Here is a 112,885-nt window from a genome sequence, read left to right as displayed (position 1 = left end):
CACACCTTTAATCCCAGCACTCGGGAGGCAGAGGCAGGTGGATCTCTGTGAGTTCGAGGCCAGCCTGGTCTCCAAAGCGAGTTCCAGGAAAGGCGCAAAGCTACACAGAGAATCCCTGTCTCGAAAAACAAAAACAAAAACAAAACAAACAAACAAACAAAAAAAAAAAACGTGAAAAGGCGTGTGTCACCACACTCGTGTAGAGAGAGGATGGAAATTTTAAAGAGAAATCAATGTTGGAACTAGATTCATATGGTTTTCAGCTACATGACTTTAGAACATCTGTTCTGGAATGGTGGTGGCTCAAGCCTTTAGTCCCAGCAGAGGCAGATGGATCTCTGTGAGCTTGAGACCAGCCTCTACATAGCAAGTTCCAGGCCAGCCAGAATAACATGATGACTCTGTCTTAGAAGAAGAAGAAAGAAGGAGGAGGAGGAGGAGGAGGAGGAGGAGGAGGAGGAGGAAGGTGGTGGCGGCGCGCATGCCTTTAATCCCAGCACTCGGGAGGCAGAGCCAGATCCAGGAAAGGAGCAAAGCTACACAGAGAAACCCTGTCTCAAAAAACAAAAAACAAAAAAACAAAAAAACAAAAAAAAAAAAAGAAAAAAGAAAAGAAAAAGAAAAAAGTAAATTCTTCTGTGGAATGCGATTGAGGTGTTAGTCCTCTTGGGAAGTTCTTTTATTTATTTATTTATTTATTTATTTATTTATTTATTTATTTTAATTTATTTATTTTAATTTATTTATTAACCTTCATGCATGGCTGCAAGCCAGAAGAGAGCACCAGATCTCATTACAGATAGCTGTGAGCCACCATGTGGTTGCTGGGAATTGAACTCAGGACCTTTGGAAGAGCAGCCGGTGCTCTTAACCTCTGAGCCACATCTCCAGCCCTTGTCTGATGTTAAGACAGAGTCTTGATATGAAGCTCTGGCTTCACTTCAACTTGTACCATTCTTGCCTCTGCCTCCACATTGCCATTTCCAGAATACATGAGACCCCACCTCAAAAACTAATAAATAAATAAAATAAAATAATTCCAGATTCGGTGTAGATCAAAATGTGCCATTAAAAAGGATATTTAAGCATTGCCTAGCAAGCACAAGGCCCGGGGTTCGATCCTCAGCTAAAAAAAAAAAAAAAAAAAAATCAGAAGCGAACTTCTGCCCTCCAGGGTTCTCCCATTGTGCTGTAAGCCTGTATTTAATAAACAGTATTTGACATTAAAAAAAAAAAAAAAAAAAAAAAAAAGGATATTTAGAGCCAGGCAGTGGTGGTGAACGCCTGAGTTCAAGGCCAGCCTGGTCTACAGAGCAAGTTCCAAGACAACCAGGGCTGTTACACAAAGAAATCATGTCTCAGAAAAAAGAAAGAAAGACAGAAAGAAAGAAAAAAAGAAAGGAAAGAAGGAAGGAAGAAGATACTACTTTATCCAGGCAGTAGCTTACAGGGCCACAGCCATGTTGCTTTGGAATTCAACCTGATTTTCTGTATTACTCAGAAAAGTGTAACCATGCTTTGTCTTCTATCTCTGTTCTTTCAAAGTAGGAGTTCCCTAACACTTGGCTTACTCTCTCTAAAGCTCCTCTCCTCAATGTGACAGCTTGTCCATTCAGGCTTAAACAGAGTGCCTTTTTTTTTTCTCCTCCAGGAAGCTGCTGAGACTTATGGCATGCTTGCCCCAGGAAATATTTTTCTTCTTTTTTAACTCTAATAAAATTGCCCTTCAGACTTAAAGGGAAAGCAGACAGGCTAGATGTGTGCTGTCCTTTTTGTCCGCCACTCTACCCCGCTGCAGCAAACTGTAGAGCACTTGGCTATCATATTACAACACCCTATTGTTGGTCCCCCAACCCCAAGGGGAAGATTTGTGAGTTTTTGAGAAAGCTTTTTTTTTTTTTTTTTTTTTTAAGAATTTGTGTAATTCTAAACGTATTTTTAGAGCCTCCAGCATTCAGGAGGCAGAAGTAGGCAGATGAATACATACATACATACACACACACACACACACACACACACACATATATATATATATATGTGTGTGTGTGTGTGTGTGTGTGTGTATATATATATACACACATAAATATACATATATTTTTGTTGTGTGCATTCATGAAAGTGTGTGAGGGCTTTTGTGCCATGGTGTGCTTGTGGAGGTCCAAGGACAATTTTCTAGAAGGTTCTTTTCACATTTTTTTGCTTTTGAGACAGGTATAGCCTTGGCTGTCCTGGAACTTACTCTGTAGACCAGGCTGGCCTCCAACTCACAGAGATCCTCTTGCCTCTGCCTCCCGAGTGCTCGGATTATAAGCGTGGGCCACCACCGCCTGGCTGAATTTTTTGGTTGTACTTTTGTGTGTCAATAGTTAGTAGCTCCTTTATTTTTCAGGAGTTAAATGTTGTTTATTTCACAGCATTGGGAGGTTCGAGGACCACTCAAGTTCAAGGCCAGTCTGCCTGGTCTACATGGTGAGACTCAGTGTGGTGGTCTAAATGAGAATGGCCCCATAGGCTTATATATTTGGATGATGGTCCCTAGCTGTTTGATAAGGATTGGGAGGTGTGGTTTTGTTGGAGGAGGTGTGTCACTGGGATTGGCTTTGATGTTCCAAAGGCCCACACCATTTCCAGTTAACTCTCTCTCTGCCTTGTGCTTGTGCGTCAACAGATAAGCTCTCAGCTACTGCTCCAGAGCCAAGCCTGCCTGCCTGCTGCCATGCTCCCAATCATGATAGTCATGGGCTCTAACCTCTGGAACAATAAGCAAGTCCCCACTAAACTCCTCTTTAAATGCTTTGGCCATAGTGGCCCTTCACAGCAACCAGAAAGTAGCAAAGACACCAAGTTACAGGAAATCAAAAAGGTGACAGGTCAGACCGCTCATCAGGGAAGTCCTGGCCATGCAAGGGGGAATGACCTGAGTCCAGGTCTCGGGGACCTCTGGTGAGACTTGTCTTCCACATTATGCATACAGCGACACACGTAACACTATAATAAAAATAAAACTTTATTTATTTGTAGACAGGTCTCACTCTTGTAGACCAGGCTGGCCTGGAACTCACAGAGATCTGCCTGGCTCTGCCTCCCTAGTGCTGGGATTAAAGGCGTGCACCACCACCACCACCGCCCGGCACTCGGGAGGCAGAGGCAGGTGGATCTCAGTGAGTTTGAGGCCAGTCTGGGCTACAAATCAAGTTCCAGGACAGCCAGAGCTGTTATACAGAGAAACTCTGTCTCTAAAAATCAAGGATCGGGGATGGGGGAGTCTTGCTCGACACTACATTCCCGGTACGTGATGGCCTGCAGTTACAGCTGACCCCTCCCTCTTTCTCTCATTTCCTTTTTGAGGAATCTTTTCAAACTATCCAATCTCTTTTCTTTTCTTAATATGTATTTATTTATTATGTATACAGCGTTCTGTCTGCAGGTATGCCTACGGGCCAGAAGAGGGCGCCAGTCTCATTACGGATGGCTGTGAGCCACCATGTGGTTGCTGGGAATTGAACTCAGGTCCTCTGGAAGAACAGCCAGTGCTCTTAACCTCTGAGCCATCTCTCCAACCCAAAACTATGCAATCTCAAGAGTGTGAAACAGAGTGCCCACCAGTGGGGTGAGGCAGAGTAGGTCACCACTTGCAGTAGAACAAAAACTATGTGAACATCCAGTTTGGGCGTGGCACATCGTTTTTTTTTGTTTTTTTTTACAAAAAGAAATTTGCTTGCCAGATTACGTTTTTTTGTTTTGTTTTCAAGATAGTGTTTTTCTGTGTAGCCCTGGCTGTCCCCTCTCTCTCTCTCTCTCTCTCTCTCTCTCTCTCTCTCTCTCTCTCTCTCTCTCTCTCTCGACCAGGCTGGCCTTGAACTCACAGAGATCCATCTGCCTCTGCCTCCCAAGTGCTGGGATTAAAGCTGGGCCACCACTGCCAAGCTTCTCCTTGCTGCCTTTATCACCAGTTAGGGGGCGGGGTGGCCAAGGAAGGGGAACCCGGCCGGATGCAGATGAACCAGCACCCTGAGATGACAAAAATTGGATTTGAGTGGCAAACAGTCTGACAGTAATAAAAGTAATGCAAATGGGACAGTCATGCAAAACAGTGGCCTTTAATACTAACAAAGACCATGTAATGAGCAACCTTCAGAGTGGTGCTGAGCCAGCCGCTCGGGGACCCTAAACCTGACTCAATATATTTACATCAATGTCTGACCTTAAATCCAAGGACAGTCCAAGACCTGAGACCATCTGTCTTCCTGTCCTCTTCCCAAACCCTTTCACTTTCCACATCCGAGAGTCCTTCCCCTCCTTCCCTGCCCTTCCCTTCTGTCCTTCCTCCTCATCCTCCTTATCACCAGCTCACCTGCCCCTCTAGCTCCCACCAGTTTCTCTCCCGTGCAGCCCCTCAGCCCACCTCCCTCAGGTCTAGCCTCCAGGCTCAGGGTGAGGAGGAGGCAACGTGGGTCCCTCAGCCCAGGGAGCACTTGTTCTTCTTGTCAGATGATTTCAGGTCAGTGCCTGGGGGCTTGCTGTTGTTCCCCTAGAGCCAGGAAGGCAGAAGGGTCAGTGTGTGAAGGGTTGGCTGGAGCATGAGCCCAGCCAGACAACCCCCCCTTCAGGAGAAATCTTGGCTTTGTTCCTCCTCAAATGGCTTTTTAAAGGTTTTTTAAATTTTTATTTATTTATTTTGAGACAGGGTTTCTCTGTGTAGCCCTGGCCCTCCTGGAACCCACTGTGTAGACCAGGCTGGCCTCGAACTCACAGAGATCTGCCTGCCACTGTATTGTGTAACTCTCGCTGTCCTGGAACTCGATCTGTAAAAGAGGCTGACCTCGAACTCAGAGATTCGCCTGCTTTTGTCCTGTGTCATCCCCGCCCCCTGACACACACACACACACACACACACACACACACACAGTGTTTTTTTCATTTAGATAAGAGTAGCTGATCTTGAACTCCTGATCCTCCCGAAACCACCTCCCAGTGCCGGGTTCTGGGCGCATCACCATGCCACTCCAGTTCTTGCAGACACAGAGTGGTACCTAGCCAAGTAGAACCAACTTACCGATCTCCGACCTCCTGACTTGAGCAAGATGTCACGGGCCAGGGAATTGAAAGCCTACAGGGGAGACTGGTTAGAACAGATTGGAGGGGAGGATACATTGTTAGTATCTTTATCTCTTGGAGGGTGGATCTCACCTCATCCACATTCATACTGGATTTGGCACTTGTTTCAAAGAACCGGATTCCATGCTCTCGAGCCAGCTGTAGGGGGCGAGGAGGTAAGGAAAGAGCTGGATAAAGAGCAGAAGCAAAGCATTCGGCAATCCGGCAATCCCTCCTCTACCGGGTTCTCCCGGCCCTGAGGCCAATGGTCCCGCTGCCGCCCCTCACCTTATTCGCCTGCTCTTTCTGCACCTTCCGCTTAGCCTCCATGTCACACTTGTTCCCCAGCAGCAGGCGCTCCACTCCGGCAGAGGCATTCTGAAGATAGAGGAAACAAGTCAAGGTTGGGTCATTCATGTGGCTCACGTCTGTAATTTCTGCACTTGAAAAGACCACAGGGAGTTTGGGATACACAGTGAGTTTCACAACAGCTGGGGCTACAGAGTGAGAACTTGTCTCAAGAAAGAGGGGAAAAAAAGGAGAGATGGAGGCTGGAGAGAAGGCACGGATTGCTCTTCCGAAGGACCTGAGTTCAATTCCCAGCACCCGCTTGGTGGCTCATAACCATCTGTCACTAAAGTCCCAGGGATCCACCAAACTCTTCTGACTTCTGAGGCCACCTGGTTCACAGATATACATATTCGGGCAAAACACCCATACACATAAATTTAAATAAATAAATTATTAAGGTTGAATCCTGCCCAGTCTCACACCCCACCCTCCAGGAGCACCTGTTCCCTCATCTCTTTTGGAGGTGTCTCACCTCTTTGATGCTTTTCATCCAGTTTTGAATATTCTCGAAGGATTTCTCATCTGTGATGTCATATACGAGGATGATGCCCTAAGGGTTGGCAAAGTTCACTTTGGACCGTATTCCCATTAGGTTTCTATTGTCCTCTAAGTGACCCTCCAAGTCCCATTCATGGGGCTAGCTTCGACACACACCTTACCCTCCTTCTTTATCCCCTACCCCATGCTCGTAACCTGCTGTACTGATGAAACTGTGACTTTAGCCCGTGTCCAGACCCACAGCTCATACCATGGCTCCACGGTAATAGGCAGTAGTTATTGTCTTGAATCGTTCCTGGCCAGCTGTGTCCCTGAAGCAGAAGTTTTCAAAGAGTGAAACAGAAGTCTCCAAGAGGGAAAGCTCTTTCCTAAGAACTTAGCTTTTGCAGCACTGGGGATGGGGGGCTGAAAGGAAAGGAGTCAGGAAACAGTAAAGTGGAAAGGGACCAAGGACAGTTGGGCTGCTACTCAGCAGCTGCAGGGCTGGGAAACAGGATGTCTCTTGCTTACTCATAGATGCCAAGCACTGTCCCGAGTATCACTGTGTGTGTGTGTGTATACCTGTCTAACCCTCCCTGTAGCATTGTGAGGCATGTCTCAGTGTCCCATTTTACAAATGAAATAAATGGAGGGAGGTGGGGAACTAATGAAGGCCAAGCAGGACTTCAGCAGCAGGACTAGGGTCTGGACCCATGTGCTGCTGTTTATCTGCCATAGCTCAATGCTTCAGCTAAAGCCGCATGGTGCCTCCACCCTGCGGTGTCTCCACCTCCTTAAGACAGTCAGGTCATACCTCTGGATGTGACCTCCTGCGCGCTCTAAAATGGTTTAAGTTGTTGTTGTTGTTGTTATTATTATTATTATTATTATTTGAGACAGGGTCTCTTTACATAGCCCTGACTATTCTGGAACTCACTCTGTAGACCAGGCTGGCCTCAGACTCACAAACATCCACTTGCCTCTGCCTCCCAAGTGTTGGGGTAAAGGTTGCTCTCTCTAAAATTTAGAGAGAGCAATAATAGACTGGGAGTCAAATTCTTCGTAATTCTGCAACTTGCCTTTTAAGCACTTCGAACCTGTTTCTACATCACAGCTCAAAAGACATTTGTTTTCAAGTCCGGAGAAGGCTCTGGGTGAGGAAAAGACACGAACTGAAAGTGGGCCACCAGGAGAGGAGCGGAAGGTCAGCTGAGTAAGCAAGACAGCTCAATTAGGAGACGTGCCGGACAGCAGAAAAAGGGAAGGAAAGAAAGCAAAACAGAAAGACCAACATGGTGCCACATGCCTGCACACGCCTGTAATCCCAGGACATGGGAGATAGAAGCAGCAGGATCAGGAGCTAACGGTCATTCATTCTCAGCTACATAGTAAGTTTCCAGCCAGCCTGGGCTACATGAGATTTTGTTTCAATCAATCAATCAATCAATAAAACTGAAAACAGAAGCCAGGTGGTGGTGGTACACTTTAATGCCAGCACTTGGGAGGCAGAGCCAGGCGGGTGGATCTCTGTGAGTCCATGGCCAGCCTGATCTACAGAGTGAGTTCCATGACAGGCTCCAAAGCTACATAGAGAAACCCTGTCTCTAAAAATAAACAAACAAAGAGGAAAAACTGGAAAGAGAAAAGGAACGGAGGAGAAAGGAAGTGCGGGGGTGGGGTGCAGGGCAGGTTCACAGGGCAGCCTGGACTGGCGAGCGGGGGAGCTTACTTACCAGACCTGCAGTTTGATCCTCTTCCCCTCTATTTCCACAGTTCGGATCTTGAAATCAATTCCTGGGGTGAAAGGTGGGAAGCCAGGTGGGTGTGGGTATTTATGTGAAAAGTATGGTGGGAGAGAGCAGATGCTGTGCCAGTATCTCTGCTGGGCAGGCACTTGGGGTAGTGACCTTGCTGGATGTGTAACCGGGGAGGACTTTCCCGAAGCTTTATTCCTATAGTAGCATTTATGCCGTTTGGAGGGAGGTTGGTGAAGCTCATTAGGGGGCTTAAAGGCATGCCGGCTGGCTGACAACTTTCACCTCCATCTCTATCTCACTTTCCCAGTCTTCTCTCCCCCTCCCCCAACACACATGTACTACCACTGGTCCTCCAACCACCCCGTTAGCCCTTCAGGGTAAAGAGGAAATGGAAAGGCAGCTGATTCACCACGTCTAAGTGAACTAACTAGTGGGTCAGGCGTGGAACTGACGGACTGGGGCTCCATAAGATTCCTCTGGAGAATCAGTTGATTGGCAGAAGCGCTTTCTTTCCACTTTATCTACAGACTTGAAAGTCTCAGTCAAGAGGAGATGAAGAAAGATGGGGAGGGAGGGGAAGGACGCTTTTTGTTGTTGTTGTTGTTTTGTTTGTTTGTTTGTTTTTTGAGACAGGGTTTCTCTTTATAGACTCAGCTGTCCTGGTACTTGCTCTGTAGACCAGGCTGCCCTCTGCCTTCCCAATGCTGCGATTAAAGGCATGCGCCGCCACCCCTCCCACCCCCCAGCAAGAACACTCTTTTCCTGGAAATCTGCGCACATCTCCCAGGCCTCTTAGGGGCCCCAGAGAGAAGGATGAGTCAGGAAGCTTACTCAGAGACCCCAAAGTCCTTTCCTTTCCACCGTCCTCTCCCAGTACACCCAGCCACTCTGTGCAGTACCCTGTTGAAGGCAGAGAACTAAGAAGATGATTTGAAGGTGGAGGTGGATGCAGGGGAAAGTCTGAAGCCCAGTGGATCATAAAGAGGCGGGCAGAACTGGGAAGCAGAGGAAAGAGAAATTGTGAAGAATGAATCCAGAGATGTTAAGTGGATGCAGTGAGGAAGGAAGCCGGCAAAATGACAAGAGCCTGTGTGGATTTGGGGAGACTAGGGAGCTAGTACCAAGAAAGGGAGCGGGTGGGGTTACCTGGAGGCCTCAGTAAGGTTTGAAGTTTTGAGTGTTATTCAGGGACATTATGGGGGATGGGTCTGGGACAAGGGTCGAGAGGCTGAAAGTTAGTGTCTTACTCTAAAGGGATGAAAAAGTAGGGTCCCTAGTCATTCAGGAGCCCGTGTGATGAGCGGGGGCGGGGGTGGGTCTGGGGTCTGGGATACAGGCAGTGGGCTCACCGATGGTGGAGATGTAAGTGCTGTTGAAGTTGTCCTCTGCAAAGCGAATGATCAGACAGGTCTTGCCCACCCCCGAGTCCCCGATCAGCAGCAACTTGAAGAGGTGGTCGTACGCTTTGGCCATGGCGGACACTGGGGGCGCCGGGGGAGGGGTCGGGAAGAGCCAGCACTGGTAGGCGGGATCGGAGGGCTGGCGGGCAGAAACCGCCAGAGTCCCAGCCAGGAAGTTTTCCTCCCTCTCCGCCCAGGCCCGGGGAAAGAAGAGAGGCGGCCCTGCTCGCGGCTCCACCCCTCTTCGCCAGTGGAGAGGCCTGTCCAGCTCCTGCGGTCCTGGCGCTGCCCCGCCAGTCTCCCTAGACCTTCCCACGGTCTTCGGCTAGCTGTCTTTCCTCTCTTTCGACCGACGTAGAAAGAGAGACTTTAAAGAGATTAGAGGAAGCGCGAACGAATTTGCCAGTTAGGGTAGAGATGGGGGTGGCACTGGGAATTGATAAAAAGCTGAGGATCTAATTCAAAGGCTTTTTGAGTTTGCGATAAAGGTCCCAGAACATTAGTGTCAGCGTTGTGCGCCCCAAGTCTACGTATCCCAATGCCCTTTGGAAAGAAGCGGGTCGGGAGGTTAATATGCTGGGTCCACCTGCCCCCTGGTGGAGCACAGTGAAAAACTGAAATGATAAAAATAAGCCCCACCAACTGCACTCAACACACACACAACCTGTTCATATTCTGGAGATTAGCCTGGAACTCAGTAGCACAGCCCGGGCCTCCAACTCCTAGTAACTCTAAGGCCTCAGTCTCTCAAGTATGAAGACTACAGGCGTGAGCTACCATGCCCACCTTTCCATCTTTTTATTCTTTTTTTGTTTTGTTTTGTTTTGTTTTTCAAAACAGGGTTTCTCTGTATGTAGCCCTGGCTGTCCTGGGACTGACTCTGTAGACCAGTCTGGCCTAGAGTTCTCAGAGATCCGCCTGGCTCTGCCACCCGAGTGCTGGGATTAAAGGCATGCGCCATCGCTGCCCGGCCTACTATCTTTCTTATTTATTTATTTATTTATTTACTTGCTTACTTACTTACTTACTTATTTATTTATTTATTTATTTATTTATTTATTGAGACAGTGTTCCTCTGTAGCTTTGGAGCCTGTCCTGGACTAGCTCTGTAGACCAGACTGGCCTCGAACTCACAGAGATCCACCTGCCTCTGCCTCCCAAGTGCTGGGATTATAGGCATGGGCCACCACTGCCCTCTGATGAGGGTTACTTTTCTAACAGATGAGTACTGACTGTGAGAAAGAGTCTTTGCTACTTTGTTTTTGCCCATATTCTATGTTTACTGTGTTCTTTCTCAAACACAACCCATCGGTTACTTTGACAGAAACAATTTATGAGAGACAGGGCTTGTTTGGGCTCACAGAGGGTGCAGGCTCTCATGACGGCATAGCCTGGGCATCTTCATCTCAAATCAGGAAGTGGAGAGGGATAAGTGCTGGATTAAGCTCATTTTCATCTTTTGATTCAAGATGCTGAACCGTGCAGCTCACTGTTAGATAGGCTTTCCCACCTAGTTAACCCAGTCTAGACACTTCCTTCCAGTCACGTCCAGAGATTGGACTCCTAGGTGATTCTGGATCCTGCCAAACTGACAATCCATACTGACCATCACACACAACTAACTAGTCGGTTTGTTTTATTCATTTATTCCATTTATATTTGTGTAGGCACACGCATGCCATGGTGAAAATGTAGAGGTCAGAGGACACGCTGCACAACGTCCCACCAATCTACCCAGAGCCATCTCATTAGCCCACTTTATTTATTTGAGGCAAGGTCTCTCTGTGTTGCCCAGGCCAGTCTCAAATTTGTAGAATCATATGATGCAGAGGTGATGGGATCCCTGCCTCTGCCTCCCGAGTGCTGGGATTACAGGCATGCGCCACCACCGCCCAGCGTGGTAGGCAAATATTTTACTACTAAGCTGTATTATATTATGGGCTTCAATCCCTTCTACTCACTCTCTCACAGCTCATCACATTTCAGGCTGTAGCATAGACCTTGACCCTTTCCTGGTTTTCCTCACTGACCAATTCTGTCCTTTTAACTATTCTAAAGTCCAGGTATGGTGCCATAGACTTGCAATCCCAGAACACAGGAGACAGAAGCTAGATGATCACTGCAAGTCTGAGGTTAGCCTACTTTAAGTAGCGAGGCTAGCCAGGGCTACATGAGACCTTTCGATAGCTAATCTTTTTGTTTGTTTGTTTTTGTTTTTCTGAGACAGGGCTTCTCTGTGTAGCTTTGGAGTCTGTCCTGGAACTGGCTCTGTAGACTAGGCTGGCCTTGAACTCACAGAGATCCGCCTGGCTCTGCCTCCCGAGTGCTGGGATTAAAGGTGTGCATCACCACCACCCAGTCCAGTGATGGCTAATCTTAGTTGCCAACTTGACACGGCTGGAAGGAGGCAACCTTAATTGAGGAATTGTTTCCATCAGATTGGCCTGTGGTCTTATCTGTGGGGGCATTTTCTTTTCTTTTTCTATGTTTTAGATAGGGTCTTCCTATCTCTACATTTATCTTTATGTCTGTGGATATTTTGCCCTTGCATGCTTGTGTGTAGACCATATGCATGCCAGGTGCCCTAGGGAGGCCAGAAGGTGGTTTTGGATCTTCTGAAAGTGGAGTTACCAGCCTCCATGGTTGTGAGCCACCATGTGGGTGCTGGGAATCAAACCCCTGGTTCTCTGAAAGAGCAGCCAGTGCTCTCAACCTCAGAGCCATCTCTCTTCAGCCCCAAGCATTTTCCTGGTTGCTAATTGAGGTCAGAGGGCCCAGCTCTGTGGGAGGTACCGTACCGTCTCTGAACAAGTAGGGCTGCTGAGTGAGAAAGAGAGCTGAATGGAGGCCAGAAGTCAGGCAGTGGTCTTCCTTGGTTTCTGCTTCAACCTTCTGCCTCTACTCCCTCAATAATGGACTATAACCTATTAGCCAAATACACCCATTTTCTCACCAAGTTGCTTTGGCCAAAATGTTTATTACAGAACAGAAAGCAAACTAGAACAGATGGAGGTGGGTGGAGAGTGGTAGAGCATACCTTGAAACCCATCGTATAAACTGACGACATGACTGACCCATGGTATAGTTAAGGGGAAGGTTTTTTATTTTTGTTTGAGACAAAGTTTCTCTGTGTAGCCCTGGCTGTCTTGGAACTCATCTGTAGACCAGGCTGGCCTTGAACTCAGAAATCCACCTGTCTCTGCCTCCTGAGTGCCCAGCTAAGGGGAAGGTTTTTATTGTGAGAGAGAAGAGCCAGGGGTATCTGGAAGAGTCAGAGCAGGGAAAGACATGGACTGAACATGGCCAGGGCTGTCTTCGAGAAAGGGGAGACTAGCAGGAGATAGAGAATAGAGAAAATACAGTAGGAGAAGCAGGAACAGCGCGCAGGGAGAACAGAGTGAGGAAAGCCAGGTTAGGATGAGCAGCGGGTGAGGGGAGGCCAGAGCTGGAGATGTTAGGATAGAGGTGAGAAGGACGGGATGCTAGCATGGACTCTGAGATGTGCAACAAGTCCTTGTGATACTGAGGGAGCCTGGGGGCCAGCAGGAGCAGACATACTGATAAGGCAAGGCAGGTATCCCTAAGTCCCTTCTGCCACAGGGAAGGGAAATGACTCCTTTGGGTAGATGGGAACCGGTTTCACAAGGTCCTGAAGAAGGCTGGTTTCATCAAACCACCGGAAATCCTCCTGTAGTCCAGGTTGAGCTCACGTCTGGATATTTGGTCTGCCTTTTGGAGGTTGGGGAATTGGCGTGTCTTTCAGACCTGACAGGCAGCACTCCAGAGGCAAGAGGCAAAAGGATCCCTGTGGGTTCAAGGCCAGCTTGGCCTACATAACAAATTCCAGGCCAGCCAGGTATACATAGAGAGAGCCTATCTCAAATAAATAAGGATAAGTAACAGCACTGGACCTGTCAACATCCAGTCATAGATGGAAGTCAGGTAAACCCAGACAGGAGGGCCAGCCCTTGGACAGACAGATATTGGCAGCTGATGGCTCCTGGGAGAGAAGGTGCAGCCACTGATGAGTTACCTGAGCCCAGTGCACAGTCATGCCCCTGGTGGCAGCCTTGGTGAAACCTGATCACAAAACAAAACCGAGACATGACCGGAGTTGGCCGGGAGCTGGTTGCGAGGACAGCTTTCTGGAGAGAAGGTGGTGTAGTGTAACCAGAATGTATTATGGACAGATATGAACATAGGTTTTAAAAAGAGAAGCTTGTGCTGGGCATTTTGATTCCAGCACTCAGGAGGCAGAGACTGGTGGACGTCTGTGAGTTGTGGTCAGCCTGGTCTACACAGTGAGTTTCAGGATAGTCAGGGCTCTGTATAAAGATCCTGTCTCGGGGCTGGAGAGATGGCTCAGAGGTTAAGAACACCGACTGCTCTTCCAGAGGTCCTGAGTTCAATTCCCAGCAACCACATGGTGGCTCACAACCATCTGTAATGAGATCTGACGCCCTCTTCTGTATACATAATAAATAAATAAATCTTTAAAAAAAAAAAAAAAGATCCTGTCTCAATCCCTTCCCCACCCCACCCCAAAAAATGAGAGAGCTAGGGAAGGAGAGAGAGGGAGTTAGAGTGAGAAGCTGGTAACGTGACTCAGTGAGTGGGATAAGGGGGCTTGCCACCAAGCCTAATGACCTAAGTTCAATACTCAGGACTTACATGGTGGAGGGGTGAACTCACCCCCGAAAGTTATCTTCTTAGCGCGCGCTCTCTCTCTCTCACAAATTAAAATGTAATAAAAAGTGAAAAATAAATAAATCACTCTTTAGTTTTCATGAATGGTTCTGAGAACACTCATGAATTCTATTTTTCTCTTGTGTCTGGGCTTTTAATTCCAAGCAATGTGTTCTCTTTGCTCACTTCTCTGGTACTTTAGCTGGTGTATTTCACTACAACTTCATCTCAAAGCTTCAGCAAGGATGGCTTTTACCTCTTCAGTTGTGCTGGCTCTTTCTCGACTTAGTTTATTTTATTCATTTTTTATTTTCTTATTTTTGTTCAATACTGGGGCTCTAACCATGGCCTCACACAGGCTGCCCAGAGAATGAGCAGGAAGGGCAGATGATGATCAATCATCCTCCTCTTGGACGTGAGCAAAGGTTTGGAGGGTCTACTTGTTGGGGCTGGAGGGATGGCTCAGCAGTTGAGAGCTGAGATTGCTCCTGCAGAGGACCTGAGTTTGGCTCCCAACACCCTTGTTGGGGATTGACAACCAGCTGTAACTCAGCTCCAGGGAAATCAGATGCTCCTGGCCCCTTCCAACATCTATATGCATGTGTCCCACATGGGCATACACACATAATTTATTTTATTTTATTATAAATATATATATTGGTTTTTCAAGACAGGGTTTCTCTGTGTAGCTTTGTGCCTTTCCTGGAACTCAATTTGGAGACCTGGCCTCGAACTCAGAGATCCACCTGCCTCTGCCTCCCAAGTGCTGGGATTAAAGGCATGCGCCACCACTGCCCGGCTTATTTATTTATTTATTTATTTATTTATTTATTTATTTATTATGTATACAGTGCTCTGTCTGTACAGGCCAGATCTTATTACAGATGGTTGTGAACCACCATGTGGTTGCTGGGAATTGAACTCAGGACCTCTGGAAGAGCAGTCAGTGCTCTTAACCACTGAACCATCTCTCCAGCCCATGTAACTCATCATGGCTGATACTGAAGTAGTATCACTGAGTATGAGTTTGGCAAAAACCTAGTCTTGAGACTCAGTGAGAACTGGTTTCAGCATATTATTCCCAGAACAGAGTAATTTTGGAGGGAATGACATTTAGGCTGAAATCTGAAGGACAATGTGCAAACATCTAGTAGAGAAGAATTCTTGGATGAAGAAATATATTACAAATGCAAAACAGAAGACTAAGGGCTAAGGATGTGGCTCAGTGTAGAACCTCTCAACCTGTGGGTCACAGCCCCGTTGGGGGTTGAATGACCCTCTCATAGGGGTTGCCTAAGACCATTGAAAACACAGATGCTTACATTACAATTCACAACGGTAGCAAAATTACAGTTATGATGCAGCAATGAAATAGTTTCATGGCTGGGAGTCACCACAACACGAGGAACTGTATTCAAGGGTTGAAACATTAGGAATGTTGAGACCACTGACTTACAGTGGAGCCTACAAAGGACAAAGCCCTGGTTTAGATTCCTAAGACTGCACCCTCCCCCAGAGCACACACACTACATATCACAACATGCTTGCAACCTGAGCACTTTCAGGATGGAGGAAGGAAGACTGGGAGGTCAGCCTGGGATGAGAGACACTATCTTTTTTTGTTTGTTTTTCAAGACAGGTTTTCTCTGTGTAGCTCTGACTGTCCTGTAACTTTCTCTGTAGACCAGGCTGGCCCCAAACTCAGAGATTGCTTGCCTTTGCCTCCTGAGTGCTAGGATTAAATGTATGGCCACCACCACCTGGTGGAGATACTGTTTTAAAAACAAATAAAAAAAAATCAATTAGTGGTGGCGAATGCCTTTCAATCCCAGCAGACACAGGCAGAACTCCACTCTGTAAGTTCAAGGTCCACCTGTTCTATGGAGTGAGTTTCAGGACAGCCAGAGCTACACAGAGAAACCCTGTCTCAGGAAAAAAAAAAAAAAATCCTACTTCTGCTCACATGATAGCTCACAAATCGCAGATACACTACAAATATTGTAGAGAATTATTTTCAGTATTAGGTGTATAAGGAAGGAATAAATTTCATTTTAGACCTAGAACCTATTTCCCAAGATATCTTCGATATATATTGCAAATATGCCAAAACCCAAAATCATTCTGCTCAACCAGTACATACACGTATGAAGAGAGACACATTCATTTAAGCTTGGACAATTCTTTTTTTTTTTTTTTTCAAGACAAGGTTTTGTTTTTTTGTTTTTTTTTTAAAGATTTATTTATTTATTATGTATTTGGAAGAGGGTGCCAGATCTCATTACAGATGGCTGTGAGCCACCATGTGGTTTCTGGGAATTGAACTCAGGTCCTCTGGAAGAACAGTCAGTGCTCTTAACCTCTGAGCCATCTCTCCAGCCCTTTTTTTGTTTTTTGTTTTTTTTTTTTGAGACAGGGTTTTTCTGTGTGGTTTTGGTGCCTGTCCTGGATCTCGATCTGTGGACCAGGTTGGCCTCGAACTCACAGAGATCTGCCTGTCTCTGGTTCCTGAGTGCTGGATTAAAGGCATGTGCCACCACAACCTGGCCTAAGCTTGGGCAATTTATTTATTTATTTTGAGATACTAGAATTCAGTCCACCTGTCTTTGCCTCCCCAGTGGTGGGATTAAAGGTGCCACCATGCCTGGCTTGGACAATTTAACTTCTCTAAGCAACACACGAATCTGTACAATGTGGTAATAGTAACAGTAGCTTCAGAGTTAATTAGCATACTTGTTTTATTTTGATTTGGTTTTTAGAGACATAATCTCTCTATGTAGTTCTGGCTGTCCTGGAACTCACTCACAGTGCCCTCCAGATTCTGCCTCCCAGAGTGCAGAGATAAAAGGCGTGACCAATCACGTGTGGCCTTTAATTAGCATTTTAAAAACAACGCACGCATCAAGAGCTATATGAATATTTGATTTTATTCTTCTTCAAAGGGAAGGATTGGAAAAAATACAAAATGAGGTTCTATCCTTAGCACTGGAAAACAGCAACAACAAAACAATAATGGTAAACAATAGGGTTAGATGCCGTGGAGCAAATATGAACAGGACCCCCCCACACACACCCCCGACAGGGTCTCCTGTAGTCCACACTTGACCTCAGATTTGCTATGGATCCCAGGATGATTTCGAATTTCTTATCCTCTCGTCTTTGAAGTTCTGCGATTACAGCCTTGAGCCACTGACACCACCACTACGCCCTGCCCTGCCCCGCCCCTGCCCGGTTTACAAAATGCAGGGGGGTAAATCCAGGGCTTTGTGCATGCTAAGGAAGCAGTCTACTAACGTAGTACATGCCCAACTCCAAGAAAATATTTTATTCTATCTAGAATTGCTTGTTAATCAGGGTAAATTAAGCCAATTGCAAAATCGTAAGGATTATCAGTAAACGGAAAAGTCCTGGATAAAGCTCCTCACCCGTGTTCACCTCTGCTGTTCCCGTTACACTCCAGCTGTCAAAGTATAGCAGAAAAAAATTAAACTATTCATTTTTCTTTTGACAGCGGCAAAAACCCTGAACTCAAAATAGAAGCTAACTCTCTCACCATGGCTATGCTCCCGTGACACGAGGAGCCCTTACGGACCTTCTGAAAATGGCAGTCCACGGCTCATTCGAACGGCAAGCAAGACCTTCCCAAGATGGCAGAATAACACGCGCTCGTCACTTCCTGTACCATACCGGATATAAGGAACAGGATTTCCGCTTTCGCTCCTTTCCGGCGGTGACGACCTCCCTACGAGAACATGCCTGTGAGTTCCTTGGTCCAGGTTTCGGCAGAGAACTCGCTCTTGTGGCTGCGCGCTCCTCTGGCGCTAATTGCAGATCGTAGAGGGTCCACATTTGCGCCCCGCTTACCTTAGGACCGTAATTCCAGGACCGCGGCGGCCCACGGCCACCCGCGTAGCTGGGAGCGGAGAGGAGATAAGATGGCGGCCCAGCTACGCAGAAACCAGGGGCGGCGAGGGGCGAGTTCTCTTCGGTGTGTGACAGTGGGGGCTGTTTTCCATTCTCTCCTTCCACCGTTAGCTTCTAAATCTCTGCATTTCTGCCCCTCGTAGCTCGCAAAGGATCTCCTTCATCCCTCTCCAGAAGAGGAAAAGAGGAAACACAAGAAAAAGCGCCTGGTGCAGAGCCCCAATTCCTACTTTATGGATGTGAAATGCCCAGGTGAGGAAGTGGTTTTGCCGCAGCGGGGGAAAATGAGTACTTGTAGCTTGATATTTTCTTAGAATTCAAAAGTAAGATACGGAACGATGTGCTAGAAATGATTGTTTGAATTAGTGATAGGGATGGTACAGTTGTTGTAAGGAAGCGGTAAGGGGATGGTAACTTGGAGAGAAGTGAGGGAAGCCAACGTTTTGTTGATGTCTCTCTTTCAGGATGCTATAAGATCACCACGGTCTTTAGCCATGCACAAACGGTAGTCTTGTGTGTTGGCTGCTCCACTGTCCTCTGTCAGCCCACAGGCGGAAAAGCAAGGCTGACAGAAGGTGAGTGGTCTTTTTGTTTGTTTGTTTGTTTGTTTGTTTTGTGTTTTGAGACGGGGTTTCTTTGTGTAGCTTTGGAGCTTTTCCTGGATCTCACTCTGTAGCCCAGACTGGCCTTGAACTCAGAGATCTGCCTGGCTCTGCCTCCAGAGTGCTGGGATTAAAGGCGTGTGCCACCACTGCCCAGCGGTAAGTGGTCTTAATGTTGTTAGAGTAGATACTGTTGCTTAAAGCTGGGGTGGGCTGGTTTGTTAAAAGGGTTCCATTTGGCTCCAGATGACAGGACTTCGTGGAAGGGACATATAGCTAATGGGATTGAGAACAGATTTAGCATTCTGCAGATGGAGCAGGGTCAGTGGCAGGCTGTGCGGGCTGATGTAAGTAATACGTCGTTGGACCTTTATCTTCCAGGATGCTCCTTCAGGAGGAAGCAGCACTGAGAAGCACTGATTCAAGATGAGTGGGAACCATGCCAATAAACACATTTTGGATATATAGTGTTTGTCTTGTTTAACTGGTAGGAAGTCGATGCCTCAGGTATCCCAGGGCAACCAGAAGAGTGGTCCTCCTGGGTCAAGTAAGTGGCCAAATACCCCCCAAGAGTTCATTTTGGGCATTTGTATCTAGGTTCATTGGGCAAATCTTAGACTATGGTTTAAAGCTGGTGATACTGTACAATTAATTGGGCTTTGTATTCTTCTAATGTCTTTCTGGTATTCACTATTTTAGGGAAACCTTAGTTCTTAACAGGAAACATTGTGTCACACAAAGGTGAGGGACTATTATCATTCAGGGAGTGGTGGTACGTTCAGAGCAGCCAGGATCACTGTTCTTATGTGTTGGGGGGGGTGTTTAGACAGGGTCTTACACACTTAGTCCATGTAGCAGGGGACACCTCCCAAGTGATGGTGTTGTAGGTGTGTACCACCATATCAGTTTGTATGGTACTAGGAACAGGGACTTAATCTTTACAACTTAAGACTTTGAATAAACCACTTAAGATCCTTTATTTACATTTCATAGAAAACTTGTGGTGGAGGTTCAGTGTGGAGTTTGCTGCTGGCTTCTGCAGGGTGAGGCATCTCCCCCACTCTTCTGCAGTGAAGGGGGCCGTATCAGTGCTTTATACTCCATAACCAGTGTTGCAGCCGACTCTGTGCTGCTGGTGGCCGTGGGCTCAGGAAGTGAGGGGGAGAACATGTGGCTGTGTAAGAGGCTGGAAGAAAAGGTAATGAAGGCAAGTAAAGGAAACACACATATCTGAACCTCTGAAAGATAAGGGCAGTGGTTCTTTACCTGGCTGAGGCGTTCCTATAGTTGGTACGTAAACAACTGGAATAGTCTGTATCCTGTTGAGGAAGGCATTGTATGCTGGAAAAAGGAAATGCCACAAAAAAGGTTTATGTGATTTTGATTGCAGCAAGGCCTTGAAAATTAAAGTCCATTCAAAATGAGATTTAGGGGCTGGCGAGATGGTTGAGCCAGCAGAGACACTTGACAAGCTTATCTTAAGTCCCCAGAGCCTCCATGGTGGAAGGAGAGAACACACTGTTCATTGTCTCTGACTTCTACACTTGCGTCAGGGCATGTTTGTGCTCCCTTCCTAACCGAAGCAAATAATTGTAAGAAATAAGTAAAATAAGACCTGAGTGTTAGTCATGTTTCCAGTTAGTCTTCCTTCAAAAAATACTTCCCTAACCAGTACAGCTGCGTGTAGCATATGCTGTAAGTGGGAAGTAACCTAGAAATGGTTTAAGCTACATGAGCAGATGTCTAGAAGTGAGAATGCTCTCGAGTGCTTTAAGTTTTGATAATTTTGGTGTGCCCTGGAATCGCCTCTCTCCAGTTGACTATAATGGCGAGATACAGAGATATACATCCTAGGGGTATTTTTCTTTCTACTTTTGGCTAAAAGTGTGTGTGTAGGCTGTAGTGATCACTTGGTTGGTTTGTTTGTTTTTGAGACCTGGTTTCTCTATGTAACACAACCCTGGCTGTCCTGGAGTTTGCTTTATAAACCAGGCTGCTTGCCTCAGCCTCCCAAGTGCTGAGATTAAAGGTGTGGGCCACCACGCCTGGCAAGTTGACCTTTAATCTTGTAGGCTCACTCATTCATTGTCAACTATGTGTCATGAATAAGTTTTGATAAGCAGCTATGTTTCATTCTTGGTTTGTGAGAGTCAAAAGTCTACCATGCAGACACCTTACCTAGGAAGATGAAAGCAGTTGATGCCAACACAGCGAAGAGGGTAAATAGGAGGATCTGATAAGACCCAACAAGATTCTTGAAGACACCTGAATCTTCACAGTGATCTGCATTGCCATAATGGGACGAGATAGTTACATTAATAACATCCAGAGTAGATGGTGGCTTTAATCATAGTGCAGAAGCAGTATTATGTCCAGTTCTATGGGGTGCTAGGCATTGAACTCAGGGCTTCATACACACTATGCCTTTACCACCTGAATTAGACCTTTAGCCAGAGCTTGAACTCAGCTGCTTGCCTCTTCCTCCTGAGTACTGGTATTAAAACAATGTACCAAGCGTGGTGGTGGTGGTGGTGGTGCACGACTTTAACCCAGCACGAGGGAGGCAGAGGGAGGCAGAGGCAGGCGGATTTCTGTGAGTTCGAGGCCAGCCTGGGCTACGGAGTGAGATCCAGGAAAGGTGCAAAGCTACACAGAAAAACAAACAAAAAAAATCCAAACAAACAAAAAGTAACAATGTATCACCATGCTTGGCCCTTTGTTTATAAGCCTATTTGGTTCTTACATTATTTCAGAGGCCCACAGTTCCCTCTTAGCATAGTCTTACTCCTGCATGCTATTTCTATCCTGGGCTGGTGAAGGTACTGTGAGGTGGAAAGATAGCTGAGGTAAAGTGTTAGGTCTAACATGGGGAACAGTTTCTTTGCCTGCCTGTTTCAAGGCGTGTGCTACCACCCAGCTAAGACCTGAGTTTTGTATACACACAGGCCTACATGGGTCTTGCTAAACCTACTTGTGATGCTCTTGCCGGGGAGGCAGAGGCAAGCTGCCTGGCCAGCCATCCTAGCCTACTCACCTCCAGGCTTGTGAGAACAGGTGGATGGTTCCTGGGGAATGGCACCAGAGGTGACTGCTTCAGTCCACACGCATATACCCACTTAGAGTTTATACCCTCACATGCACAACAACCACTCCAGTTACTGCTGGTCACATACTGCTGTTTGTGTACATATTTTCTAGATCAGGGTCCAAATAAAATTTGGGAGCATTTGCCTATGCCCATGTGTTCCGATTCTACATATTGACCTAACACTTGATTTCTGCAGGGTGTCATATCTTGTCCCTCCCTTGTGTGTCGTCGTCCCCCCCCCCCCCCCCCCCTGTAGACAAGGCTGTCCTGGAACACAAGAAATGGCCTGCCTCTCCTTCCCAAGTGCTGGGAAGGTATGGTGGTGCATGAGATGGATGAGATGGGGAGATGAAAAGTTAAACTCCTACCTTGCTACATACGGAGTTCAAGGCCAGTCTGGTCTACCTAATACTGGAAAAAGAAGACTGGGTATAGACTAGGGAGCTAGAAGCAGTAAGTTCCAGGCCAGCCTGGTCTACATAGCAAGATCCAGGCTGGGTAAAAACTTAAGACAAAAAAAAAAAAAAATGGTTCATTGTGACTAATAGATTCCTTCCCCATGTAGATTAGAAATAGTCCCCAGTGCTCACCTGAACCAGATACATCCTTGGCTCTGACTACCACAGCCTCATGTTGACTGGTGAGTGTACAGGAAACATTAATAAAAACAGGTGATGACATCTGGAAGGCAGTGAAGTTGACTACTCTTACTAGGTAGGTGACCAACCCTGTCATGAGGGTAGAGTGCTTGTGGCCAGAGACCACTAGAAATGGGGCACTGGAGAAGACCTTGGAGAGAAGAAAAATCAGTACAAAATTAGTACAAAAATTTCCAGCTAGCCAGCTGAAATCATTTGCTTTTTCACCACTTAGGATGCATTAAAAAGGGACAGAAGAGTCCTTGCTTTGCAAGCATGAAGATGTATGTTTAATTTCCAGCACTCATTTAAAAAGCTGGTCATAGTGGTGCATGCTTTAATCCTAGCAGAGGCAGGCGGATCTCTTAAATTCAGGCTAGCCTAGTCTACATAGCTAGTGTTATGCAGAGAAGCCCTGCCTTGAAATAAAAGCTGACTGTATGCCTGTGTTCCAGCTCTTGGGGTACAGACAGGATCCTGAGGCAGGCTCCAGGGTTCAGTGAGGGTATCTCAAAGAGCAAGGTGGCAGTCGTTTAGTGCATTGCACACCTTTAATCCCAGCACTCAGGAGGCAGAAGCAGGAGGGTGTCTTGTGTTTGAGACCAGCTTGGCCTATGTAGCAAGTTCCAGAACTACTTAGATCTGTCTCAAAAGAAAAAAAAAAGTGAAGGGGAGAAGGCCCCAGTGGTTAACAGTCCCTGTTGTACAATCATGAGGACACCCAACAATCAACGGGTATCAGTAACCCTGGCTCTGAGGGATAGAGACAGGTTTTCTGGGGCTTGCTCATTTCTACCTTAGTCAAGAAAATGGCAGCTTCAAAGACGAGGTGGTGGGCCTGTGGGATGACTCAGGTCAAGTTGCCTGTTGCTAAACATGAGTAAGGGACAAAAAGAAAAATGACTCCTACAAGTTCCCTGACCTCCATATGTGCTGGGTGGCATGGACGCAGCTACAAACAGAATAAATGTCACCCAAGAGAAAAAGGTGGGGCTGGAGAGATGGCTCAGAGGTTAAGAGCACTGCTTGCTCTTCCAAAGGTCCTAAGTTCAATTCCCAGGAACCACGTGGTGGCTCACAACCATCTGTAATGAGATCTGGTGCCCTCTTCTGGCCTCTGGGGACACATGCAGACAGAACACTACATAATAAACCTTAAAAAAAAATAGAAAAAGGTGGCTGGAGAGGAATAGAGAGGGACATCCAGAGCCCTCTTCTGGTCTCCACACATGCTCATGCACTCACACACAAATACATAAGATCTTAAGAAATAAGGCGGAGGTAGGCCTGGTGGTGCAGGTGTGAGTTCTGGGCCAGCCTCCATAGTGAACTCTTGTCTTAAAGGTGGTGGTGCATGCCTGTAATCCCAGCACTCGGGAGGCAGAGGCAGGGGGATCTCGTAAGTGTGAGGACAGCCAGGGAGGGATACACAAACTGTCTGGAAAAACCAAAACCAAAACTACAAAAAAGGTGGTATGCAATTGAGGAAGACCTCTGGCCTCCACACATACGTGTGTGCATACAAAAGATTAAAATAATGTGAGCTAATGTCTTAAAGCCTGGCTTTGGATTTACTTTGAAGCTAGTGATTCTTCTACTTCTGAGTACTAGGGTTAAAATGTGGTACTAGGTAGCGTGGTGCTAGGCAGGTACTATGTAGTGGAATAGTTTCGGAGTTGCTCTCATTGTGTGACCCAGGCTGGTCTGGAACTCCTACCAGTGCAGTTGTGTTTCAGCCTCGAGTGCCGGATTACAGGCTCATGACACCATACCCTGAGACAGGAAGTCTAAAGATGGCTTTTAAAAGTAGCATTTATGGGGTTGGAGAGGTGGCTTAGCAGTTAAGAGCACTGGCTGCTCTTCTAGAGGATCATGGTTCAATTCCCAGCACCCAAATGGCAACTTACAACTGTAACTCCAGTTCCAGGGGTTCTGACATCTTCACACAGATATACATGTAGGCAAAACACCAATGAACATAAAAAAAACCCACAAAAAATGTTAAAAAATAAAAGTAACAATGACTGACAAACTTGTGCCTTGTCTTATGACGAGAAGAGTTCATAAGACTCCAGGGGGTGGTGGTGCACACCTTTAATTCCGGCACTCGGGAGGCAGAGGCAGGAAGATCTCTGAGTTCGAGGCCAGCCTGGACTACAGAGTGAGTTCCAGGAAAGGCGCAAAGCTACACAGAGAAATCTTGTCTTCAAAAACAAAAACAAGCAGGGAAAAAAAAAAAAAAAAAAAGGAAAAAAAGAAATCCAGGGAACCTAAATCCTAATTCTCTTAGCTGGGCGTTGGTGGCGCACGCCTTTAATTCCAGAACTTGGGAGACAGAGGCAGGCGGATCTCTGTGAGTTCGAGGCCAGACAGAGCAAGATCCAGGACAGGCTCCAAAGCTACAAAGAGAAACCCTGTTTTGAAAAACCAAAAAAAAGAGACTCCAGCGGTTGGCTGGAGAACTGGCTGAAGAGGTTAAGAGCATGTGCACCCCCACACAGACATGCTAGTGCCCACAGATAACAGAAGAAGGATCATGTTCCCTGGAGCTGGCGTTACAGGAGATTGTGAGTCTTTTGATGTCGGTTCTAGAAATCAAACTCAGATCTGCAACAACCTGTGCTCTTAACTGCTGAGCTATCTCTCAACCCCCATAGTAACTTTAATTAGGTTACCAGAAACATTTTTACCCTTGGAATGAGAATGAAAAATCTTTTTCAAATCCCTTGTCTTTCAGTCAATCATGGTAGTACATGTCCAGTAAATCCCGAGTTTGGAAGGTAGAGATGAAGTCTGGAATTCAAGGTGGTACAGTTTGAAGGTAACCTGAGTTACACTGTGTCTTTGGGTTTTTTTTGGTTGTTTTTCTTGAGACAGGGTTTCTCTGTGTTGTTTTGGTGCCTGTCCTGGAATTTGCTCTGTAGACCAGGCTGGCCTCAAACTCACAGAGATCCTTTTGTGCTGGGATTAAAGGCATGCCCCACCACCGATTGACCGGAGTTACACTGTGTCTTAAAAGCAAAACAAACTGAGGACTAGGGATGTTCACATGTGCTTGCTGCATGCACACATCCAGGGTTGAGTTCCCATCACTGCGTAAACCCCGTATGAGGCACACTTCTTAACTGCAGCACTTGGAAGGTAGAGGCAGGAGGATCAGAAGTTCGAGGCCAATCTTGACTACGTAGGGAGTTCACGGCCAGCTTGATGAGAATCTGTTGGGGAAGAAAAATGACAAGACCTAAACCCCCATTCCCAGTGCTGCTGGGCCTCAGACTTTATCTCTACCTCTAGACTCTCAAGAACTCTTTCCACTCCCACGACTCTTAGTTCTCCGGCGTCCTTGTGGCTAAGAACCAACTCTGACTGGTTCATGTAAAAGCCAGGGGTGAAAGGAATGAGGATTCTTTGCATTCCATTCTTGCTTCGTTCACTGACCAGAGTTGCCCACCCGTAGACTGAGGTGTCGGCCACACTGAGGACTTGGCGCAACTCCTCTGACTCCTGTCGGGCCTTGATTAGGCAGACATAGACCCCTGGGGGAAAGAAGGAAAGACAACCGGAAGGTAGGTTCACAGGCTCTATTGAGATAACCAGGTTAGGATGGGAAGAAAGATTGAGCTCAGTTTTGAGTGGCCCCCCTCCTCCCCCTGCCCAGACAAGGTTTCTCTGTGTAGCTTTGGTGTGCCACCACTGCCTGGCAGTTTTGAGCAGTTAGTAAGGGTATACTATTGACCATTATGGAAAAAATAGTAAAGGAAATGGGGGGGATCCATAGCTGGACTCAAAGGTGCTGTTCCCAGAAAGTCAACACTGAGTGAATATTAAGTAGTGTGGTCCAAGCAGGTGAGAAGTGCTGAGGAGCAGAATAAATATAAATTAAAAAACAAAGCAAAACTTTTTTAGTGTGATTCTGACACTCCTTTATGGAACACCTCTTCCCTTAGGCTCCCATTGGTTGCTGGTCTGGTGCCCTGCCTTGGAGTGAAAGTGCCATTCCATCTGCATCTTGTTCTGGAACTTTCTAAAGTGTCCAACTTTAGTGTCTGGCTGAACCTTCCTTCAGTGCTTGTTCATTACCCATGCCATTCAAGCTGAGAGGCCTCCATTCAGAGCTCAACTGGTGTAGCGTTATCCTGCTTATGCCTCCTTATCCCCCCATTTTGTTTGCAATATTTGAACTAAAGCTTACCACATGCCAGGTGATCACTCTCCCACCGAGCATCCCAGCCTTCTTTTTACTTTTTATTTTGAACACAGTCTCAACTAGATTTCCCAGATCAACTTGAACTCATGTTGTAGACCAGGCAGGCATTGACTTTATGAACCTCCGGCCTCAGCCTTCCAAGTATTAAGATTACAGGTTTGGGTTGGGGATTTAGCTCAGTGGTAGAGCGCTTGCCTAGCAAGCGCAAGGCCCTGGGTTTGATTCTCAGCTTAAAAAAAATAAAAATTATAGGTTTATGCCACAAGGCCTAGCAGAATCCTCTTATTTTATGTTAGTTCATTTATATCAAGCCAGCTGAATGTTATACTATTGCTTGTTAATGACATTTGGAATATACAAAACTGTTCTACATGGTGGAGATAAAAGAATAAGCCTGGGCATGATGTTATATGCCTACAGTCCCAGCACTCAGGTAGCAGAAACAAGTGGATCTCCGAGGTTGAGGTCAGCCTGGTCTCAGTGAGTTCCAGGCCATCCAGGGCTACAAATTGAGACTCTTTCTAAAAAAAAAAAAAAAAGAAAACAAAGCAAAACCCAATACAAACAAAACAAAACAAAAAAAAAAGAGACATAATCCAACCTTTCATAAACCAGGAGCAAACAAGACAAAGGTAAATAGTAGGAGAGCAGCGTGTTGTAGGTGGCATGTGATAAAAGTTTGTGTGGAGTTTGGACACGGTGGTTCAGCTTGCAATCCTAGCTCTCTGGAGGTGGAGACATCAGTTCAAGGTCATTCTTGTTTGAGGCCAGCCAGGGATACATGATACCCCAAAACAAAAAACACAACCCTTTGTTAAACAGGTTGAGAAGGCTCCAGAGGTAGATCTAGAAAAGGCCAGGTTCAGCAGGAGAGGGGCAGCTGTAGAAACAGGGCAAAAGGAAGCTGTTGAGCTGCGGGACCTACCTCTCTCCATGCTGAACTCTGACTGGATGTGGAAGACTTGGCTGGCTGGGATGTCTAGTAGAGTATTGCTGAACTGCACGTGGCAGAGCAGGAGCGTCTGGGGGAGAAGGACTTCCGTGACAGCAGAAGCCTGACTCGGGGTACAGGACCCTAAGAGGAGAAGAGTCACATAGGTGTTACAACATGGATGTGTAAAAGGAAAAACGACGGACCGGGGAGATAACTCAGTGCTGTAGAGCGCTTGTTCCTACAGAGGGCTGTTGTAGAATAATGTTTGTACACTGAGAAAATGTACACATGGCCAATAGCTAGGCAGGAGTTTCAGGGCAGAGAGGATTCTGGGAAGAAGGGTGGAGACTTGAAGCATGACCTGTAGGAGATGAGATGTAAAAAGCCATGAGCCTCAAGGTACATAAATGAATAGAAATGGATTAATTTTAAGTTATAGAGCTAGCTAAAAACAAGCCTAAGCTATCAGCCAAGCTTTCATAAGTAATAAAAGGTCTCTGTGTTGTGATTTGGGACCTGGCTGGCAGGACTGAGAAAGACTAGCTACAGAGGACCTGAGTTCAGTTCCCAGTACCTGTACTGGGTAGCTCACAATCAATCATTTGTAACTCAAGCTCTAGGGTATTTGACATCCTTATATGGCCTTTGGGGTAACCTGAACAGAAGGCAGTCATACACATGAATAAAAGTTTTTTTTGTTTTTTTTTTCCAAGACAGAGTTTCTCTGTGTAGTTTTGGTGTCTGTCCTGGATCTCAATCTGTAGACCAGGGTGGCCTCAAATTCACAGAGATCCGCTTGCCTCTGCCTCCTGAGTGCTGGGATTAAAGGCCTGTGCCACACTGCCCAACTATAAAAATCCAAACTTTAATCCAGTCATAATTTTTGAAATCTCATTGATTTCAGTTTCTGTGTTAAGATGGAATCAAGGGCTAGAGCAGTGGTTCCCAATCTTCCTAATGCTGTGACCCTTTAACACAGTTCCTCATGTTGTGGGGACCCCCAATCATAAAGTTATTTTGTAGCTACTTCATGACTGTAGTTTTGCTACTGTTATGAATAGTAATGTGAAATATCTGTTTGCCGATGGTCTTAGGTGACCCCTGTAAAAGGGTTCTAGCCGAAGGGGTCCTAACCCACAAATTGAGAATCGCGGGGTTAGAGAGATGCTCAACAGTTAAGCTATTGCCCATCTAGAGGACCAAGTTCATTTCCTAGAACCCATGTCAGGTGTCTGGCCACTGAGGGCCCCTACACCCATGTGCATATACCTACACATAAATAAAAATAATAAAAATCTTTATAAAAATTGGAGACAATTTTGAAGCACAATGAAATTTTTTTGTTTTAGTTTTTATCGAGATAGGATCTTGCTGTGTAGTCCAGGGTGTCCTTGAGCATGCTGTAATGCTGTGTCTCAGTTCTTCACACGCTAGCATTACACGTGTGCTACTATGCAGAGTAAAGCAAAAGGAGTAAAGCAACTGAGGGAGGCAGAGGAAGGTGGACACAATTGGGCCTGTGGGAAGGTCTTACCTTTGAGGTTGGTGTCATGTCTGCCGGTGCTGATGAAGAGTTTGAACACAGTTGCATTGGGGATATTGGTGAGGTATGTCTTGAGGTCATAGCTGAGTGTTAATCTTGATGATGCATTGACTACCACCTGTCAGCAAACCAAAGGAGTGTCTGGTCCCCTCTATCTTTACCCCTTATAATGTATTTCAACCAAAAGTATCTATTTCATACAAATGCAAACTGGCATTCTGATTATTTGAGAAACAAACAAACAAAAAACCTGTTTACTTCTGAAATGATTTTTTTTTTTTTTTTTTTTTTTGGTTTTGCGAGACAGGGTTTCTCTGTGTAGTTTTGGTGCCTGTCCTGGATCTTGCTCTGTAGACCAGGCTGGCCTCGAACTCACAGACACCCAGCTGGCTCTGCCTCCCGAGTGCTGGGATTAAAGGTGTGCACCATTGCTGCCAGGCTGAAATTATTATTATTATTATTTTTAATTTTGAGACAGGGTCTCATGTATCCCAGGCTGATTTGAATCTCCCTTTATAGCCTAAGATGACCTTGAATTTCTGATCTTCCAGCCTCCACCTCCACATCCCCAGTGTTGGGATTAAAGACACACCTGGTTTATGTGGTCAAGCACTTTACCTACTGAGCTACATCCCCAGCCCAGGAGAAGTATTCTCCTTTTGAGACAAGGTCTCTCACTGTAGCCCAGGCAGGCCTGAACCTCACTGTGTAGCAGAGGTTGCCCTTGAATTCCAGTTTCCAAAATCCTGCCTCAACCTCCTGCATGCTGGGATTACAGCATGTAGCACCATGCTCACAATGAACCATCTAAGATTTCGTTTGCATGTGTGAGTGTGGACACATGCATGCCAGGCCATGTGCAGGTGAGAGGACTTTTCCAGAGTTGGCTCACTCCTTGCTCCTTGTTTTGAGGCAGGATCTCTCTTGTTTCTGCCACTAAGAGAGCATCTGGCAGGTTCCTGTCCCTGCCTCCTGGCTTACCACAGGAGTGCTGGGATTATAGGTGAGTTTCAGGTCACTGTCACCACATCTGGTTCTGGGTTACCAACTGAACCATCTCCCAGCCCTCATAGTGGTCCCTCTCTGTCTTTTTTTTCTTTTGGTTTGAAGGAGTTAGTGAATTCTGAAGGCATTTCAGTGGTGGCACCTGGCAAAGGACAGACAGCGGCAGCCAGGCTCCCCCCATGATGCCACGGTGGGGGTAGAAACAAATTCAATGATAAAAATATGGAATGCTTCATGAACTTGTCATCCTTGTGGAGGGGCCATGCTAATCCTTCTGTATTGTTCTATTTTAGTATTCTCACTGCTGAATGGAGCACTCATAGTGATCTCTGGTTTTTTGTTTATTTTTTTGGGGGGGTGTTTAAGGCAGGGTTTCTCTGTGTAGCCCTGGCTGTCCTAGAACTCACTCCATAGTTCAGGTTAGCCTCAAACTCACAGATCTGCCTGCCTCTGCCTTTTGAATGCTGGGATTAAAAGAGTGCACCACCACCATCTGGCTCCATAGTGGTCTCTTAATACAGTAATCAGATTAGTCATTCTTCTGGTAAGAATTCTGTTTTTTATAAAAATTGCTTTTTTGAAGTCAGGTGGTGGTGGCACACACCTTTAATACAGCACTCAGGAGGCAGAGGCATATAGATCTCTGATTTTGGGGCAGCCTGGTCTAAATACAGAGTTCTAGGACACAAAGTTCCAGGCTTCACAGAAAAACAAAATAAATGAACAAACAAACAAACAAACAAATAAATACAATAAAAAATAGAATAGCTTTTTTGTTTTGTTTTGAGGTGCTTGAGGTTGAAGCTAGGTCTTAGCAGCCCACTAAGTGTTTTGGGGTCTGTTAGCAGTGCACTTCCATCCTGGATAGTCTGCAGGTGTAGTCTACAAATGCACAGTCATCCTGGATATTCTGCAGGTGTAGTCTACAAATGCACAGTCATCCTGGATATTCTGCAGGTGTAGTCTACAAATGCACAGTCATCCTGGATAGTCTGCAAGTGTAGTCTACAAATGCACAGTCATCCTGGATAGTCTGCAAGTGTAGTCTACAAATGCACAGTCATCCTGGATATTCTGCAGGTGTAGTCTACAAATGCACAGTCATCCTGGATAGTCTGCAGGTGTAGTCTACAAATGCACAGTCATCCTGGATATTCTGCAGGTGTAGTCTACAAATGCACAGTCATCCTGGATATTCTGCAGGTGTAGTCTACAAATGCACAGTCATCCTGGATAGTCTGCAGGTGTAGTCTACAAATGCACAGTCATCCTGGATAGTCTGCAGGTGTAGTCTACAAATGCACAGTCATCCTGGATATTCTGCAGGTGTAGTCTACAAATGCACAGTCATCCTGGATGTTCTGCAGGTGTAATCTACAAATGCACAGTCACGCTGGTCTCTTCAGCTTGGTATAGTTAGCTATACCTCTCGAAACGTCTTCACGACTCCAGGGATGTCATAAAAGATTGTTGCCGTTCCTGGGCTCCTCGCCACTCCTACTCCAGTGACAGTGTCTGTCTGTATGATACTGTTGGTAGACATCATCCACACCCCAGGCTCACCTGAGAAAGACGAGAGACAGTGCCTGGCTGCAATTTTCAGTATGAGATAATAAGTTACTTCATTCGAAGCCTCAATCAGCCACTCCAGACCACTCTTTTCCAAGAATGTAGGTAGCTTTTCTGAGTATCTGTTTCACCTGATGCCTACTGGGTTTCTGATCCTGACCAGCAGTTCTTCTGCTTCCTCACCCTTCTTAGTGTGCACCGGGTTGTCTCTCAAGATTCCAGAATGCAGAACTGAAGGGTAGTTCTGGCCAAACCCAGCAAAAAGCCTTGCTTCTGCGGCTGGCAAGCTGCTCAGCAGGCAAAGTCACTTGTGATAAAGCCTGAGCTAATTTCCAGGACCCACACGGTGGGAGAAAACACAAAACTGACTCCTGAAAGTTGTTCTTTGACCCTCATGTGTGTATCATGGCACATATGTCCCCCACGCCCATAAATGTTTAAAAAAAAAGTTTGCTTCATCTGAGAGATTTACACTTGTGGAACTGTAACTTTCATTGCTGACGTTGAAGCAAGCTTGGCTCACAGGCCTTGGAGCATACATCAGTTATTGCAAGTCAGCTCCAAGGCTGAGATCTGCCCTTGGCTGATTAGGACCACCTTTGTAACAAGTATAAAACATGTAGTGTGTGTTAGAATTAGGCCCAGTGTTGTCACTTAACTCAGTACAGATCCATAGTTCCCAGAAAAGAGACCAAAGCCCAAACCCTACACCACCCAGCCAGTCATACAAGGATGGTTGCAGGAACTCTTCCCTGGGAAGATATAAACTGTTCACCCTCTCCTTATAGGGCACCAGTGACAAACCAAATCCAAGTCCAACTTGGGAAACTAGTAAGTTTATTGGGCTTACTTATAGAGCATGGGTGACCCCAAAGCTGCCACACTACTGGAGAGTCACCCCAACATGGATGACAGCGCCCCCATAGCTGCACAGTTAGCCTTCCACACTGTGTGTGTGTGTGCTCTAGCACCTCCCCAGGCTAGGAGGTTGGATGCAATCAGAGCCGAATCACATCCAACAAACTGGAAAGGACAAACGTGTGAGGCTCCAAGGACCCTCTCCATCCTTCCTTCTCTGAGGCACCAGCGGCAACGAACAGGTCTGATCTCTAGGTCTACCAGAAGGAGTCCCATTGCTCTGATGTAAACAGTAGCTGTGTGCTTAGAGAACAGTGCTCCACAACACATGATGTGTGGCAACGAATACCACTTTGGGACATACTGTCTGTGAAGCCAGAGAACTCACGTTTCCTTGCCAATGGGAAATTTACTTTTTATTTTTGAGTGCTAGGGTTTGAACCCAAGGACTAATTTCCATCTTTTTTTTTTTTTTTTTTTTTTAATTTGTAGCAGGCTTGCTTTCTTTTTTCTTTTTGAAAGATTTATTTATTTATTATGTATACAGCATGTATGACTGCACACCAGAAGAGGGCACCAGATCTCATTACAGATGGTTGTGAACCATGTGGGTGCTGGGGATTGAACTCAGGACCTCTGGAAGAGCAGTCAGTACCCTTAACCTCTGAGCCATCTCTCCAGCCCAATTTCCATCATTTTTATTGAACTTTATATAACTTCCAACAGAAATGTTTTGCTGATTAAATAGTCTAGGGCTGGCAAGATGGCTTGGCTCAGATGGTGCATGTGTCTGCTGTGCAGGCCTGATGACCTGCGTTTGATCCCGAGTCCCTGGGGGAGGGAAAGAACCAACTCCATAATGCTGTTCTTTGACCTTCATATGTGCCATGACATGTGCACCACACCACACAGATCTGCCACAGTGACCTATCAGACATTAGATTAGGCCTTGACTGTCGTCTCAGAACTGCATATAAATCCTTGTTTCCTAGAACTGAAGTCTCATTGCCTTTTTTATTTTTCCTATTTCATCTATGATTATAATTTTAAATATTTTTAGATTTTTAAGTTTTGTGTATGAATGTTCTGCCTATATGCATATATGTACACCACACATATGCCTGTTGCCTGTGGAGGTCAGAGAGGGAGTATACAGATGGTTGTGAGCCATCATGTACATGCTGGGCATTGAATCCTGGTCCTCACAAGAATAAGAAGTACCCTTCACCATGGAGCCATCTCTTTAGTCCAGCTTTTATTAGTCTTTTTTTGGTTTTTTGAGACAGGGTTTCTCTGTGTAGCTTTGGAGCCTTTCCTGGGACTCACTCTGTGGACCAGGCTGGCCTTGATATCACAGAGATCCGCCTGCCCAGCTCAGCTTTTTTTATTCTTAAACTAGCAGTTACCTTCCTTCAAAAGCTGAGATGGGTCTGGAGAGATGGCTCAGTGGTTAAAGAGCACTGGCTGATCTTCTAGAGGACCCAGGTTCAATTCCGAGCATCCACATGGCAACTCACAACTGTCTATCTGTAACCCAAGTTCCAGGGTACTTGGTACTCTCTCAAAGAAATACATGCAGGCAAAACTAATGCACATAAAATAAATAAGTCATTAAAAAATAAAAAAAGCTGAGATGAAGACACAGCACCCCAGATAATCTACATCATATGACATAAAGTTGTGTTCAGTAGGCAGTTGGTAAGTGCTACTACTCGACTTGGATTGGTTATTGAGGAAATGGCCAGTTGGCTGAGAATTAGCAGTTAGTACGACAGATAATCAAACCCCTGGGCCATCAAGATGGCTCAGCAGGTGAGGGGTCCTACTACTAAGTCTGATGACCTGAGTTCAATGCTTGGGACCCACCTGAGAACTGAGAACTAACTCACCCAAGATCTTCTTGTCCCCACACACAAATAAATAAAATGTTATAAGAAATCAAAATAAATAAATACTTTTGTGGGGCTGGGGGGAAGGGTCTTACTATGTAGCCCTGGCTAACCTGGAACTGGTTGTGTAGACCAGGCTGGCTCACACTCACTGAGATCCGCCTGCCTCTGTCTCCCTAGTGCTGGGAATGAAGGCGTGCGCCACCACCTGACAGAACTGTCTTCTGTATGGTTAAAGAGAAGTATACCTACCGTGCTGATTGACGAGGTAGGTGCTGAAGCAGATGACATCTCCAACAAAGGTGAGCTTGGTGTCTGGCTCAATGGCATGTTCTACAGCAACAGGAATATAATCTGCCATGCCAGGATGCCTTTGGTCCCAAAGCCCCACAACCGTCACCCCTCTGTTCACGGCCTGGGCCATATATGTATAGTTCCTGTTTCCTGGTCCAATGAGCAGCAAGTCATCTCTGAAAGAAGACACAAAAGGCAGAGTGTCTGAAAAGGATGCCTGAGCATGGAATTCAGTGATGGGGTGTTTAGCCAGCATGCAGGAGGCCCTGGCTGCCAGTGAAAAGCAGTAACAGAAACAGTCTCTGAAGCTGGGTGTAGTGGCACATTCCTGTGTGCCTAGCATCCACAATACCAAGTTCCAAGCCAGTATAGGCTATATAGTGAGTACCAGGCTAGCCAGAACTACAAAGCAAGGCCCTGTCATAAACAAACAATTTCTGTAAAGCAATACTACATAGGAAAAGGTTGAGGGAAGAGACTCTGCCATGAGTTTGTTTTAAAGTTTTTATTCTCTCTGTGTGTGATGGGTACATGTATGGCACAATGTGTGTCTGGTAGTCAGAGGACTTTTCGGGGGGTCAGGTCTGTCCTTCCATGATTTGGGACCTGAACTCAGGTCACCAAGCTTGGCAGCCAGTGTCTGCTGACTTCACTGGCCCTGTTAGTTTGTCGAGAGAGGGTCTCATGTAATCCAGGCTTTCCTTGATCCTGCCTGTAGCTCAGGATGACTGAATTTCTGATCTTCCTGCCTCCACTTCCCAAATGCTAGGACCACAGGTAAGGACTACCATGCCTAGTTCTTTATGCTGTCTTGTTTTTCTTGAAAGTTTTATTATGCAACCCAGTCTGGCCTCAAACCCTCAATCCTTCTGTTTCAGCCTCCTAAATGCTAGGGTTACAAGCATATTAGCTCTTCCTAATAAAGGTTTTTTGTTTGTTTGTTTGTTTGTTTGTTTGTTGTTGTTTTTCTTTAAAGACAGGGTCCCACTATGTAGCCTTGGCTGTCCTGGAACTTGCTCTGTAGATCAGGCTGGCCTCGAACTCACAGAGATCTGACTGCCTCTGTCTTCTGAGTGCTGGGATTAAAGGTTTTCACCACCACACCTGGTCACAATAAGACTTTCTTGTGTTGTTTTTTGGGGACAGTTTCATGTAGTGTAGGCCAGCCTCAAACACTTTTGCAGTTGCAGATGCCGTTGAATTCCGGCTCTGCCTGCCTCCATCTCTCAGGAGCTGTGCTGGGATTATAAGAGTATGTCACAACATCTGGCTTGAGTCAAGCTATCTATTTTATTTCATTTTTAAGCAAAATGAAAGAAGATTTATTAGGGAATATAAGAAACAATTCGGGGTTGGGGATTTAGCTCAGTGGTAGAGTGCTTGCCTAGCAAGCGCAAGGCCCTCGGTTCGATCCTCAGCTCCACAAAAAAAAAAAAAAAAAAAAAAGAAAAGAAAAAAGAAACAATTCGCCAGGCAGTGGTGGCACATGCCTGTAATCCCAGCACTCGGGAGGCAGAGGCAGGGGGATCTCTGTGAGTTCGAGGCCAGCCTGGTCTACAAAGCTAGTCCAGGACAGGCTCCAAAGCTACAGAGAGACCCTGTCTTGAAAACCCCCACCCAAAAAAAGAAACAATTCCTGAGAGTGTAGGGGCTCTAAAGAAGGAATGCCCAGTAAAGCTTTCTGATAATACTCTAGTTAGGTCCTTGTGGATATTTCATAAATTAATAAGATTACTGGAAACTCTTTTTTTCTTTTTTGGCTTTTTGAGACAGGGTTTCTCTGTGTAGCTTTGGAGCCTGTCCTGGATCTAGCTTTGTATCCCAGGCTGGCTTCAAACTCACAGAGATCAGTCTGCCTTTGTCTCCCAAGTGCTGGGATTAAAGGCACGTGCCACCACTGCCCAGTGGAAACTTTCTAAATTAGCGATTTTTTTTTTTTTTTTTTTGAGACAGGATCTTACCATAGAGTCCTAGGAAGCCCAGGTCTTGCTATTTAGACAAGGCTGATCTCAAACTCATAGAGATCCACCTATCTCTGCCTCCCGAGTGCTGGTATCAAAGGCATGTACCACCTGACTGACAATATTTTCTTCTTCTTTTATTTAAAAATAATTTATTTATTCTTATTATACATACATTGGTGTTTTGCCTGCATATATGTCTGTGTGAGAGTCAGATCTTGGAGTTACAGGCAGTTGTTAGCTGCCATGTAGGTGTTAGGAAATGAACCTGGGTCCTCTGGAAGAGCAGTCAGTGCTCTTAACCACTGAGCCATCTCTCCAGCCCGACAATATTTTCTTAAAAATATTGTTATATTTTGTCAGGTGGGAGGCAGAGGCAGGTGAATTTCTGTGAATTTGAGTGCAGTCTGGTCTGTAGAGTGAGTGCTAGAACAGCCAGGGCTACAGAGAGAAACCTTGTCTCAAACAAACAAAGTAGTCGTGTGTGTGTGTGTGTGTGTGTGTGTGTGTGTGTGTGTGTGTGTGTATACCCTCAGAGGCTGAGGAGGGTGCCATAGAGGGCGCTGGATGTCCTGGGACTGGAGTTACTTGTGCTGTGACTTTCCCAGTGTGGGTGCTGGGAACTGAACTCGGTTCTCTGCAAGCACGCTAAGCACTCTGAACTGCTGAGCCATCTCTCCAGCCCATGTTGTTTGGAGAGAGTTTCAGTTTGTTGTCCAGGCTGGCCTGGAACTTCTTCATCTCATGGCAATCCTCCTGTGTCAGTTTCCTAAGTACTTTGTTATAGGCACCAAGCCCAGCTGACCACACTACTCTTTAACTGGTTCTGGCTGTGTGTGTGTGTGCGCGTGCGTGCGTGCGTGCGTGCGTGCTTTGCACATTTTAGGAGTGTCCTATCTCTTAGCTATATACCTGGTCATCCCTCAGCCCCCTCTGCCTTAAAACAGGGTCGTACTCTGTAGCCCACATTGGCCTGAACTCATTGCTATGCATGAAGCCCAGGCTGGCTTTGAATCTTTAGATATTTTTTCCCACCTACAGGGATGTACCATCACACATGGCTCATTATTTTAATTTTGAGGAAAAAAAATGGAGATCAGATTCCAAGTTCCGAGTGTAAGAGGAATCTGCTGCAAGCGCTGCAGAACACTGACTCAACTTGTCAGGTTCCTACCATGGTGCCAACAACACCCCTTTGACTTCCGTACCTGTTCAGAGCCATATAAAGTCGAGTATTGTGGGTGTGGAATTTCTCTCCAATGTTATTATAAAACTCAACAATAAAGGCGAGAGACATGCCCAGGGGAAAGGCTGACAGGGTCCTTCCTTGGGCTGTGTATAGCTTGGGGTAGCTGCTCATTCGAAGGTATGTCACTGGTGCTACCTGTGGGAGACAAAACCCACCGATACAGGGACTGCAGCGCTGGACAAGAGCTGCCACCACACTCTACGACCTGTAGTCAAGGCCACAAGCTGAGTGTGTGTGTGGAGACCAGAGGACAGCCATCTGCTGTTGATCCCTGCCTTCCGATCTTGACCAGGTCTCCTCACTGCTGTGGAAGTCAGGCTAGCTGGCCCTTGAGCTTCTGGGGTTTCTCCTGTCTCTACCTCCCGTTTCTTGTAGGCCCACTGGGATTACACATGCTTGCTCTACCGCATCTGGCTCTTCTGTGGGTTACCGGGATCCGAATTCCGGCTTGCACCTGTGCTGTTACCCATTTCCCGACTTCCCCAGCCCCACTATTCCTCGGTAGAAAAGAGCCTTTGATAGACATGCTTATAGCGAAAGCCATATGATGGCACAGGTGATGGCCATTTCATTATTTACGCTGGCAGGCAAAGAGAAGCTGTGGTGTAGCTAGTCTGGTCTCTGCAGAGTGCTTGGGATCTATCGCTTGGTGATTGATTATCAGGAATACAGTGGATTCCCCCCATGGTATGAAGGCTACACTACAGTAAGACAAATACAATCTGACCCCAGTTTGTCACTGCGAAGCTGTAGGCAGTTCTGGACCTCAGCTCCCTTCTCAGGTCCATGCAGCCCATGCAGTTTCTATGGTAGTAAAAAGCGGTAATGCACACAGCAGGACTAATATCTGGGCTGGAATACATATGTATCTAATGCCTAAATGATTCTTGTGAGATTAACATGCTTCCGAGGCCTTTTCTACATTTGATCTTAGCCAGAAGGCCAAGAAGTATTCTGAGGTCTCTTTCCACTCTAAAATGTTTAATTCTATATCAAAGTCAGACTTTTATTTTTGAGATACAGTCTCATTCTGTTGCCCACGCTGGCCTTGAACCTGCAGCCTTCTGTGGCTCAGCTTCCTGAGTCTGGGACTGAAGTCATGCACCACCATACCCAGCTCTGACAGAAGCAGTTCTGTCCTTTGCCCTCACCACTCTTGGCAAAGCTGTGAAGGCAGTCACACTAATATGAGCTAAGTACTCTCTTCAAGGGTGGCACAGTCCGTTTTCGTACGCTGCTTTGGAGCCACGTCGGGATCTGCTCTTACAAGTTCACTGGTCTTCCAGAGGAGCTCCTAGTTCTCAGGAAGACATCGCTGTTCAGGGCCAGGGCCTTCCATCTACTTTGTTATCCTTATTTATTTACTTGTTGGGTTTTTGAGGTGCTGGGATCAGATCCCAGCTTCTGCATGCTAGGCAAGTGCTCTACTACTGAGCTAGATCATGGACCCCATTATTTAATGATTTAGTCCCTGACTCACCTGGACTCCAGTTATGGTTGTTTGATTGACTCCGAAGGGTTCGATAGAGGTGACTTCCAACACCGCAGTGCCCGCAATGGATCCGGACCTCAGGAGCCCTTGGCCATCTTCTTCAATGACCGAGGAATTAGGGAAACACTTGAGAACACGGGAACTCACAAAGGCCGCACCTTCTCTAGGAGACAAGCAGAACAAGCAGTAGGCACACTCTTGGGGACCCCGTCTGACCAGAGGGAAACAGGTGAGGACTGGCAAGACCGAGATGAGGGTTTGGCTCACCTGTACTTCCAGCATTGGTGGCTGAGGCAAGAGGATTGCCATGATTTGAGTCCAGAGTGAACTCCAGGCTAGCTTGGGCTGTACATAGAAACCCTGTCTTAGAAAACTAAAAACTGGGCTGGAGATCTGGCTCAGAGGTTAAGAGCACTGGCTGCTCTTCCAGAGGTCTGAGTTCAATTCCCAGCACCCACATGGTGGCTCACAGTCATCTGTAATGAGATCTGGAGCCCTCTTCTGGCGTGCAGACACACATGCAGGCAGAACACTGTATATACAATAAATAAATCTTAAAAAGAAAACTAAAAACTTAAAAAGACAGTTTTGAGGACGACTGTTGAGAACTAAAAACTTAAAAAGACAGTTTTGAGGATGACTGTTGAGTCTGTGCTCTGGAACTGTTTGTATTCTCCATGTTGTATGTTCCTCAGGCAAAGTCAGCCCCATGGCTTTAACCTTTTCCCTTCCTCCTCCTCTTCCCCACCCTCTCTCCCCTCCTTCCTTTCCTCCTTTTCTTCCTGTTTCTATTCTTAATTTTTTTTTATTTTTTTACATTTTTAAACCTTATTATAAAAGTTGAGGGGCTGGGGTTTTAGCTCAGTGGTAGAGCGCTTGCCTAGCAAGCACAAGGCCCTGGGTTTGATTCTTAGCTCAAAAAAAAAAAAAAAAAAAAAAAGTTGAGGAACTGGGAGTGATGGCGCACACCTTTAATCCCAGCACTGGGAGGCAGAGGCAGATGGATCTCTGTGAGTTCAAGGCCAGTCTGGTCTACAGAGCAAGTTCCAGGATAGCCTGGACTACATAGTGAGACTGTCTCAAAATAACAACAAAGGGAATGGAGAGATGGCTCAGGGGTTAATAGCATTGCATGTTCTTCCAGAATACGAGGATTCAATTCCCAGCACCCACAAATCCGCTCACAACTGTCTGTAACTCCAGTTCCAGGGAATCAGATGCCCTCTTCTGTTTCACAGAATCTTACATATATGAAGGACACAAAAGCTCATACAACCATACACATGTACATAGAAAAATAAAAGATAAACAAATAAACAGTTGAAAAATGAAAACCTTGAGGAAGCATGGTGACCTTTAATCTTATCACTTGGGAGGCAGAGGCAGGTAGATCTCTATAAATTTGAGGTCAGCCTTATCTACATAGTGAGCTCCAGGACACATAGAGAGACCTTGTCTCAAAACAAAACAAACAAAAGACAAAACACTAACACCCTCCTCCCCAAAATGTTGCAAATTAAAAAAAAAAAAAAAAGAAAGAAATCACACACCACTATTAACCAGACCCAAAGACTAAACAACTGTGTTTTAAGGCAAGGTCTCATGTAGCCCAGGCTGGTTCACCACACAGCCCAAGATGAACTCTTGAACACCTGACTATCCCTCCACCCCCCTAGTGCTGAGATATCCAGGTATGAGCCACCATGCCCAGCCCTAGTTGGTTTCCCCACTGCCTCCCGGAGTCTCTTGTATTCCAGACTGACCTTAAACTTCCTATGTAGCCAAGGGTGACCTTGAATTCCTGATCTTCCTGTCTTACTTCAGTTGCTATGGCTGTGAGGGAACACCATAACCAAGAGCAGCTTGGGGAGGAAAGGGTTATGTGGCTCCCACTTCCACCAACAGTCCATCACTGAAGGAAGCCAGGACAGGAGCTCACACAGGGCAGGCACCTGGAGGCAGAGGCCATGGAGGGGAGCTGCTTACTGGCTTGCTCCTCATGGCTTGTTCAGCCTGCTTTCTTGTAGAACCCAGGACCACCAGCCTAGGGATGGCACTACCGGCCATAGGCTGAGCACTCCTACATTAATCATTAAGTAAAAAAATGTCCTACAGGCTTGCCTACAGTAGGATTTATAGAGGCAATTTCTCAACTGAGGCTCCCTCCTCTCAGATGTCTCCAGCTTGTGTCAAGTTGACATAAAATGTCCAGCACATGTCTCTACCGCCCCACATGCTGGGACTAGAGGTATATATGACTAACCCCAGGCCTATGCTTTTCTCTTGAAAAAGCAAGTCCTGTTGCATACTAGAAAAGTATTTGGACAAAATAACTGAAAATGTTCAAACAAATTCTCATACATGAGTGATGTTCACAGCATCTCTGTTCACAATAGTCAAAAAGCAAACATGAACGAGGTGGAGCGGCACAGCACTTAGGGAGCTGGGGCAGAGGATCAAGATGTTGAGAGTCTGTCTCAAACACACATGGAAACACAGGCGTGGCGGCACACCCCTGCTCCTAGCACCAAGGAGACAGAAGCAGGAACATCAGGAGTCAATGGTCACCCTCAGTTACATAGGAGTTGAGGCCAGCTTGGACTCTAGAAGTCCCTATCTGAGAGAGGGAGAGGGAGAGGGAGAGGGAGAGGGAGAGGGAGAGGGAGGGATGGAGGGAGAGAGAGAGAAGGGGAGAGGGGGATGGAGGGGGAGAGAGAGAGAGAGAGAGAGAGACAGACAGACAGACAGACAGACAGGCAGACAGACGGACAGAGGAGTTGAGGGGACAGTTTTGTAGCTGTGTTCCAGTGGCTTGCAGGGCAGTGTCCAGACCCTCCCTGCTGAGCCGCCTCTCCAGCACCCCATCCCCATGTGTGACATCTTACTGAGGTTTCCTGAAGTCAGAACCTGCTTTCCTTCCTCTCCTTTACCTGTTGGTGTGGAGCTTGAGCTGAGAATTCATAGGCATCAGAATCTGCTCAGGTTGGCAATCTGCATAGAAAAGTTGGAGTTTTTCAAACACCTATAGGGAGAAAATAATTTGTCCTTCATTTCAGGAAAAGACAAGTTATGATATTTCCTCACATACGGATGGGTTTCAGGACAATGGGAACTGTGTGTTGAACATCCCCAGTAACTACAAGTCACCAGTCTGCCTGACTTCTAATTAGTCTAACCATCCCACCATACTCCTCCCTGAAGCAAGCCATGGACTTGCTGCATCCTCGGATACAATGTAGAGTATACAATCCAAAGCTGGGCTAGTGGCACAGCCTTTATTTTCAGCTCTCAGCGGGCAGAGGCTGTGATTTTGAGGCCAGCCTGGTCTATATAGAGAATTCCAGAATAGCCAGGACTACAAGAGAGATGCTGTCTCCAAAACTAAACTATTACTAAAATTGATATTATTATACATTATATATTATTAAAAATAATACCTTATTTAAAACTATATTCTCATAGCTCTATTCCTGAAGTACTGGCCATGTGGCACACCCCACTGGCTACAGCCTCTGTGGTAGATTAAAGGTACTGTGAGACCTGCTTTTAGCTCTGCTCACTGAACTGGGATCTGGGAGCAGACTTACACTGTTAGCAGAGGCGCCATCCCGCTTTCCTATACTGAATCAAGGAACCAAGGACAAAATCAAGGGAAAGATCGTTTGTCTTTTATTTATTTACTTATTAATTGATTGAACTTTTTTTTTTTTTTTTTTTTTTTTTACACATTTTAGCTTTTTGGTTTTTTCCCCCACTTACTATTTTTGTGTGGGGGCCAAACACGGGCCCATGCATGTGTGTTTGTGTGGAGGTCAGAGGACAACTGTGTTTTGTTTTGTTTTGTAAGTTTAAGTGAGAGGACAGCCTTTTAGAGCTGGTCCTTGACTCCAACGTTGTTGAGGCAGTGTTTCTCGATTCTGCCCAGAGCCTCGGCCTCCCTTCTCTTGGAGGGTCCTAGGATAACAGATGCGCACACCCTATCTGCCTTTTCCATGTAGGTTCTAGGAGTCAAATTCAGGTTCCCAGGCTTTTGCAGTAAGCACTTTTACCCTGAGCATCTCTGCAGCACCCCGCGGTGTTTCTCCTAGATGCAGTGAGAGCAAGGTGAGAACTTAGTTACACGGACTGGATTTATGGAAATGTGACTCAGGTGGGCACTTACCAGGATCTGGATCTCGTCAGACAGCTCCAGCACACTCCCCTCAAACTGCCCAAAGGTGCTGCTCTCACTTCGGACGGTGACCTTGATGGTGGTCCTGCCGGCCGCTTTTGTGTGGACAACCATGGCAAAGCTGTTCTCTGCTGGAAGCCGCAGAGACACCTAGACAATAAAGGGGTGAGTTGAAAAGCACGCACGGGTTGGGGGCTGGGCTGGAGGCTCTGTGCTTGCTTCTCATGTAGGGGGCCTGGGTTCCATCCCAAGCACCACAGAAGGCAAGTGGTCGGCGGATCTGTAATCTTGGTGCTCAAGGGGCCGAGGTACGAGGATCAAGAGTTCAAGGTAGAGCCTTGTGATGGTGGCGGCGGCGGCGGTGGGGGGTGGGTGGGGGTGGGGGGGGGGGTGGCAGCAGTCACATAAGTAAGCACTTTAATCCCAGCATTTGGGAGACAGAGTCAGGTGGATCTCTGAGTTCGACGCCAGCCTGGTCTACAGAGTGAGTTCCAGGACAACCAGCACTACACAACAGATGAAGAAGGAGGAGGAGGAGGAGGAGGAGAAGGAGGAGGAGGAGGAGGAGGAGGGAGCATCAGCCCAAGGTCATCTCCAAATACACAGTGAGTTCTGAGCTAGAGCTGCGTGGTGTGGAGTGTCTGTTATGCAGGCCAGCTTCTCCTCTCCTCTCCTCTCCTCTCTGCCTCCCTGCTTTCTTCTTTTGTTTTCCTCTTCCCTTTCTTCCCTCCCCTTCTCCTCCCTTTCCTGTTTCTCCTTGGTCTTTCTTTTCTTCTCCCTTGCTGTCGCTTTTTGAATGAATTCATGGTGGAGTTGGCTTCTAAGATGGCTCCAAACAGTAGAGGGTGAAAGGCAGGTCAGTGTGGCACTTCTGGGTTTTGTTTGTTTGTTTTTTCATAACAAGGTTTCTCTGTGTAGTCTGGCTGTCCTGGATCTCACTCTGTAGACCAGGCTGGCCTTGAACTCACAGAGATCCACCTCTGTCTGCCTCCCGAGTGCTGGGATTAAAGGCTACACTTCTTTTCTGTCTTTTTTTTTTTTTTTTAAGACAAGGTTTCTCTGTGTAGCTTTTCACCTTTCCTGGAACTCACTCTGTAGCCCACGCTGGCCTCGAACTCACAGAGATCCGCCTGCATCTGCATCCCAAGTACTGGGATTAAAGGTGTGCACCACCACTGCCTGGCGTCTTTTCTGTCTTTTTCAGGCTTCAGTGTGAGGTCTGATGGGATGGGAATGAAAACCATTTTCAAAAACTTACAAGTCGTTTTCTTTTTATTAATTAATTTTGAGACAAGGTATCACTGTATAGCTCTGGCAGGTTTGAAATTTGCTATGTAGATCAGGCTAGATTAGAACTCAGAGACCTACCTGCCTCTGCCTCCCAAAGAGTTCTGATATCAAAGGCATGCATCATTATACCCAGCTTAGAGATAGTCTTTTTTTTTTATTTAAAAAATTTTTAATTTTATCGCTGGGAGGTAGTGGCTCACACCTTTGATCCCAGAACTCTTTGGGAAGCAGAGGCAGAGGCAGGCCGATCTCTGTTAAATCCAAGGCCAGCCTGGTCTACAGAGGGAGTTCCAGGGCAACCAGGGATATCACACAGAGAAACCTGGTCTCGAAAACAACAGAAATAAACAAAGAAAAAATTTAATTTTATATACATTAATGTTTTCCTGCATGTACTTCAGTGCACCATTTGTGCATCCACAGAGGCCAGGAGAGGGAGCTGGATCCCTTTGAGCTGGTCATGAGCAGCCATGTGAGTGTTGAGATCAAACCCAGGTCCTTTGAAAGAACAGTGAGTGCTCTGAATTGCTGAGCCAATTCTGCAGGCCAGAGACATAGTCTCAAATTGCATTGTTCATTTTCTCTCTGTCCATCCAGATCCACCAGAGACCAAAGGCAAGCACTGCAGGGCAGTTTGGTTAGCCATCCATTAAAGCAAGGCACCCAACCGAGATCCATCTGCTATAGCAGCTGGATGACATCCATGATACCTGACAACTGCACCGAGGGTTCCAGCTCACTATGACAGGCTCAAAATCTGTTTCTGTGTATGTGGTTTTTAAACTGTGATTCTATTATTTATATGTGTGAGCACACACATGTGGGGGTCACAGGATAACTTACACCGTTGTCTCTCCTTCTACCTTGTTCCTCAATGGTTTTCCATTTTTCTTTTTCTTTCTTTCTTTCTTTTTTTAAGTTTTTCAAGACAGGGTTTTTCTGTGTAGCTTTGCGCCTTTCCTGGAACTCACTTGGTAGCCCAGGCTGGCCTCAAACTCACAGAGATGCCTCTGCTTCCTGAGTGCTGGGATCAAAGGCTTGCACCAACATCACTCAGCAAGACAGGATTTCTTACTGAGACTGGAGCTCATCAGTTGGACTAGACTAGCTGGCCAGAGGCTGCAACACTGCAGCTTTTTACATGGATACTGGGACTCCAAAGTCAGGACCTCATGCTTGTACTTATGGATGTTATGAAAGCATTAAGGTTCTCAAGACAATAAATTGAAGTAACCAGACCATGAAATGTCCTCAGCAAACAGAAGAGACTCAGATTTCAGATTTGAATGCTCACAAATCTGGAAAAGATCCAGCAGAGGTGGTGCACACCTTTAATTTCAGTACTCAGGAGGCAGAGGCAGGTAGATCTCTGAGTTTGAGGCCAGCCTGGTCTACAGAGCAAGTCCAGGATGGTCAGGACTATACTGAAAATCCTGCCTCAAAAAACAAAACAAGGTTGGGGATTTAGCTCAGTGGTAGAGCGCTTGCCTAGCAAGCACAAGGCCCTGGGTTTGATCCTCAGCTCCAAAAAAAACCAAACAAACAAACAAACAAAAAAACCAAAAAAACCCAAATCTAGAAAAGAAAACACAACATTTACGTCATTTCAGATTGAAGTATAAATTCCTAGGCAAAAATAAATTCAGGAAACAGGGCACATGTATTACTTTTATTTTATTTATTTTTCTGATTTTTGTCTTTCATTTGAAGTACAAATAAACTATATTTTCATGCTTCTACATTTAAATGATAAACTCCCCCACCCTTTTTTTTGTTTTTTGTAGACATGATTTTACTGTGTAGCCCTCGCTGTCCTGGAACTTACTCTGTAAACCAGGCTGGCCTCTGCCTCTCAAGTGCTAGGATTAAACGTGTGCATCACCACCACCACCTGGCTAAATGATAAACTTTTGCATGAATAAAATGATGTCAGTTTAGGCCTAAGGAATGAAAGAATGAACAAGTCATGGGACCTTGGACAACAAAAATGCTTCCTAAGGCAGGCCAGACATGATGGTGTACCTGTAATCCCAGCACTCAGAAAGCAGAGGCAGGAGGATCACTGCAAGTTTGAGGCCAACCTGGTCTACATAGTGAGTTCCAAGACAGCCAGTACTAAATAGTTCAACTCTGTCCAAAAAAATTGTGGCGGGTGAAGGGCCAGAGAGAAGCAGTTCAGAGCACTTGCTCTTGCAGAGGACCTCAGCTCACACCTGCCTATGATGGATCTGATACTTCTTGCCTCCAAGGACATCTGCACATGTGTATACACCTCTAATTAAAAATAAACCTTACAGCCCCCACGTCCATATAATAAACAGGTAAGTTCCCACCTCTGAATGCCTGGGTACCAGGTCCAGCACATCCCTTTTGCTCATGGACCAGTGGAAAGTGAGCATGGGGTTGGCGTTGCTGAAGGAGAACGGAGTCTGGGTACTGGTCACCCCCATGACATAAACTGGCATCTGAAAAGAAAGTGTGGGATTGTGCTATAAACCCTGCTTACCTCAGAGTTGGGCATGGTGGCATATACCCAGAATCCCAGAATTTTGGAGGCTGAGGCACAAGGGTTTTCTTGGGTTTCAGGCCAGCCAGGGCTACATAGCAAGACTCTGTATCAAGAAAACCATGTACATAGGAGCTAACGAGACAGCTCAGCCATTAAGAGCACTGGGTTCTCCTCAAAAGGACCCAGGCTCCACTCCCAGCACCCACATGGTGCCTTACGACAGTCTCTAACTCCAGTTCCAGGGATGCAATGCCGCCTTCTGCCCTCCATATATGTGCTACACAGACACAGATGTAGGAACACACCCATACACACAGAATAAAAATCAATCTCTCTCTCTCTCTCTCTCTCTCTCTCTCTCTCTCTCTCTCTTTTGCTCTCGCTCTCTGGATTTTTGAGACAGGGTTTCTCTGTGTAACAGTCTTGGCTGTACTTGACTCACTCTGTAGACCAGGCTGGCCTTGAACTCACTGAGATCCGCCTGCCTCTGCCTCTCCAGTGCTAGAATTAAAGGCATGAGTTACCATGCCCGGCAGTAATAAATAAATCTTAGCAAAATAAAAATAAACCCAGATTTGGGAGGAGGGAGGGGGAAACAAAGGAGGACCCTTGTACACACTTGCTTTGTACAACTGACCTCGGTGGCTGTGATGAGTCGCGTTGCAGCTGCCAAGATCCTGACAGCCCGTAGCTGAACAACTTCAATCTGGACTTCATCCTGCTCAACAAGTGCAGAGCAAGCTTAGGCTAGGGGTGTTTCAGTGGCTGACTGAGATGCTTACAGCTAGCATGTTATACTGTAGTGCAGAGCAAGCTTAGGCTAGGGGAGTTTCTGTGGCTGACTGAGATGCTTACAGCTAGCATGTCTTATACTGTTTCTGATGTTCAACAAGAGCAAAAAGCCCGACCACACATCTGCCTTTGTTCTTTGAAAAAGCTCTATAAGGATAGGGAACACATCTAACAATGTCAAGAACTCCTTGGATTCTCCACGAGAGCCCACACGTTTTCTGTACCAGATGCAGGGAGCTGGAAGGACATTCCTAGTCTGCTGGCATCCTCGTCCTCACCTGTCCCCATGACCCCACGATTGGAGAGCAGAGCAGGGCAGAGCACAGCAAGGAATACCTGGGAAAACACAATGACTTTGCCGGTGTCTTCGTTCACTGTCTGGATGGTGCCGTGGACGACAGCCGTGCCAACTGTTTTCCCCGTAACTTGGCCCCTCCTGTTGACAGTGGCCACGGTCTGATTGCTGATGGAGAAGTGGATGATAGACTGGGGCTGAGGGCCACCTTCAGACATGATCTGCAGTTTAAACACAGCAGTGTAAACGCCTCAAATGTGGGGGAGAAGTCACATCTCTTTTCCCAACATTATTTTTCTCAAGCAACTTAACTTTTTCCTCCCTTTTCTGGACAGCACACACCACATCAACTCAAATGTGTGTAGAAGAAATGTGTGCTGCAAACGACCCACAGGACTCCAAGAGTGTTGATGCCCCATGTATCATGGATCAGAGAACTTTCTCCTTTATTAGCCCCAGCTGTTATGGGTGTACAGGAGAGGGCAGGAGGCGTGTATGCATGGAAAACAGAAAGAGCAAATCATGTTTTCTGCTTTAAAAGTCCCTATACTGGGGTCTGGAGAGATGGCTCAGTGGTTAAGAGCACTTGCTGCCATTCCAGAGAACCAGGTTCAATTCTCAGCACCCACATGGCAGGCAGCTCACAACCCTCTGTAACTCCAATTCCAGGGGACCTGACGCCCCCTTCTGGCATCCTTGAGTACTGTGTGTGGTGCACATACATATAGACACAGGCAAAACACTCATACATATAAAATAAACTAAATCTCAGCCAGGCAGTGGTGGCACATGCCTTTAATCCCACCAGTCAGAGGCAGGTGGATTTCTGTGAGTTTGAGGCCAGCCTGGTCTACAGAGCGAGATTCAGGACAGCCAGGGCTACACAGAGAAACCCTGTCTCGTAAAACAAAAACAAACAAATCTCAACATTAAAAAAATCATCTATATCAATGATATAGATTGACATTGATTATACAGGCATACACCTATAATCCTAGGCCAGCCTGGGCTACATAGCAAGGCCCTGTCTCAAGAAACCCCAAACTAAAACCCCAAACAACCCAAAAGAAAGATCACCTGTATCATGTTAGTTGCAATCAGGGTCATTTTCTCGGGGACCAGTCTGAATGGAGGGAATACCTGGAGAGGACACAACAGGACAGCAGGGCCATTGTCAGTGCCTGCTGTTTGTAACCTGAACTAAGGAAAGCTGCTCACTGCGCACACACAGGTAACACGCACGTACGCACTGTGGTCTGACTGTATTAGTCAGCAATTCAATAGCGTCTAAGCAGCTTACCCTGTCTACTCATTAAGACTGTATTTATAAGGTAAAGGCACTTGCCACCGAGCCCCACAACCTGAGTTCGATTCCTCTGGCCTCCACATACTGGCTGTGGTATAGTGCCCCTCTCACACACAAAATAATAAAGTAAATGTAAAAAAGTTAAGATTATACTTATAATATTTGAATATAAACTAGAGAAAACAATACAGCTCAGCCTCAAGTGTATATTGCCCAACTTAAAAAATGTAAAGATATGAGGGCTGGAGAGAGGGCTCAACAGTTAAGAGCACTGGCTGCTCTTCCAGAGGACCTGGGTTCAATTCTCAGCATCCACAAGACAGCTCACAACTGTCTGGAGCTCCAGAGGATCCGACACCCTCACACAGACATACATGAAGGCAAAACACAACACTGTTCATGAAATAAAAAGAAATAATTAATTAAAAATGTAAAGGTATAGCTGAAAACCACTTTATTATTATTATTTTTCATGTTGGGTATCAAACCTAGGGTCTTACAAATGCTAGGGAAGCGCTTTACCACTAAGCTACAACTTCAGCCCCTATCTTTCCTTCATTCTTTTCTTTTCTTTCTTTTGTTTTTGTTTTTGTTTTTATTTTTCGAGACAGGGTTTCTCTGTGTAGCTTTGCGCCTTTCCTGGAACTCACTCTGTAGCCCAGGTTGGCCTTGAACTCACAGAGATCCACTTGCCTCTGCCTCCTGAGTGCTGGGATTAAAGGCGTGTGCCACTGCCACCCCCGCCCGGCTTACTCCTGGCTTTTATGTGGCTACAGGGGATTGCACTTGGGTCTCCTTGCTGAACTGCAATAATTTTCTGTCTCAGCCTTCTTCTCAGGCCTGAGAAATAACTTTTTATATAAGACTAAGATGAAAATCTTGGATAGGGCCAGGGCTGTAGCTCAGTTGGTAGGGTGCTTGCTTAACATGCAAGAAGCCCTGGGTTCAGTCCCTCATACCATATAAAATGAGATTTGGATAGCAGATCCCTGTAATCTCAGCACTCAGGATAATGAGTTCAAAGCCAGCATGGAATACATGAGACACTATTTCAAAAATAAACAAGAAGGAAAAAAGGTGGTATTACTTATGTTAAAATATTTAAAGAGGCCAGGCAGGATTATGCTTGTCTTTAACCCCAGGAGTTGGAAGGCAGAGGTAGGTAGATCTCTCTGGGTTCAAGGCTAACCTAGTCTACAGAGTGAGTTTCGGGCCAGTCTGGGCTACAGAGTGAGACCCTATCATAACAAACAAAATATCCATCTGGGAAGAGCTGGGAATGTTGTTACATACCTATGTTGTGTACTCAGAAGCCTGAGGCAGGAGAATCACTGAGCTAAGGGATTTGATGCCAAGAGAGAGAGACAGAGAGGGAGAATCTAGAAAGACAGCTCAGTGGTTAAGAGCATCGGCTACAAATGTCACAGGAGGCTTCCTCTGGCGGCTGATGGCAGCAGACGCAGAGACCCACAGCCAAACACTGGGTGGAAAGAGGCCAAATGGGAGATCTCCATCAGGTCTCCTCCTTTTGGAGCTTGGGGAACCCCACAGAAGAGGGGGAAGAAGAACTGTAGGAGGCAGAGGGGTCAAGGACACCAGGAGAACCTGGTCCACAGAATCAACTGAACAGGGCTCACAGGGGCTCACAGAGCCTGCATGGGTCTGCTAGGTCCTCTGCATATATGTTATGGATGTGTAGTTTGGTGTTTCTGTGGGACTCCCAACAGTGGGAGTGGGGTGTCTCTGACTCTTTTGCCTGCTCCTGGGTTGCCTTGTCCTGCCTTGATATGAGGTTTGTACCTAATTTTCTTGTATCTTGTTATGCCATTGGGTTGATATCCCTGGGAGGCCTGCTCTTTCTGAAGGGAAACAGAGGAAGAGTGGGTCTTGTGGTGGGTGCTGGCAGCTGTGGAGGGAGAGGGATGTACTGTAAGAGAAGAATGGGTTGGGGATTTAGCTCAGTGGTAGAGCGCTTGCCTAGCAAGTGCAAGGCCCTGGGTTCGATCCTCAGCTCAAAAAAAGAAAAGACAAGAAAATGTCCTCAGACTTGCCTACAGGACAATCTGATGAAGGCAGTTCTCCAACTGAGGCCCCTCTTCCTAAATGACTCCAGTTTGCATAAGTTAAAGAGAGAGAGAGAGAGAGAGAGAGAGAGAGAGAGAGAGAAGAATAAAAGAAAAAAGAAAAAAAAAAAAGAGGCCAGCCTGGTTGACGCAAGGACGGGCTCCAAAGCTACAGAGAAAAACCCTGTCTCCAAAAAAAAAAAAAAGCATTGAGCATTGGCTGGGGTTAGATTCCCAGCGCTCACATGGTGGCTCACACCATGTGACTCTAGTCCCTGTGGACCCGACACTGTCTTCTGGACTAATTTCTGTGCGCTCTACATGGTACACAGACACACAAACACACACATGGGATTTTTAAAAAGGGAAAAAGTTGAGAGAAAGTGAATATAAGAAAAAAGGGAAGAAAACATACTTTTAAAAATTTATAGACACTTATTTTATGTATATGGTGCTCTGCATGTATACCTCAATGCCAGAGAGGGCATCATATCCCAATATAGATGGCTGTGAGCCACCATGTGGATGCTGGGAATTGAACTCAGGACCTCTGGAAGAGCAGCCAGGGCTCTTACGCGCTCAGCCATCTCTACAGCCCCAGAAAACATACTTTTGTTTGCTTTTTGAGGCAAAGTCTCATTGTGAAGCATGGGGGTGGGGGTGGGGGTATCTTAAACACCAGGCTGGTCTCAAACTCATGGAGGTCCACCTTCTGCCTCCCCAGTGCTAGGACTAAAGGTGTGTGCTACCACACTTGGCTTTGTGTGTGTGTGTCATATGTTTGGAAGTCAGGGGACAACTTTCAGGATTCAGCTCTCTTCTTCTACTGTGTGTTCCAGGGACTGAACTCAAGTGATAATGAGGCTTTCATATCAGAGACTTCTACTAGCTGAGCTGTCTCACCAGCCCGTGTGTGTGTGTGTGTGTGTGTGTGTGTGTGTGTGTGTGTGTGTGTGCGCGCGCGCGCGCGCGCGCGCGCGCGCGCGCGTGTGTGTGATATTATATATGGTGTTATGTTGTGTCCACCTTACCCCGACATTCCTACATCTTTGAACTTTTTTGTGCTTTCTCAATTTTCTATAAGGACTATATCCCATATATTTATTTAGTCTTGGGGGAAAGAAAACATTTCATTGTAAATAGAAAAGTCCCAATCTAAACATGTGTAAACAGAAAGGGGTAAACAATGTTAAGTGAGGAAGTACATCCGATGCCAGCGCTTACTCACCTCGATGTGCCGAGGTGCTGATGTGAATTTTCTCCCCATCCTGTCTGTAGCAATGGCTACCAGTGTGGTTTGCCCAACAGTGACAGCACGGAGCATGTAGTTTTCAGAGTACTCATCCTGATCCTCCATTAATCTGCAAAGATCCATGTGGTATTGGTGGGAAAGATCTGGTAGTTTTGTTTGTTTGCTTGTTTGTTTTTTTAAAAGATTTATTTATTTATTATGTATACAGAAGAGGGTGCCAGATCTCGTTACAGGTGGTTGTGAGCCACCATGTGGTTGTTGGGAATTGAACTCAGGTCCTCTGGAAGAGCAGCCGGTGCTCTTAACCTCTGAGCCATCTCTCCAGCCTGCACATACCATTCTTGGAAAGTACTGGAGTTGCTTCTAAACTCAGGGATACTGACTAGACCACCAGGAAGGAGACTGTCGGTACACCAGCTCAGGAGAAGAGAGGAACTGGGTGGCCCTTACCTCAGGGTGACAATGGCAGATGCCAGCTGGAGTTTGACATCCATGTTTCTGAAGTACTTGTTCCGGAAAGGGTGCTTGGAAGAGCCAAGAATCCTCACAACCACTAACACGGTTTTGCCAATCTCAACCTAGTAGTTGAAAAAAGGCAGCATGTAACATAATGCATTCCACTGAGCAAGGATGGGCTAAGTTTCTGAGGGAGCATCTCGATGTTCCTGGCAGGCTTCTGATCAATGGTCCCTGACCACCATCAATCACCTCCCTCCTTGGATTCATTCATACCTTTCTTTCAAATTACATTTATTTATTTATGTGTGTGTGTGCACACTTGTACATACCATAATGCACTAGGGAGGTCAGAGGACACCTGCAGGAGTTAGTCCTTTTCTCCACCGTGTGGGTCCTGGGATTGAGTCAGGTCCTCAGGCTTGGCAGTAGGCACCCTTACCCAGTGAGCCATCTAGCTGTCTATCTTTGTCTCCATCTCTTCTCCCCTCCCCACTCCGTGGCCCAGGCTGGCCTGAAGCTCATACGTAGAACTGGTCAGCTTTGAACTCACAGAGATCTGTCTAATTCTGCCTCCTGAGTGCTGGGATTACTCTTTTTTTGAAAGAAATTTAAGGGGCTGGAGAGATGGCTCAGAGGTTAAGAGCACTGACTGCTTAATTCCCAGCAACCACGTGGTGGCTCACAACCATCTATAATGAGATCTGGTGCCCTCTTCTGGCCTGCAAACATGCTGTATACATAATAAATAAACAAATCTTAAAAAAAAAAAAAAAAAAGAAAGAAAATAAAATAAAATGTAAGTCAGCCGGGTGGTAGTGGTGGTGGCTCATGCCTTTAATCCCTGCATTCCAGATGCAGAGGCAGATGGATCTCTGTGAGTTCAAGGCCAGCATGGGGTATAGAGTGTGACTCTGTATCAACAAACAAACAATAAAATAACCCAGCCTCCTAAAAAAATATCCATTTCTTTTATCTTGATTGTTTAATTTGGAATGGTGCTTTTGGTTTGGTTTGGTTTTGTGTAGTGATAGGTTGTTGTCAAGACTCTTGAGACGTGAGAGTAGATAATGGCCAAAGGCATCATTGAGAATGGTGCTCTTTGCTTTTTTGTTTGTTTTGTCTTTGAGACAGGGTTTCTCTGTGTAGCTTTGGAGCCTGTCCTGGAACTCACTCTGTAGCCCAGGCTGGCCTCGAACTCACAGAGATCCACCTGCCTCTGCCTCCCAACTGCTAGCATTAAAGTCGTGCACCACCACCGCCCGGCAGGAATGGTGCTCTTTAAAGGCTGGCGTTTCCTTAGTCTAAGGTCGTGTAAGAACTGTAGTTGAGGGGAGACTGTTAAATGTGCTGGGGGAGTGAATAAGTTTGCATCATTCCTGACATAAAACGACTCTTACCTTATCAATCAAATCCAGCTCCACTTCCTGTATGTCTGATACCCTGAGCCGGGCCATTGCTGGACCCAAGAAAGCCAAGCACAGGTCGTACACTTCCAAGGTTAGAAATCCAGGATGTACTGGAACTACCTAGAAGAAGATGGTGATCAGTAAGAGGCAAAAACCACAGATCTAAGTAGGGGTTAAAGGACTTGAATTACAGACTCTAACATACATCTCCAGCTTCTTAGTCATCGGAAGGGAACAGATTTCATAGAGGAAATCAAATATGAATGTGCTATGATTGCAGGTGGAGGTGAAAACAGATGGACATTTGGCTTCTGTCTTTATACTCGAGGAACCCAGTTCCAGTCCCTGCACCCATATGGCATGGTTCACAGCTGCTTGTAATTCCAACTCCGGGGGACCAGATGCCTTTCTCTGGCCCTGCTTGCCACTTGCACTCATGTGTATAAAGCCACACATTGACACGTGTGTGTACACATAATTTAAAAACTAGTAAAATAGGGCTGCAGAGATGGCTCAGAGGTTAAGAGCACTGGCTGCTCTTCCAGAGGTCCTGAGTTCAATTCCCAGCAACCACATGGTGGCTCACAACCATTTGTAATGAGATCTGGCACCCTCTTCTGTATACTAAATAAATGAATTTAAAAAACCTAGTAAAATAAAACATTTCATTAAAAACAAATAAGGCTGGGCAGGGTTGGCTCATGCCTTTAATCCCAGCACTCAGGAGGCAGAGCCAGGTGGATCTCTGTGAGTTCAAGGCCAGCCTGGGCTACCAAGTGAGTTTCAGGAAAGGCGCAAAGCTACACAGAGAAACCCTGTCTCGAGAAAAAACAAAAAACAAAACAAAAGTTAATAAATTTCATATAGAATCTACATGGACTCAGGACAGAGATCACATGATTATTTCAGTAGATGTAGAAAACACATTTGAGAAAACCCAAAATTCCTTCATGATAATAGCAATGATATAAATTATATTGATAAATTCTCATGTGATGTGTAAGCTTCAGAGGCCAGAAGATCCCTGGAACTAGAGTTACAGACAGTTCTGAGCCAACATGTAAATGTTGGGGATCAAATTCAGGTCCTCTAAAAGAGGAGCTAGTGCTCTTAGCCACTGAGCCATCTCTCTTATTGTGGAATAATAGTTTATGTAAAGATATGCTGCATTTATTTATGCTGCATTTGTTTAATTATGTAAAGGTGTGTTGCTGTTTCATCTTGCTTGCCCAAGGCACTTGATTGGTTTAATAAAAAGCTGGATGGCCAATAGCTAGGTAAAGGATGGATAGACAGGGGCTGGTGGGCAGAGAGAAAATGGGAACAGCCAGGGGCCAGCCAGTCAGACATGGAGGAAACAGGAAAGCAGGATGGACAATATGTAGATGAGGTATACAAGCCTTGGGGCAGCACATAGATTAATAGAAATGGGTTAATTTAAGTTAAAAAAAAAAAAAAGCTAGCTAAGAAAAAGCCTAAGCTAAGGCCGAGCATTCATAATTAACAATAAGTTTCCATGTCATGATTTGGTCCAAGAAAGCCTCTACACTCTCTAGCCAGAAAGATAGGACTCTCTAAAGGGGGATAAAGCCTAAGTTTCTAAGGAACATGCATTTTGCTAAGAAGCACAAGGAAGTCCTGAAGAAGATGCAGGCAAAGAATATGAAGACAGTGAGTGAAGGCACTAAGGCACCCAGGTTCTTGTCAAGCCTAAAGAGGGCAAGTCCCAAAGGCTGAAGGATCCCAACTACAAGCTCAGTCTAGTCCAATGACTTTATTGCAAAAATGGAAAATGGGATTCATGGTTACATGGCCAGACATCCAAGACTCTGCCAACCAAAGCCAAGGACCAAACCAAGGCTGAGAAACCTCCTTCTGCTCCAGTTCAGGCTCCCAAATATTTCCAGGCACCTGTGAAGACCCCAAGTCCCTGTAAAAACCCTGAAGTAAAGGCCTCTGTCTGCCAATGTGAAAACTGATGGACTGGCATAAACACCCCTCACTGTTCACAGGTAGCTGATGTTATTCCCACCCCAGCCACAGACACACAGTTTCCATGTGGCTCATGTCCTGTATTGTTTTCACAAATAAACTTGAGACAGGATCTATTAAAAATAAAACAAAACAACCTCAGAATATATCTAACTAAGTAAGTTAAAGACTGTTGTGGGACTTTTTGTACACTGTGAAGATGTGTCTCTGCTAAGGCACCTTCTGTTTGGTTTAATAAAGAGCTGAACAGCCAAAAGCTAGGCTGGAGAGGACAGGTGGGACTTCCAGGAAGAGATAGGAACTCTGGGAAGAAGGTGGGTTTTGCCCAGGAGACATGGAGCAATTCAGATATACAGTATGGAAAAGAGGTAACAAGCCACGTGGCAGAACATAGATGACTATAAATGGGTTAATTTAACTTAAAAGAGCTAGTTGGGAACAAGCCTAAGCTAAGACCAAGCTTTCATAATTAATAAGAAGTCTCCATGTCATTATTTGGGATCTGGTAGTCCAAAGAAAGACCAGCTACAAAAGACCTCTGTAAATGAGAACTTTAAAACACTGTAAAGATCCAGGCATGGTAGTACATACCTTAATCTCAGCACTCAGCAGGCAGAGGTAGGCCAACCTCTGTGAGTTCAAGACTAGCCAGGTCTACACAGCAAGTTCCAAGCTACCCAGGAGACCCTGTCTCAAAATAAAAATAAAAACCAAACAAACCTAAAAATGGACCTACTATGTGACTCAGCTATAACACTCCTGGGTATTTACCCAAAGAACTCCAGGTCCCTGTCGCAGACACTTGCACGTCCATGTTTACAGCAGCACAGTTCATAGAAGCTGAGTTATGGAACCAGCCTTGGTGTTGAGCAACAGAGGAATAAAGGGAATGTGGTGCGTGTACACTGTGGAATTTTTCAGCCATAATGAAGAACCAAGTCTTGTTATTTTAATTAAAATGGGTACAGATGGAGACCTTCACATTAAGTGAGTCTCAGAAAAATAAATACTGCACATTTCCTCTCACTTGTGAGTCCTGGATTGTGTGTAGACGCATAGAACCATACTTGGACACAAAACTGTCTCAGAGGCAAAGTAGACCACAGGAGGGGGCTAGGAAGGGCCTCCATCATCCGTTTGTACTGAAATGGCCATATGTAACCCATATACTACATACAATGGAGAAAAAAAGTGTTTTGGGTTGGAATGGTGGGAGGAGGCAGAGTCACATGGATCAGGAGTTTAAGATCAGCCTTGGCTTCATGATACATTCCATGCCACCCTGGGCTTTTTGAGACCCTGTCTCAAAAAAACTAAGGCCAAAAAGACATGGAGGTGCTTGTAGCCAAGGCTGATGGTCTGTAACCGACTCCTACAAGTTGTCTCTAACCTCCACACAATGTACTGTAGTACATCCACAACACACACACACACACACACACACACACACACACACACACACACACACACAAATACGATAAAAAGTTAAAAAACAAAACAAAACAAAACAAAAAAACAAAAAACACCAAAACCAAAAAAGTGAAACAAACACAAAATAGCACTTTGACCTGAGACCTTTAAGTCTGGAGACCTCCCCAACCCACCTGGACGGAGCTTTCTGCTTCCATGTAAGTGATGGTGACCATATCTTGCTCACTGCTGTTGACTAGAAAGTAGCCAGACCCTTCCACAAGGTGAAATATTTCCTACAGAAAAATCAGACAAACAATGCTCCATTCTTTTTGGTTATAGCCTGAAGAAGATGACTTCTATCTAACAAAAGAGGAGTGTACAGACAAAAGGGTGATGCAGCTCATCCTTCATGTCGTGTGTGTGTGTGTGTGTGTGTGTGTGTGTGTGTGTGTGTGCGCGCGCGCGCGCGCGCGCGCGCGCGCATGCGCGTGTGAGTGTGTGTGTTTAAAATAATTCCTTTAGATTTATTTTATGTGCATTGGTGTGACGGTATCAGATCCCCTAGAACTGGAGTTACAGACAGTTGTGAGCCGCCATGTAGGTGCTGGGAATTGAACCTGGGTCCTCTGGACGAGCAGCCAGTGCCCTTAACCGCTGAGCCATCTCTCCAGCCCAATATGTGTGTTTTTTAACAGCAGTAAGTATCTTGCTGCCTCACCACAGGAGTCCCCTCCCTGTTTGGCCTGTGTACCTCACCTTCACGTCAGGATGGTTGTAGATGGTGGCATTATCAGGCTGTACTGTGACATCCTCTACTAGGAGCAACTCCACTACCGCAGATCTTGGCGAGTTGGAAATTTCCTAACCAGGAAGTGAGCACAGAGGACAGCAGAAACTGATCCGTGGGGAAAATTCCAGCTAATGACTTCTAAAGAGGAGCTTTAAATTTGAGTTAATTCTATTTCTTCCCCCTTTCTCCCTTTCCTTCTTCCCCTTCTTTTATTTATTTATTTATTTGTTTGTTTATTACTGTTGGTATTATTATTATTGTTTGTTGTTGTTGTTGTTTTGAGACAGAGTTTCTCTGTGTAACAGCTCCTCTGGCTGTCCTGGAACTCATGCTGTAGACCAGGCTGTCCTTGAACTCACAGAGATCCACCTGCCTCTCGAGTGCTGGGAGTCAAGGCGTGCGCCACTGCTGCCCACTCTTATTTTTATTAGTTCCTTGGGGATTTCACACAGCATATTTTGATCATATGCACCCCCCAACTCTTCCTGGCCCCTTTCCCTGCCCATCTAACTTTGTGGTCTCTCTCTCTCTCTTTTTAAACCACTGAGGTTTGGGATAGGATCTCACCGAGTAGCCCAGGCTAGGATGGCAGGCATCCTAATCTAGACTACTTCCATCGTAATTCCCACTCACCTCCGGGCTTTTCTTCCCTGAATAGCCCACGAAGTTGACCGCAATGAGCACCGTCCCCTTCATCTGATGCACTTTAAGGGTCTGATGGCCTAAAGCGGGGAAACATGGTAAGAAACAGCCTCAGCTCTGCAAAGCCGGCTCCAGAAACTCGAAGTCCGCCTCGGTGTTTTCCAAATGGTGCTTTATTGCGGAGAGAAAAGCACGGAAGGAGGAAGTACACACAAGAGAACCCTGGGTTTGCACTGACCTTGTCCTATGACTCACCTCCTATGTCCCTTATTAATGAGAAATTGGGCCAGGCAAAACCTACAGTTCTTTCTTCCTGTAATGGCCTATAATTCCAAAAATGGGCAGAAAGCAAATGCATGGGGGCATTTTTGCATATAAATTTTCAGTCTTGTATCTAAAATCTCAATGAGTCAGTCTTCGGGGCCTTTCCTCAGCTTCACTTAACTTCATATACATGACAGTCAGGCACTCCAAAAATTTAAATGGTGCATCATTATTATTTTTAATTTAAAATGTGTGTGCATGTGGTGGTGGGAACCTGTGTACTAGCTCACATGTGGGAGTCAGTTATCTCTTCCCAACACGTTGGTCTTGCAGATTGAACTCAGGTCATCATCAAGCACCTGTACCGGCGGAGCCAATTTACCTCTGTCTGCCTGTCTGTCTCTTCCTGTCTTTCATTTCTTTTTGAGACAGGGTCTCGTTGTATAACCCTGGCCGGCCTCAAACTTGCAGAGATCCAGCTGCTTCTGCTTCTTGAGGGCTGGGTTAAAGAAAGGTGCCACCCGCCCCCAGCCCTCTTTCTTTCTTTTCCTCCTTTTGAAACAAAGTCTCCATCCCTCTGGCTGGAACTGACTAGCTGTCCCAGGCCTTGGGCTGCTCCTGCCTCTGCCTGCTGTCACTGAGATTATAGGACATGCTACCACCTGAGGCTCAGAATGCTCACCTCAGACCGAGAGCAGAGAAAGACAAGGAATTCCCAGGCTCCCTGGGGACAGCATTTAGTTCAGTGGTGAGGGAAATCTGAAAGAACATGGTGTATGTATATAAAGCTAGGAGATCCTGCCATGTTTAATGACTGGAGTCACTGGGAGCCATAGGGGCAGCTCCGTGTCGGACTGCTTACTTAACATGTGAGTAACATCAGAGCTCTGGCCACAGCTCCCTTAGATTAATTTTGTGTTTCATTTCATAGATTTTGTTGTTGTTTGTAGCTGTGGGGTCGCTACACGGGTGTATGGTTCACGCAGGTCCGTGGAATGAAGACACAGAAGCATCTTAAGAATGAATCTAGCCTTTCAGGGCTGGAGAGATGGCTCAGAGGTTAAGACTGTTCTTCCAGAGGTCCTCAGTTCAATTCCCAGTACCCACATGGCAGCTCACAATTGCCTGTAACTCCAAGATCTGATACCCTTACGCAGACATACACGCAGGCACATCAATGCACATAAAATAAAAATAAATAAAAAAAAAAAGAATCTAGCCTTTCATGGCTGTAGGGTGGTCCAACCTGGAAGGACTGAAGAACTTTTCCCTTCACCTAGAGTATATTTATTTACTCTTTTTTACCGTTTAGTTTCCGTACCTTCAAAGCAACCTTAAAAGGAGCTCCCAGAGACCAAATGCCAGGTGCAGATTACTTGAATTATCAGGTACCTCAGTTTTCCGGGTTTCCTGGGAGTGATGAGCTCCTGGACGGAGGTAGAGGTGATGGACCTAGAGGGGAAGACACTGGGCCAGTTGATAAGTAACTACTGTGCTCATGGCTGACTGGGGGACATCACAAGCAGCAGCTCTTTTCTGCTGTCCTTGTCACACTGCTGTGCATTCTGCAGACCATAGGGTTGTGTTCACGCTTTCTGTTTGGGTTGGTTTTACCCATCTCTCATGTGAACATCAAACCTGGGCCAGTGCATGCGAGGCTATAGCTCTTCTATTGAGCTGCCCAGGCCCCCAAGCAAGCTCAGCCTGCTCTAGGTATCAACTGCTCATGGGCAGGGACTAGGCGGAGTCTCATTTCTCCTTCTCTGGAGTCCTGAGTTCCAGTGAATGGTTCTTCCGCTCCTGACAGTGCTCATGCTGAGACCTCAAGGCTGCTCTTCACGGCCATGTTCATCCTCTCTTTGGGGTCTCTGTGGCAAGTTGTCCCATTAATGGCCCACAGCAAGCCGAGTCTGTTGTTATTCATAGCTGTGGCATCCTTGCTCACCTTAACTCCGTTTTTGACCAGGTGACCTGCTTTAGTGATGTGACGTCGGCAAACACCATGAGAAGCTTGACAGTGTTACGGATGCAGGCTGCCTGGCCTCCGAGCCTCACCCCGCGGTTGCTCTCTCCGTCACTCTTGCCTCTGCCATGTAGACCAGGCTGGCCTCGAAATCACAGAGATCCGCCTGCCTCTGCCTCCCGAGTGGATTACAGGCGTGCGCCACCACCGCCGGGCTTTGTTTGTTGTCTTGAGACAGGGTCTCAAGCTCATCCCAAACACAAGCATCATCTTGAACTTCTCACCTTCCTGAGCGCTAATTCTTAAGTGTTTTGATTACAGGTTTGAGCCACTACATCTGGCTTTTAATCTTTTTTAAATTGGTTAGTTTAAAAAAAAATGAGACAGGGTTTCTCTGTAGCTCTGGCTGTTCTGGAACTCACTATGTAGACTAGGATGGCCTCAAACTCAGAGATCTGCCTGCCTCTGCTTCCTGAATGCTGGGATTAAAGGTATGTGTGTCACCATATCCAGCTTAAATGTTTTTTTTTCCTTACATTTATTTATTTTCTTTTTATTTTATGTGCATTGGTGTTTTGCCTGCATTTATGTCTGTGTGAGGACATTGGATCACCTGGAATTGAGTTATAGCCAGTTGTGACCTGCCATGTGGATGCTGGGAACTGAACCTGGGTCCTCTGGAAGAACAGCTAGTGCTCAGATATAAAGCAAAGAACAATCAGATTGCAACCCACAGAACCATGGAGACTATATATATAGCAGGGGAAACCCTAGGATGACTGTGGCTTATAAGAACAGCTAGTGCTCTTAATTGCCAAGCCATCTCTATGGTTTTCTATTTCTGCTCTTTTGGGGGACCTGCTACCCAGCTCCCAAACAAATTCACACACTTATTATTATTTATGAATGCCCAGCCTTAACTTGGCTTAGTTTCTAGCCAGCTGTCCTTAACTTAAACTATCCCATCTACCTTTTGCCTCTGGGCTTTTCCTGTTCTCTTACTTCTGTAAATCTTAGTCATACTCCAGCTGGGTGGCTGACCCCGGACTCCTCCTCCTTCTCTGGCTGCAGATCTTCCTTTTCCCAGATTTCTCCCTCTATATATCCTCTCTGCCTGCCAGCCCTGCCTATCCTTTCTCCTGCCTTGTTACTGGCCACTCGGTTCTTTATTAGACCATCAGGCGTTTTAGACAGGCAAAGTAACACAGCTTCACAGAGTTAAACAAATGCAACATAAACAAAAGGAATATTCCTTAAAATAATATTCTACAACACATCTCTCCTGCCCCCATTTATTTATTTATTTGTGTGTGTGTGTGTGTGTGTGTGTGTGTGTGTGTGTGTGCAGGTAAGTGATAGACCAGCCTGATTTCAACTTAAGATTAAAAGCCATCTTGTTACAAGGTCAAAATAAGTTCATTCTTGTTTTCCGTAAGACTTAAGTTTGAGCAGGTCTTGACCCATTTTCTGGAATTTGACATGTTTCACACCCTATGTCCTGACCCCCACACTGATAAGATGTTCTGCCAAGTTCCTGTGTAACTAAAACCCTTGGACCCCCACTCTCAGCCCTGCAGTTTTGATCTATAGACGCCCCACGTTCTCCGTTGTTCAAGGCTGTTTTTCCAAAGCCCGCTGTAGAGAGACAATCCTGTCTGACAGAAAATAAAGCTTGCTTAACTCAACTAAAAGAATTTGGGTGGGTTGGGGATTTAGCTCAGCGTTTGGTGGGATCTACAGTAAGAGGACAACTTTAGGGAGCTGGTTCCTTCCTTCTACCACATGGCCCCAGGGATTAACTCCTGTTGCCAGGCTTGATTGCAAGTCTCTTTCCCCACAGAGCCTTCTCACCGGCCCCTTCCTTCCTCTTTGTGGTTTGAGACATGGTCCTTACTCTGTAGCCCAGGCTGGCCTGAAACTCATGGCAATCCTCCTGCCATCGGCTCCCAAGTTATGGGATTCCAACTGTGAGTAACTATGACTGGATTTCTTTCTTTTCCTTCCCATCTGTCTTAGTTACTTTCTATCACCATGACCAAGAAAACGTATAAAAGAAAGCATTTAATCTGAGGCTCGTGGTTCTATGTTCTCCACAGTGGGGAGCATGGCTGAAGGCAGGCAGGCTTGGTGCTGAAGCAGCCCCCCCCCCCCCCCCCCCGAGAGCTTACATCTTGATCCACAAACATGAGCCAGAGAGAGCAAGCTAGGGATGGTGTGGGCTTTTAAAACCTTACGTCCTCCAGTGACACACCTCCAGCAAGGCCATGCTGCCTAATCTTTCTTAAATAGTCCACCAACTGGGCTAAATATTCAAATATATGAGCCTATGGGGTCCACACTTATTCAAACCACCACACCATCTGTGTGGCACTATTCACAGGTATATATAAACAAACATCTACTCACTCCAGATACAGACCCAATAACAGACCACAAAGTATGATACTACCAATGTCCACCTTAATTAACCGTTGAGTTTTATTACGGTTTCTTACATAAATATTGACTAGGGGTTACTTACATGAGCAGAAATAAATTGAAGACAGCTGTATCACCAAAGCCCACCCCAGCATGGGTGACAGCTCACAAAAGTTGGAAAACTGGAGTGTACTGCCCAGCCTGCAGGCGGCGGTGTCCCAGGCTGGAGAGTATCCTTTCCCAGGAGCTCAGTTGGTCTGGGCCTCTTCTAGGTAGTTTGGCTTATCTCTGCTTCTCCCAGGTTGCTTGGTCTGAGCTTCTCCCAAGCAGCTCAGCTGTCTGAAAGTCACTTTCAGCTGTCATTACTGTTTACTCTTGGGGAGAGAGAGGCCTAGTGAATCTGGTCAGTTTTAGGAACTTCCTGAAGCTGTTTGGAATTGTTTACTTTCTGTCTTAAGCATGGGTTGTTTCACCTCCCTGGAAACATTCTGTCCTGAAATTTCTCTTCCTTTTTCCATCTCCATCATCCCACTCTTCTTTTTACCTTCCTCCTTTCTTTCCTCTTTTGTTTTTTGTTATACTATGATGACCTCAAAACCAGTGGTGTCATTGAGGATGACCTCAACTTCTTTCTTTCTTTCTTTCTTTCTTTCTTTCTTTCTTTCTTTCTTTCTTTCTTTCCTTTACATAGTGTGTTTGAAGGGGTGTGGGGTGGTCATGCCATGGTGCAGGGTGGACCTCAGAGGACATTCATCCCCCCAGTGTTCAATTTCCTTTGATGACTCCCACTTCCCTGAAGGGTGGGTGCAGGCAGCTAGACGATGGCAAGAGGTGTTCACGTGAAGAGCTTGCCTTGACTGACGGCTTTGCCGACATGCTGGAAGGCCCCTCCCAGGGAAAATACTCTGGGACTGGGCTCTGGGGCTCTTTGCTGCCAGGATCCAGATTCTACCTCATATAGACTTGAAGTCCACCTGCCAATCTGGACTCTAGAAAGGCAAGCTCGTGACCTTGGAGGACCCACACTCCAGAAAGAGAGCTGTCCTTGTCAGCACCGCGGAGGGTGACACTGGAGAGTTCAGCTGCTGGAACATTCCAGCCATGAGGCCGTAACTCAGGAAGAGCTCCTCAGGGAGGCAGTGTTCTGAGCACCACAGGGGCCAGCCATCTTCACCCAAGTACTCCCCCAAATACAGCAGTACCACAGAGAAGGCGTCTTCCTGGGATCACTCACACTTCCACCCACCCAACACAGAGGCATTCTTGGGCAGGTGAACTCCTCAGGAGCTGGGGCAGCTGGCTTCTTTCCCTCTTTGCACCCAGCCTGTGGCTCTTGCTTCTCTTTCTGCGGGGTATCCTTTTGTAGGCAGGCTATCTGCAGACTCTTTAGCATCACACTAGACACCGGACATCTTACCTTTTCACCTCCCCAGGACAGCACCACACCGGGGCTGGTTAATACAGGCGAGGAACCAGTGGTTCCTTCTAGGGAAGACCTGGCAAAGGACGGCTCCACACCTGCGTCAGAGCCACTGCAGGGTATAAACAGCTGTGAAATCAGCCAGTGTCACTTGTCACCACTAGACGAACCCTCATCTTCATGTGAGCATCCTGTAGCCTCAGGATTCCCCTCACCTCGTCCTTTGCATCTTCAGTGATCTGTCTGCTGTGGTGTGTGATGCCCGAGGCTGGTAGAGCAATGTCACCATCAGCAAAGCTCAACCGAGACATCGCTCAGCTGTGGCCTCTGAAGTATTCCGAGTCTCCTTGTCTCCACATAAGTGACAGCATTGCTCCGAAAGGTGCAGACTTCACCATCACTCTCAAGTGCTAGAACCTCGGCAGCAGGAAATCTGTGAAGGCATTCAGGGGTGCAGGTGATCTGGCCAAAGTGAAGTGGGTGTGCCAAGGGCACACTGACCTGAGTGAGCCTAGTGCAATGAGGGTCTTGGAGGCCTCTAGTGTTCAGGAGATGTATGCACAGCTGCAGCCATCACAGCGATTCTGTCGAGAAAAGGGGCTATAGGTCCAGGTAACAACTCCGGAATCCTTCCATCCTTCCACCTTTCAATGGACTCTGTGTATCCAACTCAGGTCTCCAATCGCCAGTGGCAAGTGCCTTGAACTACTGAGGCATCTCACTGGCCCAGGCCATTGATCCTCCTGCCTCTACCTCCAGAGTGCTGAGGTTACAGGTGTGGGTGCTAAAGACTGGATCCAGATTACAGGAGTGGGAGCCACATGCTGTTTATACAATATTAAAGACTGGATTCAGATTACATTTCTGAGAACCACATGCTGTCTATACAGTGATTAAGATGGTATCTAGATTACAGGTGTGGGAGCCACCATGCATACAACGATAAAGACTGGATCTAGGGATTCAGAGTAAGGAAAATACTACCAAATGAGCAATATTCCCAGATATTCCCATTTTTCTTTCTCTCCCTTTCTACCAACCCCCTCTGGATTTTTCAGCACTGGGGATAGATCCCAAGGTCTCACACAAGCTGTATACATGGTCTATCACTGAACGGCACTGCCAAGACTACTTTAATTTTTTTTCTATAAAAAAGCACGCTGGGCGGTGGTGGCGCACGCCTTTAATCCCAGCACTCGGGAGGCAGAGCCAGGCGGATCTCTGTGAGTTCGAGGCCAGCCTGGGCTACCAAGTGAGTTCCTGGAAAGGCGCAAAGCTACACAGAGAAACCCTGTCTCGAAAAACCAAAAAAAAAAAAAAAAAAGAAGAAGAAGAAGAAAAAAGAAAAAAGCACAAATAGCTGGGCAGTGGTGGCGCATGCCTTTAATCCCAGCACTCAGGAGGCGGAGGCCGGGGGATCTCTTGAGTGCGAGGCCAGCATGGTCTACAGAGTGAGTTCCAGGACAGCCAGGACTACACGGAGAAACTCTATCTTGGAAAACACCAACAAAACAAAACAAAAAGCACAAATGTCAAAGATGAAAGGCACCGTGATAAAATTGAGAAGGCAACAGTTGCTCAGAAGGAAGCAATGTGAACCGTTTAGCAAGCGCCCTGTCCCATTTGCAAGCGTTTTACAGTACCGTGCAACTGAGTCTGTCCACTGCCATCGTCCTTGTCTACCATCTCCATCGGCTTAGAACTATCAAGATGGGCCAGTGTCTCATTGGAAGATTTCCACTCCAGAATTAATGAGCTAAAATTATCAAACTTCCTCCCGTGTTGATCAAATACTGCCAGTTCCAGGACCGAGTCCCTCAAGCTGGACACAGGAATCTGTCGAAAAGAAAAGGTCATAAAGGACTTTTTATAGAAATTTGGGGCCATGAGATCAGCTCAGTGGGTGAAGTCCTTTGCCATAAAACCCCGGAATCGGGTTCTATCCCTGGAGCTCACCTAAGATGGAGAGAATCAACTTCACAATGTTGTCCTCTGACTTCCACACACAAACCATGGCAAGCAAGTGCACACACACAAAACACATGAACGCATACAATTATTTAGTTTAAAAAATTCAGTAGCCTTAGGGGCGGCAAGCTATCCTTGAAGACAAGAATCAGTCTCCTCTCCTCTTTCTTCTTTGACGGTTTTTAAGCTTCACCCGGTCCAGCAGTTGTTAACATACGGTGGTGTGTGTGTTTTCTTTCTCTTCCCTTTCTTCTGCACCTTCAGGGGGTTAGGGGCAGGTATTTTGTTTGCTGCATTTTGTTTTATGAATGATGTAGCTATCATGGCACTTAACCCCACCCCAAATATTTCATTATGTATTTCCTAAGAAAGAGAACATCTGTGTAAACAAACAAAACAATAATACTATACTTTAGAAAAACTCTTTTTGTTTTATTTTTGACTATGAGTAGGTGTGTGTCCATGTGTGTATCCATGCACATGTATGCAGGTACCCACTGAGATTAGAAGGAGTCATGGGATCTTCTGGAGCTGGAGTTACAGGTGGTTATAAGGTGCCTGAAGTGGGTGTTGGGAACTGAACTCAGGTCCTCTGAAAGTGGACTCTTAGTCACTTATCCATCTTTCTAACCCCGCTGTGCTTAAGAATGTTGACATAAGTTCTGGAGAGATGGCTCAGTGAGTTTTAAAGTGCTTATGTTGTAAGCCTGAGGACCTGAGTTCAGATCTCCAGAGTCCTCATAAAGCCGGGTACAGTGTGCATCTGTAATTGTAGCACTCCTGCAGTGAGATGGGAGGTGGGGCCAGGGGACTCGTTGAAGGGAGAAGGGCAGCTAGCTTAGCATAGGCAATGCTGAAGAAGAAAAGCCCCTGCTTCAATGTGATGGACGGCAAGGGCTGACACCTGTGATGCTCTCTGACCTCCACTTGTGTGTCACAGCCCAAGCACACACACACACACACACAAAGATGAAAGAAAAAAGAATATTAACAACTAACATTAATGTAGTGTCATTAAATAGAGTCAATATCTCAGTTTCCTCCATATATTCCACCAAATATCTTTTAAAGGTTTTTTTAAATTTATTTTTTAAAAGGATTTCATCTTTATTTATGTGTATTCATGTATACCTAAGTGTGTGTGTGAGCCATGCATGTGCAGGTGCCTAAGGAGGCCAGAAGAGGGGGTGTCATCTTGACACAAACTGCTGTCATTTGGAAAGAAGGCTCTCGAATGTGAGAAAATGCTTGCACTAAAACTTACAGGATTCAGTAGCAGGGTCATCCTCAGCTGCACAGAGAGTATTAAAAAAAGAGAGATGGGTGGGGGAGCTGTGGCAGGGCACATCTGTAAATCCAGCACTTAGGAGGCTGAAATAGGAGGATTGCAAGTTCGAGGCCAGCCTGGTTCACCTAGAGAGAAACTTCACCTGTGTCACCGTGCCTGGCTTTGTTTACCACGGGTCTTCATAGTACTTTTGCAGTAGAAGTAATTTCTCTGACTTACTTATAATGCTAACAAAGGTTTTCTAAGGGAAATGTTAGTCAAACAGTTTAGACACTGTTCAGGGGTTCATTTGTCTTCAGCCGCAATTCCTGAGTAAACAGTCATGTTACTAAAGGTCCACAATTGGAACCTACTCACCTCTCAGCCATCTGAGAATGAGTAACAATTGCCACAATGCCCCTCACTTTGATAGACAGAAGCCGTAGTTCAGATCCCTTATCTCAAGAACATTTGAGACAAAAGAGCCATGTGTATTAGGACAACCTGCACTTACCAGTTGCTTGTTGTACTGTGGCAGAGGACATGGCTGGGTGCCAGCTGCTACCTTGTACACAGGTGTCACCAACATACTGGCAGGGTGGGCACAGATGAAGCGCACCTGCACTGTTTCCACAGAGGGACTAGGGTTCAGGACACCGGGGTGATTCCCAATCCGTAAAGTGAGAACCTTTAAGGAAACATCAGAGTTATTTATGTGTAGACCCTTCATGTCATTGTGCCCAACTAAATATGTCAGAATTATTCTAATTCCATTGTAGAGGAGCCCTTCTGGATATGATAATCAGACAAATCCCTTAAGGGCATGTGCCTTCCTCATTACACATTAAATAATCTAATATTTTAAAATGGTAGGAAGCAATCAAGGAAGACATCTTTGGCCTTTACACAAAAAAACATATAGAACTTATTGCATTCATCCACATACCACACACAATCATGTACACACACACACACACACACACACACACACACACACACACACACACACTGGGCTGGGGACACAGTTCAGTGATAAACGAGCATGCTTAGGCACTAAAGTCAATTCTCAGGAGTCTCAGCACACACCTGTACTCCAGCACTAGGGAGGCTGAGGCAGGAGGATCAGGAGATCAAGGTCCTTCTCAGGTACACAGCAGGGCTGGCAGATGGTTCAGTGGGTCAAGGTACTCGGAGCCAAGCCTGACAACCTGACTTTGATCCCTGGGACCCACAGAGTGGAAGGAAAAATCTGCAAATTGTTCTCTGACCTTCAGACTCACAACATGTCAGGCACATGCACACACAAACAAACAAATAGCAAGTAAATGTAATTGTTTTTAAAGTACTGAGGTCATGGTGGTACACACCTTTAATCCCAGCACTCAGGAGGCAGAGGCAGGTGGATCTCTGTGAGTTTGAGGCCAGCCTGGTCTATAAAGAGAGTTCTAAGACATCCAAGGCTATATAGAGAAACCCTGTCTAGAAAAACTAGGAAAAAAGTATTAATTTATAATATAAATTAAAATAAAGTATAAATTTATATTTTTTAAAAAGCACTGAAAACATTGTCTAAGTACTGAAAGCTCCATCCCAAGTTCTGAGCAGACCACCCACTATTCGGGACTTCTGTGTGGCTAACTACAGTAGATTTCCTTCCTTGTAGGAAGTCTGTGACTTCAGGATGTGTTGAAGAAATGAAAAGACAAGCCATTCACTCCTCTGTTCTTCAGAGCTTCTTGTTCTTTGTCTTTTTAGAAAAGATTTGTTTATTTATTTTTAAATATTTTTAATTGTGTGTGTGTGTGTGTGTGTGTGTGTGTGTGTGTGTGTGTGTATGTGTGTAGTGGGTAAAAGTGCCCACAGAGGCCATAGGTTGTAAGCCAACTGACGTGGGTGCTGGGAGCTCTCCTTAACTACTGAGACAACTTAAGACCTATGTGTGTGTGTGTGTGTGTGTGTGTGTGTGTGTGTGTGTGTGTCTGTGAGTGTAAGCCACGTGTGTGCAGGTACCCACAGAAACCAGAGGGCGATCTCTTGGAACTGCAATTCCAGGCAATTGTAAAGCACATCTACTCAGCAGCTATGGTAACTTGTGCAGGAAAAATTACAGTGTGGGGGTTGGGGATTTAGCTCAGTGGTAGAGCGCTTGCCTAGCAAGCGCAAGGCCCTGGGTTCGGTACTCAGCTCTGAAAAAAAAAAAAATTACAGTGTGGATGGGAAAGGGGACTCCCAAGGCCCCATACCTCTACAGGAGAAGCTATTGGAAGTAATGGCTACCAGGGGAAGGAGAGTTGCTCTTCTTTGGAAATGTGGCTGCTGGCAGGTTGTTCATGTCCCAGTGGATACCACACACCCATGTGAATATGGGTGCTACTAACTGGACAATACTTCACACAGAGGCCACCAGAGGGCAGGAGGCAGCTTTCTCCATCTCTCTGCTCTGTTCCTCTGAGGTAGAGTCTCCCTTTGAACCAGGAAGAGGGTGGATTGGGGTGTGTTTGTTTTTCCCAGTTAAGTCAGAAGTTGGGGTTACAGGTGTGGGCAGGACCATGGCTGGCTTCTTGCATGGGTGCTGGGATCAGAGATCTTCAGAACAGAACTTAGTAGCTAAAATATGGAAGCAACCATATGTGTTCATCATTAGATGAATGCATGAACATTCAACACACACACACACACACACACACACACACACACACACACACACACACGCAGGCACTGGGATATTATATATCTCATAACTGGAATCAGAACTCCTCATGCCTTCAGAGAAAGTGCTCTTAACCCCTGAGTTTAGTTTTCCTAGTCCCTGAAGCTTATTTTTATTTGAAAAACCTTAGCAGACATGTGAGTGAATACAAACACTTTTGCTGGTAAGGACAGAGAGCAGGACACCACACATTGCTGGGCAGAGACCTGTAGCAGTTCCTCAAAACACTGAACACAATCCTGGAGGAGTCAGTAGTCCACTTCTTGATAGTTTGGGGGGGGGGGCAAAAAGAGTCTTTTGTTTTTGTTTTTTGAAACAGGGTTTCTCTTTGTAGCCCTGGCTCAAAAAAACTAAACAAAACAAAATATACATAAGTAAGTATCCAAAAGTTAAAATTTAAAAATTGGAGATCGGGCTGGAGAGATTGCTCTGGTTAAGAACATGGCGCACATACACATGAAGGCAGATACAGGTACACATAAATAAAAATGAATCTTCTTTAAAAGTATTATACTATACTATAAGTTGCAACATCATATTCATGTCAGAAAAAGGCTGTTTAAAGCCAAGCTGTGGTGGCGCACGCCCTTAATCCCAACACTCAGGAAGCAGAGGCAGTCGGATCTCTGAGTTTGAGACCAGCCTGGTCTACAGGACAGCCAGGGCTATGCAGAGAAACCCTGTCTTGAAAAACAAACGAAGGAAGGAAGGAAGGAAGGAAGGAAGGAAGGAAGGAAGGAAGGAAGGAAGGAAGAAGGAAGGAAGGAAGAAGGAAGGAAGGAAGAAGGAAGGAAGGAAGGAAGGAAGGAAGGAAGGAAGGAGGAGGAAGGAAGGAAGGAAGGAAGGAAGGAAGGAAGGAAGGAAGGAAGGAAGGAAGGAAGGAAGAAAAAGGCTATTTTTCTTACTTGTTCCCCTAAATCCAGGCACAGGACTCGGTAGACATACTGGTTCTGTTTCCTCTTAGTCGGCAGCCGGACCTCTGTTACCCTAACGCCCTCTGGCTTCTCCACGCTCAGCTCCAAAAAAAACCGGGAAGGCTCCAAAATCCACGGATGAGGGCCCCCTTCAAACACCACTTCCTTCTCAGACTGCCATGTCACCAAGGCCACTTCTACGGGGTTCAGAGCCTGAAATAAATCCGTTCTATACAGTTAGAGAATTATTTTATTACTTATCTGTTTAGACAGAGTCAGGTTTCCCACTCTCTGGATCTTCTGATCCTATTGCCTTTACCTCCCCAATGCCTGGATTAAATATCTATCTGTTGGGTTGGGGATTTAGCTCAGTGGTAGAGCATTTGCCTAGCAAGCACAAGGCCCTGGGTTTGATCCTCAGCTCCAAAACACACACACACACACACACACACACACAAAAAAAAAAAAAAAAAAAAAAAAACCAAAACAAAAAAAACTACCTGTCTATGTCTCTGTCTGTCTGTCTACCTACCTACCTACCTATCATCTGTCTGTCTGTCTATCTATCTACCTATCTATTCCCTTCCCCCTTTCTCCTCAAAGTTCTCCTATGTTTCCTCCTTGCTCTCTTTCAAATTTATGACTCCTTTTTCTCTGATTGCTGTTACCCACACCTTTTTTCTATAATAATTTTTTGAGACAGGGTCTCCTCTTTACTGTATATTTTTTTAAATTTTATGTGTATTGGTGTTTTGCTTACATGTGTGTCTGTGTGAGGGCACAGGGTCTCCCAGAACTGGAATAACATAGCTGTGAGTTGCCATATGGGTGCTGAGAATTGAACCTGAGTTATCTGAAAGAATAGTCAATGCTCTTAACCACTGAGCCATCTCTCCAGCCCTTATAATTTTTGTTTTGAGATTATAATCATTCAGCTTTATTTTTATTGTCTATTTATTTTGAAACAAGTTCTCATTATATAGCCTAAGTTGCCCGGGAGCTTGCTCTGTAGACCTTGTTGGCCTTGAACCTTAGACCCACTTGCCTCTGTTTCCTGAGTGCTGGGATTAAATGCTTGCGCCATCATGCTTGGCTGAGATTATAATACAAGTATATCATCTTCTCCCTTCTCTCTCCTCCCCCAACTCTCTCATGTACCCTTGTTCTCTCTCAAATCCATGGCTTCTTCTTTGTTGTTGTTGTTGTGGTGTGTGTATGTGTGTGTGTAAACATATGTTCCTAAATACTTAAGTACAACCTGGTCAGTCTGTATCATGTATGTTTTCAGGGCTTATCATTTGGCATTGGATAACTGTGCTGAATCGTTTTATGTCAACCTGACATAAACTAATGCCATTTGAGAGGCAGAAACCTCAGTTAAGAAAATGAGTGGGCAGTAGTGGTGCATGCTTTAATCCCAGCATTTGGGAGGCAAAGGCAAGTGGATCTTTGTGAGTTCAAGGCCAGCCTAGTCTAAAAAGAGAGTTCTAGGGCAGCCAGAGCTGTTACACAGAGAAACACTGTCTCAAAAATAAAAATAAAAAAAATACTTGCCTAGCAAGCGCAAGGCCCTGGGTTCGATCCTTAGCTAAAAAAAATAAATAAATAAAAATTTTAAAAAAAGGAAAAAAATAAATAAATAAAAAAGGGGGAGGGGCTCCACAAGATAAGACTGTAAGGCATTTTCTTGATTAGCGATTGATGGGGGAGGCCTCAGTCCATTGTGGGTGGTGCCATCCCTAGACTGTTCCTGGGGTTTGTAAGAAAGCAGGCTGAGCAAGCTATGGGAAGCAAGCTAGTAGTAAGCATCTCCCCTTCATGGGCTCCTCATCAGCTTCTGCTTCCAGGTTCCTGCCCTGTTTGAGCTCCTGTCCTGACTTCCTTTGATGATGTGGAAGTGTAAGCCAAATCAGTCCTTCCCTCTCCAACTTGCTTTTTGGTCATGGTGTTTCATCATAGCAACAGCAACCTTGGCTAAATCAATAACCAAGTGGTGTGCTCTGCCCTGGGGAGACTGTTTCTCCGCTCTCTGCTGAGACTTGCCTGTAGTTCTCTGTGTGGGGCTGAGGCCCTGTGAGCTTTTTCCTCTCCCCCCTTAGCATATACACTGGTGCCATGCTCTTCCAGGTCTCCTTTGGGCAGTTCTAAGGTATCATGTGGTGCTGGAAACTGAACCCAGGGCCTCTGCAAGAGCAACAAGTGTTCTTACCTGCTGAACTATCTGTCTAGCCCCTCAATTTTAATTTTTGATGGAATTAAGCAAGTAGGTAGGCTATCCCTCCCTTTATTTTGAACCACTTGTTGTAATATGTAATGGACTAACCCTTATGGCCCTAAATAACGGCTGCTGTTCTGAAAATATATAAACATGTGGGGTAAATGTGGCTGATTCATCTTCTATAGGACAGGAAGTTGCTGAGAGATACCTTTCTTTAAAAGGGACTATGGTTAGCCGGGCAGTGGTGGCGCACACCTTTAATCCCAGGCAGAGCCCGGCGGATCTCTGTGAGTTCGAGGCCAGCCTGGGCTACCAAGTGAGTTCCAGGAAAGGTGCAAAGCTACACAGAGAAACCCTGTCTCAAAAAAACCAAAACAAGAAAGAAAGAAAAAAGAAAAGAAAAAGCTGTTCCTGAAAGAGTTCGTTTAGGAAGCATGGGGATAAACTCCCATGCCACTGAGGTTTGAGGAGAGCTTAGATCTAAACCAAGACAACAGTGAGTAAAGAGGTCACAAATCCTGGTCCCTGATTCTTGGTAGAGAGAATAGGTGGTGGGCAGCCAATGCTTGACCAGACCTCGCAGAGGACAGCTCACCTTTAGAGGTTCATAAGCAGCAAACGTGGCGCTGCTCCCAAGGTGCTCTTCATGTCCACTCACACTGACTGTCACCACAGTGTGGCCTGGAGATATGGCTGCTATGTGTACGCTAGAACAGTGCTCTGGTCCAGGCTTTTTAACACCTTTCAATCAAAAGACATGATTTCAAACAGGCGCGGTGACACAGGCCTATGCTCTCAGCACTTGGCAGTGACTCCAGAAGAATCCAGAGTTCAAAGCCAGCCTCAGCTACAAAGCAAGTTTAAGGCAAGCCTGGCCTATAGGAAGCTCTGTCCCAACAACAAATACCCACCTCAAAGTTTACCTTAACTCAGTAGAGTAATAAGCAGTCTGGTTTAAAGAAATTAGGATACAGAAACAGAATAATTTTAACATGTTAGAAGTATACTCTGGGGCTGGAGAAATGTCTCAGTAGTTAAGAGCACTGACTGCTCTTCCAGAGGACCCAAGTTCAATTCCCAGCACCCACATGTCTACTCACAACCACGTCTAACTCCAGCTCCAGAGGATCCCACACTGCTGGCCTCAGGCACCAGCACTTATGTATACATACCCACATGCTGACATGCACACATAACAAAAAATAGTAAAAACAGATTTGGCTGGGCATGATGGCACCTTTAATCTCATCACTTTGGAAGTTCAAGGCCAGCCTGGTCTACAAAGTGAGTTCCAGGCCAGCCAAAGGTTATATAGTAAGACCTTGTCTCAACAAAACAAAGCAAAAAATCTTAAGATACATTTATTTATGTATTTTATGTGTATGGGTGTTTTGCCTTTGGCACACCACCAGAAGAAGGCACCAGATCTCATTATAGATGGTTGTGAGCCACCATGTGGGTGCTGGGAATTGAACTCAGGACCTCTGGAAGAGCAGCCAGTGCTCTTAATCTCTGAGCCATCTCTCCAGCCCCCCATTCCTCCCCCCAAAAATCTTAAAACCATAACCTTGTCTGGTTATAGTGGCATGTGCCCGTCATCTTAGCACTTGGCTCAGGAAGATTCTCACAATTGTAGTCCAGTTGGGATACAGAGTAACACAAGACAAATCACAGTGCCTTCATATACCCACGGGGTTCCATTTTTTCTATCATGTTGATGTGTGGTTCCCTCTGTAGCTCAGCATTGGACCACTCGTCTATCCAGTACAAGGCCCTGAGTTCAATTGCCAGCTAGCCCAAAAACAAACAATAAAACCTGTCTTCTGGTGATGGACATTTATCATGCAAGATAAAGTTAGTTCTACATGCAGTGTGAACACAAGTGTGGGCAAAGGCCCAGACACCGAGGGATGTGTAATACAGAAAGAAAGACAAGGCCGGGCGGTGGTAGTGCACGCCTTTAATCCCAGCACTCAGGAGGCAGAGGCAGGCAGATCTCTGTGAGTTCAAGGCCAGCCTGGTCTACAAAGCAAGTTGCAGGACAGCCAGGACTGTTACACAGAGAAACTCTGTCTTGAAAAAAGCAAAAGCAATAAATAAATAAATAAATAAGACAATAGACCATTTAAAATACTAACAGAAAGCTAGAAACGGTCAAGAGGTACAGAAAACAGAAAGATGAGTTGTAGCTAGAGAAACAAGTGTTGTTTGTTTGGTTTGAGACAGGATCTTGCTCTGTAGCCCAGAGGCCTTGAACTACCTCCTGCTTTCTCCTCCCAGTGCCTGGACTACAGGAAGCTTTAGGGAAAGAACCACAAGCTTAGGAAACAAGACACCCAATGAAACATAAAGGAGCCATCAATGAATGGGTGATGAAGGAAAACTTGAATGCTGGTTTTGTTAGAGCCAAATGATGTCAAAGGAATGAATCCATGAAAAGCAGACTAGGTTCCCTGTGTTGGGCATGCAGACTATGGAAAAAGGATCTGGGCTCTGCTCTGTGGGCAAAGAAAAACCTCTTGAATGTTTTGGGGGGAAAGGAAGTATTAATAGACTGGATTTGAGCCAGGTGGTGGTGGCGCACACTTTTAGTCCCAGCACTTGGGAGGCGCAAGTAGGTAGATCTCGGAGTTCAAGACTAGTCTGGGGGGCTAGAGAGATGGCTCAGAGGTTAAGAGCACCGACTGCTCTTCCAAAGGTCCTGAGTTCAATTCCCAGCAACTACATGGTGGCTCACAACCATCTGTAAAGAGATCTGGCGCCCTCTTCTGTATACATAATAAATAAATAAATCTTAAAAAAAAAAAAAAAAAAAAGACTAGTCTGGTCTACAGAGTAAGTTCCAGGACAGCCAGTGCTGTTATTCAAAGAAAGCCTGTCTTGAAAAACAACAACAGCAAAATAATAATAATAATAATAATAATAATAATAATTTGGGTTTGGTGGCTTACATCTATAATTCCGCACTAGGGAGGCTGAGGCAAGAGGGTTATTATAAATTCAGGGCCAGCTGGGGCTACATAGTGTGTTCTATCCCAGTCTTGAATACAGAGTGAGACTCTGCCTCAAAAAACAAACAAGGAGGGATGGAACAATGGCTCAGTGGCTCCCCTTCCAGATTTGATTGATTGATTGATTGATTGTATATGAGTACTCTCTCTGCGTGTCTGCCGGTATGCCAGAAGAGGGTGAGCCACCATGTGGGTGCTGGGAATTGAACTTAGGACCTCTGGAGGATCAGTGCTCTTAACCACTGATCCATCTCTCCAGTCCAAAAGACATACATATATTAAAGAAAAAAATTAAAAGAAATGGAAGATGCTCCTGAGGCTGGAAATGGACTGTTCAGCCACAGGACTAGCAAGCTCAGCTTTGGGAATGGAGAGATGGCTCAGAGGATAAAGCATTTCCCTCAGAGTTCAGATCCCCCAATCCCATGGAAGGGCCAGGCAGGTGCAGTGGCCAATCCCAGCACTTGGGAAGCAAACAGGACCCCAACACAAGTGACTAGCTAGACTAGCTAGAATGGCAAACTCTGGATTCAATGAGAAACTGTGCTTTGATAAAGTGGAGTGTGGTCAAAGAAGACATCCAATATCAGCTCCAAATCTAGGCCTGCACATATATGTAGATACATGTACATCCACAAACACGTGATCATGTGTACATATAAGCACACCACACACAAAGACACAACACTTTTCCTCCACACTTTTTCTTTCTACATTCATAAAAAAGAGTAGAGGAACATGCTGTGGAATAATCCTTCTGTACACTGTGAATATATATTACTCTCACTAATAAAAAGCTGACAGACTGGTAGCCAGGCAGGAAGTTAGCCAGGCAAGCCAAACTGAGAGTGATGGGAAGGAGGGTGGAGTCAGAGGAACTGACAGCAGATGCAGAGAGAGCAAAAGGACACAATGGACATGTTGTACTGAGAAAACGTAACAAGCCATGTGGCAAAGCATAGATAAGAAATATGGGTTAATTTAAATGTAAGAGTTAAATAGTAATAAGCCTGAGCTATTGGCCAAGCATTTATAAGAATATTAAGCCTCTGTGTCAGTTACTTGGGACTGGCGGTCAGGATTGGGAAAGAAACATCTGCCTACAGGAACACCTACTTCAAGGCAGTTGACAGAATAAAGGAATTATAAAGAAATAAAGGTATTATAAAGAAGCACATGCCTTTCATGTCAGTACTCAGGAGGCTGAGACAGGAAGATTATGAGTTCAAGGCCAGCCTAGACTACATGGCAGGATCGTGTGTGTGTGTGTGTGTGTGTGTGTGTGTGTGTGTGTGTGTGTGTATGTGTGTGTGTGTGTGTGTGTGTGTGTGTGTAGAAAGGGAGGGAGTTATGAATTAAGCTGCAGTGGTGATTGGCCCCTTGGTTCAGGGGTGAAGGAGAAGAATAAAAAGCTCTTGGCCTCGCCTTCTTTAAAGAGAGTGAAGACTCCTTGCTTATCCGAGTTGAGATCCAGAGGTAGGTGAGAGCAGTCGGTGAATGCGATGGCCTCTTTGGTCTCTGTATTTACATGATACATTGCAAGAGGGACTTCAATAATCTGGCCAATTTCCACATCAGCTTGAAATGGTAACAGTTCCATTTTGTTCAGCTTCATGACATATATCTTGAGGAAAAGCAATTAACTTTTAGGAAAGTCTTAGAAGAGGTATTTAAAGACATACATAATCATGTGGTACATGCATATGCATATGTAATATATATAGACACATAGACTTTGGTGTGGTTGCATGTGCCTGATTCCAGCCCTTAGGAAGCTGAGGATAGATGATAGAGTCAAGTGCAGCCTGGGCTACATAGTGAGACCCTGTCTCAATACATAGTGAGACCCTGTCTCAACAACCGTATGAATATTCTCTCTCTATAATGTTACTTACATAGCTTACTTAATTCCCCCATTCCTTCTCTTCTTCTTTTTTTTTTTTGTTGAATCCTGTGTACACTAGGAAAACACATTACACCAAGCAAGGCTTAAAAATATATAATTACACATATTATAGATAAAAGTATGTAATTTTACATAAATTATGTGTTTATATATAATACATTTAATTTTTGAGACACAGTTTCTCTGTGTAGACCTGGCTGTCCTAGAACTCACTATGTAGACCAGGCTGGCCTTGAACTCACAAAGATCCACCTATCTCTGCCTCCCAAGTGCTGGGATTAAAGGCCTGCACCACCATGCCCAGCTTCAGTTAATATATATTTTTAATATAAAAACATACACACATGCCTCAGGGTTTCTACTGCTGTGATAAAGACCGTGACCAAAAGCAACTTGAGGAGAAAAGTCCACCATCAACATAGACGTCAGGGCAGGAACCTGGGGGCAGAGCCGACGCAGAGACCATGGAGGAGACAGCTGACTGGCTTGCTCTCCATGGCTTCTCAGCCTGCTTTCTCACAGCACCTAGGACTAACAGCACGGGTGCTGTGATCCCTAATGCTGTAACTTCAATGGCTGGGCCCTCCCACATCAATCATTAACTAAGGAAATGCCCCACTGGCTTCCACACAGACCTGTGCGGCCAGCACATTTTCTCAGTTGTTCCCTCTTCTCAAATGACTCTAGCCTGTGTCAAGCTGACAAAAAAACTAACCAGGACAACACAGAATCAGCCCTTCATACACATAGATTATGCATCCGCAGATTTAACTGATTAAAAATACTTGTGAAAAAAACACATCTGTACTGAAAATGTACACAAATGTACACTTTTTTTTTTTTTTTTGCTTTTCCAGACAGGGTTTCTCTATGTAGCTTTGGTGCCTGTCCTGGATCTTGCTCTGTTGACTAGGCTGGCCTTGAAATCACAGAGATCTGCCTGGGTCTGTCTCCTGACTGCTGGGATTAAAGGCATGCGCCACCACCGCCGGGTGACTTTTTTTCCCCACTTTGGCTTTTCGAAACAGGGTTTCTCTGTAGCTTTGGAGACTGTCCTAGACTAGCTCTGTAGACCAGGCTGGCCTCGAACTCACAGAGATCCACCTGCCTCTGCCTCCCGAGTGCTGGGATTACAGGTGTGCACCACCACCGCCCGGCTCGGTGACATTTTTATTTATTTGGTTTGAGGTAGGGTTTAAGTAGTCCAAGCTGGCCATGAATTAACTATGTGGTTGGGGATGGCTTTAATACTACAGTTCTGGGGATCACAGGAACACTGCACTCAGATGCACTTCTCCCTTGTCATTATTCCCTGAACAGTGAAGGACAGCTACACATAATGGCACTTGCCTGGGATTTCAGCACTTAAGAGGGGATATAAGAGAGCTGCCTGGGCTATAGAGTGAGGCCCTATCAGAAAAACAAAAACAAAACCCAAGAACAAAAACACAATACAGCATAACAACTCGTTGACCAGGCATTAGCGATAAGTAATCTAGACTTGACTTATGGTAAGAATCACACTCAATGTCCCTTTGCCCTCTCCGGTTCCTGTGTTTCCTAAGCACCTTGCTGTCAGAGCTAGAAACCTCCACACCACCGCTGCAGCCTTGTATCTTTTTACTTCACCTATCCAACTGATCATCAAACCTTTAGTCCTACAATTGCAGCATTTGGGCTGAGACTGGAGATTGGCCAAGAGTTTGAGGCCAGCCTGAGCTACATACTGAGTTTGAGGCAAGCCTAGGTTATCAAATAAGATCCTGTCTCAACCCATCCCTCTTCCCAAATAAGACCCTGTTGTGGAATATTACTTTAACTATGTAAAGATGTGTTGTACTTGTTTATGTGGTGGGATATTTAGCTATGTAAATATGTGCTGCATTTGTTTAATTATGACAAGATGCGTTGCTGTTTCACCTTGCCTGCCTAAGGCACCTGATTGGTCTGATAAAAGCTGAACAGCCAATAGCAAGAGAAGAGGTACAGGTGGGGCTTCTGGGCAGAGAGAGTAAGAGGAGGAATCTAGGCTGGAGAGAGACAGGGAAACAGAAGGAGAGAGGGAGACACCAGGGAGATGCAGGGGGTAGGGGGGGATGTCAGCCAGCCAGATACAAAGGAAGCAGGACATACAGAATTAAAGAAAGGCAAAAAGCCCCAAGGCAAAACGTAGATGAATAGAAACAGGTTAATTTAAGTGGTAAGAGCTACTGGGACAAGAATAAGCTAAAGGCTGAACAGTCATAATTAATAAGAAGTCTCTGTGCCAGGCATGGTGGCGCACGCCTTTAATCCCAGCACTTGGGAGGCAGAGGCAGGCGGATCTCTGTGAGTTTGAGGCCAGCCTGGTCTACAGACCAAGGTCCAGGACACCCAGAGCTACACAGAGAAACCCTGTCTCAAAAAACCTTAAAGAAAAAAAAAAGTAAGACAGGATCTCACTATGTAGTTCTGGCAAGCCTGGAATTTACTATGTCATCCAGGCTGGCCTGGAGGTCACAGAAACCCACCTATCTCTGCCTCCTCAGTACCGGAATTAAAGGCATTCACCACTATACCCAGGCAATTTGTTCATTTTTTTTCAGATCTCAGTATTATTTCAGCAATTCAGAATTGTGCTGCATAATTTTTTTTTTTTTTTTTTGAACTTGGTACAAGCTGGAGTCATCTGGAAAGGAGTGATCTCAACTGAGAAAATGCCTCCAGCAAACTGGCCTATAGGCAAGTCCATGGGGGAGGGCCTTTTCTTGAGTAAGGATTGCTGTGGAATGTCAGGTAGTCCTGGGTTGTATAAGAAAACAGACTGTGCAAGCCACAGGATGCAAGCCAGTCAATAATGCTCCATCATGGCCTCTGCTTCAGTTCCTGCCCTGAGTTCCTGCTCTGACGTGTGTCCATGACGGACTATAAACTGAAATAACCGGCCCCAGCTGCTTTTGGTCATGGTGTTTATCCCAGCAACAGAAACTTAACTGGGACATTGACAGTGGTGTCTCAGAGATACTCAATTGTCTCTAAAGAGACACTTACCTCAATTTCTCCATGTCGAAAAGGATTTTGTACATCTCGTGCCAAAATGGTACTGTTTCCTCTCACCTGACCTGCAGTCACCACACCTTTGGTGGTGACCATGGCCACTGTGTCATTAGAAGAGGTCCAGGTAAAGTTGCCACTACCGCCCTCTACCTGTGAAGAACCACAGCCTATGTTAACTCTTCTGGGAGAAAAGGAGAACTTAAGTGAAATGTAAACCTTGACTGGTGAAGTCGAATTTGGAACAAAATAAAATTATGTAATAAATGATCTCTGCACATGTCAATAAACAATCCGCAGTGAAGAAGGAAAATGAGCAAGAGGAGCATAAAGGGAGGCTGAGTAACTGTCCTGCCACAGAAGGCCACGGGGCGTCAGGGCATTAGGGAATATGAAAAGCTTCGTAAGACTCACAAGGAAATGATAGATGGCAGAGCCAGAAAGCATGCCAAGCCTTAGATCTGGTGGCTAGCAAACACTAAGTTACACTGTGAATTTGGCGGGGAGGTAAAAGTTAGCAATAAACTCGGGGCTGGGGATGTAGCTCAGCGGGCAGAGTGAAGCTCTGGGTTTGATCCCAGCACGGCATAAACCTGGTCTGGCACTGCAAGACTGTAACTCCAACACTCAAGAGCTACAGCAGGAGAATCAGAGGCTGCACACAGAGTTCAAGGCCAGTCTGAGCAACCTGTCAAAACTTTTTCAAAAAAGCAAACTATTAGAGAAACTGATTTATTGCTGTGTGAATTCTATTGTTAGAGGATGCTGTACCTGAACTTTGTAACGATTTACTATTCCCAGAGGATGATGGGGAAATGCCAGAAAGCCGGGTTTAAGCTGAATGGGAAAATAGATCTTCACTTCTTGATGGTGACTGATTTCATACTTATTAGACTGAGCACTGCTGTTCTGCAGGAACAAGGGAAAAAAAAGATCTAAATAGATTTCTTGAGACACTTTTTGGGGGGGCGGGGAGGGTGGTGGTTCGAGACAAGGTTTCTCTGTGTAGCCCTGGCTGTCCTGGAACTCTCTTTGTAGACCAGGCTGGCCTTGAACTCACAGAGTCCACCTGCCTCTGCCTCCCGAGTGCTGGGAATAAAGTCGTGTGCTGCCAGGATCAGCTCCTGAGATATTTTCATTGCCACTGAAAACATGAACAAAATGGTGTGTTCATGAAGTAGCCAACCATCTTCTACCTCTAAAAGAAAAAGAGCTGGGTGTGGTGGCACAGGTTAGGTGTTAACCCAGGAGGATCAGGAGTTCAAGGCCAGCTGAGGTTATCTTAAAAGGGGGAAAGGCCAGAAAAATAGAAGGAAACATGCAGAATTGGTCTAGTCTGCTTTCCATTGCTGTGATAAATACTATGACCAAAAGCAGCAGGGAGAGGAAAGGGTTTATTTCATTTTCCAGTTCACCGTCCAGCACTAAGGGAAGTCAGGACAGGCACTCAAAGCAGGAACCTCGAGGCAGGAACTAAGGCTGAACCACAGGGCAATGCTGCTCATTGGCTTGCTCTTCATGGCTTGCTCAGCTTGCTTTCTTATACAACCTAGGACCACCCACCCAAGGATGGTACCACCCACAGACGTGTTAATCAATCAAATGTGTGTTATGCACACACAGATAATAAATAAAAATTCCAACACTCAGTTCTTGCCACTGTTCACCAGCGCTGGTGAACAGTGGCAAGACCAACTGCAGTGTCTCAGTTACACCTGTACACAGAGCTCCACTTCTAGTGTGGAGGTCCTTGAAAGGACACAGATCCGCAGGGACTGCTATCCACTTCAGTGGAGAAAAAAAGCAGGACACAGCAGCGCTGGACGAAGGGTGGGCATGCAGGCAGAGGGCTGCGGGCTCAGCACTCAGGAGTCTCGGGCAGGAGCACTTTGAGTTCAAGGCTAGCCTGGGGTAGATGAAGAGACTCTGGGTCAGAAAAACAACAAAAAACCTGGAAATAAGGTAGAAGTCCAATGTCAGGGGCAGGGCTAAATGAATCAGCATGTTAACCATTTGGAATTTTAGAATAGAAAAACCCCTTACGTGGGGCTGGAGGGCTGGCTGAGGGGTGAGAGTTTGTACTGCTTTTGCAGAGGACCCATTAGAAGACTTGCAACTGCCTGGAGCTCCAGCTCTAGGGAGTCCAAAGTTTTCTTCTGGCCTGGAGGTCACCTGCATACAGGTGCACCCCCCCTCCCATACAGTTCTACAAATGACAAATCTTTTTCTTTAAGCTACTTATACATACTCAATGACACAGAGAAACACATGTATGGAAAAGTTTCTTTTCTTTTCTTTTTTTTTTTTTTAAAGATTTATTTATTATATATACAGTGCAATGTCTGCATGTATCCCTGTAGGCTAGAAGAGGGCACCAGATCTCATTACAGATGGTTGTGAGCCTCCATGGTTGCTGGAAATTGAACTCAGGACCTCTGGAAGAACAGCCAGTGCTCTTGACAGCTGAGCCATCTCTCCAGCCCCTAGAAAAGTTTCTTAAAGGAACTGTGTGTTATACGCAGTGAAGGACAGTCTGTAGAGGTATGCCATACTGTGTGGTGTGACAGAGGAAAGTGGCGTGTCACAGCTGCTTTACATCCTGGCAGTCTGCCCTGCCAGGGCTCCTAGGAAACAGACGGCTGCTGAGACACCCACCTGCTGAAGGCTGGAAGTCAGGGTTGCATTTATCACCACAACTCCATCTTTTAGGGCTTTTACCACGTGGTAAGATCCATTTGAAGTGCTTAGCTGCTCTTCAAAGTACTCCTGCAGAAACTGGAATGTAATCTCGAGATTCTGAAATCAGTCCAATGGCAACACAAATCGGAAGATGTATTTTTTTTCCTCCTAAAACCATGTTAATGGTCAACCATAGATAAGACTGCAGCTAGGCACTTAAGAGATGCAGGCATAAGAACAGAGTTAAGGGGGCTGGAGAGACGGCTCAGTGGTTAAGAGCAGTTGTTGCTCTTGTAGAAGACAATTCAATTCTCAGCATCTTCAGGGCAACTCACAACCACCTATGATAAGACCAGAGGATCCGACACATCTGCTCCCCGAGGGCACCTGCACTCACATGCACACACCCACAAATACATAATTAAAAATAAACAGGAACTAGGCCGTGGTGGCACACACTGTTAGTCCTAGAGAGAGAGACAAGTGGGTCTCTGCATTTGAGGCCAGCCTGGTCTACAGAGTGAGTTCCAGGACAACCAGGGCTACACAGAGAAACCCTGTCTCAAAAATCCAAAAAGTAAATAAATTAGCAGGAGCCAGAGAGATGGCTCAGGCCTCTGCTCTTCCAGAGGACCAAAGGTTCATTTCCCAACACCAATGTGGCCGTTCACAACCAAAGAAATCTAGTTACAGAGGATTCCACGCCCTCTTCTGGCCTCTATTGAGTATCAGGAATACATACATGCAGGAAAGCTATTTATACACATAAATTTTAAAAATATTTTAATATTTAAGATTAATTAATCAATCAATTAATTAATTTTTGTTTTTTGAGACAGGGTTTCTCTGTATAGGCCTGGCTGTCCTGGAACTGTCTTTGTAAACCAGGCTGGCCTCAAACTCAGAGATCCACCAGTCTCTGCCTCTTGAGTGCTGGGATTAAAGGAGTGTGCCACCATAGCAAACTACAATTAATTGACTTAAAAAAGAAGAAAAACCAAAACTTTTTTGCTTTCCCTCATGGAAAGTCTAAATTGGAAAAAGTGTGATTTTAAAATAGTATTCATTTGTGGAAAAATTCATCCATATCAGGAACAGAAACAGTTGAAGCTTATAAATTTAGGATAGTCCATGTCATTCCATTAATTCTAAACCCTGATAGTCCTGGGCAGGAACACATTTCACAGCTGGTGGCCAAATGTCACTCCGCCACTGTGGTGAGCATCTCTGTGTTAGATGGTGGTGTGCAGAGAGGCTTGTCCCTAACTGTTACTAGGCTGATCAACTCCTTCCGTAATTCTGATCATATTTGACTTTTGGTTTAGTATTCCCCAAGGACAACCCTAGTTAATGGGTTAACTAGTTAATCAAAACTTGTAACTTGCATTTAAAAAGGTAAAGATTGAGAGCAAAGGAAGAAAGCACGCATTCTCTCACACTCCAGGAGCTATCCACAAAGGATCTAGGAAAATAAGAGAGAGGGCTGTGGTGTGGCTCCGTTGGCAGAGTACTTACCTTGCACAGTTGAGGGCCTGGATTTGAACCACATAAACTAGACACAGAGCACAGACCTGTAATCTGAGCACTCTCCCAAGTGGATGCAGGAAGATCAGAAGTTCAAAGCCATTGTCTTCTGCATTGCTGGCTAAAAGTCCGGCATGGGCTACGTGAGATCCTGTCTCAGTGAGAGAAAATAGGACGAAAACAAAGGAGAGACTCACATCCGAAATATGGACCCTGGTGCTGCTCTTGTCAAATACGTCGACTGTGATGACATACACTTGGCCCACCTCGAGACTCCATCGGCCGCCAGGATGGATGGTGAAACCTGTGTGCACACAAGGAACATGAGACCAGGAAGAGGCCCGTGTCTTCAAACTTAAAAAGCTACTTAGAGCCTGCCAGTGGTGGTGCACGCCTGTAATCCCAGCACTCGGGAAGCAGAGGCGGGCGGATCTCTGTGAGTTCGAGGCCAGCCTGGTCTACCGAACGAGTTCTAAGACAGCTAAGGCTACAGAGAAAAAACAAACAAACAAACAAGCAAAAAAAAAGCTACTTGAAAAACACACTTGCTGATAGATTGAAATGGCTCTCAAACAGATCTCCCTTCAAACTGTGTGGCAGTTTAGGATTCCAAAATGCTTGGTTTAATTTATCTTAAGTGAAAGAAACACTGGCGTGTATATAGACAAGAACAAAGTATGTTAGACTTGTTGCTTCAAAATGCCTAAAGACATCAACATTTTTTCTTGAATAATGTCTCTTTTTCTAATTTAAAGATTGTTTTGCATAGATTATGGTATTGTTTCATAGGTTTGTTTTGGTTTTGTTTTCAGATTTTGAGACAAGTTCTCACTGACTCTTCTGTTTAAGCATGGCTGGTTGTTTCTGTTTTAAACAGGCCAGGTGTGGTGGTTTGAATAGGAATGGTCCCCGTTGACTCATATATTTAAATGCTTGGTCATCAGGGAATGGCCCAACTTGACAGAGATTAGGAGATGTGGCCTTAGAAAAGGTATGGCTTGGTGGAGGAAGTGTGTTACTCGGGGTGGACTTTGGGGTTTCAAATGCTCACGCCAGGTCCAGTGGCTCTCTCTCTCTCTCTTCCTGCTGCCTCTGGATCTGGATATAGAACTCTCAGCTCCTTCTCCTACACCATGTCTGCCTGCTTGCTACCATGCTTCCCACCGTGATGATAACAGGCTGAACCTCTGAGCTGTAAGCCGGTCCCAATTAGTTCCCGTTATAAGAGTTGCTGTGTTCATGGTGTCTCTTCACAGCCACAGAACATGGACTAAGACACCAGGCGTGATGGCACACACTTTGAATGCCAGCACTCAGGAAGCAGAGACAGGTGGATCTCTGTGGGTTCAAGGCCAGCCTTGTCTACGTAGGAGCTCTACACCAGCCAGGGCTACAGTGAGACTCTCAAAATGGCAACAATAAACCCCACTATTCTTTGAGCTTTATATATGCACACAGTGTGCTTTTACTGTACTCCCATCATCACCCTCTCCACCTGCCTCCTCTTCCTTCCCAAAGCTTTTTCTCCAAGCTTTCCTCTTACTTTCATGTCGTGTGTGCTCATGTGGGGGGTGGGGAGGTGGGCTGGAAGGACGGCTCAGTGGTTAAGAGCACTGGCTGCTCTCCCAGTGGTCCTGAATTCAATTTTCAGCAACTACATGGTGGCTCACAACTATCTATAGTGGGACCTGACACCCTCTTCTGGCCTAAAGTCAATAGAGCACTCATGTACATTAAATAAATAAATCTTGGGAAAAGAAAGGAAGAAAGAAAGAAGGAAGGAAGGAAGGAAGGAAGGAAGGAAGGAGAGAGAGAGAGAGAGAGAGAGAGAGAGAGAGAGAGAGAGAGAAAGGCTGGAGAGATGGCTCAGTGGTTAAGAGCACTGACTGCTCTTCTAGAGGACCCAGGTTCAATTCCCAGCAGCCACATGACAGCTCACAACTATCCGTAACTCCAAGATCTGACACCCTCACATAGACATACATGCAGGCAAAGTACCTATGCAAATAAAAATAAAGTAACTATTTAAAAAATGCTTGTGATTCTTAGAACTTTCCCTCAAGAATTTAGCTGGGTCTCAGGTATCATCCTTCACAGGCAGGATGGTTTTCCATCTCCTGCTTCTCTGAAATGCAGGATACCTACTTAATTGTATTCTCCATTATGATATTACATCTATAAAGAGACAATGTCAAAGTAAACATGTAATGAAAATACAGATTCACATATCACTGTAGCGGTGGTTGTACATGGCAACACCTCATTTCCACATCTTGTCATTAGCTGTTTCCATCTGACATTTCAGTGGATCCTTACTAAAACAGAGCAGCATGGAAAGGAGACAAAAAGAATGCTGACTGCTTTTCCACAGGGCCTGAGCTGAGTTCCCAGCACCCACATTACAACCTGTATTCACCGCTAACCAGCTCCAGGGTTCCAACACTCTCTTAGGACCTCCAAAGGCACCAGCCATGCATATGGTGCACAAACATGGAAATGCACATACTACAAAATAAAATAAATCTTTCTAAAAGTTAAAATAATAATTAAGGTTGCTTGCATGAGCATGGGCGCAGGGCTACTCATCTGAGCCAGGGCTGTACCAGGGCTACAGCACCAAGGGACGTGACGATTAACTAGCTATGGCTCCACCTCCCCTCCCCTAATGGAATATTGCTGAAGCCCGGCATTTTGGGGGGCCTGGAATTCACATGTGGCCCAGGGTGGCTTCAAATTGGCTCCTACCTTAGTCTTCCAAGTACTGGGACTATGGTGTGTGCAACCATGTCCAACTGCACAATCTATTTTAAGATGTTTCAGCTTTTTTTTTTTTTTTTTTTTTTGAGACAGGATTTCTCTGTGTAGCCATGGCTGTCCTGGATCTCATTCTGTGGACCAAGCTGGCCTTTAACTCAGAGATCCACCCAGTTCAGGCTACCGAGTGCTGGGATTAAAAGTGTGCACCACCACCATCTGGCTATGTTCTATTCTTTTTTTTTCTTTTCCTTTTTTTCGAGACAGGATTTTTCTGTGTAGCTTTGTGCCTTTCCTGGAACTCACTTGGTAGCCCAGGCTGGACTCGAACTCACCGAGAACCACCTGGCTCTGCCTCCCAGTGCTGAGATTAAAGGTGTGCACCACCACACCCAGCCTATGTTCTATTCTTATAAAGAGCATTCAATCAAGAAACATTATACAGCGGGGCGGTTCTCAGTGAGTTCGATGCCAGCCTAGTCTACAAAGTGAGTTCTAGGACCAACCAGAGCTATTCTACAGAAAAACCCTGTCTCAAAAAACCAGAAACCAAAACCCAAAGAAACAAAAACAAACAAACAAACAAAAAACCCATTGTGATAAAGACCATGATCAAGTATAGTGGTCTGAATGAGATGAGATTCCCCCTCAATAAGGTTCTGGCATTTCTTGGTGCTGTTGATGGCTGTTTGGGAAGGATCACTAGGTGTAGCCTTATTGGAGGAAGTGTGTCACTGTGGGCAGGCTTAAGGTTTCTAAGCTTCCCCGCTTCTGCAGTTTGCTCTGTTCCTGTTTGTGGGCACGGATATGAGTGCTGAGCTCTTGTGGTCATGGTGTCTTATCATAACAACAGAGAAGTAATACATCAAAGCCAAGTATGGTGGTGCATGCTTTTAATCCCAGCACTCAGGAGGCAGAGACAGGTGGATCTCTGTGAGTTCAAGGCCAGCCTGGTCTACACAGAGAGTTTCGGGACAGCCAAGACTATACAGAGAAACCCTGTCTTGGAAGAACACAACAAAGGAAGGAAGGAAGGAAGGAAGGAAGGAAGGAAGGAAGGAAGGAAGGAAGGAAGGAAGGAAGGAAGGAGAAAAGAAAGAAAACAGATCAAAGTCAGGTTGAATTCAAAGTCTCAGACTGAAGGCTGAAAGACTTTGGTAGCCTTTTTATGTTTAATACATTCGTTTTAGTGAATTCATTTATGTTTAATGCATTCACTTAAATTATTCAACTTTCTGAAAGCCATTATCTAAAATTACCTAAAAATCCGGGCTCCACGACATATATGGTAGAGTTTGGGAGTCCAGATACAGAGCGCATATGGACATCTTCATTTTTGCTTAAGGAAGTTATCTGAGCCAATGTTGGTACAAAAAGAAAGATGAGCCACTGAAGAAAAAAATAATAAATGTACACACACACACACACACACACACACACACACACACACAGGCCTGTCTCACTTCTGAGAAAAGCCTGAGAAGGCCCAACAGGATGGCTCGACCAGTGACAAGTAGTTGCTGCCAAGCCTGAAGACCTAAGTTTGACCCCCAGGACCCACATGGTCGGAGGAGACAGCGGACTCCCACAAGTTGTCACTTGACGCCACACACATACACATATACACACATAAATACATGTAATAAAAATTTGGGGGCTAACTAGTTAGCCACAGAGACAGATGGGTCTCTCTATGAATTCAAGGCCACCCTGAGTTATATACAAGATTGATCTCGTTTAAAAGAGAAACAGAGCCAAGCAGTAGTGGCACATGCCTTTAATCCTAGCACCAGAGAGGTGGAAACAGGAAGGGATATGGCTAGGCAGAGAAAGGAATATAAGGCAGGAGACAGGAGCTCAGTCTCTTTCAGGATGAGGGGTCCTGGAAGTGAGGACTATCTAGTGGCTGGCTGCTCTGCTTCTCTGGTCTTTCAGCACTTACCTCCCCCCCAAAAAAATGGGGGGCTAGAGAGATGCTCAGCACTGGCTGATCTTCCAGAGGACCTGGGTTCAGGTCCCAGCACCTACATCAATTCTCACCTCTGTCTGTGGCTCCAGTCCCAGATATCTGATACCCTCTTGTGGCTCTCCAGGCACTGAACAGTACACATGTACAGACAAAACACCCATATACACAGAATTAAATCTGAGGAAGATGAAATGGAAAGAAGAAGTTCATGTTCTGTAGTTTCAAAATTCATTTAGTTACAGAACTATTTCTTCAAGTAAATTCTCGTAGAGGGCCCAATATGGAATGCAGGAAAGCATGGTACCATTCTGGAGGAAGACAGAAACATTTGCCTGAAAATATGAACAGTGGTGGGGGTGGAAATCGGGGCAGGACTTGCCACTCAGCAGCATGCCTGGAGCTCTGTAGCTTCAATCACTATAACTTGCAGCAAATATTTAACACCAAGCTGTTTATTTCTTTGCCATCAAAAATACTTCTAGGAGTTACAGAGATGGCTCTGTAGTTTAGAGCACTTGTTACTCTTGCAGGGGACCTGGGTTTGATTCCTAACATCCACATGGGACTCACAACCATCCGTGACTCCAGTTCTAGGGGATCTGATGCCCTTTTCTGGCCTCCTCAGGCATCAGACACACACTTGGTACATTTACATATATGTAGGCAAACATTCATATACGTAATAAAATAAAATAGCGTCAGAGGCAGGTAGATCTCTGTGAATAAAACAAAAAAAAAATCTAAATTAAAAAAATACTTCTAGTTTACTTAGACATACTACTAGTTAAATACAATTACTTAATTACTTTCTGGAAGGAACACAGATTTGCCCCAATGTCTGTCCATCCAGGATACAATGAGGAATACAATTCCTCTCAAAGATAAACTACTCCTAAACTCTCTTGGTAGAGTGCTTGCCCAAAATGCACCATGCCTGGTTTCATGCCCAGCATCACACAAGACACAAAGTAAAGGTGGGTGTCAGGAGTTCAAGATCAGCAGAGCAAGTTTGAAGGAAGCCTAGGACATAGGAGGCCCAGTCAAAAAAAAAAAAAAAAAAAAAAGTTAACAAGTAAATAAATACAATATACAAAAATTAAAATGAGTAAAAGCTAAAAAGGACTGATGCAGCTCAGTTGTGGAGTGCTCATATAGAGACCCGTGTTCTGTTCTCAGCACTGAGGAGAGAAAATAGTCTGTCTTTCAGGTATATTTAAGTAGGTTAACTGAGACAGGCCAGCAATTCCAGTGTTCAGGGGGTAGTGGTAGGGGGATCTTAAGCTCCTTGGCTAGCTTGGGCTATTCAGTGGGTTCTAGGCCAGCCTGGGCTACACAGCAAGTCACTGTTTCAAAACAAACAAACAAACAATATCAATTAAGCAAACAAAAATCAAATGGGAAATTGTTCATGCACCCACCCAAATGATATATGAGTATGCATATTATACGTGTATACATACATATATATGTGATTGGCATACACTTGGTAATTGGTAATTATTTTTACCTGTTCACTATAGCAAATCTAAAGACTCCACAAACAACTGTCCATACTTGGCTGGTTCTGATATGTACTTGAATATAATAGTCATAAAACATAAGTATTAGAGTGAAATTCAGAAATACAACTTTCCCTTTATTTTATGGGCGAACATCAGACTGGCTTTTACACAGTCATTCCTGCTGCAAGAACACCACACACAGCCTTCTAACTCACACCCTCCACTGGTCTCCTCCATTTCTTTCCGATCAGCAAACTGGCCGGTCTCGGTTCCCTACAGCTCTAACTTCCTCCTCTTTAACTTACAGTCATGTGCAAGTTTCTCTTAAGTTCTCTTGGGCCGGGGAAGTGGATCAGCTGCTAGAGGGCTTGCCCAGCGAGATGAAGCGCTGGGGTCCATCCCCAGCACCACAGAACCGGAAGTGGTGGGACACACCTGCAACCGCAGCACTTGGGAGATGAGGAGGAACATCAAAAACTCATGGTTATCATCTGCTACACCATGAGTTTGAAGCCATGTGGGCTATGTGAGACATGTCTCTTCGTGTCTTTTTCGTAATTTCTACATGCTTTTCTTTCCTTCTTTTAAAAAAACTGAGCCATTTTTACTGACAACGTGACCAAGACTTCCTACTACTACAGTCTTTTGGTTTTCTTTTCTTTTTTTATTACTTTTATTTTATGTGTATGTGTGCCTGCATGTATAGTATGTCTGTGCACCGTGTGCAAGCAAGTGCCTGAGGAGGCCAGAAGAGATCGTCAGATCCCCTGAACTGAAGTTATAGCCACCATAAGGATACAGGAATCAAACCTGGGGCCTCTGGAAGAGCAGCCAGTGCTCTTAACCACTGAGCCATGGCTCTAGTTCCCGGTTTTATTTATTTATTTGTTTGTTTGCTTGCTTGTTTGACAGGCTTGCAGTATAGCAGCCCAGGCTGGCTGTTTCTGCCTTGGCCTCTAAGATACCAGGATTATAGGTGTTTGCCACAACTAGCTTAGTCTTTCAGGCCTTTTTGGATTAGTCAGGAACTAGGTATGACATCCTAGACACCTTAAAATGACTAGAAGCTGGTGGCAATTGAGTATAATCCTAACGTTAGAAAGTGAAATTGTATCTCAGAAAAGAAAATTGTGTGTGTGTGTGTGTGTGTGTGAGAGAGAGAGAGAGAGAAAGAGAGAGAGAGAGAGTTGTGAATGTGTGTGCCAGTACCCTCGGAGGCTGGAAGAAGGGAGATGCTCTGGAGCTGGAGTTGCAGGGGTTTGTGAGCCACCTGACATGGTGCTGCACTCAGGACCTCTGGAAGTGCTGTTAACTGCAGAGCCATTTCTCCAGCCCCATAATCACTCTTTTAAAAAAAAAAAATATTATTTATTTATTTATTGGATGTGCAACTGGTGTTTTGCCTGCATGAATGTCTGTGTGAAGGTGTTGGATCTCCTGGAACTGGAGTTACAGACCGCTGTGAACTGACATGTGGAGGCTGGAATCGAACCTGGATCATCTGAAATGGCAGTAAGAACGCTTAACCACCGAGCCATCTGTCCAGCCTCCTCCCCTGCCCCCCATTATCACTCTTAATAAGGTATTTTGCCAAGAACCATGCCTAGTATGTTCAGAGAAGTGTAGACTGGCCACTAAAGTGTGAACAAAAGGATACTCTTGTGGACAAAGATGAGGTTAGTTTGGCCTAGGTGGAGAGCAGTCACTGTGGCTGTGTGCTCATCCAGCAGAGCCACTTTCCCAGAAGGAAGCCCGTTATCTGTACCTCCGTGGTCTTGCAATTCCAGTGTGTAATGTTCCAGGGGAAATTTCACCTCTGTAAGACATGGAAGACAGACACAGGTAACAGTCCAGGAGAGTGGTGTTCCAGTGCACTGTGTGAGGAAGACAGAGCGTCAGACCTTTAAACCAACAGTAGGGTCTGTTTCTAATCCCCGTTTCAGAATGATGAATCTGCACAGAGAGAAGGGGTGCTGCGACCTAACTATTAACTTATACACTTAAAAACTAGGGGTTGGCGATTTAGCTCAGTGGTAGAGCATTTGCCTAGCAAGTGCAAGGCCCTGGGTTCGATCCTTAGCTCTGAAAAAACAAGCAAACAAACACACAAACAACAACAAAAAACCTAGTGAGTCACTGAGTGTGCTGCTGCACCCCTGTAATCCCAGCACCTAGAAGGCAGAGGCAGGAAGATCAGAAGTTCAAGATCAGCCTCAGTTAACTGGGGAGTTTGAGGTCAGCCTGAGGTTACCTGAGATACCCATCTCAAGCAACAGCAACAGTTGGGCATGGTGGTGCACACATTTCATCCAAGTCTATAGAAAGCAGAGGCAGGCGGATCTCTGAGAGCGCAAGGCCAGCCTGGTCTACATAGTGAGTTCTGGGACAGCCAGGGCTATGTAAAGAGACCCTACCTCAAAAAAAGAAACAAACCAATCAGGCAACACTGGGGCTGAAGAGCTCACTCTTCCAGAGGATGAGAGTTCTGTGCACAGCATCCACATCAGGTGGCTCACAACCACCTGTAACTCCAGCTCCAGGGGATCTACTGCCCTCTTCAGGACTCTGTGTGGACCTGCACTCACATGTACACATAACCACACACAGATTGCACACATACGCACATAATTATGATTAAAATAAATCTTTGTAAAACTAGCACCAGCAAAACGAATAAACCTGGTGAACTGGGTGGGTCACCACTAAGCATGGACAGGACACAGTTAACCGAGTCCACATAACTATTCATTCAATGGGCTTGTCTAGCCCATAGGCTATTAAGCTTGGTTAGCAGACTGAGCTTATGAAGGAACAATTCTCACAGAGCACCACAAAGGTCATCCAAGCCCCTCAGATAAGCTCTTTTCACTTCCCCCCTTATCAGCTGGTAATTCTGGGCTGTTATCTCAACAGTGGATGCAAATGCTGAGGCTCAGTGTCATTAACTAAGTTACATATGCCAATGAGCTCTCCAAATATGCAAACTTCGGTAGGTAGAAGAAGTATTTTATCACAAGATCTGAAACACAGAGAAGTGGGTTTGCTGTGGTTTGTGCACTGCCTCCCTCAGCGTGAGCTCGGGAAAGCTAAGCAGTCTTACCTGTCATCCTTCCCTGAACCATTTTTGCAACCTGGTATTTAATATAGGCTCCTACTAAGAGATACGTATCGTGGGATGGTATAAGAAATATGTTCTCCAGAACAAGCAGACGGATCAAGGCTGCCGACACTTTCTAAAAGAAGAAGGAAAATAAATTTTTTCCATGGGCAAAAGTCATTGAAGCTCCCACTCTTGTTCAAAGCTTACTTTTTTTTTTTTTTTTAAGCATACCTTAGGTTACTTTTTCTAAAGATTTATTTATTATGTATACAGTGTTCTGCCTGTACATAAGAAGAGGGCGTCAGATCTCACTACAGATGGTTGTGAGCCACCATGTGTTGCTGGGAATTGAACTCAGGACCTCTGCAAGAAGAGCCAGTGCTCTTAACCTCTGAGCCATCTCTCCAGCCCCAAGATTACTTTCAATAAGTTAAAAAACAATAGTTTTTCCATTTGTTCATTTGCTTTTATGTGTGTGCGAGTGTGGCTGTCACAGGGCATGTATGGAGGTCAGAGGACAGCTTGCAGAAATCCATTCTCTCTTTCTGCCGCATGGGGCCTCGGGATCAAACGCAGGTTGTTAGGCATGGCAGCAAGTGCCCTTACAAACTGAGAAATCTCATCAGCCCATTTTTTATAAGTTTAAAATATTTCCTGGGTTGGGGATTTAGCTCAGTGGTAGAGCGCTTGCCTAGCAAGCGCAAGGCCCTGGGTTCAATCCTCAGCTCCAGTTTAAAAAAAAAAAAAATTCCTAATAATCACCAATCATTTCAGGTTAAGCAGAAAGTGGCCATGAAACCATCTAACTGCAATGCAGCCTGCTAATCAAGAGCTCTCCACTGCCCCCTCTGTCTCCAGCTCTAGCTCTGTGTGTGAGTGTGGGGGGGGTGTCTGCCTGTCTGTCTGTTGCTCCTGTCACTCCCCAGCTGATAGGCCCTGCTGTGCAGGTTGGAGCAAAAGGGGGGGTCGGTGCAAAGAAATCAAGTGCAACATCCCTCCCCCACCTCTGTTTCTTAAAGAGTCTAAGATTTATTTTAGCCAAGCAGTAGGGGCACACACCTTAATCCCAGCACTAGGGAGGCAGAGGCAGGTGGATCTCTGAGTTCAAGGTCAGCCTGGTCTACAGAATGAATGAGTTCCAGGACAGCCAGGGCCACACAGAGAAATCCTGTCTCTCAGCAAGGGTGTGTGTGTGTGTGTGTGTGTGTGTGTGTGTGTGTGTGTGTGTGTGTGTTTATTTTTAACGCGCATGGGTATTTTACCTGTGTGTATGTCTGTGAACCATGTGTGTGCCTGGTGCCTTAGGAGGCCAGAAGAGGGTGTTGGATCCTCTGAGAATGAGATTACAGATGGTTGTGAACTACCATGCTGGTTCTGGGAATTGAACCTGGGTCCTTTGGAAGAGCAGCCAGTGCTTTTAACTGCTGAGTCATCTCTCCAGCCCTGATTCATATTAAAACTAACCCAGGATCAGGTTATTGGGCTGTTCAGTAGGATGTCCACATAGTTGTTCTTTGGTCGTGTAAATTAAATGCCAAAGTCATTTTTTTTTTCTTACTGTATGTTAGCTATAACTTATAAATACATTACAACAGGAAGCTGGGTATGATGCTACAAGTCTATAATTCCACCTTTTAAGAGATGGAGACAGGAGGATCAGAAGTCTGAGGTCAGCTTGGGGTACAAAGAGGGATTCTACCTTAAAAACCGAAACAGAACCAGAGGTGGCTCAGTCAGTGCAGTCCCTGTGACAGGCACTAGGAACCGAGGGCATGGTTTGTAATCCCAGCTCCAGGGAGGGAAGACACCTGGATCTCCAGGTACAACCTGATCAGTGAGCCTCGGGTCCCACTGAGAGACTCTGACTCAAAAAATAAGGAGGGTGGCTCCTGAAGGAATCAAGGTTGACCTCTGGTCTACACACACACACACACACACACACACACACACACACACACACACCAAGCACGCCAGCGCAAACACACCACAAACCTGTAGTAACATAAACAAACAACCAGAGTTGAGGGTAGAGCCTAGTGGTAGAGGACATGCATGCCAGCCCAGGACTAGGGTGGCTGAGATTGGAGGATCACTGTAAGTCTGAGGCCAGCCTGGGCTACAAAGTAAGATCTACTGTCTCAAAAACCTAAGGTCACAGTGGCGCACGCCTTTAATCCCAGCATCTGGGAGGCAGAGGCATGAAGTTGTCTCTGTGAGTTCCTGGCTAGCCTGGTCTACATTGTGAATTCAGGACAGCCAGAGCTGCAAAGAGAGACTCTGTCTCAAAAAGAACAATAAAACAAAACAAAAACCCTTAAACACAGGGGCTGGGAGATGACTCAGTTGTTACATGCTGTGCAAACTTAAGGATCTCAGTTCGATTCCCAGGACGCATGTAAAACAGCTGGGCACAATGAAACGCAGAGTTGGGGAGGTAGAGAGCTGAGGAGCTAGGGACAGGAGAATTTCTGGGCCTTGCTGGGCCCAGCCAGTCTAGCCAACCCAGTGAGCCCTAGTCTCAGTGAGAGAGACCCTGTCTCAAAAACTAAGGTGGAGAAATGATTGAGGAAAGACACCCTAACATCAACCTCTGGCATCCACACATCAACACAAAAACATACACACTTCAAGTCAATCAATCAATCAATCAATCAATCAATCAATATTTGGTTAAATACAAGTACACTGCCACAAAACTAGGGATTAAAGAGGCTCACTGAAGCTGAGAGCTGGCCCAGTGGTGAAGGCTCCTGTCAAGCAAGTCCGGGGAACTAAGTTTGATCCCTTCAACCCTCACAAAGGTGGGCAGAGAGGGCAGACTCCCCCACAACGTCCTCTGATCTTGGCATAAGTGCCACTAACAAATAAATAAATGCACTTTAAAATGTTTTAAAAAGAAGTTTGAAGAAAAAGAAGTCAAAAGCAAGTCACCAATAAGTGCCAGCAAATCAAAGGCAGGTGAGAACGGAAGACGTGGAGTTCTTGCAAGATGCTGCACCCCATGTTCCATGCCTTCTCACAGTTCTGCATTTTCACTTGACCACAGAAGATAAAGTTCCCAACGGTAATTTATGCAAGACAGAGTGTCTACACTTCTTTTGTGTGTGTGTGTGTGTGTGTGTGTGTGTGTGTGTGTGTGTATGTGTGTGTGTGTGTGTATTTGCTGTTGTTTGTTTTGGATGGGCTCCCACTATGTAGACACACTCCACACTCACTATGCAGTCGACCACCTGGATCTCTAAGCTGGACCCAAGGTTAAACATTGTTGGAATAGAGAGCTTGCTCAGTAAAGTGCTGATGTACAAGCATGAAGACCTAAATTTGACCCCTGGCACCCACATAAAAGCTAGGATCAGTGTCATTTGTTTAACTCCGTGAAGGTGTGCTACTGTGCCTGTCTAAAACACCTGATTGGCCTAATAAAGAGCTGAACGGCCAATAGCTAGGCAGGAGAAAGGATAGGGGGGCTGGCAGGCAGAGCGAATGAATAGGAGGAGAAATCTGGAGTTGAAAGAAAAGCAGGAAAGAAGAGTGAGAAGAGGAGGGAGGAGGACGCCAGGGGCCAGCCACCCGGCCACACACTCACCCATGGAGTAAGAAGGGAAGAAAATACATAAAATAAAGACAAAAAGCTCAGAGGGCAAAGGTTGACAGGATAATTTAAGAAAAGCTGGCTAGAAATAAGCCAAGCTAAGTCCAGGCATTCATAAGTAAGAATAAATGTCCGTGTATTTATTTGGGAGCTGGGTGGCGGGATCCCAAAGAGTAAAAAAAACAAAACAAAACCTACTTTCTCCTTTGCTGCAATCTTCTATCAAGGTGTTCAGCCTCATCACAGGCTACAGAAATGGAGGCAGCTGACTGGAGACTAAGACCAATTAAACAGTGGCCAAAATAAATGTTTCCTCTACTGAAAAATTGATGTCTAGTGGTGAAGAGCAGTAGTTGTTCATGCAGGGGACCTGGGTTCAATTTCCAGAATCCACTGTAACTCCAGTTCCTGGGCATCGGATGCCCTCTTCCAGCTCCCTCTTTTTTCTTCCAAGAGTACCAGGCACACACGTGGCACACAACACATGTGCAGGCAAACACTCATAATTTTAAACCTAAAATAATTTTTTAAAAATTTAAATAAGAAAGGCTTTAGATTGGGCATGGTAGCACACACCTTTAATCCCAGTACCCAAGAGGCAAAAGCTAGAGGACCTCTGTAAGTTGGAGGCCAGCCTGTTCTACATAGTGAGCTTTAGGCCAGCCAAGAGAACATACAGACCTTATCTAAAAAAAAAAAAAAAAAAAAAAAAGCAGACCCTTGGACTTATACAAAAGAATTGGCAGGTAAAATGCAGTTAGCTCTTTTTCTATTTTTAAAAGAGAATGTGTGAAGCACTTGCCTATCATGTGGAAGGCATGGGTTTGATCCTTGGCATCAGAGTCTCTCTATGTAACCCTGGCTGGCATGGAATTCACCATGTAGACCAGGCTGGCCTCAAACTCCTAGAGATCCCCCTGCCTCTGTGTCCTGAGTGCTGGGATTAAAGGTGTGTGGGTGTGTGCCACCACTGCAGGTTTGAAGTGACTTTTTCAAATAAATGATCAACTATTGGCCCAGACAATGGCAAGTTAGAGGCTTCCACTATATTCCATGGGCAAGCCTCAGATGGCTGCTTCTAGCACAGTCTGTTTACCTTGTAGAACGGCTCAGAAATTCGGACTCTTATAACAGCAGCTCCAGTTCTCATCCCAGACACCAAAATCACATCTCCTTGTCTCTCTTCTTTTTCCATCTCAGCTATATACTCAGGGGGAGAATATTCTGCTTCCGAGAATTTCAGGATCCTGAATACAAAGTGAGATTTGTCTCTACAGTTGTGTAGCTTGATCTGCAGTCCCCTGGCAGTAGGATCAGGATCCATCCCTGGTGCATGAGCTAGCTTTTTTGGGTCCACTACCTATGGTGGGACAGTTTGCACAGCCTTGATGCAGGTGGAGGGGCTTGGATCTGCCTCCACAGAATGTACCAGGCTCTGAGGACTCCCCATGAGAGACTTTGCCTTGTTGAAAGAGGGAATAGGGAAGGGAGGTTGGGGAGGGAGGCGGGAGGGGCGGGAAGAGGGAGGAGACGGGGATCTGTGATTGGTATGTAAAATGATTTCTTTTTTCTTTTTTTGTTTTTGTTTTTTGAGACTGGGTTTCTCTGTGTAGCCTTGGCTGTACTGGAACTCACTCTGTAGACCAGGTTGGCCTGGAATTCACAGAGATCCATCTGCCTGTCTATGCCTCCCAAGTGCTAGGATTAAAGGCATTTGCCATAATCCACCAGCCAGGTATATAAATTAATTTTAAAATCCCTTAAAAAAAAAAAAAGAAAAAAGATTTAGCTGGGCGGTGGTGGCGCACACTTGTAATCCCAGCACTTGGGAGGCAGAGGCAGGTGGATCTCTGTGAGTTTGAGGCCAGCCTGGTCTACAAAGCAAGTTCTAGGACAGGCTCCAAAGCTACAGAGAAACCCTGTCTTTAAAAAAAAAAAAAAAAAAAAAAAGATTTGTCTCTAGTAGAATTAACAGTCTTCTATACTTTAGTCTTTATAAAGCCTGTCTGTATCTATAGCTCTGAAATTACCTTTCGTTGTTTGTGGGCTTTTTGAAACAGTGTCTTATGTAACCCAGACTGGCCTCTAACTTGAATTTGCTATGTAGCAGAGGCTCACCCTGAAGTACTACTACTTTCCTTCTCCTCCTCCTCCTCCTCCTCCTCCTCCTCCTCCTCCTCCTCCTCCTCCTCCTCCTCCTCCTCCTCCTCCTTCTTCTTCTTCTTCTCCTCCTCCTCCTCCTCCTCCTCCTCCTCCTCCTCCTCCTCCTCTTCTTCCTCCCCCTCCCCCTCCCCCTCCTCCTCCTCCTCCTCCTCAACTCCTTTTTTTTTTTTTTAAGGCAGGGTTTCTCTGTGGAGCCCTGGCTGTGTGGAATTCCTCTGTAGACCAGGCTGGCCTCAAACTCGGAGATCCACCTGCTCTCCAGCAGAAGAATTAAAGGTGTGAGCCACTTCTGCCCAGCTCACCCTGAATTTCTAATCCCCCTGTTGCAGCACCCCACTCCACTCTCCCACCCACTGGTGCTGGGATTATAGCTCTGTGCCACTGAGCCTAGTTTGAGTTTTTTAATTTCTGACTTCCAGAAGGGCTAGCCTATGGCTAAGACAGATATAGGACTACAATTTAGGCTGTCTGTGATCTGTTCTTTGGTACTGAAAACAGAATCCTTTTGATGTTTTAATTTTTTTTTCTTTAAGATGGCCCTACTGTGTAGATCTGGCTGGTCTGGAACTCACTATGTAAACCAAGTTATTTTTGAACTCACAGAAATCAGCTTGCCTCTGCCTCCTGACTGCTAGGATTAAAGGTGCTTGCCAACATCCCTGGCTAATTATCTCACACAATTTTAGCATGTGCAGACAGCCTGAGCTCACAGAGACTCAAATTAACTTTCATGAAGGTCCCACATTTATCTCCTCTGTTTTTCTACCGAAGATAATTTGCCCTAGTGAATGTATCTGTTTAAAAAACAACAAACAAACAAACAAAAACAGAGAGTAGATTATCAAAGTCTACACAGGTGACTACTGTCCAGAGTGTCACATGGGGACATATCTCCTCCAGAGCCAGGTGGTTTATGTTGGGTTCCAGGTTTACCGAATTTTGTTGGATGGCTCTTCTCTTGCTGACTCGTTATCCTGGGCAATGCTCCACTCAAACACCATGCCCGCCAAAGTACTAAACGTGTTTCCTGGAGAGGAAGCCAAAAGCAGAAAAGACAGAATCACATATTCCAAAACATTCAAGTATCTTCAACAAGAAAGGAACTAACTAGAAAATTACTTTAGGTCTTTTTCTGTAACAAAATAAATAACAAAACCTTTATTAACTGATTGAAACACATACTTGAGAAAGATCCTCACACAATGTAAGGGCTGTTCCCAACAGGCTGTCTTTATTTATTTAGGTTTTTTGAGACAGGGTTTCTCTGTGTAGTCCTGGCTGTCCTGGAACTCGCTCTGTAGACCAGGCTGGCCTCAAACTCACAGAGATTCGCCTGCCTCTACCTCCTGAGTGCTGGGATTAAAGGCATGCGCCACCATGGCTCTGCTCCAACAGACTTTCTAAAGTAGAAGGGACCTACCTACATGGACCCACTGCCAGCTGGTGAAGCTTCCGAAGTCTCTCTGTCCCTTTCTATCCAGAGGCCACCTAAGACACCTCACAGGTGACAGGCATATTTCAGAGGCCACCTAAGACACCTCATAGGCGTGTGCCACCACCATCTGGAGTGATGACTGTTTTTAATATTTTACAACATTACTATAGCACATTTAAGGCAACATAAATCAGGAGGCTCACAAGGACCTTCAACTCCAGATCTAGGGGATCCATCCTCTTTGGACCTCCTTGTACACTAGGCCTGAAAATAAATCTAAAACACTGTAAACAAGAAAAAAGCAGAGTTATCAATATATTTTTTTTAATTTGGTTTTATCGAGACTGGGTTTCTCTGTGTAGCTTTGGAGCCTATCCTGGAACTGCTCTGTACTCTAAATTGGCCTGGAACTCACAGAGATCTGCCCACCTCTGCCTCCGAGTGCTGGGATTAAAGGCGTGCACCACCACCGCCCGGCAATAAATCTTAAAATATATCCTTAATTGTTGATCTGGGGTCCATCGATAGAAGCTCAGTGGCAGATGTCAATACTTTAAAAAAGCTTGTCCCTGCATGGTGGCTCACACCTTTAATCCCAGAACTCTGGAGGCAGTAGTGGGCTGATCTCTGTGAGGTGGAGGCCAGCCTGGTCCACAGAGAGAGTCCCAGGACAGCCAGGGCTACATAGTGAGACCCTGTCTCAAAACAAAACCAAAGGTCAGTGCTAGTGAGATGGCCGCCAGCCTGAGGACTCGAGTTAGCCCCAGGACACGTGTACTACGACTTCCCTATGTACTGGAGGATACACAGGCCCCACCCTCATATACTAATTTCTTTTCTTTTCTTTTCTTTGCATTTGCATTGGTGTTTTTGCCTGCAAGTATGTCTGTGTGGTGAGGATGTCAGATCCCCTGAAAATGGAGTTACAGACTGCTGTGAGCTGCCACGTGGGTGCTGGGAAATGAACCAGCCAGTGCTCTTAACCACAGAGCTATCTCCCCAGCCCCAACAATTTCTTTTAAAGTCCAGAAATAACAAGAAATAATAGCAGTAGTTTTTTTGCAAGATGGCAGCTCATTCACACATTGAACTACGTTCCGCACTGCCGACCTTCTTGCATGTGAGACCCCAACAGGTCACATTCACAACCTGCTACCATCACAGGGTTCCTGTTTCCGAGCCCAACATGAAGGAGTACCGCTCTGTTTTAGGTACACATTTTCTCAGACCATCTCCAGTCCCCTCACCTTTAGCATCCAGGGCCCTCACCATCAGTTCCAGGGGTGCATCGTCCACATACAGCTCCCGGGTTCGAGAAACAATTTCAATGCTGTCTATCACATCGACCTTAACATCACAGCGTAGTTCATGGTCAGTCACTGCAAGGGAGCAAAAAGCTGACTATTTAAGTAAACTGTCATCAATCTATTAAATGTCTCAAACATTCAAGAGTTTAAAGGTTATAAAAGGGCCAGCAGCTAGGGCTATGTGGAGAGACTGTCTCAAAAGGATTAAATAAATAAATTTAATTTAATTTTCAGAGCTGAGGACCAAATCCAGGGCCTTGCGCTTGCTAGGCAAGCGCTCTACCACTGAGCAAATTTTATTTTAAGCGTATAGGTGTTTTGCCTGCATGTATGTTTATGTACTATGTTCATGCAGTGCCCTAGAAGGCCAGAAGAAGGCACTGGATCCCCTGGAACTGGAGCTGCAGGTGGTTGTGAGCCGCCATGTGGATGCTGAGACTTCTCTGGAAGAGCAGCCAGTGCACTTCTTGTCTCAAGTCAGAGAGCAGCTTTAAGTGTTCGTTCTGGGGCTGGAGAGATGCTCCTTCGCTAAGAGCTGTGTATCAGGCCTGTCCCTGATGCCCTGCAGAACTATATGATAACGTTTCTTGTATGCCAAATTCCTAACCAATCAAAAAAGGCCTAAAAGATACGCTAGTTGCAGTGACAAACATCTGTAATCCTGGCATCTTAGAGGTCAAGGCAGGAAGACTGCAGCTTGTTCAGCCAGCTTGGGCTGCTATACAGTAAGACCCTGTCACAGAAAATAAAACCCAGGGCTGTGTGTCACTTTTGAGGGACTTGCTTTATTCCTTGTCTTTTTTTTTTTTTTTTTTTTTTTGGTTTTTCAAGACAGGCTTTCTCTGTAGCTTTGGAGCCTGTCCTGGACTAGCTCTGTAGACCAGGCTGGCCTCGAACTCACAGAGATCCTCCTGACTCTGCCTCCCGAGTGCTGGGATTATAGGTGTGCACCACCACTGCCCGGCTATTCCTTGTCTTTTTAAGTGGCATTTTCAAAATCTTTCATAAAATGAGGGTAATAGGTTTTTTAAAGTTATTTGGAAAAGTAAGATGGCGATAGTGTATGAAAACTGTATTAATGAGCCTCTAGCCTGTGTGTAGAGGTCAGAAGACCACTTGGGAGAGTGGGCTCTTTCCACTCCACCTGTGGGTCCCAGGGATCAAACTCAGGCCGTCAGGCTTGGCAGCAGGAATCTTTACCCATTGAACCATCTGACCAGCCCTCCAGGGTTTTTTGTTTGGTTGGTTTTTGTTCCCCCCTCCCTTGAACTCTGAACTTTTTTGTTTTGTTTTTAGTTGCTTTATTTTCTTAAGACAGGGTTTCACTGTGCAGAACTGGCTGACTTGGAATTTAAAGAGGTGTGTGTGTGTGTGTGTGTGTGTGTGTGTGTGTGTGTGTGTAAATGTGCGTGGACATGCATGCCATAGCAGGCACGTGAATGTTAGTAGACAATTTTGTAGATCCATTCTCTCCCTCCACCTTTACATGGGTTCCAGGGATCAAATTTAGATCACCTGCTGAGCCAGCTCACCAGCCCAGGTCTGTCTTTCTGAGAGCAAAGTTACAAATAAACAAAGGAGAAAAGTCTAGAATAAGCCCAGATTAGAGTTAGAGCTATCACTATGAATTCACATGTCTCTTAATACACACATACACACACACTCACACACACACACACACACACACACACAGCTAAATACATACAGAAATAAACATAGAGATGTGTGTGTGTACACATAGGCTGGGCTGGCACATGCACGTTTCTTTCTCAGCTCTGTCTGCTAAGAGAACCTAGAAACGGGGACACTCCCTTAGCAACCACACTAGCATCTAGATCGTGCGGTCTAAATATAACTCTGGAGCTCAAAAGCAAGGAAGTACTGTGCTGGGGACATAGCTTAGTCGGTAGAGTGTTTGAGCAGCATGGAGGAAGCCTGGGGCGTGATCTCCAGCAGTGCATAAACACAGCATGGTGGTACACATTGTAATCCCAGGTCTGTGGAAGTGGAGGCAAAAGGATCAGAAATTCAAGGTCAAGCTTAGGCACAGAGTGAATCAGAGGCCAGAGTGGTTACATGAGTGAGGCCTTATCTAAAAAAAAAAAAAAAAAAAAAAAAAGAACCACTGTAAGGAAATATCGAAAATAAGGGCACATTCAAAGGACACAGGAGCCAACCTGCGGGATTCCACAAGTGGGAAAGATGAATTAGCACAGTAGTCTAATTTTCTTCCTATTGCTGTGACAAGCACCAAAACCAAAGTAACTGAAATGCAGAAAAGACTTTTTTCATCTTAAAGGCTGAAATCCATCATTGAGAGCAGTCCAAGCAGGAACTCAAGTAGGAATCTGAACCAGAAATCATAAAGGAACATTGATTGTTGGCTGACTCGCAGGCTCAAACAGCGGTCAGGACCATTTGCCCAGGGAATGGTGTCTTCCACACTGGACTGGACCCTCATACATCAATTAACAACTAAGACATTCCCCCACAGACAGGACAATCTGATCCAGGCAATCCTTCAGATGAGATTCCCTTCTCAGGTGACTCACTTAGGCGGTGTCAAGCTGACAGTTAAAGCCATCTAGGACACACAGAACTGGATTATAACCCCATCCCCAATAGCTGAGTCCACACTGATATAAATAACCGAGTAAGCTATTCAATGGGAAGATGTTACATGTAAGCCGTAGATGCCTTTCTGTCACAATACTAGTTACTGAATATAGAAGAGATGAGGGAAAGGGGAAAAAGTAACCATCTGAACATCACAGCTAAGATTCATGAAGGACAGGTGTGGTGGCAGGAGGATTGCTAGAAGTTCCAGGTTGGCCTGGGCTACACAGTGAGATAACCTGTTTCGAAATGAACAAAAAGATCTATCTGGTTGGGTGGCGGCAGCACACGCCTTTAATCCCAGCACTCAGGAGGCAGAGGCAGGTGGATCTCTGTGAGTTTGAGGCCAGCCTGGTCTACAGAGCAAGATCCAGGACAGGCGCAAAGCTACACAGAGAAACCCTGTCTCAGTAGAAAAAAAAGAAAGAAAGAAAGAAAGTGTTCAGTTGGGTTTACAGTTTCAGAGAGTTAGAGTCCATGAAGGGGGAAACAAAGGCCTGGCCTCAGGAACAGCAGAGAGCTCACATTTTGATCCACAAGTAGAAGGCAGAGAGAAAGTCACACTAGGAATAGCTTGAGTCTTTTGAAACTCAAAGCTCCCCAGTGACACACCTCCTCCAACAAGGCCACACCTCCTAATCCTTCCCAAACAGTTTCAACAGCTGAGGACCAAGCCTTCCAACATATGACCCCTCTTCTCATTCAAACCAACACATACATAAAAATTATAAAATCTGGCTGGGTGGCGGCAGCGGCGGATCCCTGTGAGTTCGAGGCCAGTCTGGTCTACAGAGTGAGTTCCAGGACAGGCTCCAAAGCTACACAGAGAAACCCTGTCTGGAACAAAACAAAACAAGTAATACAATCTTTCTTTAGAATCCATGCATATGTGATAGCATCAGTGGGTGAAATCTTTAAGGAGTGATGGGATGTATCAAAGTGTCTTCCCCGGAATATTTACCAGCTATTGTGGTGTTTAATATATCACCACAGGCTCTTTGACCTCCAAGGTGGGGCTTAAATCGTTCTCCTTTGCTTCTGGGCAGGACTCAGTGATCACTTTCCATGACTAGCGTAAAGGAAGTGGGGAATGGGAACTTCACAGACAGACACCCTCTGAATCAAGTGTAAATACAGCCACTGACATCACACACTCTGGCGCACAATGCAAAGCAAAGGCTCTACACTTCCAAATCCCCCCAAAACTACAATCCAAACCATCAGACAAACCCAAACTGAGAGACAGCTGACCAACACTAGACTGAACACAGGGCCTCACACATATTAGGCAAGCTCTCTGCCACTAACCTATATCCCTAGCTCTCTGTTTAAGGCTGAATAGCCCACACTGGCCTTGAATCCGTGATTCTCCAGCCTCCATCTCCCAACAGCTGGGGTGACAAGTCCATACCACTGAGCCTGGCTCCCCAACATACTTTAAAATGCCAAAAGTTACTGAGATGCCAGTTGTGGTGGTGCACTCCTGGATTTTCAGCACCTAGGAAGTGGGAAGCAAGAGGATCAGGAGTTCAAGGCCAGCTTCAACTATATAGTGAATTCAAGGGCAGCCTGTGCTACTGAGGCCCTGTCTGGGAAAATGGCTCAGTGAGTAAAATGTTTGTTTCACACACATGAAGACCTGAGTCTGGATTCCCGGAACACACATAAAAACCAGGCATAGTGTGGCACACCTCTGTAGCCCCAGGGCTAGGTGAGTGAAGACAGGCAATCCTGGGGGTTCACTGGCCAGGCAGCCTACCCTAAACATGGAGTTCCCGATTCAAGGAGAGACCATGCCTCAAAAATAAGATGAAGAGCCATTGAAAAAGACACCAGAAGCTAAGTTCTGGCCTCCACACAAACATGTATGCAACACACACACACACTCTCTGCAATCTTGATGATTAAAAAGCCAAGGCAAGAGTATCACCAGGAGTTCAAGGCTAGCCTAGACTAAGAGACCCTGTCTCAAAAATAAACAAACAAACAAAACTGAAACAAACAAAAAGAAACCCAGGAGTCAGGAGGTAGTGGCTGGTAGATCTCTATGAGTTCAAGGCCAGCCTGGTCTACAGAGTGAGTTCCAGAACAGCCAAGGCTGTTACAGTGCGTATCTTCTATCCCAGCACTTGGGAGGCAGAGGCAGGAAGATCTCTGAGTTTGAGGCCACATAGTCTACATAGGGAATTTCAGGCTAGCCAGGGCTACACAGTGAGACCCTGTCTCAAAAACAAAAACAAAAACCACACACACACACACACACACAAAAGCACAATTAGAACCTGTGACGTGGCTTAGCAGGTAAAAGTACCTGCCCCCAAACCTGACAATCTGAGCTCAATTCTGGGGGCCCACATGGGGCAAGGCAAGAACTAACTCCTAAAAGTTGCTCTCTAACCTCTACATGCACACCATTTCATACACACCACCTCCCCACACAAAAATAAATGTAACAAAAAAAGTGTTTTTAGGTTAAGCATGGCACATGTCTTTCCCCAGAACCTGGGAGTCAGAGGCAGGTGGATGTCTATGAGTTTGGGGGGAAACCTGACCTATAAAAGTGAGACCATGTCTCAAAAATAATCAAACACTCAAAACAAAAAACAAATAGGATGGCAAAGTTATGCTATTAAGTTTTTAAATTATATTCATTCTCCATGTGTGTATGCACACACAAGCATGTACAGGTGCACACATCATTGTGCACATGTGGAGATGTTACACCCAGTCTGTTGTGTACCAAGAGCAATGAGAGAGACAACATTTATGGATTCCAAAGACTTTAATAAATCACCATATAAGCCGATCACTGATCAATCATTGCAGCCCTGATCGATCGGGACAAGGACTTAGGGGGGCCTTGGTTCTCTTGACAGCTCCAAGCAGGGACAGAAGTAGGGTTTATAAGCAGAAAAACCAGAAACATTTGTTGCCAAGTTACAGTTATATTTTTCTCCAATCAGTAGTCAGAGCTTAGGGACTTTCCCTATGTGTTCAATCACTGTCAACCAACTCAGAATGTCCAACCAATCAGATTCCTTTGTTCTTTCTGTTGTTAGGAACAGCCGTAATGTTTTCGAGAACTAGGGGATAATGAACTGTTTCTATTGTCTAAGGAGGGGGCTGGTCAGCCATTGGAAAGTTCCCAGTTCCCCTAGGGCTTGGGAACTTGAACTTTGTTTCACCCTACAAGTAAAATGGAGTCTGGAGTCAAAAATGGCAGCCCTTTGGCCTGGGTGCTTCTGCCTGCTCCCTTCAGGGAAGCAGAGGACAACATTTAGGGTTTGGTTTCTTCCTTCTGCCTCAGGGTGTCAGGCTTTACAGCAAGCACCTTTACGCACTGAGCCATCCCACTGGCCCACAGAATTATGATTTATATCAGAAATCTTTTTAAGTTCTTCATACTTGAAGCCAAAAATTATTAATCATTTATGCAAGACATTATCTTACTCACCTTTGCTTTTAACATACCCTTTTCTTGCCAGGCATGGAGATGCACATCTTTAATTTCAGCACACAGGCCTATGAGTTCAAGGCCAGCCTGAGTTACATAGTGTGTACCAGGCCCAGGTAGACCCTGTCTCAAAACTCCAAAGAAATGACTGGACACGGTGGTGCACACCTTTGATCCTAGCACTGGGAAGGCATAGGCCAGCCAGGGCTCTATAGTGAGACCCTGTCTCAAGGAACAACAGTCACAAAAACCAAACAAATCCCATAACATACCTACTTCTCGAGCAAGAATAATGCTGCTGAGGCGGATTGGTTGGGTGGATTCAGCAACAAGAACAGCTCTTTGGGAACAAGAGGTGCCCTTTTCATATAAAGGCTCAACGGTAACTGCATCGTGGTGAGTAGAATGCCTGCCGAAACAATGGTTAAGAGCATGAAAAACGTGGGCCAAGGGGACATATGAAAGAAATGTCTGCATTTCTCCCATGTTACATTCTATTAGGTATGCTTAATGACACTCCTGTCAGAGGACACAAGAATAAAAACAGGAGAGTGATCAGAGCCTTTTCTCTTGTGCAAAGATCTCAAATGTCATATTCCTCCCAGGATGTTACAAAAAAGACTCACACTGGGCTGTGGTGGTGCACACCTTTAATTCCAGGGTTTGTGAGGCAGAGGCAGGTGGATCTCTGTGAGTTCGAGGTCAGCCTGGTCTCCAGAGTGAGTTCCTAGCCACCCAGGGCTACACAGAGAAACCCTGTCTCGAGAACAAAACAAAAGAAAACAAAAGAATCACACTGTGGAAAAATAACATTGAGGCTGTGTTTGCAACAAGATGGGGCTTCCTCTTATATTTTGAGAAATAATTTCCTGTCGGCCTAAAAATTGAGCTGCTGTCTAAGATGGGAAAGTTGCCTACTTTCTGTGACCAAACAAAAATACGAAATAATCCTCAGCATCTTGGATGGATGGAAGGCTCTCCATACTAGGACGATTCCTGAAGGATGGCCATCACACTGGTTCCTCTACAAGCCTAAGTTCCTTATCTTTCCTCATGAAATGAGTTGAAATTCTTGTACTCAGGGACAAAAACCTCACTGCTTCTCATATAAGGCAGAGAAGGGGCTAGGGATGTAGTTCCTTAGTAGAGGCCTTGTCTAGCACGTGCAAAGCCGTAGTCCAACCCTCCGTTTGCAGATACAGGAAGAGGAAATCTCTCCCATTTAGGATAAATGTTCTGTTATCTAAAGACTTACTTTAGTTAAGCTCCCTTACAATTCAGGAAACCACACGACCTGCCATTGGGTTCTCTTAGAGTCAGGAAGGTTGTTAGCCCAGAACTGACTACCCCCAAATCCTCCCACTTCAATTGCACAGGGGGAGGTGCGCTCTCATATGCCACAGACAGATCTCATCTCCAGGCATGATGAACCGTGTCTTGTTACTCTAGTTTTGTGGGCCCTGTCAGTCTTCAAATGTGGTTCTCACTTCACCCGTTTCTGTTTCGGCTGTGTCTGACAGAGGGCTTTGCCTGTGCCGACAACTAACTAGCTGTCTCAAAAGGGAGGCAATCAGACTCCCACCCTAGTTAACTTCCCGAAGAGCCTCACAATTTAGGGTATATCCCACCCAAGGCTGCGACGTTAAGGCCCCTCCGCACTGCGGCACCACACCGCATTCCTGAAATCCCTCCCCTCTTCACTGTGGGGACAGGATCGCGTGACTCCGGCGCCCCTCACCAGTGGTAGCAGCCCCGCTGCGCCTCCAGCAAGAAGGGCGCCCGGCCTGGCTCCCGGCTGAACGGCAGTAACACTTGTGGCACATTGAGTTTGTTGGCCAAAGTCCCAACTAAAAACAGGAAGAGGTGGTGTGGGGTCAAGGAGAAAAGCAGCCTGAAGCTTGGGAGTCCAGGGGCCCCAGGGCCAACCATGGCTACCGCCTCGGCCTCGGTCCCACTCATCTACTGGAGGCCAGCACCACCACCAACCAATCCGCAGCCACGACGTCAGCGGGCCATTTCTTGCTAGGAATTGTGGGTACTCCCCCACCCCATCCCCAGACAGGGTTTCTCTGTCTGCCTGGCTGTCCTGGAACTCGCTCTGTAGACCAGGCTGGCCTCGAACTCATAGAGGTCAGCCTTGTCTCTGCCTCCTGAGTACTGGGATTAAGGACTGCACCACCACCGTCTGGCGAATTGTGGGTATTTCTAAGTGCGTCAAAAAGCTAACATGTAAATTCCAGGCAGACTCAAAGGGCCACTTTACTAAATATTTGATGGTAAACCTTATTAGCAACGAACCA

The 112,885-nt window shown here is 45.6% G+C and overlaps 3 protein-coding genes and 1 pseudogene across 3 annotated transcripts; 1 reads left to right on the top strand and 3 right to left on the bottom strand.

Annotated features, from left to right (window-relative positions):
- Positions 1 to 4,076: 4,076 nt before the first annotated feature.
- Positions 4,077 to 9,575, bottom strand: Rab13 (RAB13, member RAS oncogene family). Its single transcript, XM_036191227.1, has 8 exons — positions 9,032 to 9,575; positions 7,659 to 7,719; positions 6,197 to 6,257; positions 5,921 to 5,998; positions 5,386 to 5,475; positions 5,191 to 5,256; positions 5,057 to 5,110; positions 4,077 to 4,531 (listed from the first exon to the last, which is right to left on the bottom strand). The coding sequence occupies exons 1-8, from the start codon at positions 9,153 to 9,155 to the stop codon at positions 4,460 to 4,462; spliced, it is 606 nt and encodes a 201-aa protein (XP_036047120.1). The 5' UTR covers positions 9,156 to 9,575; the 3' UTR covers positions 4,077 to 4,459.
- A 7,863-nt stretch (positions 9,576 to 17,438) lies between these two features.
- Rps27 (ribosomal protein S27) lies at positions 17,439 to 18,758 on the top strand. The gene is made up of 4 exons (XM_036191228.1): positions 17,439 to 17,523; positions 17,833 to 17,941; positions 18,154 to 18,264; positions 18,673 to 18,758. Exons 1-4 carry the CDS (start codon positions 17,518 to 17,520, stop codon positions 18,699 to 18,701), a joined length of 255 nt encoding a protein of 84 aa, XP_036047121.1. The 5' UTR covers positions 17,439 to 17,517; the 3' UTR covers positions 18,702 to 18,758.
- Positions 18,759 to 19,322: 564 nt separating this feature from the next.
- On the bottom strand, positions 19,323 to 112,514 carry Nup210l (nucleoporin 210 like). Its single transcript, XM_036191226.1, has 40 exons — positions 112,324 to 112,514; positions 110,858 to 110,994; positions 104,456 to 104,587; positions 102,707 to 102,800; positions 100,707 to 100,857; positions 96,019 to 96,151; positions 94,576 to 94,734; positions 90,707 to 90,775; positions 86,891 to 86,997; positions 85,146 to 85,286; positions 83,262 to 83,399; positions 82,488 to 82,643; positions 78,977 to 79,175; positions 75,136 to 75,281; positions 72,314 to 72,535; positions 69,213 to 69,386; positions 67,107 to 67,299; positions 59,390 to 59,478; positions 58,723 to 58,827; positions 58,158 to 58,259; positions 54,553 to 54,681; positions 53,147 to 53,274; positions 52,673 to 52,805; positions 49,153 to 49,215; positions 48,117 to 48,296; positions 47,626 to 47,706; positions 46,813 to 46,944; positions 43,181 to 43,339; positions 41,949 to 42,040; positions 39,007 to 39,181; positions 37,486 to 37,661; positions 34,275 to 34,492; positions 31,133 to 31,269; positions 28,693 to 28,819; positions 27,150 to 27,299; positions 25,306 to 25,553; positions 21,970 to 22,168; positions 20,470 to 20,574; positions 19,558 to 19,632; positions 19,323 to 19,477 (listed from the first exon to the last, which is right to left on the bottom strand). The coding sequence occupies exons 1-40, from the start codon at positions 112,512 to 112,514 to the stop codon at positions 19,377 to 19,379; spliced, it is 5,646 nt and encodes a 1,881-aa protein (XP_036047119.1). The 3' UTR covers positions 19,323 to 19,376.
- LOC118586430 lies at positions 29,923 to 30,022 on the bottom strand (annotated as a pseudogene).
- Positions 112,515 to 112,885: the final 371 nt, after the last annotated feature.

Source organism: Onychomys torridus, chromosome 6 (assembly GCF_903995425.1).
Source record: "Onychomys torridus chromosome 6, mOncTor1.1, whole genome shotgun sequence".
NCBI classification, from domain to species: Eukaryota; Metazoa; Chordata; class Mammalia; order Rodentia; family Cricetidae; genus Onychomys; species Onychomys torridus.
The sequence above is the reverse complement of the archived record's forward strand: the minus strand, read 5'-3'. Positions and strand labels throughout refer to the sequence as shown.

Bases quoted from the DNA above. Each gene is read 5' to 3' on its own strand.
- Rab13 (XM_036191227.1), bottom strand. From the start codon at position 9,155: ATGGCCAAAGCGTACGACCACCTCTTCAAGTTGCTGCTGATCGGGGAC. The intron at 7,720-9,031 runs GTGAGCCCACTG...CTTTCACCCCAG, and splicing joins CACTTACATCTCCACCATCG to GAATTGATTTCAAGATCCGA. The intron at 5,111-5,190 runs GTGAGATCCACC...TCTCCCCTGTAG, and splicing joins CCAGTATGAATGTGGATGAG to GCTTTCAATTCCCTGGCCCG.
- Rps27 (XM_036191228.1), top strand. The intron at 17,942-18,153 runs GTGAGGAAGTGG...TCTCTCTTTCAG, and splicing joins TATGGATGTGAAATGCCCAG to GATGCTATAAGATCACCACG. The intron at 18,265-18,672 runs GTGAGTGGTCTT...TTTATCTTCCAG, and splicing joins AAAAGCAAGGCTGACAGAAG to GATGCTCCTTCAGGAGGAAG.
- Nup210l (XM_036191226.1), bottom strand. From the start codon at position 112,514: ATGGTTGGCCCTGGGGCCCCTGGACTCCCAAGCTTCAGGCTGCTTTTC. The intron at 22,169-25,305 runs GTAGAGATAAAG...CTTCTCTCCAAG, and splicing joins GAGTTCTTGAGAGTCTAGAG to GTCTTCTCCAGTGCCCCATT. The intron at 20,575-21,969 runs GTGAGCACTGGG...ATGGCAATGCAG, and splicing joins CAAGGATGTATCTGGTTCAG to ATCACTGTGAAGATTCAGGT.